Here is a 144179-nt window from a genome sequence, read left to right as displayed (position 1 = left end):
TGCAGGCTATCTGGAAGACTGGCAGCAATTACTTTCTTTGTTAACAGTTGCGTATGAAGTAGCTTTAATTAAATATTATTTTGGAAATTAGACAGAATCATGAGGATTATTGTAATAATCCTCCTCCACCTCCTCCTCCTCCCCCAACTCCTCCTCCTCCACCTCCTCCTCCACCTCCTCCTCCTCCACCTCCTCCTCCTTCACCTCCTCCTCCTCCACCTCCTCTTCCTCCACCTCCTCCTCCTCCTCCACCACCTCCACCTCCTCCTACTCCTCCACATTCCTTTTTAGGTAGAGAAAGGTAGTACTGCTCTTCCTGGTCCTAGAAACCAGGAAAGAACTGAGCGTACTTTGAGATTCCATTGAAAGGCTGCTTCTGGCTCTTTTCATTACAGGATAAATGCTGCACCAGTGGTAAATCTACTTTCAGCTTGATTTATTCAGTTAATTCTCCAGAATTCAACTCTTGAATTCATTGCAGGCTATCTGGAAGACTGGCAGCAATTACTTTCTTTGTTAACAGTTGCGTATGAAGTACCTTTAATTAAATATTATTTTCGAAATTAGACAGAATCTTGAGGATTATGGTAATAATCCTCCTCCACTTCCTCCTCCACATTCTCCTCCTCCACATCCTCCTCCTCCACATCCTCCTCCTCCACATCCTCCTCCTCCTCCACATCCTCCTCGTCCTCCACCACATTTTCCTCCTCCACATCCTCCTCCTCCACATCCTGCTCCTTCTCCACCTCCTCCTCCTCCACTTTCACCACCTCCTCCTCCTCCTCCACCACCTCCTCCTTCTCCATCTCGTCCACCTCCTCCTCCTCCTCCTCCTACTCCTCCACATTGCTTTTTAGTTAGAGAAAGGTAGTACTGCTCTTCCTGGTCCTAGAAACCAGAAAAGAACTGAGCGTACTTTGAGATTCCATCGAAAGACTGCTTCTGGCTCTTTTCATTAGAGGCTAAATGCTGCACCAGTGGTAAATCTATTTCCAGCTTGATTTATCCAGTTAATTCTCCATAATTTAAATCTTGAACTCATTGCAGGCTATCTGGAAGACTGGCAGCAATTACTTTCTTTGTTAACAGTTGCGTATGAAGTAGCTTTAATTAAATATTATTTTGAAAATTAGACAGAATCTTGAGGATTATTGTAATATTCCTTCTCCACCTTCTCCTCCTCCTCCTTCTCCTCCACCTCCTCCTCCTCCAATTCCTCCTCGTCCACCTCCTCCTCCTCCTCCACATCGTCCTCCTCCTCCACCTCCTCCACCTCCTCCTCCACCTCCTCCATCTCCTCCTCCTCCTCCACTTCCTCCACCTCCACCTCCTCCACATCCTCCTCCTCCTCCACATCTTCCTCCACATCCTCCTCCTCCTCCACCTCCTCTTCCCTCCTAGGGGAGGGTACACAGTTCAACTAGTGCCTCACCCGGCTTCAACTATGGATGATGCTAGAAGTAGTAGGAATGAGGCGGGTAGCAGCCACAAGCTCATGTTGTTCATACGGGGAAATGTCATGTCTGGGGCGCCAAGCATTAAAGGAACCAGTCAATTTCCGAAGCCCCCAATCGTGATTGGTATGACTAATCCTCCTCCTCCACCTCCTCCTCCTCCTCCTCCACATCCTCCTCCTCCTCCACATCCTCCTCCTCCTCCACATCCTCCTCCACATCCTCTTCCTCCACATCCTCCTCGTCCTCCTCCACCTTCTCCTCCACCTCTTCTTCCACCTCCTCCTTCTCCTCCTCCACGTCCTCCTCCTCCTCCACGTCCTCCTCCTCCTCCTCCACCTCCTCCTCCACCTCCTCCTACTCCTCCACATTCCTTTTTATGTAGAGAAAGGTAGAACTGCTCTTCCTGGTCCTAGAAACCAGGAAAGAACTGAGCGTACTTTGAGATTCCATCGAAAGACTGCTTCTAGCTCTTTTCATTAGAGGCTAAATGCTGCACCAGTGGTAAATCTACTTCCAGCTTGATTTATCCAGTTAATTCTCCATAATTCAACTCTTGAATTCATTGCAGGGTATCTGGAAGAGTGGCAACAATTACTTTCCTTGTTAACAGTTGCGTATGAAGTAGGTGTAATTAAATATTATTTTCGAAATTAGACAGAATCTTGAGGATTATTGTAATAATCCTCCTCCACCTCCTCCTCCACCTCCTCCTCCTCCACCTCCTCCTCCTCCACCTCCTCCTCCTCCATCTCCTTCTCCTCCTCCTCCTCTTCCGCCTCCTCCACCTTCTCCTCCTCCTCCACTTCCTCCACCTCCACCTCCTCCACATCCTCCTCCTCCTCCTCCACATCCTCCTCCTCCTCCACCTCCTACTCCACATTCTCCTCCTCCACATCCTCCTCCTCCACATCCTCCTTCTCCTCCACCACATTCTCCTCCTCCACATCCTCCTCCTCCACATCCTCCTCCTCCACATCCTCCTCCTTCTCCACCTCCTCCTCCTCCACCTTCACCTCCTCCTCCTCCACCACCTCCTCCTTCTCCTCCTCGTCCACCTCCTCCTCATCCACCTCCTCCTCGTCCACCTCCTCCTACTCCTCCACATTCCTTTTTAGGTAGAGAAAGGTAGTACTGCTCTTCCTGGTCCTAGAAACCAGAAAAGAACTGAGCGTACTTTGAGATTCCATCGAAAGACTGCTTTAGGCTCTTTTCATTAGAGGCTAAATGCTGCACCAGTGGTATATCTACTTCCAGCTTGATGTATCCAGTTAATTCTCCATAATTTAACTCTTGAAACCATTGCAGGCTATCTGGAAGACTGGCAGCAATTACTTTCTTTGTTAACAGTTGCGTATGAAGTAGCTTTAATTAAATATTATTTTGGAAATTAGAATCTTGAGGATTATTGTAATAATCCTCCTCCACCTCCTCTCCTCCTCCTCCACCTCCTCCTCCTCCACCACCTCCTCCTCCTCCACCTCCTTCTCCTTCACCTCCTCCTCCTCCACCTCCTCCTCCACCTCCTCCTAATCCTCCACATTCCTTTTTAGGTAGAGAAATTAGACAGAATCTTGAGGATTATTGTAATAATCCTCCTCCACCTCCTCCTCACCCTCCACCTCCTCCTCCACCTCCTCCTCCTAATCCTCCTCCTTCACCTCCTCCTCCTCCACCTCTTCCTCCTTCACCTCCTCCTCCTCCACCTCCTCCTCCACCTCCTCTTCCTCCTCCAACTCCTCCTCCTCCACATCCTCCTCCTCCACATCCTCCTCCTCCTCCTCCACATCCTCCTCGTCCTCCACCACATTCTCCTCCTCCACATCCTCCGCCTCCACATCCTGCGCCTTGTCCACCTCCTCCTCCTCCAGCTTCACCACCTCCTCCTCTTCCTCCACCAACTCCTCCTTCTCCATCTCCTCCACCTCCTCCTCCTCCTCCTCCTCCACATTCCTTTTTAGTTAGAGAAAGGTAGTACTGCTCTTCCTGGTCCTAGAAACCAGAAAAGAACTGAGCGTACTTTGAGATTCCATCGAAAGACTGCTTCTGGCTCTTTTCATTAGAGGCTAAATGCTGCACCAGTGGTAAATCTACTTCCAGCTTGATTTATTCAGTTAATTCTCCATAATTTAATTCTTGAACTCATTGCAGGCTATCTGGAAGACTGGCATCAATTACTTTCTTTGTTAACAGTTGCGTATGAAGTAGCTTTAATTAAATATTATTTTGGAAATTAGACAGAATCTTGAGGATTATTGTAATAATTCACCTTCACCTCCTCCTCCTTCTCCTCCACCTCCTCCTCCTCCTTCACCTCCTCCTCCTTCTCCACCTCCCCCTCCTCATCCTCCACCTCGTCCTCCTCCTCCACCTCCTCCTCCACCTCCTCCACCTCCTCCTCCTCCACTTCCTCCACCTCCTCCACATCCTCCTCCTCCACATCCTCCTCCACATCCTCCTCCACATCCTCCTCCTCCTCTACCTCCTCCTACCCTCCTAGGGGAGGGTAAACAGTTCAATTAGTGCCTCACCCGGCTTCAACTATGGATGATGCTAGAAGTAGTAGGAATGAGGCGGGTAGCAGCCAGAAGCTCATGTTGTTCATACGGGGAAATGTCATGTCTGGGGCGCCAAGCATTAAAGGAACCAATCAATTTCCGAAGCCCCCAATCGTGATTGGTATGACTAATCCTCCTCCTCCACCTCCTCCTCTTGCACATCCTCGTCCTCCTCCACATCCTCCTCCTTTTCTACCTCCTCCTCCTTCTCTACCTCCTCCTCCTCCACCTTCTCCTCCACCTTCTCCTCCACCTCCTCCTCGTACTCCACATCCTCCTCCTCCTCCACATCCTCCTCCTCCACATCCTCCTCCTCCACATCATCCTCCTCCTTCTCCACCTTCTCCTCCACCTCTTCTTCCACCTCCTCCTTCTCCTCCTCCACCTCCTCCTCCACCTCCTCCTCTTGCACCTCCTCCTCCACCTCCTCCTCCTCCTCCACCTTCTCCTCCACCTCCTCGTCCTACTCCACATCCTCCTCCTCCTCCACATCCTCCTCCTCCTCCTCCTCCACATCCTCCTCCTCCTCCACATCCTCCTCCTCCACATCCTCCTCCTCCTCCACCTTCTCCTCCACCTCTTCTTCCACCTCCTCCTTCTCCTCCTCCACCTCCTCCTCCTCCACCTCCTCCTATTCCTCCACATTCCTTTTTAGGTAGAGAAAGGTAGTACTGCTCTTCCTGGTCCTAGAAACCAGGAAAGAATTGAGCGTACTTTGAGATTCCATCGAAAGACTGCTTCTGGCTCTTTTCATTAGAGGCTAAATGCTGCACCAGTGATAAATCTACTTCCAGCTTGATTTATCCAGTTAATTCTCCATAATTCAACTCCTGAATTCATTGCAGGCTATCTGGAAGACTGGCAGCAATTACTTTCTTTGTTAACAGTTGCGTATGAAGTAGCTGTAATTAAATATTATTTTCGAAATTAGACAGAATCTTGAGGATTATTGTAATAATCCTCCTCCACCTCCTCCTCCTACACCTCCTCCTCCTCCTCTTCCGCCTCCTCCACCTTCTCAGCTTCCTCCACTTCCTCCACCTCCACCTCCTCCACATCCTCCTCCTCCTCCACATCCTCCTCCACATCCTCCTCCTCCTCCACCTCCTCCTACCCTCCTAGGGGAGGGTAAACAGTTCAACTAGTGCCTCACCCGGCTTCAACTATGGATGATGCTAGAAGTACTAGGAATGAGGCGGGTAGCAGCCAGAAGCTCATGTTGTTCATGCGGGGAAATGTCATGTCTGGGGCGCCAAGCATTAAAGGAACCAGTCAATTTCCGAAGCCCCCAATCGTGACTGGTATGACTAATCCTCCTCCTCCACCCCCTCCTCCTCCTCCACCCCCTCCTCTTCCACTTCCTCCTCCTCCTCCTCCACCTCCTCCTCCACATTCTCCTCCTCCACATCCTCCTGCTCCACATCCTCCTCCTCCACATCCTCCTCCTCCTCCACATCCTCCTCCTCCTCAACCACATTCTCCTCCTCCACATCCTCCTGCTCCACATCCTCCTCCTCCACATCCTCCTCCTCCTCCACATCCTCCTCCTCCTCCACATCCTCCTCCTCCTCAACCACATTCTCCTCCCCCATATCCTGCTCCTTCTCCACCTCCTCCTCCTCCACCTTCACCTCCTTCTCCTCCTCCTCCTCCACCTTCACCTCCTCCTCCTCCTCCACCTCCTCCTCCTCCTACACCTCCTCCTCCTCCACCTCCTCTTCCTCCTCCACATTCCTATTTAGGTAGAGAAAGTAGTACTGCTCATCCTGGTCCTAGAAACCAGAAAACAACTGAGCGTACTTTGAGATTCCATCGAAAGGCTGCTTCTGGCTGTTTTCATTAGAGGCTAAATGCTGCACCAGTGGTAAATCTACTTCCAGGTTGATTTATCCAGTTAATTCTCCATAATTTAACTCTTGAACTCATTGCAGGCTATCTGGAAGACTGGCAGCAATTACTTTCTTTGTTAACACTTGCGTATGAAGTAGCTTTAATTAAATATTATTTTGGAAATTAGACAGAATCTTGAGGATTATTGTAATAATCCTTCTCCACCTCCTCCTCCTTCACCTCCTCCTCCTCCTCCACCTCCTCCTCCTCCTCCTCCACCGCCTCCTCCTGCACCTCCATCTACTCCTCCACATTCCTTTTTAGGTAGAGAAAGGTAGTACTGCTCTTCCTGGTCCTAGAAACCTGGAAACAACTGAGCGTCCTTTGAGATTCCATTGAAACGCTGCTTCTGGCTCTTTTCATTAGAGGCTAAATGCTGCACCAGTGGTAAATCTACTTCCAGTTTGATTTATCCACTTAATTATCCAGAATTCAACTCTTCAATTCATTGCAGGCTATCTGGAAGACTGGCAGCAATTACTTTCTTTGTTAACAGTTGCGTATGAAGTAGCTTTAATTAAATATTATTTTCGAAATCAGATAGAATCTTGAGGATTATTGTAATAATCCTCCTCCACCTCCTCCTCCACCTCCTCCTCCTCCTCCTCCACCTCCTCCTCCTCCTCCTCCACCTCCTCCACCTCCTCCTCCTCCATCTCCTCCTCCACCTCCTCCTCCTCCACCTCCAACTCCTCCACCTCCTCCTCCACCTTCTTCTCCTCCTCCTCCACTTCCTCCACCTCCACCTCCTCCAAATCCTCCTCCTCCTCCACATCCTCCTCCACATCCTCCTCCTCCTCCACCTCCTCCTACCCTCCTAGGGGAGGGTAGACAGTTCAACTAGTGCCTCACCCGGCTTCAACTATGGATGATGCTAGAAGTAGTAGGAATGAGGCGGGTAGCAGCCACAAGCTCATGTTGTTCATATGGGGAAATGTCATGTCTGGGGCGCCAAGCATTAAAGGAACCAGTCAATTTCCGAAGCCCCCAGTCGTGATTGGTATGACTAATCCTCCTCCTCCACCTCCTCCTCCACCTCCTCCTCCTCCTCCACCTCCTCCTCTTGCACCTCCACCTCCTCCTCCTCCTCATCCTCCTTCACCTTCCCCTCCACCTCCTCGTCCTACTCCACATCCTCCTCCTCCTCCACATCCTCCTCCTCCTCCTCCACATCCTCCTCCTCCTCCACATCCTCCTCCTCCACATCCTCCACCTCTTCTTCCACCTCCTCCTTCTCCTCCTCCACCACTTCCTCCTCCTCCTCCACCTCCTACTATTCCTCCACATTCCTTTTTAGGTAGAGAAATGTAGTACTGCTCTTCCTGGTCCTAGAAACCAGGAAAGAACTGAGCGTACTTTGAGATTCCATTGAAAGACTGTTTCTGGATCTTTTCATTAGAGGCTAAATGCTGCACCAGTGATAAATCTACTTCCAGCTTGATTTATGCAGTTAATTCTCCATAGTTCAACTATTGAATTCATTGCAGGCTATCTGGAAGACTGGCAGCAATTACTTTCTTTGTTAACAGTTGCGTATGAAGTAGCTGTACTTAAATATTATTTTCGAAATTAGACAGAATCTTGAGTATTATTGTAATAATCCTCCTCCACCTCCTCCTCCTCCTCCTCTTCCGCCTCCTCCACCTTCTCCTCCTCCTCCACTTCCTCCACCTCCACCTCCTCCACATCCTCCTCCTCCTTCACATCCTCCTCCTCCTCCACCTCCTCCTACCCTCCTAGGGGAGGGTAAACAGTTCAACTAGTGCCTCACCCGGCTTCAAATATGGATGATCATAGAAGTACTAGGAATGAGGGGGTAGCAGCCAGAAGCTCATGTTGTTCATACGGGGAAATGTCATGTCTGGGACGCCAAGCACTAAAGGAACCAGTCAATTTCCGAAGCCCCCAATCGTCATTGGTATGACTAATCCTCCTCCTCCTCTTCCTCCTCCTCCTCCACCTCCACATTCTCCTCATCCACATCCTCCTCCTCCACATCCTCCTCCTCCTTCTTCTTCACATCCTCCTCCTCCTCCACCACATTCTCCTCCTCCACATCCTCCTCCTCCACATCCTCCTCTTTCTCCACCTCCTCCTCCTCCACCTCCTCCTCCTCCACCTTCACCTCCTCCTCCTCCACCACCTCCTCCTTCTCTTCCTCCACCTCCTCCACCTTCTCCTCCTCCACCTCCTCCTCCTCCACCTCCTCCTACTCCTCCACATTCCTTTTTAGGTAGAGAAAGGTAGTACTGCTCTTCCTGGTCCTAGAAACCAGAAAAGAACTGAGCGTACTTTGAGATTCCATCGAAAGACTGCTTCTGGCTCTTTTCATTAGAGGCTAAATGCTGCACCAGTGGTAAATCTACTTCCAGCTTGATATATCCAGTTAATTCTCCATAATTTAACTCTTGAACTCATTGCAGGCTATCTGGAAGACTGGCAGCAATTACTTTCTTTGTTAACACTTGCGTATGAAGTAGCTTTAATTAAATATTATTTTGAAAATTAGACAGAATCTTGAGGATTATTGTAATAATCCTCCTCCACCTCCTCCTCCTCCACATCCTCGTCCTCCTCCACATCCTCCTCCTCCTCCACCTCCTCCTACCCTCCTAGGGGAGGGTAAACAGTTCAACTAGTGCCTCACCGGGCTTCAACTATGGATGATGCTAGAAGTAGTAGGAATGAGGCGGGTAGCAGCCAGAAGCTCATGTTGTTCATACGGGGAAATGTCATGTCTGGGGCGCCAAGCATTAAAGGAACCAGTCAATTTCCGAAGCCCCCAATCGTGATTGGTATGACTAATCCTCTTCCTCCACCTCCTCCTCCTCCACCTCCTCCTCCTCTTGCACCTCCACCTCCTCCTCCTCCACATCCTCCTCCTTCTCTACCTCCTCCTCCTCCACCTCCTCCTCCTCCTCCACATCCTCCTCCTCCTCCTCCACCTCCTCCTCCACCTCTTCTTCCACCTCCTCCTCCTCCACCTCCTCCTCCTCCACCTACTCCTCCTCCTCCTCCACCTCCTCCTACTCCTCAACATTCCTTTTTAGGTAGAGAAAGGTAGTACTGCTCTTCCTGGTCCTAGAAACCAGGAAAGAACTGAGCATAGTTTGAGATTCCATCGAAAGACTGCTTCTGGCTCTTTTCATTAGAGGCTAAATGCTGCACCAGTGATAAATCTACTTCCACCTTGATTTATCCAGTCAATTCTCAATAATTCAACTCTTGAATTCCTTGCAGGCTATCTGGAAGACTGGCAGCAATTACTTTCTTTGTGAACAGTTGCGTATGAAGTAGCTGTAATTAAATATTATTTTCGAAATTAGACAGAATCTTGAGGATTATTGTAGTAATCCTCCTCCACCTCCTCCACCTCCTCCTCCTCCTCCACCTCCTCCTCTTCCACCTCCTCCTCCTCCTCCACCTCCTCCCCCACATTCTCCTCCTCCACATCCTCCTCCTCCACATCCTCCTCCTCCTCCTCCTCCTCCAGCACATTCTCCTCCGCCACATCCTCCTCCTCCACATCCTCCTCCTCCACATCCTCCTCCTCCTCCTCCATCTTCACCTCCTCCTCCTCCACCACCTCCACCTTCTCCTCCTCCTCCACCTCCTCCACCTCATCCTCCTCCACCTCCTCCTACTCCTCCACATTCCTTTTTAGGTAGAGTAAGGTAGTACTGCTCTTCCTGGTCCTAGAAACCAGAAAAGAACTGAGCGTACTTTGAGATTCCATCGAAAGACTGCTTCTGGCTCTTTTCATTATAGGCTAAATGCTGCACCAGTGGTAAATCTACTTCCAGCTTGATTTATCCAGTTAATTCTCCATAATTTAACTCTTGAACTCATTGCAGGCTATCTGGAAGACTGGCAGCAAATACTTTCTTTGTTAACAGTTGCGTATGAAGTAGATTTAATTAAATATTATTTTGGAAATTAGACAGAATCTTGAGGATTATTGTAATAATCCTCCTCCACCTCCTCCTCCTCCACCTCCTCCTCCACCTCCTCCTCCTCCTCCACCTCCTCCTCCTCCACCTCCTCCTCCTCCACCTCCTCCTCCTTCACCTCGTCCTCCTCCACCTCCTCCTCCTCCACCTCCTCCTCCTCCAATTCCACCTCCTCCACCTCCTCCACCTCCTCCTCCACCTCCTCCTACTCCTCCACATTCCTTTTAAGGTAGAGAAAGGTAGTACTGCTCTTCCTGGTCCTAGAAACCAGGAAAGAATTGAGCGTACTTTGAGATTCCATTGAAAGGCTGCTTCTGGCTCTTTCATTACAGGCTAAATGCTGCACCAGTGGTAAATCTACTTCCAGCTTGATTTATCCAGTTAATTCTCCAGAATTCAAATCTTGAATTCATTGCAGGCTATCTGGAAGACTGGCAGCAATTACTTTCTTTCTTAACAGTTGCGTATGAAGTAGCTTCAATTAAATATTATTTTCGAAATCAGATAGAATGTTGAGGATTATTGTAATAATCCTCCTCCACCTCCTCCACCTCCTCCTCCACCTCCTCCACCTCCACCTCCTCCACATCCTCCTCCTCCTCCACATCCTCCTCCACATCCTCCTCCTCCTCCACCTCCTCCTCCTTCACCTCCTCCTCCTCCTCCTCCACCTCCTCCTCCACCTCCTCCTACTCCTCCACATTCCTTTTTAGGTAGAGAAATGTAGTACTGCTCTTCCTGGTCCTAGAAACCAGGAAAGAACTGAGCGTACTTTGAGATTCCATTGAAAGGCTGCTTCTGGCTCTTTTCATTAGAGGCTAAATGCTGCACCAGTGGTAAATCTACTTCCAGCTTGATTTATCCAGTTAATTCTCCAGAATTCAACTCTTGAATTCATTGCAGGCTATCTGGAAGACTGGCAGCAATTATTTTCTTTGTTAACAGTTGCGTATGAAGTAGCTTTAATTAAATATTATTTTCGAAATCAGATAGAATCTTGAGGATTATTGTAATAATCCTCCTCCACCTCCTCCTCCTCCACCTCCTCCACCTCCTCCACCTCCTCCTCCTCCCCCTCCTTCTCCTCCCCCTCCACTTCCTCCTCCTCCTCCACATCCTCCTCCTCCTCCACATCCTCCTCCACATCCTCCTCCTCCTCCACCTCCTCCTACCCTCCTAGGGGAGGGTAAACAGTTCAACTAGTGCCTCACCCGGCTTCAACTATGGATGATGCTAGAAGTATTAGGAATGAGGCGGGTAGCAGCCAGAAGCTCATGTTGTTCATACGGGGAAATGTCATGTCTGGGGCGCCAAGCATTAAAGGAATCAGTCAATTTCCGAAGCCCACAATCGTGATTGGTATGACTAATCCTTCTCCTCCACCTCCTCCTCCACCTCCTCCACCTCCTCCTACACCTCCTCCTTTTCCACCTCCTCCTCCTCCACATCCTCCTCCTCCTCCACCACATTCTCCTCCTCCACATCCTCCTCCTCCACATCCTCCTCCGTCTCCACCTCCTCCTCCTCCACCTTGTCCTCCACCTCCTCCTCCTACTCCACCTCCTCCTACTCCTCCACATTCCTTTTTAGGTAGAGAAAGGTAGTACTGCTCTTCCTGGTCCTAGAAACCAGGAAAGAACTGAGCGTACTTTGAGATTCCATTGAAAGGCTGCTTCTGGCTCTTTTCATTAGAGGCTAAATGCTGCACCAGTGGTAAATCTACTTCCAGCTTGATTTATCCAGTTAATTCTCCAGAATTCAACTCTTGAATTCATTGCAGGCTATCTGGAAGACTGGCAGCAATTACTTTCTTTGTTAACAGTTGCGTATGAAGTAGCTTTAATTAAATATTATTTTCGAAATCAGATAGAATCTTGAGGATTATTGTAATAATCCTCCTCCACCTCCTCCACCACCTCCTCCTCCACCTCCTCCTCCTCCTCCACCTCCTCCTCCACTTCCTCCACCTCCACCTCCTCCACATCCTCCTCCTCCTCCACATCCTCCTCCTCCTCCACATCCTCCTCCACATCCTCCACCTTCTCCTCCTCCTCCACCTCCTCCTCCTCCACCTCATCCTCCTCCACCTCCTCCTACTCCTCCACATTCCTTTTTAGGTAGAGAAAGGTAGTACTGCTCTTCCTGGTCCTAGAAACCAGAAAAGAACTGAGCGTACTTTGAGATTCCATCGAAAGACTGCTTCTGGCTCTTTTCATTAGAGGCTAAATGCTGCACCAGTGGTAAATCTACTTCCAGCTTGATTTATCCAGTTAATTCTCCAGAATCCAACTCTTGAATTCATTGCAGGCTATCTGGAAGACTGGCAGCAATTACTTTCTTTCTTAACAGTTGCGTATGAAGTAGCTTTAATTAAATATTATTTTCGAAATCAGATAGAATCTTGAGGATTATTGTAATAATCCTCCTCCACCTCCTCCTCCTCCTCCACCTCCTCCTCCACCTCCTCCACCTCCTCCTTCACCTCCTCCTCCTCCACCTCCTCCACCTCCTCCACCTCCTCCTCCTCCACCTCCTCCACCTCCTCCTCCTCCACCTCCTCCACCTCCTCCACATCCTCCTCCTCCACCTCCTCCTCCTTCACCTCCTCCTCCTCCACCTCCTCCACCTCCTCCTGCAACTCCTCCTCCACCTCCTCCTACTCCTCCACATTCCTTTTTAGGTAGAGAAATGTAGTACTGCTCTTCCTGGTCCTAGAAACCAGGAAAGAACTGAGCGTACTTTGAGATTCCATTGAAAGGCTGCTTCTGGCTCTTTTCATTAGAGGGTAAATGCTGCACCAGTGGTAAATCTACTTGCAGCTTGATTTATCCAGTTAATTCTCCAGAATTCAACTCTTGAATTCATTGCAGGCTATCTGGAAGACTGGCAGCAATTACTTTCTTTGTTAACAGTTGCGTATGAAGTAGCTTTAATTAAATATTATTTTCGAAGTCAGATAGAACCTTGAGGATTATTGTAATAATCCTCCTCCACCTTCTCCTCCTCCACCTCCACCTCCTCCACCTCCTCCTCCACCTCCTCCTCCTCCATCTCCTCCTCCTCCACCTCCTCCTCCTCCTCCTCCACTTCCTCCAACTCCACCTCCTCCACATCCTCCTCCTCCTCCACATCCTCCTCCACATCCTCCTCCTCCTCCACCTCCTCCTACCCTCCTAGGGGAGGGTAAACAGTTCAACTAGTGCCTCACCCGGCTTCAACTATGGATGATGCTAGAAGTAGTAGGAATGAGGCGGGTAGCAGCCAGAAGCTCATGTTGTTCATACGGGGAAATGTCATGTCTGGGGCGCCAAGCATTAAAGGAATCAGTCAATTTCCGAAGCCCACAATCGGGATTGGTATGACTAATCCTCCTCCTCCACCTCCTCCTCCTCCACCTCCTCCTCCATCTCCTCCTCTTCCACCTCCTCCTCCTCCTCCTCATCGTCCTCCTCCTCCACCACATTCTCCTCCTCCACATCCTCCTCCTCCACATCCTCCTCCTTCTCCACCTCCTCCTCCTCCACCTTGTCCTCCACCTCCTCCTCCTACTCCACCTCCTCCTACTCCTCCACATTCCTTTTTAGGTAGAGAAAGGTAGTACTGCTCTTCCTGGTCCTAGAAACCAGGAAAGAACTGAGCGTACTTTGAGATTCCATTGAAAGGCTGCTTCTGGCTCTTTTCATTAGAGGCTAAATGCTGCACCAGTGGTAAATCTACTTCCAGCCTGATTTATCCAGTTAATTCTCCAGAATTCAACTCTTGAATTCATTGCAGGCTATCTAGAAGACTGGCAGCAATTACTTTCTTTGTTAACAGTTGCGTATGATGTAGCTTTAATTAAATATTATTTTCGAAATCAGATAGAATCTTGAGGATTATTGTAATAATCCTCCTCCACCTCCTCCTCCTCCTCCACCACCTCCTCCTCCTCCTCCACCTCCTCCACCTCCTCCTTCTCCTCCACCTCCTCCTCCTCCACTTCCTGAACCTCCACCTCCTCCACATCCTCCTCCTCCTCCACATCCTCCTCCACATCCTCCTCCACATCCTCCTCCTCCTCCACCTCCTCCTACCCTCCTAGGGGAGGGTAAACAGTTCAACTAGTGCCTCACCCGGCTTCAACTATGGATGATGCTAGAAGTAGTAGGAATGAGGCGGGTAGCAGCCAGAAGCTCATGTTGTTTATACGGGGAAATGTCATGTCTGGGGCGCCAAGCATTAAAGGAATCAGTCAATTTCCGAAGCCCACAATCGTGATTGGTATGACTAATCCTCCTCCTCCACCTCCTCCACCTCCTCCTCCACCTCCTCCTCTTCCACCTCCTCGTCCTCCTCCACATCCTCCTCCTCCACATCCTCCTCCTCCTCCACCACATTGTCCTCCTCCACATCCTCCTCCTCCACATCCTCCTCCTTCTCCACCTCCTCCTCCACCACCTCCTCCTTCTCCTCCACCTCCTCCTCCTCCTCCACCTCCTCCTCCACCTCCTCCTAGTCCTCCACATTCCTTTTTAGGTAGAGAAAGGTAGTACTGCTCTTCCTGGTCCTAGAAACCAGGAAAGAACTGAGCGTACTTTGAGATTCCATCGAAAGACTGCTTCTGGCTCTTTTCATTAGAGGCTAAATGCTGCACCAGTGGTAAATCTACTTCCAGCTTGATTTATCCAGTTAATTCTCCATTATTCAACTCTTGAATTCATTGCAAGCTATCTGGAAGACTGGCAGCAATTACTTTTTTTGTTAACAGTTGCGTATGAAGTAGCTTTAATTAAATAATATTTTCCAAATTAGACAGAATCTTGAGGATTATTGTAATAATCCTCCTCCTCCTCCAGCTCCTCCTCCTCCTCCACCTCCTCCTCCTCCACCTCCTCCTCCTCCATCTCGTCCTCCTCCACCTCCTCCTCCTCCTCCGCCTCCTACTCCACATTCTCCTCCTCCACCTCCTCCTCCTCCACCACCTCCTCCACCTCCTCCTCCTCCTCCTCCACCTCCTCCTCCTCCACCTCCTCCACCTCCACCTCCTCCACATCCTCCTCCTCCTCCACATCCTCCTCCCCATCCTCCTCCTCCTCCACCTCCTCCTCCTTCACCTCCTCCTCCACCTCCTCCTACTCCTCCACATTCCTTTTTAGGTAGAGAAATGTAGTACTGCTCTTCCTGGTCCTAGAAACCAGGAAAGAACTGAGAGTACTTTGAGATTCCATTGAAAGGCTGCTTCTGGCTCTTTTCATTAGAGGCTAAATGCTGCACCAGTGGTAAATCTACTTCCAGCTTGATTTATCCAGTTAATTCTCCAGAATTCAACTCTTGAATTCATTGCAGGCTATCTGGAAGACTGGCAGCAATTACTTTCTTTGTTAACAGTTGCGTATGAAGTAGCTTTAATTAAATATTATTTTCGAAATCAGATAGAATCTTGAGGATTATTGTAATAATCCTCCTCCACCTCCTCCTCCTCCACCTCCACCTCCTCCACCTCCTCCTCCTCCATCTCCTCCTCCTCCACCTCCTCCTCCTCCACCTCCTCCTCCTCCTCCTCCACTTCCTCCACCTCCACCTCCTCCACATCCTCCTCCTCCTCCACATCCTCCTCCACATCCTCCTCCTCCTCCACCTCCTCCTACCCTCCTAGGGGAGGGTAAACAGTTCAACTAGTGCCTCACCCGGCTTCAACTATGGATGATACTAGAAGTAGTAGGAATTAGGCGGGTAGCAGCCAGAAGTTCATGTTGTTCATACGGGGAAATGTCATGTCTGTGGCTCCAAGCATTAAAGGAATCAGTCAATTTCCGAAGCCCACAATCGTGATTGGTATGACTAATCCTCCTCCTCCACCTCCTCCTCCACCTCCTCCACCTCCTCCTCCACCTCCTCCTCTTCCGCCTCCTCCTCCTCCTCCTCCACATCCTCCTCCTCCTCCACCACATTCTCCTCCTCCACATCCTCCTCCTCCACATCCTCCTCCTTCTCCACCTCCTCCTCCTCCACCTTCTCCTCCTACTCCACCTCCTCCTACTCCTCCACATTCCTTTTTAGGTAGAGAAAGGTAGTACTGCTCTTCCTGGTCCTAGAAACCAGGAAAGAACTGAGCGTACTTTGAGATTCCATTGAAAGGCTGCTTCTGGCTCTTTTCATTAGAGGCTAAATGCTGCACCAGTGGTAAACCTACTTCCAGCTTGATTTATCCAGTTAATTCTCCAGAATTCAACTCTTGAATTCATTGCAGGCTATCTGGAAGACTGGCAGCAATTACTTTCTTTGTTAACAGTTGCGTATGAAGTAGCTTTAATTAAATATTATTTTCGAAATCAGATAGAATCTTGAGGATTATTGTAATAATCCTCCTCCTCCTCCTCCTCCTCCTCCACCTCCTCCTCCTCCTCCTCCTCCACCTCCTCCTCCTCCTCCACCTCCTCCTCCTCCACTTCCTCCACCTCCACCTCCTCCACATCCTCCTCCTCCTCCACATCCTCCTCCACATCCTCCTCCTCCTCCACCTCCTCCTACCCTCCTAGGGGAGGGTAAACAGTTCAACTAGTGCCTCACCCGGCTTCAACTATGGATGATGCTAGAAGTAGTAGGAATGAGGCGGGTAGCAGCCAGAAGCTCATGTTGTTCATACGGGGAAATGTCATGTCTGGGGCGCCAAGCATTAAAGGAATCAGTCAATTTCCGAAGCCCACAATCGTGATTGGTATGACTAATCCTCCTCCTCCACCTCCTCCTCCACCTCCTCCTCCACCTCCTCCTCTTCCACCTCCTCCTCCTCCTCCACATCCTCCTCCTCCTCCACCACATTCTCCTCCTCCACATCCTCCTCCTCCACATCCTCCTCCTTCTCCACCTCCTCCTCCACCACCTCCTCCTTCTCCTCCACCTCCTCCTCCTCCTCCTCCACCTCCTCCTAGTCCTCCACATTCCTTTTTAGGTAGAGAAAGGTAGTACTGCTCTTCCTGGTCCTAGAAACCAGGAAAGAACTGAGCGTACTTTGAGATTCCATCGAAAGACTGCTTCTGGCTCTTTTCATTAGAGGCTAAATGCTGCACCAGTGGTAAATCTACTTCCAGCTTGATTTATCCAGTTAATTCTCCATTATTCAACTCTTGAATTCATTGCAAGCTATCTGGAAGACTGGCAGCAATTACTTTTTTTGTTAACAGTTGCGTATGAAGTAGCTTTAATTAAATATTATTTTCCAAATTAGACAGAATCTTGAGGATTATTGTAATAATCCTCCTCCTCCTCCTCCTCCTCCACCTCCTCCACCTCCTCCTCCTCCATCTCGTCCTCCTCCACCTCCTCCTCCTCCTCCGCCTCCTCCTCCACATTCTCCTCCTCCACCTCCTCCTCCTCCTCCTCCACCACCTCCTCCTCCTCCACCTCCTCCTCCACCTCCTCCTCCTCCACCTCCTCCTCCTCCTCCACATCATCCTCCTCCTCCTCCTCCACCACCTCCTCCTCCACCACCTCCTCCTCCACCTCCTCCTCCACCTGGTCCACCACCTCCTCCATCTCCTCCACCACCTCCTCCTCCTCCACCTCCTCCTCTTCCACCTCCTCCTCCACCTCCTCCTGCTCCTCCAGTTCCTCCACCTCCACCTCCTCCACATCCTCCTCCTCCTCCTCAACATCCTCCTCCTCCTCCTCTACCACATCCTTCTCCTCCTCCTCCACCACCTCCTCCTCATCCACCACCTCCTTCTCCACCTCCACCTCCTCCACATCCACCTCCTCCTCCTCCACATCCTCCTCCTCCTCCACATCCTCCTCTTCCTCCTCCACCACCTCCTCCTCACCCACCACCTCTTCCTCCACCTCCACCACCTCCTCCTCCTCCACCTCGTCCTCCTCCACCTCCTCCTCCACCTCCTCCTCCTCCACCTTCAACTCCTCCACCTCCTCCACATCCTCCTCCACCTCCTCCTCCACCACCTCCTCCTCCACCTCCACCACCTCCTCCTCCTCCAGCTCGTCCTCCTCCACCTCCTCCTCCAGCTCCTCCTCCTCCACCACCTCCTCCTCCACCTCCTCTTCCTCCTCCACCTACTCCTCCTCCACCTCCTCCTCCTCCACGTCCTCCACCTCCTCCTCCTACTCCTCCACATTCCTTTTTAGGTAGAGAAAGGTAGTACTGCTCTTCCTGATCCTGAAACCAGGAAAGAACTGAGCGTACTTTGAGATTCCATCGAAAGACTGCTTCTGGCTCTTTTCATTAGAGGCTAAATGCTGCACCAGTGGTAAATCCACTTCCAGCTTGATTTATCCAGTTAATCCTCCATAATTCAATTCTTGAACTCATTGCAGGCTATCTGGAAGACTGGCAGCAATTACTTTCTTTGTTAATAGTTGCGTACGAATTAGCTTGAATTAAATATTATTTTGGAAATTAGAAACAATCTTGAGGATTATTGTAATAATCCTCCTCCTCCACCTCCTCCTCCACCTCCTCCTCCACCTCCTCCTCCAACTCGTCCTCCTCCTCCACCTCCTCCTCCTCCAACTCCTCCACCTCCTCCTCCACTACCTCCCGCTCCTCCACATCCTCCTCCTCCACATTCTCCTCCACATCCTCTTCCACATCCTCCTCCTCCTCGTCCACATCCTCCTCCTCCTCCTCCACTACCTCCTCCTCATCCACCACCTCCTACTCCTCCACATTCTTCTCCACATCCTCCTCCTCCTCTCTTCCTCCACATCCTCTTCCTCCTCCACATCCTCCTCCTCCTCCTCGTCCACATTCTCCTCCTCCTCGTCCACATTCTCCCCCTCCTCCTCCACATTCTCCCCCTCCTCGTCCACATTCTCCTCCTCCTCCACATTCTCTCACTCCTCCTCCACATTCTCCTCCTCCTCCACATTCTCCTCCTCCACATTCTCCTCCAACACCTCCTCCTCCACCACCTCCACCTCCACCACCTCCTCCTCCACCACCACCTCCTCCATCACCTCCTTCTCCTCCTCCATGTCTTCCTCCCCCTTGTTCGTTCACAGCGATGCCAGCAGTGCGCTGGGGGCCGCCGCCTCCCGCCTCCCGCCCGCCTCTCACCGCTGTCTCTCGCCTCCCGCCCCGCCCGCCTCCCGCTGCCACTGCCTCCCGCCGCCTCCCGCCTCCCGCCACCGCCCGCCGCCGCCTCCCGCTGCTGACCGCAGCCCCCCGCGCTCCCGCTCCGCGCGGCGGGAAGCGGGCCCTTGATCGTTCACAGCGATGCCAGCAACATGCTGGGTGCCGCCGCCGCCGCCGCCGCCCGCCTCCAGCCACCGTCTCCCGCGTCCCGCCGCCGTCTCCCGCCTCCCACCGCTGCCCGCCGCCGCCCGCCGTCGCCGCCGGCCGCCGCCGCTGTCTCCCGCCACCGCCCGCCTCCTGCCGCCGTCTCCCGCCTCCCGCAGCCCGCCGCGCTCCCGCTCCGGTAGCGGGAACCGGGCCCTTGTTCGTTAACAGGGATGCCAGCAGCGTGCTGTGTGCCGCCGCCGCCGCCGCCGCCAACCATCGCCGCTGCCTCCCGCCACCGCCCGCCTCCCGCCTCCGCCTGCCGCCGCCCGCCGCGCTCCCGCTCCGCGCGGCGGGAACCGGGCCCTTGATCGTTCACAACGATGCCAGCAACATGCTGGGTGCCGCCGCCGCCGCCGCCGCCCGCCTCCAGCCGCCGTCTCCCGCCTCCCGCCGCCGCCCGCCGCCGCCCGCTGCCGCTGCCTCCCGCCACCGCCCGCCTCCTGCCGCCGTCTCCCGCTTCCCGCCGCGGCCCGCCGCCGCCGCCGCCTCCCGCCACCGCCTGCCGCCACCCGCAGCGCTCCCGCTCCGCGCGGCGGGAACCGGGCCCTTGTTCGTTAACAGAGATGCCAGCAGCGTGCTGGGTGCCGCCGCCGCCGCCGCCCGCTGCCGCTGCCTCCCGCCGCCGCCCGCCTCCTGCCGCCGTCTCCCGCCGCCGCCGCCGCCTCCCGCCACCGCCCGCCTCCTGCCGCCGTCTCCCGCCGCCGCCGCTGCCTCCCGCCACCGCCCGCCTCCCGCCGCCGCCTCCCGCCTCCCGCAGCCCACCGCGCTCCCGCTCCGGTAGCGGGAACCGGGCCCTTGTTCGTTAACAGAGATGCCAGCAGTGTGCTGGGTGCCGCCGCCGCCGCCCGCCGCCGCTGCCTCCCGCCACTGCCCGCCACCTGCCGCCGTCTCCCGCCTCCCGCCGCCGCCTGCCGCCGCTCGCGCGGAGCGGGAGCGCGGCGGGAACCGGGCCCTTGTTCGTTCACAGCGATGCCAGCAGCGTGCTGGGTGCCGCCGCCGCCCGCCGCCGCTGTCTCCCGCCTCCCGCCGCCGCCCGCCGCCGCCGCCGCCTCCCGCCACCGCCCGCCGCCGCCGCCGCCTCCCGCCACCTCCCGCCTCCTGCCGCCGTCTCCCGCAGCCCGCCGCGCTCCCGCTCCGGTAGCGGGAACCGGGCCCTTGTTCGTTAACAGAGATGCCAGCAGCGTGCTGGGTGCCGCCGCCGCCGCCCACCGCCGCTGCCTCCCGCCGCCGCCTCCCGCTGCCTCCCGCCACTGCCCGCCACCTGCCGCCGTCTCCCGCCTCCCGCCGCCGCCTGCCGCCGCTCGCGCAGAGCGGGAGCGCGGCGGGAACCGGGCCCTTGTTCGTTCACAGCGATGCCAGCAGCGTGCTGGGTGCCGCCGTCGCCGCCGCCTCCCGCCACCGCTGCCTCCCGCCACTGCCCGCCTCCCGCCGCCGTCTCCCGCCTCCCGCCGCCGCCCGCCGCCGCCGCCGCCGCCTCCCGCCACCGCCCGCCTCCCGCCGCCGCCTCCCGCCGCGCTCCCGCTCCGGTAGCGGGAACCGGGCCCTTGTTCGTTAACAGAGATGCCAGCAGCGTGCTGGGTGCCGCCGCCGCCGCCCACCGCCGCTGCCTCCCGCCGCCGCCTCCCGCTGCCTCCCGCCACTGCCCGCCACCTGCCGCCGTCTCCCGCCTCCCGCCGCCGCCTGCCGCCGCTCGCGCAGAGCGGGAGCGCGGCGGGAACCGGGCCCTTGTTCGTTCACAGCGATGCCAGCAGCGTGCTGGGTGCCGCCGTCGCCGCCGCCTCCCGCCACCGCTGCCTCCCGCCACTGCCCGCCTCCCGCCGCCGTCTCCCGCCTCCCGCCGCCGCCCGCCGCCGCCGCCGCCGCCTCCCGCCACCGCCCGCCTCCCGCCGCCGCCTCCCGCCGCGCTCCCGCTCCGGTAGCGGGAACCGGGCCCTTGTTCGTTAACAGAGATGCCAGCAGCGTGCTGGGTGCCGCCGCCGCCGCCGCCGCCCGCCTCCCGCTGCCTCCCACCGCTGCCGCCCCCCGCCCGCCGCCGCCGCCGCCGCCGCTTCGTGGAGCCGTTCGCGGGGCCTACCTTTTCGAAGAGTACCTATGCCCTCGATGGCTCCAACACCCCTTTTCTCTTGACTCCGCGTCCATGGGGCCCCAGGAGCCACTCCACGTTCGCGGAGAGGCCTGGAGGACACACAGGGCTCACCGCTCCGCTCCCCTTCGGGGTACATCCTCTCTGGAAGCAACTGGAACAAGGCAGGGCCCGCCCCCAGGAAAGGGGCGTGGCCACGGCGCCCGCTCCAAGGACCCCGGGTCAGGCTGCCCTCCGCGCCGCCTGAAGAAACGCAGCCCCACTGTGATTGGATGAGGCAATGCACTATAATAAATGAATGAATAAAAGCTATATAAATATGAGGCACACATTAAAGAAGAGACATGTTTACCACCAAGAATTGTGGAGTATTTCTTTACAAGAACATTTCAAGGCACAAATAAAAATACTTCAGGAAATATATACTAAATCTTTTAATTCAAATAATAGTATAGAATCCTTCTCAGAAAGATTATTGTACATTATATCTATTATTTTACAATAATAGAAAATAAAATTAGTAATACAAACATTTAAAGCCAATCATCAGAATTAAATTAATATTTATTTATATAAACAATGTAAGTAATTAAAAATCATCAATTCCATTTAATATAAAGTATATTTCTGGAATATAATTATTTTTAAATGAGAATTATCAATTTCAATTCAACCAAATATATATATTTGTATATACACACACACACACACACACACAGATATATATATATCTGAATTATTATGCTGCATACCAGAAATGAACACATTATAAACTGACTATACTTCAAGAAAACAATAAAATTTTTTTAGAAAGGAAGCCAAGTTCCTCCAGATACCCCATAGACACTTCAAAAGCCACTTGGTGAGGGCCAGATGCATCATTTAATCAGCCTGAAAATTCGTGGGAGGAGGAAACATTATTCTTATCTTAGAGACCAGGGAAGTTTCAGATTGTTTTGCATAAACTTTTAGGTTGGCAGAATGGGATGAGCAGACCCTGGGATTCCTACTCAGTCCTGAGTGTCCCCTATAATTCCATGGCTTTCCAGAACTCAGGCAGCATAACAGACTGATGGGGCCTGCTGGGTTCAGAAAGTCCACGCTTTTGCAATCTGTCTCTCCCTGCCTTTTTTTTCAGGGAGTACTGATAACAAAGTCCTCTTGATGAGGGCAGAAGTCCCTGAAAACTAGAAGGCAGACACGGTCCAGTATTGCACAAGAATACTAAGCACAGCCCTTGGCTTATGACTCCATCTTTCCTGAGAACCCTAGTGGTTGAAAGAAAGTAAAAGGCACTTATTATCCACTTCTGTTGTAACAGTTTCATTTCGACTTTGACCTTGTTGGGCTGTCAGGCTTCCAGATGAGGGTTTTGTGACACTAAGATTAAGAAAGATCTCAGTTATTCAGCTATTCAGCTATTCAGCTATTTCACATCCTCCCAAGACAGTGGGAAGTTGTCTGCACAGACATTTTTTTCTCAAAGCTTCTCTGTACTCAACCATTATTTAATTAAACACCAGCCATGTGCCAGGATCTGCTGCTTCTCTGTTTGGCATATCTGCAGCCTGGTGGCCTCAGCTGCAATCTAAGGTTGACAGACATTGCAAGGCTCAGAAGATACTAGAAAGATGAGGACTTGGTTGGAAGGATGAGGGGACGAAGGGAGAGAAAAGCCTGCTACTCCAAGGTGGGGGTGGGGGAGGCTTAAAATTGCCCAAGAAGGGCTCAGGGAAAATGTGGCAGTGGAATTTGGAATCTGAACTGTTTGTCAGAATTGATAAGGATGTTCTTTTTCCTTTTCTTTCTTTTTTTTTCCCTTCCTTTTTATTAAAGTATAGTCAATTTGCAATGTTGCATCAATTTCTGGTGTACAGCATAATGTTTCAATCATCTGTATACATACATAGATTCATTTTCATATTCTTTTTCATTATAGGTTACTGCAAGATATTGTGCTATACAGAAGAAACTTGTTGTTTGTCTATTTTATATATAGTATTTAGTATCTGCAAATTTCAAACTCCCAATTTATCCAAGAGGTGAATATAGCTCAGTGGTAGAGTGCATGCTTAGCACACATGAGGTCCTGGGTTCAATCCCCAGTACCTCCATTAAAAAATTAATTAATTAATTAATTAATTAAAGATAAGGACATTCTTACCATGGAAATTTATCAGTGAAAAGTTGCTTGCCGTTAGGGGAGGAAGACATAAATATAGTGATGGATAGAATTTTGGAGAAAAACTTGTATGTAACAGTCATTAGAAACATACTCAGCAGGAAAACCAGAAGGTCCAGACAAGAAGCAAATGATTTCTCAAATGACAATAAGAAAGTCTCCCTAAATTTAACCTGAATCTCCCCTGCTCTGATACTTTACATACATTTCATCTCCTTTACCTCTCTGGGTTTTATTTAAAAAGCACTCTTTATATGGTGACTTGTGTAAACATGTCTCATGAAAGAACCAATCAGATTAGGTCATGGGGTGTAAGCTCGGTGACAACTGTCATAGCACATTGATGAATCACCATCAGTGATGAGGTGTCTGCAAGTCGTCTTTTACTAAAAATAAGGAACCTAAGCTTGTGAATGATTTCCCTATTTTTAAATAGGGGGTGAATTGAAGGTTATCTCAGTCACAGTGCCATTCTGACTTGTGTATGCTCCAGTGTTGTTGCCGGAGCAGCACAGATACTGGTGTGGTGACGGGGAAGCCACTGAGTGTACCTATTAACCACGCACCTCTTTGACAGATACCTGAACCACTCAGTGCAGACCTGGTGCCAGGCCCCGGGGGATACATCCAGCTGCCAGCAGATGTGAGTTCCTGTCCTCAAGAAGCTTGCCAGGTAGCAGGAAAACCAGCCAAGTGCTTTTCATATACTGTCTGTATCTTCACAACAACCCTAAGAACTACTGTCAGTTTCCCCATCGTACATGTTTGGGGCAGCTAAGACTCTAAAGCTCACGGTCTAAACCAGCAGCTTCCAAGCACATCTGGGCATATGTTCCTTTCAGTGTAGAAAACTTTATTGCTCATCTGTGTGTGTATTTAAATAAGTATACATTTTTCTATATATTTAAATAAGTCTAGGTTTGTAGATAGTTATACTTTGTATATACATGTATACATATGCTTACACTTTTTATGTACATCATATGGACCTCCCCGTACACTCACCTTGAAGACACACCACCGTGTGGCTTCCTGATTTTGTCCATGTCCAGTGGGAATAATCTGCTTCCAATCTCCCCTTCCCAACCTAACCCTAGATTTTGCTCTGGATGAGTGGGAATGGGTACCCTGTCTAAGAGCTTGATCTATGGAATTAAAGACAAATAAACAAATAAAGAGCAGTAGTTTTCAAGTTTAGACTAGGTTTTTGTATGGCTAAGGATGTTTTGGCAGAATTCCTTGATGAGTTTCTTGTTTTTTTTTTTTTTTAATATGCAAAGGTGAGTTTTTCTCCTTTTGTAAACCCTACCCCTTTCCTTTGAATTCTCTTTCCTGCCTGAATCTTAAATATCTCCAACAAAAGGGTGAGCGCCTTGTCTGTCTGTTTCAGTCCCCATAGGACCCAGTAAAGGACTGAATGCATTAGGAAATCTTCGTCCTGTTGGAAAAAAGAGGACTTTTTATTTCAATTGTAGAATAGTTATTACTATCTTGTATCCTAACAGACTTCCCCAGACACAGGAGGGGGGCGGCTGGGCTGCTTTGATGTCTCCAGACATGGAAGACGAGGAATATGCAGCAGGTCATCTGCAGATGGATGAAGCAGCCTGGGTGACACCAGGGCTGTCACCTCACAGGCACAATGAAGAGGGGGGCTGGGAAACAGGGGCAATAGAGGCAAGTCCTCCCACCTCTCTACCCATCCTGGCCCCAGGGCCCCCAAAGTCACCCAACTTCCTCTTTCCCTCTTTGCTTCTTCCTCCATGGAGATGCCTGTACAGAACCACCAGGAGAATGGCTGCAGGTCCCTCCCCGACTTGGTACTGCCACGTCCCTCTGTGCCGTGAGACTCTGCTGCTGTCCTGGGTTCCAATTCTAACAGTCACTAATTTCCTGGGAGGCACGAAGCCTCACTTGCTCACCTAAAGGAAGAAAGCATGGAAGTTAATGAACAACCTTCCAAGGTCCTTCCAGCTCTGGCGTTTTTGACCCTGCCTCTCTCCTTTCTTCTCCCCTGGCCTTTTAGAATGAAGCAGGAGGATTTGTCCTGAAAACGTGCCTTGGGTTGTGGCATTGCTGTTGACCAGGGAGCTGCAGAGGAAGCATGAACGGAGGGCTGGGTCCTTTTCTCTCACAGGATGCGTGCACACACCCCATATTCTAACATGTTTTTCCATCTGACATTTCGAGTAACTATCCTCACGTTGTCAAGGTCTGTTTTGCATTCTCTGGAAGGAGCATACACCGTGACAAATGGTCTCCAATTAGGCATATGGCCCTGCATTGATTTCCTCGTTGCCAGGATGTAGTAACAAACTTATTGTCCCCAGATGTAAAAATAATGAACTTACCACCAAGAGTGGAACATTGACAATGTGAAACAGATTAGATCTATTGGAGCCTCAGAGACAATCCTTAATTTTCAGTAGAACATTGCTTTTTATTTTCATCCTAAGTGAATTTCAATTCCCTTTCTCCTAAAACCTTGTTTTAAGATGGTCAGAGTGATTAGGAGTTTAAAAGCTTTTTTTTTTTTAAGTGGATGTATTACTTGGAAATTGCGCTCAGCTATGACCAACAAAGACAGAAGACACAGTGGCTTAAACATGACGGGGACTTTATTATCTCTCCTACGGCTTGAAGTTGGCAGGGAGATAGTTCAGCGTGGTCCAGTGGCTCCAAGATGCCCCCAAGGTCCCAGGTGACCTTTATTTCTGCCCCACTAGCTTTAATGTAATGATTTCTAGCTCTGAAATTGTCTCCTCATTACCAGATGGCCACTGCAGTACCAGACCTCACATCTGAGTTCCAGGCAGGGAGAGGAATTAGAAGGGAAGGGCATACCGGCACGTGGCACTCAAGTCAGTTGAGAGGCCCACTCAACAACACCTACCTGTATTTCATTGGCTGGAACTAAACCAAATGTCTACCTCCGTCTGCCAGGAAGCCTGGAAGATGCAGTTTTTTTTCAGGGTACACTGACACTTTCCCCACCAAATTCAGGGGAAAAGGAGAGAAAGGAAAAGGGAGAGAATGAACTTGGGGTAGGCAACTGCCCTAAGCGGGGTTGTTTTTCCTTCTAAAATTAATACCTGTTTACAGAAATGGAAAAGAATGAGGTAAAGTTAAAGAAAGATTTTAACTTAGTGATCCCTAGTCGCATTTAATGTAATTGTTTTATTTTTTAATGTAATGTAATTGTATTTTTGATGTTTTACTAGTATTTGTGTTTTTCTGATTGTATTTCTCTGACTATAAAAGGGATGTCTATTTATTAGGGAAACTTTGAGCAAAGTACAGAGAAGAAAATAGAAATCACCCATAACCCAGAGATAATCATTAAACTATTTTGTTGCATTTTCTGCCACTTTTATATCTATTTTTCATATTATTAATCATAGTGTATGTATCAGTTGGTACCTTTTTTCACTTTCTAAATAAAATAAGTGAATTTATATACGACCCTACCTAGTGTTTCCCTGCACCCTCATAACAGAGCATTTCAAATCATTGTTGCAAAGCTGTTTGGAAGGTGCTTGAAGTAGGAGAGGATGAATAACATTGGCTGGTTTTCTCCTGCTCTGCTTCTGGGGGACCTTACAGCAAATGGGGCTCACTTCTCTTTCATGCACTAAGACTAGATGACATGCTCTCCTTTCTGTATTTTTCCATCTTAAAAAATGTCAAGCGTCCATGCCAAGAGTTAAAATGATTTCTTCGGGGAACATGAGCCGTCATGCCCATCCTGATGCAGAGCTCACAGAGGTGGATTCTGCCCTGGCTTGTAAATTCATAGGATCTCATAGCTAGATAGGGTCCTCATGACCCCCGTCCCAACCCCTAATGCAGCAGTGAAGAGAAGCAGAAAGGAAAGGTGCCCTGCTCAGGGTTACAGTCAGCATGATCAATAACCAGAACCCAGGTCTCTCGAGTAACTTCTAGTGATTTTCCAAACTACTTGAGATGCTTGGAATGATGCAACTGCTTGGTAAACTTCAAAGGAGTTACAACGCCTACAAAAATGTGCAACTAACTGCAGCCAGTTGTTAAAGGCATTAACTAAAGCTTAGAGATTCATAACTTGCTTAGGATGGCATTTCTCCAACAGGCAGTTCCATTGTATATACCTGGATTTTCAGGGAAAATATTCACTCTACAGAAAACAAGTTTTTCCATTCAGTGTTCATTGTCTATGAGCTCAGACCTTGCGAAGTGACAAAGAATGGTGCTAGAGATTTACAGAATTTGCAGCCCGGTTGGGGAGGTGAGAGAGACCTGAGCCAATATGGCGCATTCGTACAAATAATGGAATGTCATGCAACTGTAAAGGGGAGTGAGGTAAACTTGCATGAACTGTTATGGAAAGATGGCCATGATATAGCAGTGGAAGAAAACTGCTGATTGCAGTGGCGTTTGGTGATATATATAGTATGATCTCTTCTGTCTTTAAAAAACAAAGTGCATTCACACACATATTTTTGTATGCATAGAACACATCTAGACAAGTACACACAAACTTAACAGTGGCTGCTCAATAGAGTGGAATTTTAAGACGGGGAAATAACTTTTAAAAAAAATTTATTGAAGGGTAGTTTTTTTTTCCTTTTTTCACTCACCTACTTCTATTTTTAAAATACAATCATATATAACTGGTTTCCCCATCATACATTTTGAATAATTATAGTACCCACCAGAGAGGAATTGTGGCAATTAAATGAGTTGCTATGAATAAAATGCTTAGAATGCTCTGCCAGGCACATACTCAGAGCTCAATAAACATTAGCTGTTATGATGCTGCTGCTGCTGATGGTGGTGGTGATGATGTTGACGATGTGGATGATGAGTGTTCACATGATGCTGCTGGGCATGTACATTTGTACAAGTTATTTACAAATCAATTTGACCAGATATGGATTTATACATATATACATATATATATATATATATATACACACACATATATGCCAAAAGGCCTTTAAAATTTGAAAACATTTTGACCCAGTAGTTCCAATTTCAGAAATGTCTTCTATGGAAAAAATTGAATGAGTATATAAGAAATACGCACAAAGATGAATAAAGAGCAAAATGTTGGCAACAAGCTAAATGTTCAAAAACAGGAGTAGTTTAATAACTTATGGTACATCTTTACAATGGAATAGTATACATTCATGGTACAAGTGAATTCATTAATGTGGTAGTATGTTAATGATATAATATTAAGTGAAAAAAGGCAAATTTCCAAGTAGCATCTACAATATGATTCCATTATGGTACAAAAAGTATAATGTACATATGTCTGTTTAAAAGAACATGCACTTGAATTTCTTTTTTTTTAGTTTTTCCTTTAATTTTGTTTTTGTTTTTTTGTTTCATTTTTCACTTTTATTAGGTAGAATTGTTACAATTTGACTGCACATATACAATGTATTGCATGTAAATCTATATACACAATATACTGCACATTTAAAAAAATTTACATATATGTACTGTTCATTGTTTCTAGGACCACTTAGAGCTTTAGCTTTTTAAACTTACATAGTTATCAAAGGAATAAAGCCAAGCACAAAATAAAAATTAATTCAAAAAGATACATACACCCCACTTTTAACAGCAACATCCTTTATAATTGCCAAGATATGGAAGCATCCTAAGTGCACATCAGTAGATGAATGGATAAAGAAGATGCAGCACATATATGTAATGCAATAAAATTCACCCATAAGAAAGAAGGATATTTTGCTATTTGTGGCCCTTCATTCACTTTTCTTTTTCACTTCAAAACCCAGAGTTTTATGACTGGCATAAACATTTCTATACATGCACTTGAATATTAACAGTATTGAACCCTGGGCAATTGCAAAAACTTTCTTCTTTTTCACTTAGATACAGTCTTAATTTTTTCTACAACGACTATCTATTACCTTCACAAGTATTTAAAAGAAAGGCAAAAGGCCTTTGGGAGAGCATTTCACCTGCAGCCTCCACGCCAACAGACTGGCGCGGGGCTACCTCTGGCTGGGAGCCCGAGGAGATGCAGTGCTTCCGGGTTCCAAGGACCCAGTGGGCAAGTTTTCTCAGTGTCTACTGCAGACTCAGCAGACAAAGGACTAGTGTCTGGCCTGACTCAGGAGACGGATTTTGAATGTTGACTAAACGCCAAGAAGGAAATGGGTGAGCAAAATCAGGTCAAGCTACTGCAATCAGCAAACTCAGATGCTTATGATAAGCATTCTTCTCAGTTTGCGTGGTGCAGTCCCAGTGGGCCTCTGGTCTCAGCACCATCATGAATAACAAACACCCCTTTCACTCTTATTCTCCCTGCCCACTTGGAGTTCGCTCACTTGTTTCATTGTTCGCTCGTTTCACATTTGTTCTTCCAGCTGCTGCATTTCCTATATGTTGAAGGTGGTTAAAGGCTTGATTCACGTTCAACTTCTTTTTTGGCAAGAATCCTTCATAGATGGTTCTGGGTGCTGTATGTTGCCTCGTGTAGGGAGGTACACAGTGTCTGGGTGCCCTGCTTTCAGTAATACACACATTGACAAGTGGATTCGTGTGGTGTCCACATGACTGAGTCATTGTAAAGTTTCTCATCCATTCATTCAACCATTTCATGGTTTCATCCGTGAATGAATGGTTGCATTAGAAGCTAGAAAATAGGTCTAATTACACTATTCCTTCCAAATTTATTGACTGGAATCCTTTTGTAGAGAAAAATGATCTATCAATTAGGACTTACTCTCTAGGATAGTAAGGGCTGAATAAACACTTGTCTCTTTCCCTTTAATGGTCAATTTTCAGAGTAAGGAGTTGAAACCCTAGTTGTTTCCAGTGAGGTCTACAGTTTCTATTTTGTTTTTTTGTTTTGGTTTTTTGAAGTTTTTTGTTTGCTGTTTTTCGGTGGGAAGATTTCTACTTCCTTTTTGAAAGTCTGGTACCATGCTGAATTCATTGGGTCTTCCTTTAATTTAAATGCATTTATAAAACAAATTATCCTCACAAATTAGGAATTGTCCACAGTAGTCAGGGTTCTCCAGAGAAACAGAACCAGAACCAGTAGGATGTGTGTGGATAGAGAGAGAGAGAGAAAGAGAGAGATTTATTCTAAGAAGTTTGCTCATACCACTGTGGGCCCAGCAAGTTTAAAATCTGCAGGGCAGGCAGGCTGACTGGAGACCCAGAGAACAGCTGACGCTGAAGCTCAAGGCCAAGGCTTCTGGAGTCAAGACCTCCTCTTCTTCGGGGAACCTCTGTCTTCTTTTCTTATGGCCTTCAATTGACTGGGTAAATCCCACGCACGTTAAGAAAGGTAATATACGCTTTACCCAAGGCCAACTGATTTAAATGTTAATCTCATCTAAAAAATACATACCGTGACAGCAATATCTAGACTGATGTTTGACTAAACATCTGGGTACCATGGCCTAGCCAAGTTGACATATCATATTAACCATCACGTTATCTCCGTATTTAAAAACAAAACAAAACAAAACAAAAAACTGGCAATACAAGTTAGGAAACGTAAAATGGGTGATAAGGTCAGGGCTTACTGGAGGTATTCAAAGACGCAAAAGGACGCTGGGACTGAACCAAACAAGAAAGGTCTGAAGTCGTTATTTCTGTGTGTTCTACTGGCTTGAGCACCAGACCGAGAGGGGGCAAAAATGGCCCTCGTTCTGACACTTCTCACATGGAATTTATACTGGGTCACTGAGTTTCAGAATCTTCACCTGAAAATCCAGGCTACTAACTACTGTCCTACCTGCCATCATACTTTGTTATGACAGCCAAGAGCAATTGCATATATTAAAGTATTTTGAAAACTCCAAATTTGTTATGCAAGAATCAGGTGTCATTAGACTGCTTTTGTCAGACAACCAACGAACCACAGAGTGTCAAGCAAATGTGCTTTGAAGATACAGTAAGTGCAAAGCCACATCATGATGTTCAATGACTTTCTCTTCATTTGAGAGAAGCCACCAGTCTTCAGACCCACTTTTTAAGAAGAGGGACTGTTGTTACTCTCCTAAGGGGAAAGGAATCAGAGCACACATTTTCTATATTAATGCCTTTCTCTATAAATTCGTGTTTCCCTTAGAATTCCTATTTCTGTGTGTCAACCAGGGAGCATTGACAAGTGCAAAGGATAGATTTCTGACTGGCTTGATTCATTCATTTACTTATTCAATAGGTTTTTATCAAACACCTATTATACGTGAGACAGCACGACAGGTGCTGTTGAAGACACAGATATGAATCAAGTCTAGATTCTGTCCTTGAGCAATTTACAGATTCTTTAGAGGAAGATGCCATAATTAAAAAAAAAACAAACCCTGTAATGTAATGTAGAGATTGAAATGTACCATGAGAGAGAGCAGTAACATCCCATGGAAATTCAGGGAAGGCGAGATCAGTTTCAGCTGAAGGCTCCAGACAGCTTCCTGGAGGAGGTGGCGCTGCTAGACTGAAGAATAGAGAGAGATTTGGGCCGGTGAGGCGGGACAGGGTGGAGCAGATAGAATCCGGACAGGATGCTGTCAATGCGGTGGAGAATACCAGGTACTTACAGGGAAGAAATAAGAAGGCTGTTTGAACATGTGCTATTGTGTTGCAATTTATAAATTCTCTCCTTTACCTCTAACTTCCTTCTCTATGCTTTTGGAGAAGATCCTAAGATTTATCTAACACTGAGATGGCAAAAAGACTTCCTCTGTCTGGGTGACCAGCTTCAATGCATGAGTAGCAGAAGGTCACATCAGGTCGGTCAGCTCAATGGAGCAGGTCATTGTCTGAGAGCTACTTAATCTGTTATAATTTTATTGTACTTGGGGTGCCTTTCAATTCTAAAACTACGATTCTAATGATTCTCAGAAATCAATGCTCGTCTGAAGGTTCTTTGTCATTTTAGATATAAACCTTTCTTAGCTAGAGGACCCAATGTCCATAGTTCATAAACAGAAAACACAGAACTTAATTTAGCCTCCTTGATGATGCGGGATCACCCTCAAAACAGAAGGGATCAGACTGTGCTGTAGCACAGTATTGCTGGGGTCCACAGAGGCACAAAGGGTAATATGTCCCCAGACTCAGTGGCTCTGGATTGCTCTGTGATAATCATTTTCTTTCTTCTTTTTCTGCTTGCTGTTGAACTGTTGAACATTCAATGCTCAGATTTTGATGCTGTCAGCATATCTACCCATTTTATCTCATTTTTGTTCTGTTTGCTGCTTTTATTCTCCATGAGTCTTGGGAGTCAGATCCCCAAGTTCTGTTAGAATTACATGTAAAGTAAGAGCAAGTCAGCTCTGAATAAGGATCTAAGATTACTGCCATGGCCTGTTTCTTGAGACTTAGTGCAATGTGGTCTGCTGTTTAATTAAAGGTGTGTATGTCAGAGAGAGAGAAACACACACACACACAGAGTGTATGTTTGCATGTGTGTGGATATATAAATGTGCTTTTCCTTTCTGGTGTTTTAACTGTGATTGTGTGAAGTCAAGCTCAGGATAAGTAAAACGTGACAGCCTATAATTTGCCTAAAGAAATTGAGAAGCATAGAAAAATCTAAGATTAGAAGAAATTCTGTAACATTGCATACAAGAGATAATCCTGGTTGCCCCTGAGATTACACAAACACTTTGTGAGGATTATAAAGTAGGATAAGGAGCAATCGTTATCTCTGAGAAACAGCAGTTACATGATTAGTCCAAATTCCCATGGGAAATTGAAAGAAATTGATGATCAGACTTGAGGTCTCAGACTCCCAAACTGGAGTTCCTTCAGTTACTACGAAATGCTGCCCACATGATAATCATTATTCAAAATCAAAAGAAATCCTGTGCCTCTGAACTTCTACACCACATTGGGAGGGCACATAACCAAGCATGCGGGTTTGGAGTAGGTACCATGGGTCCCCCTAATCAACCACCGAGTGTGCTAAACAGAATCACCTGAAGGGCTTGTGAAAAACGTGGATGCTCAGGTCCCATTATTAAGAGTCTATTTTAGCAGATCTGGGATTGGGACCAGAAGTCTGGGAGAGATTTTCACCCTTAACTACTTAAGCATCCAACTCCATTGTAACTATAATACCGTTATCACTCCAGGTTTGGATTTTACGAGAAACGTAAATTGCCTTTGTGTCCCCAGTCATTTAGTGTTCAGGCTGGGGCTTTAGATAGCCAGAAGGTCATTGTTTTACTTTGTTTTGTTTTGTTTTTTCACAGCACATCCTTCTTCCTGCTGTGGCCTTTCCTGTCCGTCTCACTGTGTACTTCTCAGCTGCTTTGCCCACGCCTGTGCCAAGATAACAGAGTACCTAGGCATGCATGAGATCCCACCCAGTTTCTTTCTGTTCTCCCTCGACTTGTGATACTCAGCTGGAAGTGGTGACGAGGTTACTACCGGACGTTCTAACTGGCCGGGCCCTGCCTCACGGGATGGTTGAGGCTTTTTCAGCAATGATCATGTTTTTGAAAGAAGGGTCAAGTGGTTGAAGGTAATGTTAATAGTAAAAATGGTGACAGTGATTCAGCTGGGAACTCAAAGTATCTGACGGGGTTGAAGGCACACCTGCCAGATGCTACCCCAGCAGCAATAGGGGAGCTTAGTGAGAGTAGACACCAGAACAGGTGTTTTTAAACACATTACCTCATTTAAAACTCACGACAGTCCTAAGATGGGAATACGATTGTTCCTTTTTTATATATAATGAAACTAAAGTAGAGAAGCAATTGATCCAAGTTTGTACAGCTAGAAAGATGCAAAGACAGGTTGAAAATCAGTGTGGCAGGTGTAGGGTTTTACTTTTGGCCACTGGCCTACATTGGCACACAACCAGATTTGTGCCAGACTATGATCTGAATACACATTCAGATGTTGCAAGGATCTGAATGCTTGCCTGTGATCCTAAGCAATGCTATGGAGAAGGCTGGTTCCCTCTGTATACCTTGGGGGCATTGTAGGAAAACTGAACCATGTAGGTTCTAGAAGCTTTGTACCAAAAGGCCAAGAAATCTTCTGTACCCTGAAGTCAGTATCAGGGTCTGCGACTGATTCAATGCCTGGGGGAAACATGGCGGTCTCACTGAACACAGGGAGCCCTCTCCATCAGGGAGCCCTGTAGAATTCCGAAGAAATCACAGAGAAGGAGGCTGCCCACAGGTCTGCAGGACCTTGAGAGCTGGCCTGTGGGCTCCCTGCTGCTTTAGAGAGGTTCCAGTCTCCTTCCTCATACTTAAAATCAGATGTCAACATGATGGAGCTGGGTTGGAAATAGCATTGCCACCAATGAACGCTGAACCCGGTGGTCTCTGAACACCTGGGTGGCTGAGTCGCTAAGGACCCTGCAAATGAATAGGGTAAACACATGAGGCCTGGGTCTCCCAGCCAACCCTGTTCCAACCAGAATAGCTCAGCTGAAATATATTTTATATATTGAGCTTCTCTGTAAACTTCTATTTGAAGAAGGTATTCCATGTTAAGAAACATGCTTGAAAATAACTGTTTCTATCCTCCTGAATTCATCTATTATTTTTCCTAAACCCTCCTGGGCAGTTGGGGATCTGAAGTCTAGTCTCTGAGGCTGAACAAAGTCTGAGGAATAACCTCTCCCTGCCGTAAGCTCCCAACTTATCTGGTTGGTCTCTGTCTTAGCCCTTTATTGAGATGGAAAAGGGACCAATGTATCAAGTGCCCTTGATGGCAAAATTGTATCCTTGTCTGAGGAAAGGACAACTCTTCAATTAAACCTGATACTTCAGGTCACAAAGGGATGAAGGGACTACCACTCAGGTCCCTGTATATCACTGTGGAAAGAACATCACTTCTACCACTGTCCACCCTTAGTCAACTCATACCTGAGTGTCTATTGTACAAAATATCCAGAGAAAGCCTGAGTTCCCTTGGGCAGGGAAGAGTGTCTGGCTATCTAGCTCCAGCAGACGCCATTGATTGCCTGCTTGGTGATTATTTCCCACCCATACCCACCTCTTCTCTGCTGTGTTGACCTAAAACAAATAGATGGCGAGATATTTCTCCAGTAAAGATGGGTTTACTCAGGATCAGCAGAGGACTGCAATTTGGGGTCTGGAACCATGTGAGCCATGTGCAGGTCCCCGCAGGGCAAGGGAAAGAGAAGGCTTTTGCAGAGAAGAAAAGGAAGTGGGGAAGGCTACAGTAAACAGTGTCCATGGCTTTTCACTGGCTGAGTCCTGTCCTCACCAGGAAAGAAGAGGGGTCCTCCTTCTTCCTGTTGGGCTCTGATGTTCTGATGTCATCACAGGGCATGAGAATATCCTTTTCTGGTCTCCCAGCCCTAATATTTAATTGAGGTTTCAGGGTATTAATTTTTTTTTTTTTTTTACAGCTGGCAGGGCCCATCTCCCATTGTTGAGACTGACAATATCAGATGTTCACTTTCAGCCTCTCGTATTGTGGACATGGGAACAGAACCCAGCTCTTTAGGGGGCTTCTGGAAAGGATTTTCTCTGTCTCAAAAGCAGTGATATATCAAGGGGGTCGGAAGGGAGGGTGTAAGCTCAGGGGTAGAGCATGTGTTTAGCATGCACACTGTCCTGGGTTCAGTCCCCAGATAACAGCCCAGTTTGGTGACTGGGGACTGTCAGGAGGAGGTGAGGACCATCATGCTTATGAAGACACTTCCTCATCAGGACAGTCCTGTGGCAGGAGTAGTGGGGCAGAAATAGGGAAGAATGAACCGCACCCCCGTGCCCAAATCAGGCTGCTGGGCATGACAGCTCGGAGAGAGGCATTCCTTTAATCTGCGGCCAGAAAGTGACTAAGGTTGAACTCATGGGACTCCCCTTGGTTTCCCTCCCTCCTCCTCTTCCTTCCTTCCAGTTTTCTTCCTATAAAATTCTTTTCAAAAATCCTTTCCGGGCAAGTAGTAGTGTTTGTACTTTGATGACACGGTAGAGGGCCCTGGAGTTGAGAGCACCTTATTAGCACTTGCTGTCGCTGTGCTGAGACCTTGCTCGGCTGGCACCCCCTCAGCTGGCAGGTCATAGGATGCTTGACTGCGGTGCTTGACCAAATTCAGTAGCTTAGACCCATATGTTGTTATTTTAAAAATCAAACTCAAATGTTTCATTTATAGATATTGTCTGAAATAACTATTCCAAACACTGTAATTTAGGGAGTCAATCAGATTATATATGGATTCGAAACGAATGGATGACTTTAGGTCTGTTTTAAACAAGGAGTGGGGAGGTATTCAGGGGAGACTTCTGTGTGTGCTGAGAGATGTGTTCCTTCTAATTTTCTCTCTCTCAATAATAATAATAACAACAACAACAACAACATGGTAGCAAATTCCTCAGGAGAGCCTGGGGCTCCGGCTGCAGCGGCCCCTCCCCCTCCCTCCGGGTCACCCGTCAGGGTCCCGCTGAGACTCAGGTGCTGGGCGCGGGCTGCTGCCCTCGGGTCTCGGCCTGTGTCTGGGGCAGCGCCGTTCGCGGGCGGCCCGAGGGGCAGGCCTGCGCCGCGGTGACGGCGATGCCCCCGGACACACGAGCCACGCGGGGAGCAGGCTGAACCGCTGCTGCTGCGCCCCGAGCGCGCCCCGGCCTGCCCCGTGTGCCGTGTGGTGCGCGTGTCCTGCAGTGGGGAGCGGTGGGCCCCGCCCCGGACCTGCGCCCCGAGTCCGGGCGGGGTCACCCAGGCCGAGAACCGCTGACTCGCAAGGTGCTCTCAGGGCTCACTTTGTTCAGGGTGACGTGTTAGAAAAGATCTCCTTCTTGGGTCTGAACAGCTGTTCGCTGTGGGAGAAGCGTGCTGGGGCGCAGAGAGGAGGTGACGGCGGCGCGCCGCTTCGCGCTGCCCCTCCGCCTGCGGCCGGCGCTGGGCGGGCGGTTTCTTGTTAGGTTTCTGAACTAGGGAAGGAGTGCAAGTGAGGAAAAAGACAAGCAGAACAGCAGCTCACTGTCGCATTTCTTTTTCTTATGAAACACTGGGGAAAAAAGTTTACTGTGGGGAACACGAAGCAGTGCCGTTTCTAGGAAGAAGCAAGTGCCGCGCCGCCGCGCGCCCCTTTGCGCTGGCGTCGGGCGGAGAGGGGCGGTGTGGCGGTGTGAGGGCCTAGGAAGGGACATGTGTTACTATCTTAGTTTTCAAGTGTAGAATTTTCGGTTTGCTACAACAAACCAGAAAATTACCCCACGTAATATTTTTAAAGACATCCGCTTTTTGGCACTTTTGAGTTCTAATAACATGGCTTTTGCAGTTTAAGTTAAAAAAATGTAACTTTAGTCTCAGAGTTAAATAATAATACAGAATGAAAACCTTAGATCACAGACAGTTTGTATTAATTGATTCCCTGGGAAGCGAGTTACAGTGAAGCCACAGCACCGATTTCGGGAAGTGATCAGTTGGCTGACATGTGCTCATTTAGTATTTGCATCGTTGGTCCCTTCATGTGCTGCAACCTTTGGTGTCTAAGATGCTTACATCTTACAGGTCGATGTATGTTAAGGAGGAAGGTAAAACTGAGCCAGCAGATGTCAGCAAGAACCATAATAAAAACATTGGTCCTGATTATATCAACCTTTATTTTGTTACTTTTCAGTGATGATGCTGTAACATTGAGCAACCTTAGAATGGTGTTTCCGTGGACACTTGCCTGTGTTCTTGCAGACGTTTTAGGGAACATGTCTGAAGTATAGCAACAGCTCTAAAAAGGTTTAGTTCAAAGAAAGATCTTTGCCAAGTGCTGTGAACTTTTCCTCACTCCAGTCTCTTGCAAAAATTCCACATAAATTATTTTTTATCAAAAAGTTTATATTTAACAGTTTAAATATTTCTCTGGTCATCTGTATTCTACTTCTTTCGCTTTTCCACCCCTGTTGACTAGTCAGGAACTATATGCATTTTATAGGAATCGGAGTAGGGATTCCTAAACAGCTGTCCTCATGGAGGACTTAACTGTCCAGTGAAAATATGGCACTTGCATTTTTTTCAGCATCTGGTTATCTGTTTTATTTTAGACAATTCTAGTTCATTGAACAGCCAGAGGATGGTAATGTCTGTCTTTCCACAAAATTGAAAGGTTTACTAATTTCTGAACTAGGGGCTTAACAAAAATTCAAATCCTGTAGGCATATATGATATCCATTCCTTTGTGATGACCTTATTAGAGTAAACAGAGTGAGGGCGGAGAACCTGAGACCACAAGGAGCAAGTATGAGAAGTGGGATGGCTTGAGGTGCTTTTCGCTTTCTCATTTCTTATCGTAGCAAACGAAGACCTTCTATTTTAAATGCATCCTTCACTTATTAAAATCTAACATGACCTGAGCAGTCCCATGCCTACATACCCATGCGAGGTGAAACTGAGGTGTGAGCCTGTGTGCAGGTGTTTGTAGTGGCCTTATTTGTAGTAGTCCTAACTGGAAGCAACGCAGATGTCCCTCAGCTGGAGGATGGCGCGTCAGTGAACATGCTGCACGCGGCAACATGGGTGAGTCTCAGGTGCGCCCTGATGCGTGAAGGAGGCCACGCTTAGAAGGCTGCAGTCTGTGCGGCTCCGTTTGTATCATCTCCTGGAGAGGGAACTAACGGGACAAAGGGCAGAGCGGGATTGCCAGGCATTGGGGGAGGACTTGACTATAATGGGACACGGGGCATGGTATGGGCCGATGGAACTGGTGGTAGTTACAAGGCTAAATTTGTCAAAATGTATAGAAATTGCACAGGAATAATGGCAATTTTTCTGTATATAAAATTTACCATAAGAAGTGCTGAATGAATTTTATAAAAGATAACGTAGACTAGAAAAACAAACAGCGTGCTAGTTTGTACTTTTTCTTTTCCCAGACGTTCAATAGGAGCCTTAAACGGCTTTAATTCCATTTACCCTTCTCCTTGTATATTGGTTTTCGTGTGTTCAACTGTAGACTCATTTTTAATTTTACAATCAGTTTTATCTCTTATATATTTGAATGGCCCTGTTGCCTTTTTTTATGATTCCTTCCTGCGTCTTTAGCCTTCTGTCTGAGAGCATTTTTATTCTGTCTGTTCCCTCTGCTGATTTTTGTTCATGTGTCCTTATTTGCTAGAGTGTCTAGTTTTTTATTATGTGCTGGAGATGATATGTGCAGAATTGCATGTAGAAATAATTTGAAGCCGAAGCTGTTCTCTCTCTTCAGAATGTATTTTTACTTGTTTTTGCCAGGAGCTTGGGATGTTAGCTATCAGAGATGACCTCAATCCAGTTTCAAGATTTCAGATGATTTAATGCTGAGATTTGTCAACCAGGGCGGAGGCTTTCAAGGTCTTAACGGAAATTGTGAGGGTGTCACCACAACCCTTTGTGGAGCTGTGGACTGTAGTTTGTGTCTCTCGCCCCAAGCAGGTGACAGTGCTGTATAGCCTCTCAGCATCGTGGCTGTGCCCTCGCAGCCAGTGCCACACTTCGTGGAAAAGGAGGCCTGGACGTTAGAGCCACTTCTCCTAGGCTTCCCTCCTTCCTCAGATACTGGTGCTTTAAGTCTTTGATATTTCCATATCTCTGTGTTGCATTAAAGCAGAGTGAAAAATATTTCTCTTGTGTTATTAATTGTCCTTGGAGGAGAGGATTGGTCTGAATTATTCTGTGCCATTATGGAAGCAGAGGCTGCCCATACTATTTTTAATTCCCATACATGTATACAAATGTGCTTTTCTTAAAAACTGATGTGTTAAGACATTTTTATTCTATTATGCAACTTGCTGTTTTTGATTTAGTATATGATGAATTCATATTACAATCATAGGTGACTATGTGTTTGTTGTATGTTTAACTCTGTGCCAGGCACTGTGGGAGTGCAGTGATGTATAAAACAGATAATTTCCTACCCTTATTTGGCTGATACTTTGGCAAGATAGTTACCTTAAACAAACAACGACACAATTATCTAACCGACAGGGATAAGATAAGAGCAGTGTCCTTTGAGTACATATAACATGGAAGTTTGTCTCTGCATCTTGCCTTTTTCACTTCACATTATACTGGGTACATCTTTAAATATCATTAAAATTTTTAATAAACATTGGGTCAGTCTAGTGTTCCATTTTGTGTACTTACTGTAATTTATTTAGACATTTTTATATTGTTGGACCTTTATGTTGTTTCTAGTTTTCCTTTATGATAAATGGTTTTTAATATACATTCTTGTATGTAATCCAACATTCAGTCACTGATTTATTTCTATAGGATGGAGTTGTGGGATTAAGAGTCGTGAGTAAAAGTGTATGAATAATTATTAATGTTCATTGTCACATTGCTTTCTAGAAAGGTTATTAATACATATCATAAGCGTTGCATATAATTTAAAAGTATGTGTCATTTTGAAAGGCTATCAGTTATGTAATATTTCTTTGTTGCTTAGATTTGTGTTTCTTAATCAGTGATACTCAACATGTTTTGTATTTATTCCTGATGTCCATTTCTTTGTGCCTTTAAGACTGTTTATAAAATTAAGACAGAACCCTCTGCTTTATGAATGAAACTGCAGGACTAGTTTTAAACTAGAATTAGATCTTCTACTACTTCTTTTTCAGTGCTGCAGTTTTATTATTTTATACTTGGATTTCCATTTTTAACTTGTTCCTTTGCTGAGAATACTTTAAAAAAGTTATTGTAATGAGTAGCAGGAAATAGCTTGCTGTTAAAGTAAATTGCTGTTATTTGTAAGTGAATTAGTATGTGTTTCTCAGTTTTAATTTCTAATATGGGAAATATTGATAGCCAGGACCCACTGAACAAAAGGGCTTTGGGGTTCTCAGATAAAGAGATCCTGAGACCCCAAAATGGGAATTTTGGGCTGGACCAACTGAGTAGATGGAGATACATGTAATGAGATAAAAATGATTAGAGGAGAAGTTGTTTTTTTTTTTTAATTTTTTTGGAGGAATGGGAGATGGAGTCTTCTACTGAAGAATTCTGAAGACATCAGGTGGTCATTTGGATATTGGTGTTTGTGGCTCAGAGCTCAGAACAGGTGCCTCTAGTGGAGTGGTAAGTTTGAGAGGAATCATATATGGCTAGTGATCAAAGTCCTGGGACCAAATGGGATAATTTAAGAGAACGAAGGTTTTTAAAAAACAGTGAAGAAACATGTCTTAGAGCACTCCAGCTTACACGTTCAATAGAAAAAGTGGCTGCAGTGTGGGAGAAAGGCCAGGGGAACTTCTAGAAGGGGAGACGGTTGTGCTGAAAGCTGGTTGAGGTCAAGTAGAGGCCCGGGGAGGGTGGGGGAGGATTGTCATCTCTTGTCTGGACTGTTGCAGTAGCTTCTTGACTGGTCTTGCTTGTGGCTGTGAGCACCTCTCCTCTGTCACATGGCAGGAAAGGTTGTATTTGAAAAATAGTGAACTTCTGTCTTAGCTGCTTGAAACCCAACATAAGCTCTTTGATACCAACTGCATAAGTAAATATCATAAAAGTTTTTTCATGAGCTGACACCTGCCTGTGTTGTTAGCCTAACCTTCTCACATTAACTCCCCACGTCCTCTCTCTCACCGCAAGCCAGCTTCAATTTTAAATTACTTATAAGATGTTGAGCTCCGCTTTTGAGTATTTCAGTGTGTTCCTTCCTTTTCCCAGATTCCCTCTCCTCCTTGCCTCTTCTGGACCTTGTGAGTGTGTCTTTCTTATTTAAAAGCCAATTCGGGCAGCTCCATCTTTGGGAAGCCTTTATGGATTGAAGATTGGGTGCTGAATTTATTTAATTTGATCATAATTGTACTCATGATTGACTTTAGGCTTACTAAACTGTAGCAGTAATTATTTGATGCTTTTATGACAGAGATACATGCATTCGTTCATTAAATAAATATTCGCTCAGCACCCATTTTGTGCCAAGCATTGACCTAAGCCCTGGGGGTGCAGCTGTGGATGACACAGGTAGGTCCCTGCAACGTGGAGTTTATGATCTGGAAGACTGAATGCATAGTTAACATATTTATATATTAAAATGTGTTTTAATTTTATTTATGAGGTGATTAGTGGGAAAGTATTACATATAAATATCTTTGACCTTTAGAAATATGATAAATAATGGTTTTAAATCAGTATACAAACATTCTGTAAAAGCATTAAGACTCCGGTGACACAAGGAGTCATGTTAGATATTATGTAAAGACAAATTTCTTTTTGTTCATTGTGTTACTAAGCTTACATGCAGTGTGAGGGAGTCGCACAGACCTGTGTCTTCTGAGCAGGGGGCCTTTGACCTCTGTCTGGGACGCTGTAGAAGGGGCTTTCCTGTCAGGCGGATCGTTAGATTAAATCACTTCTAAGATTTCTTTGATTTTTATGTTTCCTTTTCTTTTTTCTTAAACTTTGGCTTCTTTTCATCATTGTTTTATCTGCTTAGACGTTATCTCGTATCAGCAGGCATGGTGGAGCCCTCCTTGCTGTAACCCAGCACACGGCTTCTCATAGTCGCTTCTTAGGGTAGTCAGGCTGGGGGATATTAAAATCTGTTATACAAAGAAAGCATTTTGTGATTAAATGAGTTAGATGTAAGTAAAGTTTTTTTTTAAAAAACTGCTGGGCTGCTTCAGTGCTTTAGTTTGTTGATGTTGACCATGACTTTCTGAGAGAGACTGATACAGCAAGTAGTACTCCATAGAGGTCTTTGACCAGGAAGCCCTTTTTTTCATGGAGTGTCTTGTGAAAACTGTCTGAGGGACACTAGAGGTGAAGTGTTGATGCTAATGATTTATATTTCACACTGAAAGGTATTCTAATTCATTACTGGGATTCTCTTTCTCCTTGCCTCTCCTCCCTCCCCAAATCCAACACTATATAAATAAAATGGAAATAAAAGCAAAAATTAAAAAATAAGACCTAATCAAATTTATAAGCTTTTGCATAGCAAAGGAAACTATAAACAAAACAAAAAGGCAACGTACGGAATGAGAGAAAAACATTTGCAAACGATGCAACTGAGAAGGACTTCATTTCCAGAATATACAAACAGCTCATACAACTCAGTAACAAAAAGGCAAACACCCCAATGAAAAAATGCAAACATTTCTCCAGTGAAGACATACAAATGGCTAATAGCAGATGAAAATGCGCAATATCACTAATTACCAGAACAATGCAAATCAAAACTACAATGAGGTATCACCTCACACCAGTCAGAATGGCCATCATTAAAAAGTCCATAAACGATAAATGCTGGAGATTGTCGTACTAAGTGGAATAAGCCAGAAAGAGAAAGAAAAATACCATATGATATCACTCATATGTGGAATCTAAAAAAAAAAAAAGACAAATGAATTTATTTACAAAATAGAAATAGACTCACAGACATAGAAAACAAACTTATGGTTACTGGGGGGAAAAGAAGTGGGGAGGGGTAAATTGGGAGGTTGGGATTAGCAGATACACACTACTATATATAAAATAGATAAACAACAAGGTCCTACTGGGAATTATATTCAATACCTTATACTAACCCATAAAGAAAAAAATATGAAAAGGAATACATATATATATATGTACAACAGAATCACTGTGCTGTGCACCAGCAATTAACATTGTAAATCAACTATACTTCAATTAAAACAAAATGAATCCAACAATGTACAAATATGATTATGTATCATGACTAAGTGGGGTTCATCCCAGAAATGAATACTGGCTTAACATTCACCAAAGTGAATGTTCAAAATTCAACATTTTAACAAAGTAAAAAATATATGGTCAGCTCATATACAGAAGCAGCATTTGACAAAAATCTAACATCTTTATAAAATCTTTCAGCCTGATAAATTAGGGCATATGGGGAAAACGTGCATCTTACATTAAATGTAATAGTAAATGACTGAATACTCTTCTCCTGAGGTAAGAACAAAAAGAGGGTGTCTCTACTTCTGTTCATTGTGCTGGAGGTTCTAGCCATTGCAGTAAGGCAAGAATCTGTAAGAAATCTGCTTGACCTAATAAGTGAGTTTAGCACACTTGCAAGATAAAGGGCCAATATATAGAAATTAGTTGTGTTTCTGTACACTATAATAAAATGGAAATAAAAAGCACCCACTATTTATAATAGTATAAAAAATATAATATACTTAGGAAATAACTTGGAAACAAATGTGAAAGATGAGTACTGAAACTGAAAACCATTATTGAAAGAAGTTAAACCTGAAATAAATGAGATATCCTGTGTCCTGGATTTGAAAACCCAGTATTAAAATGTCAGTTCTTCCCATATTGATCTATAGAGTTGATGTAATCCTAATCAGGATCCCAATAGGCTTTTAAAAAAAAGTAGAAACAGGATGGTTCTAAAATTTATATTAATATCAGATATGATTAAATGTATGTCCATAGCAAAGCTGCACTATACACCAGTTAATTTAGTGTATGTCTGTGCAGTTGTTTGATGTATATGACAAGGATGATAGAGCAGTGCTGCAGTGGGGTGTGGGGTAAAGGGTCATCTTTTCATCATGTGATCTGAAGGCTACTGGATAGGCATATATGGAAAAAGAAACTAAATATTGACTTCACCATAGAGACAAACATTTAATTCCAGGTCAATTGCAGATCTAAATATGAAAGGCAAAAACAGTAAAGCTTACATTAGAAGATAACACGAGAATTTAGGGTAAAGGAAATAATTCTTAAAGAGTACCCCAAATCATTAATCATAAAGAGAAAGATTGATTAAGTAGGCCATTTATGAATCTCTGTTCATAAGTTAATTAAAAGACGGCATTGGGAAGATTTTTTAAAGAAAGACAAGTCATAGGATAGAAGAAAATATTTGTAATACACATGACCCATGTCTAGAGTATTTTTACTGCTTTTTAAAGAGTATGATGAAGTGAAGATGTGTTTTAGTTTCTCCATCTGTTGATCCTGTTTAAGTGGACCCTAACTTTTTAACCCACAAGATTTTAGTTATAAAATTACTCTTAGGAAGAGCCTAGAGATACTTGGCATTTGTTTCCTTTGTAGTTCGGTCTGTGAGCTTTGTGCAGTACTTGGCACATGACTGGCTTCAGCCTACTGTGTTTGCTGAATTAATGGATGGTGTTTTATAATTACAAACAAAGTGTGCAAAAAAGAGTAAACACTCATATGAGGACCGACCTTTTCAGTTTAAACCTAAAAAATCACAGGAAGCATTGTAGTTGGACATAAAGAACAGAAGTACTAACACTTTCAGAATATAAAGAAGAGGTGCATTTTAGGAATGTGAAGCACTGGCCGTGATTACATGAAGCTGACCACGGCGATGATCATCTTGTACTGAGGAGGGTGAGGGGAAGCTTTTGTGCTCTGTAAGACATAACGGAGAAGGGAGAATTTCATCTCATGAAGCAGGATTTTCTAAGCGTAAAATGCTACTATTGAGAAGAATTAGTTGAGACAGTGAATATTTGTATTAGCCAAACAGAGCTTGGATTTAGCAGATGGCAGATAAAAGTATGGGATGTCTTACTGGGCACTTTTGAAAGATTAGGTGAAATTAACATTCACAAATATCAGGTGTATGATGAGCAACTCAGATTGTTAATGATTGCATTATTTACATTTCAACTTTACATTTTTTGCAGAGTTCTGAAGTTCCTGTTGCATTAGACAATGGATGAGCAATCACAAGGAATGCAGGGGCCACCTGTACCTCAGTTCCAGCCACAGGTAATTGGTTCTGATGCTGCCGCCATGAGAGAGAGAGAGAGAGTGTGTGTGTGCACGCGTGTGTGTGCGCAGAGAAATAGAGATACAGTGAAGGAGGAAGTAGTGCATTCACAGTTCCTTTAGGAACTGAGGTAGCTGGAAGTGCTAATTATGCACTTACAAGTTTAAATCTGCGTTGTTTATATTTTCAAATACTGTTTTAGAAATATGGACAGACATGGAAAAAAGGGCAGCTGTAGCTGTAACTTGAAGTGGATGACCTGTAGACTGAGAGTTGACATCAGGCTTAGGGAGGAAAACAGAAACGGGGGCAGTGCCTGCGTGTTTCGTGCCCGCCTCCGCTTTCGCCGGGACGCCTTCCGGTACTGCCCCTTTGCTCGCTCCCTCTGACTAGGGGTGTGTTTCTCCTGTTCTGGAGTTGCTTGTTTTCTGCAACATAAAACGCAGTTAAAGGAATGTTTACACGCACTATTGAAATTGATTGTTTGGCCTCCAGTGCGCACCGTGGATGCTTGCCACGGAGTCCAGACACGTGGCGTGTCCGAAATGCCGTCCCCGCCACGTGCGGGGCGGCACCTCGGTCTCGTGGTTCCTCATGCCCGCGGCTGTGCGGCCTCCGCGGTGTCTCAGAGTTGCTCTGCGAGCCTTGGCCCAGATTTGCTTGGTAGTGATTCTGGCAATGAGGAATCCATAGGTGTTCTTTCACATGAGCTCTGGAGCAGAGAAGTGTGGGGCCTCGGGTCGAACAGCTGCCCTGTTGCAGCGGCCCTCAGAGCCTCCGCTGTATTACTGTGCGCTGGGAGGTTCCGGGGGCCCTTGCAGGGTGTGGTGTTTTCCAAACTAATTTGACTACAGCACCCTTTTTTAGAGCACGTCTGTTGGCTTCTCTCGAATCAGTGTCTGTGAAGCGCAGCTCGGGAAATACTGCCTCAGAGTAAACTATCTTTTCTGCCTCTGTACTTTATTCGTTTTTCACCCTTCACCTCCCTCTCCAATGTTTGAAATCCTGCCCATCCTTCAAGGAGCATCTAAAATGCCACCTCCACTCTGAAGGTTTTTCCGATTTTGTGGACGTAGTATTTTTTTCTTGGAAACTTGATGATACATTCTTCGTATGTCTCTTCTGCTGTTTCTGAGGTCTTGGGGTCATTTCATATGGACATTGTCCTTATCTTTCCTGTTGGGTCAAACTCTCCGTAAGGATTCGGGCTGTGCCCTACCGCGGCTGCCCCGTGGTCCCGCAGCTCTGCGCGTGGAGCCGGGGCTCAGCACGGTTGTGCGATTGAAACCAACCAGCGCTTCTTCACGTGAACGTGTTTAAATTATCCCTTTACTTAATTGCACTTTCAGTTGCTTTGTTATGCCTTTCTGAATTCTCTGTACTGTGTTTGGAAGAGACACCTTTTAGCTTAGAGTAAGGCCAGTATTTTAATTTCAAGATGATTTTTTTTTAAAATCTACCATTTATATTTTGTGCTACGATCATAAATTTGTCAAGGTTATAGTAGGCAGCTTCTTTCTGTTAGATACAAACATTATCTTAGTGCTATTTTTACAGACATGCATGGATACTCTTGTTTCATATTCGTTGTCTCCAGTGAAGACAGTGAAAGAAGCAGCTCTCAGATTAGGGAGTTTGTCTTATGATTTTGAAATGTTTGGTTTTGAACAGCCCTAAATTTCAAAGGAAAAAAAGAATGAGCACTGTAATTTCTGCCTCCTACTGACTCACCGATCAGGGAAGGTCAGAGTGGCAGTAGGAGGCGAAAATGAGAGTCCTGGTTCCCTGGGACCCACGGGCTACCACGCGGCATAAATGTCAAAATCACACACGTGGTTCTGCGTCTCTTTCACGTGGTTCCATTCCTCTCTTCCTCCTGCCGCTGCTCCCACGTGGAAATCAGCAAGTGTCACCCCAGGTTCTCACTGCCTGTGGCAAGTGTGGGGGGGAGGGAGGGTCTTCTGCCTCTGCATCCAGACTGATGGTGTGAGGTTACCCGACAAGAGTTTACAGGCGTTACTGCCTATTAAGTCTCTGAAAAATGTTCCTGCTCTCAGTAGCATTATTTTAAAAGGCTGGCAAAGGACAGCCTCTGCTCGGGGTTGGCAGCCTGCTTTTGTTTTGTTCCACACCACTGGCCTGAATAACGGGGTGATGCAGCAACATATGGTTAGCTGAGTGACTGCTTCCGCTTTTGAGATGCTAGTGCGTGTCTGGACAGAAGCAGCAAACGGAGGAAGTCAGCTTTCTAGGTGTCAGAGACCAATTCCCTGTGTTATGACAAGTGATGTGTATTCTTGGCATATCTGTCTTTTCCTTGTTCTGAGATGAATACTCTGACCCCATAATGCATAATATGTGGTTTCATTTTTAGTACAGTGTGAGTTCCTTTTTTTTAAGCCTTAGAATGTGAGATTTATGTATCTATTTTTTTGTATTATTGTCATTCTTTTGAACTTAGTTTTTTTTTTTTTCCTATCAGCTTCCCTTTCCTTCCCTTTTTCTTTCTTTGATTCCTTTCATTGAAGCCTGGAAAGTACTGAAAGGATTTATTTGACTGGATTTGTGTCCTATATATTCACATTGCTTTTGGACTCTAGTTTGTAGAACAGTGGATTTGGCTAAATTTTTTAAAATGCAAACTGTATAAAAGATGGTGACAGAAATAGTAAAATGTCTGCTTTTTAGTATAAGACAAATTTTAAACAATGGATATTTACAGCTAACAATTTGTGAGTTTTTAATTTCTGGTCATTGAGTGAAGAGAGCTATGATACATTCAATTTTTATCATAAAGATAAATATAAAACGATTACAATCAGCGTGCAGCGTAAAGACTTTGTGGGAGCGACTCAAGGGAGAATTAGTTTTAGTTGGAATAGTCGTCAGGACCTAGGGTATAATTATTATCTGTAGTTTGAAGATGCCCAGTGTGACACTGGCTCCCTGCGAAGGAGGGAAAGCAGCCCAGATCTACAGGCAGGAGAGTTGGTGCTCCTCCTTTTAACGGCTTGGAAGGGATAAGAGTCTCATCTGGGAGTCTTCCAACCCGAGCCTCCCCTCAGGCTGGCCGGCGGCCCGGCCTGCCGCCCCGAGCTCGCGCGCCTCTGGGAGCGAGCAGGGCGGACAGGGGGCCGGCTGGGTTGAGTGGGTCACCTCCCCCTCTCTTTAGCCCGTCTTACAGAACTACTTTCTTTGTGAAATAAAGGTCATTGTGTCGTTTGCTTCTTTTGCTAAGTTGAGTTTGCCAAGGTTTTGTCCTATGGCCTTGAGCACAGCCTCCGTTTTCAGAAGCCTCTGCAGAAGTTGAGGTGACGTTCTCCGCCTAACAGCCTCATCCAGCCGCTTTATTGCTGCAGGTCTGGGGGATGGAGTGGCGGCTGCTCCGAGGGAAGAGACCTGCTGTAGTTAGAGCTGATGCCCTTGAACCTCCAGTGAGGCTCAGTGCTGCCAGCAGTCCTGTCGTTGGTCCCCGCGCTGCCCGCTCCCCAGCGGCGTCTCCTGTCCCCCCTCCTCAGAACCCCCACTCCCTGTCCTCTTTCTCAGCTGCTGTGCCCTTGCTTCCTGTTTCACCGACAGACGGAAGCAGTCAGACGAGGACTTCCCCGGGACCTGCAGCGCGCGGTCGGCCTCATCTGCCCTGTCAGCTGCGCCAGCCCTGCCCGGGCCACCAGAGCCGTGTGCAGCCCCACGCCCGCTGGGCTCTGCGTGGCGCTGTGTGCTGCGAGGTCTCCCATCTAAACGGCGAACCAGAACAAACCCCAACCAGAAAACGGCTTTCAAAGTCCTTCTTTTCTCCAGCCGTTCACCTCTCTCTCTGTTGCCTTTTGCTGCTGAGTCCTTAGCTGTGTAGGTCTGTGTCCTGCTCCCCCTTCGCTCTCTTAGGTGTGCTCGGGGGGGGGGCTTTCTCCCCTCCGTGCCGCCGCGGCTGCTCTCGCCCCGGTCCCCGGGGCCTCCTGTGCTCAGTCCCTGCGCCACCCTTAGACCTTGTCTTCCTTGGTCGTCAGCTACACTTGAGAGAGTCGGCCGCATTCTGTTCTTTGAAACCTGTTCATTGCTCTGCTTCCGAGAGCCTTGTTTCCTTCTCGGCTTACTGGTCTGTCCTTTGCTGACTTCCCTCCCCTCCTGGACTCTTCGCAGTGGAGCGCTCTGCGGCCCAGAGCGTCTTGCCCTATGTGCGCTGCTTGGAGATCCCTTCCAGGTTCATGATCCTGAGTATGGTCCACGTGCTGGTGGCCTCTCTACTTTAGACTGGATCTACCTCCTGATCCCAGACGCGAGCAGCCAGTCACCTACTTGCCATCAAATTTGCGTGTCTCAAACTGGGCACATGTGAAACTGAACTGTGAATGTTCCCACAAACTGTCTGTGTGCAGGCCTCTCTGTCACAGTTGGCGGCATGTCCCTCCTTTGATCTGCCCAGGCCAAAGCTCCTGGAGACGTCCCCGACCCCCCATCTCTCGCATGTCCTGTCTCACCGCTGACAGGTCCCGCAGCGCCCCCTTCTGCATACACTTCGGGTGGGAATACTTCTTGCCTCATTTGCTGCTGTCACTCTGCTCAGTTATTTTCATTTTCCCTGTAACTTACTGGGGTCACTCCCCAGTTGGTCTCTGTTTCTGTCCTGTCCTCACTTCAGTCTACTGTCAGCATGTAAGTCAGGGCAAAATTATTTAACATTTAAATATAAAATATACAATTTCAGTCAAATCATATCTCTTTAAAATCTAGTAGTTTCTCATCCTTCCTCATCGTGGCTCCCCCCACTCATCTTCTTCCAGTGTGTGTGCAGACGCCACCTTCCTCGGCCGTCCCATGAAAGCCGACCCTTCACACCCACCCATTAAGCCACTTATCCCTTCTATTTTGCTCACTGTCTTTCCTCTTTCTCCAGAGTATAAACTTCATTCCCAGTCTCCAGAACAGTACCTGGAGCACATGGTAGGCATTCAGTAAACACTTGCTGAAGACAAACGTGGTGTCAAGTCAACCCATTCTCTTTCTTCTCAAGCACCACTTTTTAAATGAATATTAAAATATATCAGTATCTCTAGAATTTTTAGGCACAAGTTCAAGCAGTGGCGCATACCTCGGTGCCCCCATCAGAGGGATGGTAGGAAGCCATTCTTGGCATCGCTTTGTCAGACTAGACGTGAGGAACGAGCCTGCATCGCAGCAAGGAAGAAAGCTGAGAGAGAGAGAGAGAGAGAGAGAGAGAGAGAGAGAGAGAGAGAGAGAACTTCCTCCAGGAAGAGCTTCCACAGCTCTCTGAGCCCAGGACTCACGTACGTTGTCTGAGATGTCTGAGCTCTTAATGTACCGTTTTACTCTTTTTTTTGGTAAAGCCTGTGTACAAATGTAAATATATATATATATATAGTAAATGGTTTATTAGAGAAAACCACGTACAGCCTGCACTTCTTACTGACTTTCTTTCCACCTCCTTGCTGTACCCGGAGCGAGCCTCCTCCCCCCGTGGTCGCTGTCCCCCGTCACCTGGCACGTGGGGCGGCTCGCTCTCTGGTCCCCGCGCCGGGAGGGTCAGCGGCAGAGGCTCACCCTCCGCATCCGCAGAGCCTCTTCCAGACCCCACCCGCTCCTTCTTGGGAGGGGGGCTGGTGAGCCCCGCCGCGTGGAGGCTCCGTCTCGGCCTCCCGGTGGCCCCAGGCTCCCTGCCTCGCCGTCACCTGCGTCTCGCCTTCGTCCCGGGCGCAGTGCCGCTGCTGCTTGGTTCTCACAGCGCGGCCGCCCCGCGCCGAGCGGTTTGCATGTCCGTCACCCCCGACACCAGGCCGCCGCGCACACCTCACACACGGGGAGGCCCGGGCTCGCCCGGCCCAGGTCGCACGCGGCCCTGGGGTGGGGCTGTCGGCCGGCTCGCTCGCTTCCCGGCAGACGCTCCTCACACACTTCCTGGCCAGTCTCACCGCCTCAGTCCTCGTGACCCTTCGTGTTTCCGGGCACCTCCGGCTCCTCGTCTTCGAGGCGTGTTCTGGCCCGGCCTGTCCTCCCTGTGTCGGGTAGCCCTGCCCGCCTGGTTGTCCGGACCGCAGGCAGGCGGGCCTCATGCTTTGCGTTCAGCCAGTTTTCCTGCCCCCTTGATTGGACTCCCTCACTAGCTAGTGAACCTGCTGAGTCTTCACATCCTGACGGTGACCGCTCCCCTTTAGATTACTGCCACCTCTTGTCTAGCTTGTTGCAGAAGCTTCGGATCTGGTCTCTTTACCTCTCGTGTTACCGTTTCTAGTTCATTCTTTACATTGTAGCAAGAGTCATGTTTCCAAAGTGTACCTTTTGATGCGTTACTTTCTTTGACTTTTGGGATGGATTCTGCATTTTCACGTGTGCCGGGAAGGGTCTTGCATCCCCTGGTCTCCTTTCTCCTCTCCAGCTGCACCTCATGTCGCTCCCTGCTTTGGACTCGGGTTCAGCCTTGTCTTGCTTACATTGCACTCTCTTTGGGCTCCAGGATCTCGGGTGCCAGGGTGATGGTGTCAGGAGCTGTTCGGGGAGATTTAGTCTCCAGCAGAAGGTAATAAGCATAAGGGCTCATTATAATGTATGTGAACTACATGAAGAGACCCTGAGGAAAGTTCTCTGAGAGGAAATGTGAAATTAAGAAGACAACAAAAAGATGACTCGTTTTTGGGTCATTTCATACACGGGTGTGCTTCTAGTAAATGAGAATACATTCCACCAGGAGTGCAGTGCTCACGAGGTCTGTAGGTCGTGTTTTGTATCAGTGAATAGTAGGTAACGGGTGCTCCATAAATCCATGCTGAATGAATGGATTGATCTCTAAATGAAAGCAAAACAGTAATCAGTCTAACTGTACTATGTTAATATCGTATAGATTTTAGTTACTTTAGAGTTATTTTAGGAAGTGACTATGGGGCCATATAGTATAAGAGATCTGTCAGATGAGAAGTGGTATCAGAATGTTTAGAGCCTGGCTGAGCTCTGGATTTAGATTGATTGTTCATATTTACATATTTAGGGATAAGTGTTTCTCAAATTTTAGAGGAAGTACCTTGAGGGATTTAGATGATTGAAAAAATGGGGCTACAGAAAGGATTCTCTCATCTTCTCTCTTGGAAATTTCTTTTTGAATAGTCCATTGAGAGTGGAGTGGGCAAAGATGAGGTCGACATGAATCGAATAGTTTCCAAACTCCACCTGGAACTGCATTCAGAGCCTGACATATAGTTTTAAGAAATACAGTGATGAAAGTAGTTCCATTTTTGAGGGTGAATTTGATATTTGGAGATAATTTAAAAATCCTTTGGAGCCAAACACGTACTTGGTGAAAAAAGTATAATCTTGGTATTCATTCTTCCTTTGATCAAAATGAGCTGTCTTCTTAAATGAGGCCAGTGATTTTCATATGGTTCACAAGCTGATGACAGTTCCACAGGAGGGGTTATGAATACATGTTCGGCGTTGGAAGCCTTCCTGGAGTAAGTGCATGTCCTCCCGTGGTGCAGGTTTGAAGAGCAGCGTTCAGTGCATAGATTCTAATGTGTTTGTTAGAATTCGATTGTATCATTTTACATTTGGGATACCTTTGTATTTTGTCTCCCTTTATATCATTATTATGTGACTATTACATGACTTTCGTATGGCCTTGGTTATGTTTGACAGATTTCTCACTAAATATTCATAAAACAAATATTCCCCAAATTTAGAAATTTTGATACATTTCTTTTTCTAAGAGCACTTGCATAAAATAAATTTAATGATGCATTCTTTTTGTTTTTCCCTTGACTGGACCTCATTTGGTGCAGGAGGACAAGAGGGTGGTGGAGGAGGAGGTTTTAGAAGAGTTACCGTGAGGTGGGCATCCAGTGGAGGGTGAGGAGAGCACCAGGAATCAGTGTAACTCAACACTACCTTCCAGAGCCAGCGGTGGGGGAGGTTGGACAGTGGATGACACTGGCCAGAGAGAGCAGAGCGAGAAGGGAAGGCAGAGGATGGTTCTCTGTGGAACACCAGCATCCGCGGGGAGGAGGCTGTGGAGGAGCTGGAGGAGGCGGGAGGGCTGGTTGGTGTGGTGGCTTAGAGCATGAGCTCTGAAGTCAGATTGCCTGGCATGAGTGTCTGGGACCCTCCAGCCCCGACTGTCTAGCTGTGTGAGGGAGGGCAGGTTATTTAACATCTATAAGCCTCACTTGTCTCATCAGTAAGTTAGAGAAACAGTAGTTTTTACCTCCAGCAGATACGGAGCTTTCACTGTGGTGCTGGGCACAGAGACGGCACTCGTTGGATGATGATGGCAGGGCCAGTAGTTAGTGCTGGTTGGATGACGATGCTGCTGATGGTTAACCCTCATTAGAGGGTGGCGATGGTGATGGCGGCAGTGACTGCATTCTACACGATGACCTAGGCACACAGGTTCCTCTGCCCATGGCCTGCTTCTGCATCGTATTACGTCCTTTATTTGGTTTTTATTACCGCTTTCTGCCCACACTGCTTCTTTAGCCTTGTTTATCTCAGTAACTGGTATCACTGTCCATCGAGGTGCACAAGCCCACATCTATGACTTACCCGCTCTGTCCCCACTCCTCAGCGTCTTCTCTGCCTCTGCCTCACGGTCACATCCTGATTCCATCTGCTGCTGCGTCTCACTATAACTGTCAGGTCAGGCCCACTACCTTTCTGTCCAGGCTCCCTGCTCCCACTCCCGCAATCCTCCTCCTCCTCCGCCCCACTTCCTTGTGCACGCAGCGTCCTGAGTGAGTTCTCCCTGTGAGTGTGCGTGAGATCACGGCGCAGTGCTTCCCTGCCGGCAGCTGGGGTCCTTCCTCTTGCTGCGGCGCACGGCGTGGCCGCCCGCGCGTCCCGCCTCCACCCTGCTCCCCGCGCGCCAGCCCGTCTTCCTTGAGCACACGAGCTCATTCCTTCCCGAGGACATTTTCTCCAGGGGTTCTTTCTGCTCTTCCTTTTCCTTCTGGTTTTTCAATCTCAACATAAAGGTCACCCCCTCAGCAGGGTCCTCCCAGAGTTATCCAGTTTAAAATAACCATCCACTCATTTTCCACTGTATCGCTCCATTGTATTTCTCTGCGTAGTACTTAAATATTAGATATTACTGTGTATTTGCTTACTGTCTTTTTATTGTTTTTGTATTTGTTTGCCCCCTCCTCTATTAATAATTGTGGAATAAATGAATAAATTGTGGAAACCTCTTCCCTCTATTTGTCTCCGTCCGTCTCTGTCTCCCTGAGCCTTTTGCCTGCCCTATTTAATTTTACGGGTATAGCTGATGGTGCTCCTGGCGGGTGGGAATGTCTTTGTCATTAATTAACTATCCTGCTCATGGTATGCTGGGAAAGGTAATCAGTATTTTTGGTTACGTAATTTGGATATAGTGATTATTATGCTGTGTGGTGTAACTAATGATGCTTAAATGATACAAACACCAGGGTCTTATAAATGTTTAATCAGGTAATTGGTTATATTTGGTCACTCATTTTTCTTATGCTACAATGAATTGTCTCCTTTGTTTGATATAAAGCCAGTAATAATGATTAATGACGTATTGTTCCAACTGACGTAAATCTCCCACCCTTAGTATCTTTAGGAATAGGTTACTGCTGAAGTAGTTCAAGAAATTTTAGGGAAGTCATTTCTCAGATGGAAAGAAGCATGATTAATTAGACTCTGCTGGCACATGTGGTTTTTTTTTAAAAAAAGTGTTGTTTCATTTTTTTTTATTTTCAGTGAGGTTTGTAGAAAGTAATACATAACAGAGTTGTTAGAATATTGTCAAAAAGATATTCTAGTTTGTGTAGTTTGGAGATGAGTAATCTCTTTTTAATGATCGTACGTAGCATGAGCTTTATGGCCAAATAAAATAGAAAAGCATTTTGAAGTTTTGTTACTTTTTAATTTTGGAGAAATTTAGGAATATTAATATAAAATAAGACTTTTAAAATCACATAGTTGGTAATATGAAAATCACCAGTAAGAGATAAAAGTGCAATAACAATATAAACCTTATTAATGGTGTTAAATACTGTAATTAGCAGTGGCTTGTCTGTTAGATCACTGATAACAGCACCTCTAGGAGTTACCAGGACGTCGCTTTCTCTCTGAGGAGTCTGTGGAGGCCGTGCTGTGATGCTTCTAATCCCCAGAGAGAATTACCATCCTAACGTTGTCCTGAATTGTCTTACTGCTCATTAAATGTCCTTGCCATCACATTTAAAGTAAATTAAGGAAATTAATTTAGTCCTAGGAAATTAATTGTTTAACAAGTTTGCACCTGTGAGGATATGAGCCCGTGGCACAGCAGAATGAATTTTATTGTAGAATGAGGAGTATTTCTGTGAAGGAAGCAGTTAACACAGGCTGGCATGTAGAATCCTGATCAGGTAGCGGGATCTGGTGGTATGTGATTAAAGTGCAGATCGACAAGAGATTCGTTAGTGAGACTGCAGAACATTTCAGGTGTTGTATAAAGCTTCCTTCACTCTAGGGTTTGATTTTTTTTGTTTTTAGTTGTCACATATGATTTTGAATGTTTATTTTGTGTTTCTATATTTCAGGACTCTTCTATAGGATAACTTGTTAGGACACATATTCACATATCTCAAGAGGCTAAACATGGTACTTTACCACAAAAATGTAATACAAATGCTGCCAATATCAGTTTTAATTATGTCCTTTATTTAAGGAGTTGTAAGTGTCTTATAGTTAGTAATTAAGAAATAACAACAAAAAGCCAGTAACAATAATAATAAAAAAAACCTATGTAGGCTTATAATTACGTTATCCATGTTAATTAGTTCCATTTTGAGACTTATTCCATAAATGAATCTGTTTAAAATTTCTTGATGGAGTGTGTAGTCTTTATTTAGTAATTTTGGAAGATCCCTTGTGCTGAGTTAGCCGTGCCCTTTCTCGGTTTCTTCTGTCACGAAGAGCTTGCAGTGTCAAACTCGTAGGGTTCATGGGCTTTCAGACAATTACTCTCTTCCGTTTGCCTGTGACTTTAAACTTCATTTAAGCATGTTCCAACCAGGTAGCTGAACTGCCACCAGACGTGATTTTATAAATGAGGTGGCCCCCCACGGTAATTAGGAGGCCTTTGGGCAAAGTAATTTTAGTTAGATGTAGTTGGTGTGTGTCACCATGGAGCCTGGGACCCAGGGGTTAGGCTCTGCCCTTCCATGAACCAGGAAGGCAATCCACGTGGTAACTGGGGGACACTCGCTAGAAGATGGAGCCCAGGCCCGGGTGGCACCTGCTCCCAGTGAGGAAGCTGCTGGCACAGGGGTCTAGCAGGATAGAGATAGACTCCAGTTGGGGCCTCGAGGAAGACGGACCCAAAAAGGACACTGAAGTAGAGACTAAAGAATGACAGTCCTAAAAACTCGAGCACCCCAGTGCCCTGTGAGGAGAGGGTGGGGGGAAGGATGCCGCCCCACCTGGGAGGGGAGCTGTAGGTGACAGTGAGCTGGTGCCACGCACCTGGCTGTCCGGTTGACACTCCAATGCCGGGCCTGGGTCTGCTTGCCCTACCTGAGAAAAGGAGGAAGCCAGATCTGGGTGGCTGCCTGGCTGAGAAAGGTTCTGAGATACTGAGCACTGAGTCCGGGCGTGGAGCCCAGGCCTTGCACACTCAGTGAGGACCCTGTGCATTTTCTGTGGGGCGTCTTGGGTGCGTCTGGCGCCCGGCGCTCAGTGTCCGCATCGCATTGCCCTGGGTCAGTGGGGGTTACTCAGTGTCCTTAAATGCTGGGGGTTCATGGGGAGTCCGTTCCCTCTGCTGGGAAGCTGTGAGAGGCAGTTGTGGGTCTTCTCACTGGCACTGAGTTCTTCCAGGGACATTCACTTAGTAAATATCTATTGTCTGTTTCATGTCAGGCTGCCTTCCTGGCATCTGGGTACAAGGATAAAACTTGGTTTCTGCCTTTGAGAAACTCTATGAGTGGAGGGAGAAATACATCGTGTAAACAAATGATTAGAATCCAGTTCGGTGCGGAACCCAGCGTGGTGCCTGCACTGAGGATTTGTTGGCAGAGCTGACTGCTGTCGTGTGGGAGCGGAGGCTGGAGCAGAGGCTGGAGCCCGGGTGGGCGGAGGGTGGTCCCCAGACAGGCTGGCAGCTGAGCCTCTGAGTTTTTAGGGTGAGAAGCACAGTTCTTCAGAAGACGTCGGACAAGCCGATGCCTTGCGCTGAGCGGCCAGAGCTCACGTGTGCTAGGGGACAAGTGGTGTGGCTGGTGTGGAGGCCCAGGGTGGATGCGCAGGTAACACAAGAGCCCTCTGTTGGAGGTGGAACAGAGTAGGTTCTTTCTTCCGTAAAAGTTGAAAATCCTTTAAATGACTCACGTCAAATCCAAAAGCCATTTTGTGTGGCTCAGAAAATACCCTGATCATTAAGGGACTGCGGGGCTGAGACCCAGTTTATCCGCCAAAATGAGAACAGGGGAAGGCAATTTAAGGGATTTTATTTGGTTTTTATTTTCTGCTCATTTGAATCTCATTACTTTGCTGAGTTATTTTCTTCCCAGTATAACTCTAATATTAAATTAAAAATATGGGGAATTGGACATTATCCAAAATAAGAGAATATAGCTTTTCCTCAGAATAGTCCTCTACTTGAGTGGGCACTCATTTGATGATAACACCTTTTTATTTTAAGCACCTAATACTGGCGACTTAGGATGGGACATAACTCATCAGAATGAAGTACGGCATCGGATGCAGTATCCCAGACTCATTACCACAGTGTGTGTGTTGCCTGTCCCATGAGCTCCTAAAGGAGACCTCATCCCGCACAGGCTTGTTTTTATATAAACTGCAGTATGGCACAGGGACCGGGATGGCTGGGATGTGCAGCTATGCTCCTTCTCATGTCAACTCTGCACATCTACACTGGCTGACAGGACATGGGAACAGATGAGACAAGCTGTCACTCACCCACACTGCCCTTTGAAGAAAGGCCATGGGGGGAAAAGGTGCCTCAAATGGGCTGTGAAGTTTACATACACTGCCCACTGTTAAACAGATTACGTCTAATGAAGTGTCTAATGCTCAGGCCATATCAGCCTAATCCTCGGTGGCAGTTCATCCCTCAACTGCCAAAAAACACCGCCCTCTGGCCCTCTCTCGCCACTCTGGCCGCCAAGCACAGGGAGGTGCCCAGCCTTAATAAACCAAGACAGTGTGTGATCTGACATGCAAATATAGGTCATTGCATATGTAAATGTGTGATTACAAACCTGCATGCCAAAACACATTAGTGAGGCTCTGCTCTCAGCATGCGGTTGTCACACTGCCTTAGCAGTTCATGCTAATATTTGTCAGTTATTGTGCAGGCAGAAGATGGAATTCCCAGTCAGATCTAAAGGGTGTGGATTGTGTGATAGCAGCCCTAATGATGAAGCTGTATTTCACTGTTGAGAATGACGAGTGTTCATCAGGAGAAAGATGGTCTGTGCATTTTGGGGAGAGGAAGGAAATCTATTTCTTAAATGCTACAGACTACCCCAGTGGGTCAATTCAAAAAAAAAATTTTTTTTTAGGATTTCTTAGAAAAGCATGGACAATTGAAAAATGTCTCTCCTCTTGAAATGAAACTTTCATTTGAAGTTAAGAAAACTAAAAAAGTTGCTAATATCAGTTGATCTGAGAAGCAGACTTGTTGTAAGTTTCCTCTGTTAAATGGGTGCTGTTTGGTCACCGTCACACAGTTATAAATGGATCTCAGCAACTACGAAAAGAAATCATATAAACAAGCAGCAAGGTAAATTGTTTTGTTTCCCTTTATTTTGTAATTTTATTTTTCTTTTATTTTTTTGTTTTCAGCATACGTCTCTATTCCCAGCTTTGTTTTGTTTTTTCATGAAAAGACCTGAAATTGAAAATATCTGCAGAGCATCTTGGTTTCCTGTTGTAGGTGACTGTTCAGTAACTGTGACAGTCAGCAAAGGGCGTACTTGGGATCAGATAGACATAGGTTTGGTTTGATGACATCTACATTATAGGATTGTCATGAAAATTGAAGTGCGTGGCATATAAAGCCTTAATATATAGGCCCTGTTAAGTTGTAGATGCCAAAATGGAACCTTCCATTACTGTGGTAGTTGTTACTTTTATTTTATTATAATGATTATTTATGGTTTTATATCTGTAAAATGAATTTGTGAAATCTGCTGTATTCTGGTTGCTTTGTATGTCTTAAAGGAAGAATGGTATTTTTCTTGACAATATTTTGGGCTTTCAGAAGAAAGAAAAATATGATAACAGAAATTATTACTTTTTTTTCTCTTTTTGAGAAACACTGCATTTGAATGACAGTGAAACTTTAGTAGAATTTTGTAACATTTTTGCTAGCTTGACAGAGGTAGTGAAATCAACAAGATAACATGTACGGGGGTGGGGGGGTAATGTACTGCCCATATGTCAGAATAGCCCATGGCCCTCTGTGTAAGTCATGGAGTTGTCAGCCTTAACCAGAGTTTGTCTGGGGGGCTGCACGTTCACATTGACTTTAGTGTGTTTAGGAACCAGCATGCTCTTCGGCTGCATTAATAGGTATTTAATGTTCATTCTTACTAGAGGGTGCACAGCCAGGGCCCACAAGAGTGTTTTGTTTACACCGAGTTGGCTCAGAGAGCAAAGGAAGTCCAGAAGGATGAGAGCAGCGGGCTAAAAGGCCTACAGGAGTGTACTTGCCAGCAATCCAGGGATCCTGAAAAGGCCCATGCATTTTTAGCCAAAAAAGAGATGCTGTAAGTGCATATGATAGCTAACTAGACTATTCTGTTATATTTTTTACAGGTATGGATATTGAGTGTCAGTGGAAGCTTAAAAGTCACTGTTCCCTGGGTGTAGGTAGTAACCCCAGTAGTAGACAGGGTCTGACTGCAGTGGGTGTTGAGTTAATGTTTATCCTGCGACTGGTTGAATGAATGAATGAGTCCATAAACAATGGGTGAAATGTGTCAGATGTTGAGTTTTGCCTCAAAATGGGAATGGGTGCTGTGCTCCCTCCACACCCTGTAATTATTTCTCTCCCAGCACCGCTGAGAGCCTCTTCTATGTACTTGGGCCATCTCTGTCAGAGCAGACGCATCTCCCATGCACCTCTTTCCCTAGCAGCTGGTACAGCGCCTGGCACTTAGGAAGTACTTTGTCCACAAACAATAGAAAAAATTGTTTAAAAATGTAACTATGTACTAAGTGAAAGAAGCCAGTCTGAAAAGCTCCGTCCTGTAAGAGTCTAGCCATGCAACGTTCTGGAAGAAGTGAAAAGCCCAGTGTGTGTGGGGGGTGATGCAAGGGCGGGGCACAGGATTTTCAGAGCAGACTCCGGTACCGTCGTTGTGGACACACGTCGTGATACGTGTGCCCAGACCCAGAGAGTGCACACACCTAGTGTGAACAATGGACTCGGGGTGGTGGTGGCATGTCGGTGGCACGGGCCCATTCTGGTGGGGGCGCTGATCCTGGGAAAGCAGTGCATCTGTGGGCTCGGGGTGTGTCGGGAGTCTCTGTGCCTTCCTCGTAGTTTTGCTGTGAACCTTAGAAGTGCCTTAAAAAAAAGTAAGTCTTTTTTAAAAAAAGTGATGAGGAGGTGGTAAACTCCCTGCTGCTGGAACTGTTCTTGGCAGAAGTTAAATAATTTTCAGGAAGTTGAGAAGATTTTCATGCATTAGGTGGCCGATTGGACTAAATGAATGTATGTGTGTATTTTTTTATATATGTGAATGGTTCAGTAAATACATGTTGGGTGAATGGATGTCTGCAGGTTTACCATAGGAATCACCTGCTTATGTGAAAACAATCCACGATTGTGTGTACACTATGTGACTGAAAACTTTTCTGACTTTTTTAATTACAGAAGGCCTTATGACCCGATATGGGCTATAATACGTTAGCCAACTTTCGAATAGAAAAAAAAATTGGTCGCGGGCAATTTAGTGAAGTTTACAGAGCAGCCTGTCTCTTGGATGGAGTTCCAGTAGCTTTAAAAAAAGTGCAGGTAAGATGACTTTAATTATCCAAATCAGTGTAAAATTATACTGTGTGAATAGTGAATAGAGAAAAGTATGTCCTGAATGATTGGGTGATGACAGTCTGAAGTTGAGAATGATGGGAAAGAATAAAAATTGTGCTTTAAAAGCTGGAATTGAGTGTAGGACATGGTGGAAATTAATGTTTGGTTTTAATATTACTTTTAAAATTTCACTGGCTTTGTTCACCCGGATTGAATAACGAGTGGAATGACCTTAGAAAAGCTGTCACAGCTCTAGATTTTGGGAGGCGGATCTGAGTTGTCACCATTGCTCCAGCTGGACACGTGAGCGGGAGCGGTGTCCCCCGCCAGGCCCAGTGGCCGTGGGCCCCGCAGGAGGGGAGGGACTTAGAGCCTGCGCTGCGTGAGGGCGGCGCGCGGCCGGCAGGGCTCGGGGTGGGCGGGGAGGGCGGGGATGAAGCTTGCGGAGAGAACCGCACTGTCAATAAAGGAAAACTGGAGTGAACTTTATTTACTGGAAAATTTTTAAAAAATGAAGTTGGTAAAATGAGAGGATTGCGGCCCTGCTGAAAACCGCGTGCTACGTCTGTGCGGTTCTGGGGTCAGCCTTGCGCTGCGGCGCCGACTCCTTCCGCTTGTCCTCGGGTGCGTGTGTCTTTCTCCCGCTCCTCTTGTTACCGACCAGGATTCTCTGGCTCCACAATCTGTAGAAACTGATAAGAGGGCAGAGGAGGGACCCAGGGAGGCTTTACTGGGGCTCGTGCTGCAGCAGAAAGGGGCGAGGACAAGGAGCAGGTGCCCTTGCTTGCTGCCTGGGGGGTCCGGGGGTCCGGGATCTGGAATGAGGGTGGGGGTGGGGCGATGGGGTGGGGGTGGGTGGCGACCACTGCTGCTGCTGTGCCCAGGGGCCACAGTCCCCCCCCCCCACCGCTGCTCCCCACACCTCCGAAGTGGCAGTTGGATCTTTGGTTTTTTTGTATCACTGTTCATCACTTGCCCCCACCACACAGGCACGCAATTCTTTTCAGTCCCTTCCAGTTTCTGTGTGTTCTGTTGCTCAGTCGGGTGCAAGCATTGCAGCCTTGCGTCCCAGGTCCCAGGTCCCAGGTCCCAGCCTGTCCCCGCTGACCAAGTCCTGCCCCCGCCCCTGTGGACTCGTCCCGCTGAGCCACAGTCCCGGGCGGCTCACTGCCCCCGGAGTCTAGCAAGTCTCCGTCCACCTGCCCTCTGGTCTAGAAAGCCCTTGCCTTTCTGCCTCAGAATGTGCTTGACAGTCTTCCTCACCTTTTCCAGGGAAGGTGGTTTTTGTTCACACCTGCCTGTGGGCTTCACATTTTACTCTGCAGCCCTGGGTTCTCTTCTTGGTTGAGACCTGTGGAACCTCAGTGTCCTCTTACAAGTATATATAATATATAAACTTGGTGAAGGACCAGTATGTTTGTGACAGCCATTACAGAGATGAACAGTTTTCACTTACATCTTTAAGGAAACAGTAAATATTTATGAAAGGTTTATGGGCGTATGTGATAGATGTGAAGAACCTCTCATCTGCAGCGCTCAGCTCGCAAAGTAAAACCTCAAAAGTAACTTGATGCAAGCCTGCCTCTCCCGTCCCTGTCCGGAATTGTGTGTTGATCATTCCTTTCTTTTTCTTTGGAGCTTCCCCCCTTCTATCTGTGTACGTTTCTGAGTAAATCTGTTTAATAGATGTAGTCACGTGCTGGTGCGTGTGGCGGTTCTTTATTCTTTGTGCGTATTACACACACAGTGCGTGCATATGCGTGTGTGTCTAGGATTCGTTTACATGTGTCTGGTGCTCAGTTTTTGTTACGTCTGCCTGCTGTTTAGGTTGTGCACAGTTGTTTGCTGTTACAAACAGCCCTTCCATGGTGTTCACACGTGTGTTTCCCGGAGCACATGTGCAAGAACGTCCCTGCTTGTGTGCCTGAGAAGGGAAGTGATGAGCGCAGGGATGCGTGGTTGGCGCTGTGAGTTAGTACCAAGTTACCCTACACTCGCACCCTTTGACCGCCTCACTGGCAGCATGTGAGGGCGGCCATCTTCCCTCTCGCCACATGCCACTTTTAGTGAGAAAATACAGCCTAAAATGCAAGTATTAGTGTTATGACACAGATGGCTTTAAGAATGATTATTTCCTTACAAAAGAACTCTTTGATCCGTTTTTAAAAGGTATCGAATTCTGCAGAGTATCTCTGGGCACCAAAGTGGGGAAGAAGAAACTAGTGATTCTATTTCTACCCTCTCGGAGAGAGAGGTATCTAGAACAAGTAACTGCTGAACCCTGGGCGTGGCTTCCTGATGTAAATACTTGGTGGAATGGGGATGTCAGTTGGAGCTGTTGGAGTTGGTGGAATTGAGCGAAAGCCAGGCTGTCGAGGCGAGACCGGGTTCTGCGGAACGTTGAAACCAGGAACAGGAGTTTGAATAGGAGGAGAGTAAGGACTCACCATGGATTCTCCAGGGGGGCAATAATCTGCCAAATTGGTTATTTTCAAAATAAAGTACCAGCAGAACACACAGCACGGACCAGAAAGAAGACAGCTGCTGGTCTGCGGCAGGGCGGGGTTGGGGGGTGCTGAGAAACTGGCCGGAGGCCCCTGCGGCCTCCCTAGCCCCCTCCTCCACTCTGAGTGTGGACAGAGGCAGAGTGCTGTTCTCATGTGGTTGCATTTTAAATCACAGAGCCTTGTCTTTCGAAGTGACTTAGAAAGAAAAGAAGGGAAGAAGGGGGGGAGGGAGGAAGAACAGAAGCTCTTCCAGGCCTCTTATAACTCCGTCTGTATCGCTTCATGTTGCCCGTACGTTTCTTCCCTTTGACTGGACGTTGGAATGGACCTGAGTTAATCTGCCCAGTCGTGGTTCCCGTCTGTGTCGGGTAGATGTGTGCCCCTCCAGCTGCCCCCATTTCCCGCCGTGATGACCCTCGGACACGTGTTGCCCGCTGTGCCAAGTTCAGTTTGCCCTCTTGGGTTTTGCTGTTCCCCTGTGCTTTTTAGTGTAGATGTTGGGACATCTGCTAATTTATGCAAGAGAGAAGTGGTGTTGCAAAGATATTCTTAGCTTATTTAATTAGGAGACAGTCTCTTAAACCTTTAAGAGGAGAAATCTGTTTGCATTTCAGAGCTGTTACTGATTTTTGTGATGTATGGCACTTGTGCTGAGCAGTAAAGACCATGGTTCTTCCTTTTAAAAAGCCATCTCTGCAGCTTAGTGGGAAAGTGTTTACTAAAACATTGTTGACCAGACACTTCTTTTCTGAAGACTCCTAGCACCTCTTCAGAAACTCCATGAAGACTCAGATACTGGATTTCCTCGTGAGACTTGTTATTTTAGGGCTGTGTTACCTGTCTAAAGGGCTGTGTCACTGTTCCCAGCGCTTCCAGAATCTGCCCTCGATAGGCTGGTTGAGTTCATGTGTTGAAAGTCTGCATTTATAACTCACTTCTCTGCTCACAAATCTTTCATGAGACTCTTGAGAAGCAGCGCCCAGACTCCTCAGCTCACTTCTCAAGGCACTGCTCCGCCTTGTCCCCCAAGTCCAGGGTCACGGCTCCGTGGCCTGTAAGCACTGGTGATGCCCTGGGTGTTTGCTGCTAGCCGTGTCGGGGGCAGAGAGCGTGGGCCGGACGCATGGCCCCTCCGGGACGGAGAGCCCATGGTGCCCGGCTGCGCCCCCCAGTCTTTAGGAAAATTTGCTCGCATCCCACTATGATTCCTTTGCCACAATTAAGATGTGACTACTGTGACAGTTTCGAAATTCCACGTGCAGATACGCTTCCCTGTCTCCCTGCTTCCCTCCCTCAGCTCGTGCCTGCAGTGTCACTGGTCACCTGGGCTCCGCGGTCAGTGCGGGAGGCTTAGGGAGGAAGAGAAACAGAGTGAGGGACTCGTGGGACTCAGCTCTCCTCTCTCTCCCGTACTTCCACCCCGTCCTGGTCTTCCACAGCCGCTCTCCCGCCCTCTCTGAACTCTGATTGAAGGTCTGGCTTCCACGGTTGACTTTCTTGGGACTTTGTCAGCTCTCCGAGCAGCGCTGGCATTTCCCCTTCAGACGCCACCCCCTACCCCGTCTTGCTTGTCCCCAGTCATTGTTCCTCTTCTCAGAGTTTTGGTAAAATTGGAAGACGATCAAAGAAGACATTTTAAAGGATTCAGAGAATATCAAGAATTTATCAGCCAGTACTTGCCAAAACACTACTGCTAACTTTGTTCTTAGCAAGTATAAAATCAGTTTAAAAATTCAAAGAAACTTTGGTAGAATTGGAAAAAGATGCTTTCTGAAGACTAGCTTGTAAGTAGTTAATGAAAAATATTTTTATAAAATCCAGATTTTTTTCTGTATATATTGCCTTATCTTGCTCATGGAGTCAGATAGCTTTGAATCTATGTCTGGGAATGATTTAATCTAAAGATTCAGCTTTTATTTTTGTCTTGACATGATGGCTAAGAGAAAAAGCAAGATACTTGTGAATTTCCAATGAAATGTTTTTGGTTCAGAATTTAGTTTTGCCTTAAATGGCCACCAGTGCTTCTTTCCTTAGTGTTTGAGAGGTGACTTCATATTGAGATTCAGTTAAAAATAAAAGTTAATTTGTAATTGTAAATTAATTTAAAATAAAAGTTAATTTGTAATTGTAAATTAATTTAACTCTAAGTTGAATTAAAGATTCGTGATTTCTGTGTGGCACACTTCTGTCTTGGTATTTTGTGTCCAGGGAGGAGTTCCTAAAACTGTCATAGCACATCTTATTCTCGTCTTGCTCACTGTCTTCTGTGCTTTAACGTTTTTCCCATCATAGAGACGTTGATTACTGGGAGGTTAGTTCTACATGTGTCTCCAAGTTGGCGATTTTTTCATTTTAATCGCTCATACCAGAATTGTCCTTTGTCACCTTAAATTTTCCAGGAATTCCTTCAAGGTCCAAGACCCCAAATTTCTTTGAGTTATCCCAAGTGCCCTGTGAGCGGTAGTTCCCAAGAGTGATGTCCTCCTTCACGAGTCGGCGAGTCAGTTACTTCTCTCGCTTCGTTGGTTTTTAAGCATAAGTGGCGTGTGTGTATGTGTGTGTGTGTGTGTGTTGTGTGTGTGTGTATTTCATGCAGGTAACTAACATCAAGTTCAAAACTTTCTGTTGATGTAAATATTGGCCATTGTTGTTTAACTTGCAGTACAGCAACACCATTCTTCTGGCATCTTTTGGCAGTTTGGGGAATGAGGGGCTATTCTGTGTGAAATTGTTGAAGTTTACTGCTTTCAGTAGTGAACTTTTCATTTTTACCTACTTCTGTGAGGAGCCTTGTGAGGGGCATTACACTGTCCTGCAGGTGTAAGTCAAGTGTGGGGCCCCTGCCAGCCCCCCTCCCTCCCGGCAGCCCCCCCCCAACCCCGAGGCCCTCACATCAGTCTGCGCAGCAACGCCTGCGGCCAGCCGGCTCGGGTCTGGTTCTCGGGCCCTGTCTGCAGCCCGCCTCGGATGGTGTGCGTCCTGAGGGCGGCAGGCTGCTTCCTTGCTTGTGTGTATAATGAAACCTAATAATCGGTTGACATTCAGCACAGTTTTGTGAGTGATGGAAGAGCAGGGGCAGGAACATGTTATCCTCATTTATGCTTGGAGTATTGACTTATTAAGGTATTTTCTGCAGTATTTAGCATATTGCTTTTTTATTTACTTTTCCACACACTTGAACAATTGAGACACTTCTTTGTTTTCAGAGACATACTAAAGAGCCCTTTGACTATATTATTTATTTTCATGTTTTTTACAGTCGATCAGCGTTCCTCAACCTTGCCTTTATTATCACCTTTAAGGAGCCTTTTGGGACATTTTTTCCTAATCAGCCCACTCGTGCAATTTGAACTCCATAGATATGATATACCTGTTCATGTGTTATATGTAAATCTGTGCTTAAAAAGAGCAAGGCTTTGTCAGCCCTCTCTCCGAAGAACCAATTTTCACCTCCTTGGAGTGGTAGCAGCCCTGTCAAGGATGCGTGCGTTAGACCTTTCAGACCCAGTCTGAGCGTATACATTGATGGTCAGTGGTTGAGGGCTTGGACATGTCTGGTTCCAGAGGGACAACCTGGAGGATGACCTCTGGCCGCTCCATCAGTTAGCTGTGTGAACTTTAGCTCCCTAAGCCTGCTTCTCTTCATCTGTAAAGTGAGGATGCTGCTAATACTGTCCTCATAAGGATTAAATGAGAATTCAGTGAGTAAGTTCATGCAGTGTACTTAGCACGTTGTTCAGTATTTTAACTATTGATTATATTAACATATCACAATCTCACAACTTCCATTCTGCTCTGTTTGAACTTAAGATTTTGTATATCCAGCTGTTCTCTTTTTCCATTTTTAATATTTTGGATGGAAAAATGTAAGCACTAGTGGTGACGTGAGATTAAACACCTAAGGCCTCCACAGCTTCTCAAAGCTGATTGGGAAGAGCACTTCCTAGTGTGTGTGATGATGTGTGACATGTTACAGTGGACTTACATGCTAGCTTGAACCATAGGTTGCTATTTTATTAAGTAATTCTGGATTCTGTTTTTAGATATTTGATTTAATGGATGCCAAAGCACGTGCTGATTGTATCAAAGAAATAGATCTCCTTAAGGTAAATAACAAATGTACTGTTGACTGTTTTGTACAGAACTGAATATGTAAATAAAAGTGATTTATTAAAATATCCACTTATAAGCAAAAAGATTTTTGAGACATAACATAGGCCACACTGATTTCAGATAACATTATATATAAATTTGAAGTCAGAATATTGAAGAATGCAGTTACCTTTTGAATTCATTATAAAATAATTTAAATGGAACATTTGGTAGGATTAGCTTTTTTTCCCATTTCAAACTAGGAAATTAATAAAAAAGACATAAAACATTGAAGAAAGTTTTTCTTGACCATCCCAGTTAGACATGTTCTAAATGTTAAGTAATATAAACGCATATATCACAAGATGTGATATATTGAGAATGTGGACTGAATCAAATGGCTCCCATTTTAAAAATAATATTTCTGTATCTTTTTTCCAGATTTAGAAAGGATGATGTAAAGAGAATGTCGGAATTATCTTTTCAGTTTCTCATCCACTCAGAGAATATGACTGAAATTTTAGTCATCTTCATACTGCATTTATTGTAGTGAAATTTCTTTTGAGAAATATATTTTTAATTTTTAGATAAGACTTGGTTTTTTTATGCCAATTTTGTTGTGCCTGAAATGAATCAGATTTATTCAAAAAGATAAGAGTAAGATCAAAATGAACCATGCTTTCCACTTTTCTGTAAGTTGTAGTTATTTCTTGCTACATGAAGTCATTGCTTTAATAAACCTTTGTTAGAGAAATAATATATCATCATAGAAAATGTGGGGGGAAAACCTGTAAGTATAAAGAAGAGAAGATAATCATGCACATACTCGCTAGGGTAATTCTTGAGTAAGTTTCTTTGAGAAACTATTTGTCTTATATGTTAACTCGCTTAAAGATTAAACAAAAAGATTGTAAATGTGTATAGCTTGATGCATATATTTCTGAAATTTTTCTTAGGATTTTATGAATCAACCGCATAGATAAATTCAGACTGTTTGTATTATTTGATGTAAAAGCTGTATTTAGATACAATATAGTAGATGCTAGATTTTTACCGCTGGTTGGAGTTATCCTTGGCTCAGCCTTAACGTCAAAGTAAGAGTGAAAAGGGATACTTCATTTGCTATTGAGTGCCCTTAAATGACAGTTACCATTTTGAAGGATATACTTTTTGACGGTTGGTGATTTAATTCTGTCATTTATACGCATATGTGTATATTTATTGGGCATAGCAATACTTTTTAAAATTTTAAGTGTGTAATTTATTATTTCTAGTAAAGAATATTAAAGTTCATTGTTATCTAGTTTTACTTTCAATAACTATAATACTTGTTTAAAAATTCACTAGGTTAAAGAAAAATACAGTCATATTAAGATTTCTGTAACTTGAAAGGCATTTTAACTAAGTTTATTCTTAAGTTATGAAACTGTAAGTGACTCTTGGGAATGTACAGTAAGAAAATTTTTGGTGCCTGTTTTTTTTTCTCAGCAACTCAACCACCCAAATGTAATTAAATATTATGCATCATTCATTGAGGATAATGAACTAAACATAGTTTTGGAACTAGCAGATGCTGGTGACCTATCCAGAATGATAAAGGTAAGTTGTTTTTTTTTTTAAACTTAAGATTTGTTTTTTCTAATAGAGTTGTATGTTCAACGTTTAGGCTTGTGAGATTCTTTAAAGACCTCAGAATGCTGCTTAACATGGGGTAGGCGTGTAGTAAATGGTAGGCAGAGTGATGGTCTGATTATGAGGCTGGTTTGCCTGGGGAGGTTGATGCTGGTCCACTTAGACGTATGAACACTCCAGCACCAGCCTGGAAGTAGACCGAGGACTTGTCTTCTGTAAGCTAAAGCTGACTTCACCCAGCAGATCACCCTGGATCCTGCATCTCTGGACAGCAGGCAGGGGGCGGAGGGAGGTGCTGGAGCAGTCTGACCTGGGCTGCCCCTGCTTTGGGAGGGAGTCATGGAAGGAGAAAGTGGGCCTTGAATTCAGACTTGCGCATCCAACCCCGATTCGACGACTTAAAAGTTGATTAACGTTCTTTTCTAAGGGCACATTCATTGGGTTTAAGTTGAGCCACAAATTATAGGAACCCCCCAAAACTAGCCTAAAAACTGCTTATCCTTGGGCTTAACTTCGTAACCTGCTTCACTTCTTCTGTGTGCCACATCTCCTCCAAAACAAAGTAAGAAGAGAACCTGTTTCCTAGGGTTATTTTAAATGATTGATTGATTGATACTTGCTAAGAGCTTAGAAGAGTGCCTCCCACTTAGTAAGGCTATGTAAATGGAAGCTGTCGCCATATTATTAATGTTATTATGTGTATTTTTCTGCTACATAAAATTCTGGGGCTAATATGACAGTTCTGATCTCAGATTCTCAGAGACCAGGCCTGTTTACAGCTGGTTTGGGTGTATTTGCTGCTGTATCCAAGGCACATCCCCGGACGCTGGCCACACAGCGTTCCAACCTGCTAGCCAGAATTTAGTCCTGATCATGTCCACCTGCAAGGGAGGCTGGCGTCTCTAGTCTTCATCTGTCTGTCAAGTGCCAGCTAGACTCCATTACTCTGGAAGACGAATTCAGCAGTCTGGAAGTCAGTGAAGGCCAACAAGATGAAAAGCAAGGGTTGTGAATTGTGAGCTTGCCGGAGCAAGGGAATCGACCACTGCCGTGTGCGTGTTGGCAGAGATCTCAGGCGGATGGAAGAGCAGGAAATATTTATAGTGGGTAGGAGGGGAGGCTTCAGGTTGGAGGCCGCAGGCATGAAGGAGCCGTGGGCAAGCTCACTAATCCTCCCCCGTGAGCTGGCTTTCTCTGGTTGGTCCTAAGTTGGAAGCGGGGACAAAAATTGGGGAAGCTGTCAGTTACCAATCAAGTCCTGGCCATTCTGGCTGATTGTTACAGAAGTTGCTGGATCACCACTAGTGAGAGCAGCCCGGCCTCCTGCAAGTCTGACAGAGCGGAGCAGGCAGGCTTCCTAGGCAGTTTGTGAAAGATAAAAGGCTGGCTTCCTGGTCGGCTTGCTGAGGACGGTGGCTCAAAGCTCTGTTTTTATACATGGTCTGGCCGTTGTCTGTCTGTGTATTCAGTCTCTCAGGAGATACTGGGGCACAGCCAGTCATCTCCTGCCTGCAGTTACTGTAAGGGGTTTTTTAAAACAGTGCTAGGTGCGTTATAGGCATTATCTTGTTTACTCTTCACAAGGATCCTGGGAGGTGATTTTGACACTTAGAGAAGATCATTACTAGTAAATAGAAAAACTGGTATTTGAAATTAGGCTTGTCTGATGCAAAAATCCATGCATTTTACTTCAGTGGCCCCTAAAGATTTTTGTATCACAAAACTTCTTTGAAAAATCAAATAAAACCCTTGACCTTCTTGCAGGAAAATGCTGGTGCATACACAATTTGCATTCCACTACAAGCCTTTGCAGGCTCTCTGATTAAGGCATTTGTGGGTTGGCTAGCGTCGGTTAAGAAGGTTAAGAACCCTGCTCTCTAGTGTGAGTTCAGCGTCAGCCGCTTCAACTCTTACGCACATAACTTCTCTTAGGCTCAGTTTCCTCATCTGTAAGATGGAGACAGTTTAGGAATTGCTTTTTAAATGATAAAAACACTGCATAAAAGGAAGGAGTATCCTTTCACAGAATGCTATCAAGCTGACTCTGTTTATGTTTTAAGTCCCATGTAAGATGACTCACTTCTAATCAGTTACCTAACTTTCTGTTGTAGGGACTTCCCACCAGTGGCACAAACAGCTAACCACCAACAAAATGTGTCTTTGCAAATTAATTAACAATTTTTAAAAATACAGTATTAATTTTAAAAAGAAATGTAAATGAGGGGAGGTTATAGCTAGAGTGGTAGAGCACATGCTTAGCATACAGGAGGTCCTGGGTTCAATCTCCTAATTACCTTCCCCCCAAAAAATAAAAACTAAAAATTAAAAAAATGCAAATACACAAATGCAGAATTTTACAAAACAGCTATCTGTCAAGATGAGACATATAAAAGCAAGTGTAAATTATCCTTGCCAGAGGGACAATGAGTGTAAAATTCTTGGCTGAGACCTTTCTTTAGGTATAAGAGCTGTTTAATTCTTATAGTGGAAGGAGAAGAGGGCAGACCCCTATGGGGAAGTACCTCAAATCCCTGCTGAACGCAGGTAAAGGAAACCGCTTCAGTTATAAAGTCTTGCTGTCGATTGAGAAGTTGATGGTTTAGGATTTTGATTTTAGGGTTTCTCGCTCTCTCTCCATCGGGTTTTCTTTCTTTGCTGCTCCTACGTCACACTTAGGGCGCTGTGCCTGGGCAGACACCGGGGCACCTGGAGGAGTGCACCGCTGACCCTTCCCCGCCTGGGAAAACTGGCGCAAGGCCAGGGTGCCTTCTAGAAGCCCTGTTACCTCCATCCCCAGCAGATTCAGATTTCCCCGGCCAGTGACGGAGGAAAAATTTGTCAGTGTGATCTTATATTTACTGTGGTGATGAACTCAGCTTCCTGTTTAAACAGACTTGCCGTCCATTGACATCATCAAGGAAATTTTTTATCAGCTGCCCCAGTGGCCCCAGTAAGATTCAGAACAACAGAATTCTGTTTGGTAACAAGTAGTAACTTGCCATTATAGAATTGATGGCTGTACCCTTAAAACACCCTGGGGGCTTCTGACTAAATTTAAAGGTATCTGTCATGTAAAAGACTATTTAAGGCACTTTTTTTTTTTTTAATAAAAGGTGTCAGCTGATTCCTAGTGAGTTGGAAGCTTCTAGAGCAGCTTACTGTGCTTTGGTAGGGCACTGGGGCGGCTCCTCTGTGAAGGGTTAGTGACATCAGTCCTCCCTCTCCAGGAGGCTTTATCGTGTATGCCTTTAACGACCTCGTCCTTTACCGTCAGTCTGCCGAGTCAAGACATAAGACATTCCGGGTCTGGCTTTCCAGATCCTCTTGGAGCCTGCACTTACAGACCTTACAGTAGTCTCAGCATATCGGCCGTCACAGCAAGTTCTCCCAGTACCCAGAGTAGAGAGTTTGACCAAGCAGTTTCACTTGGGTGGAATAGCCTCATTTCCTGGCTGCATTCACGTATGTCTCCTGCAGTGTGGTATTTTAGACCTGACCAAAGATCCCTTCTGGCCCTTCATCTAATAGGATTAATATGATCACAGATGGATGCATTTTAACAGAACACAGAGTTAATGGCTTTTCTCTCTGTTGACTTAGTAAGCTTAATGTTTGTAATTTTTTTAATATAAGTGATGAAGATCCTTCACTGTCCGCCTGCATTCCCATCCCCCAGAGGCGACCACTGACTTGCACGTGCAGAACCCTTCCTGACTTCATTTTGTATCTTTACACTCAGACACACACAAATGAAAGAACATGTACTGGTGTGTGTATTCTTTCTCAGACACAGCGCAGTGTACTAAGTGGTTGCTTCATTGAGAGACACTTGCGCTGTTTCCGTTGTTTTTAATCCTTACAGAGAAAGCTCCAGGACCAGGCCTTGTATGTTTCAATACAACAGCATCACACACACTCTATTCAAGGGAGAGTTACATCCATTTCTATAAATAATGCTGCTGGGTAATAGGGTATGTGCACCTTAAATCATGACAGATACTGCCAAATTATTCTTTCAAATAAATATACCAATTTGTGGCCTTTCAAAACAGCACTCTTTAATTTATTTATTGGATATTTACCTCGTGCTGTATTCATGGTTCATGCCTTCTTGAAACTCATTGTCTAGTGGGAGCGAGAGGCATTTAACTAAAACTCATAGGAAACTGTATAACTGGAGTTGTAGTAAGTTTTATAAAGGAGTAAGATAGGGTCTAATGTAGTTTGTAATAGGACGGCCAAATCCTTACTGGGAACTCTGAGGGCAATAGAAGGTGATGCTACATGACTTTGAGTTAGCTACTTCATCTTAATGATTGAGATTCTGTTTCCTTATCTATGAAATTGGGTTAATACCTGCCTTGGAGTGTCATTATGAGGGCTGAATGATAAATATGTATGTATATATGTATTCTATTTTTATAGGGATATATACAAATATATGCGCACACACATGTAATTATATGTGCCTCTCTGAATATGTTCCATCTGTCCGACAGCTGCTAGAATGTTTTTATTTCACTTCCTTTATCTCCCCTGTTCCAGGGGCCCGTTGGTAAACAATGGTAGTGGTATAACATGATCTTTTCCTGATACAGGAAGGGTTTTTTTTTTTTTGCCCTAAGATTCTAAAATTGTTTTCTAAACACTCTAATTTGTGCTAAAAGCTGTTCTTTATAGAAGAGACTACATTATGAAAAAATCATAGGAACTTCTTTTAGGAAGGAATGTGGCAGTGACTTAATGCTTATAAAGGACAGCAGTAGATACTTGGATTCTGAGGAACATGCTTCATTTCTTTATAGTGAGTAATGTTACAGATCATTGTTCATCTCAGTAATATATTTCACTGTCTCAACTCTTCAGCTTAATTGGGGTAGAAGAGGAAATATAGCTCCTGGTCTGTATTCCAGAAAAGAACCTCTGGATAGCGTTGCATCGAAGATTTTTACAAGTAAATAATTAATTGGTTTAGAGCAGACTGACAAATATAATTAAGTAATTTATAGTTGAAATATTCAGTATTTCTCTAATTAGTGACAGAGGAATACCTGAGGCTGTGGTCAGATGAAATTCTTCCCAGCTGAGTTTTAGGATAAAAGGAAATCCAGAATTTTTCATCATATATTTCTTTATCAACAGTAGTCAGAAATTTAAAGAAAAAGACTCTTAGAAAAGTTAGGTTGCAGTTTATCAATTTGTTATATATATATGCTATATATTTTCTTTATTGTACCCTAAATTGGACCAGTACATATTCCATTTTGTAGGATGCCTTATTAATCCGGTTTATTTCACTCTTCTGTTTCCAAGAAACATATCTGGTGATGGAGACTTAGTGTAGAGGAGATGAGAGATTAGTCTCAGAAATATATTAACAAGAGCTTTGTTTATTTTAATTTGTCAATAGAAATATTGCTAAAATACTTTAAAATCTTCATAGCCCATTTTGCTAAAATACGGTTTATTCACTGAACTATTTATAAATTCCTATATTTATAATGGCCCATTAGAAAGTCAATTTGAGAGAGGTAGAAGAAAATACAAGTGCATGTATTTAGCACTATATTTTTTAAAAGCTATATTTTACTGAAATACCAGTAAAACAAAATATAACCCAATGCAATAAATCTCTTAAGGGGAAACTTAGAGGTTTGTTATCTGCCAAAAAATTGTCATACCACACCACACTGGCTAAGAGGGAAGTGAATATTATTCTTACAAATCTTTCATAGTGAAATATGCAATATAAATAATTTAAATGGGTATCTATTTTGTGCCAAGAGTTTGGCACAATTTCAAATAATTAGTTAAGTGCCCCCCCCCATTTTATCGAGATGTAATTGGGATACATCACTGTATAAGTTTAAGGGGTGCAGCATAATGATTTGCCTTACATGTAATATATTGTGAAATGAATATTGAAGCAAGTTTAGTTCGCATCCATCATCTCATATAAAATATACAAAAATAAACCTACAATAAAAAGAAAATGCAAAAAAAGAAAAAAAGTCTTTTTTTCCCTTGTGGTGAGGACTTTGAGGATTTAGTCCCTTAACAGCTCTCCACTGTATCGTACGGCAGTGTTGACTGTAGCCTTCATGCTGTACGTTGCATCTCTAGTACTTACTTACCTTTTTTGTTTATTTGTTTTTTGGGGGGAGGAAACTAGGTTTATTTATGTATTTTTCATTTTATTTTATTAATTTTTTTTAAAGTGGAAGTACTGAGGTTTGAACCCAGGACCTTAGCCAGAGCATGCTAAGCACAAACTCTACCACTGAGCTATACCCTCCCCCACTATTTATCTTACTGCTGAAAGTTTGTACCTTTTGACCACTGTCCTCCAGTTCCTCCTGCCTCCTTCCCTCTTCCTCTGATAGCTACAAATTGAATCTCTTTTTGTGTATTTGTGTATTTTAGATTCCACATGTAAGGGACACCATACAATATTTCTCTCTCTCTGACTTATTTCACTTTGCATAATGCCCTCAAGTCCATCCATATTTTTGCAAATGGCAGAATTTTCTCATTTTTATGGCTGAATAATATTCCACTGTATATATGCCACAACTTCTTTATCCATTCATTCATCAGTGGACACTTAGTTTGCTTCCATATCTTGGCTGTTGTAAATAATGCTGCAGTGAAGGTTGGGGGCAGATATGTTTTTGAGTTAGTGTTTTTGTTTCCTTTGAATAGATACCCAGAAGTGGAATTGCTAGATCATATGGTAGTCCTATTTTTAATTTTTGAGGGTCCTCTGTACTCTTTTCCATGGTGGCTGCACCAGTATACAGTCTCACCAGTGGTGCAGAAGTGTTCCTTTTCTCCATATCCTTGCCACCATTTATCTCTTGACTTTTTTTTTTAATGACCATTCTAACAGGCATGAAGTGATATCTCAGTGTATGCTTGATTTGCATTTCCCTAATGGCTAATGATGTTGAGCATCTTTTCACGTACCTGTAGGCTATTCATATATCTTCTTTGGAAAAATGTCTCTCAGGTCTTTTGCCTACTGGTTAATTGGATTATTTGTGGGTTTTTGCTGTTGAGTTATATGAGTTCTTTGTATATTTTGGATATTAACCCCTCATCAGCTATTTTGTTTGCAAATATTTTTTTCCATTCTGTAAGTTGTCTTTTCACTTTGTTGATGTTTCTTTTGCTGTGCAGAAGCTCTTTATTTGATGTAGTCCTACTTGTGTATTTTTTTTATTTCGTTGCTTATGCTTTAGGTGTCATATCCAAAAAAGTCATTGCCAAGACCCATGTCAGGTTGCTTTGTTCCTGTGTTTTCTCTAGGATTTTCATGGTTGCTGGCCTCACACTTAAATCTTTAATTCATTTCAACTTAACTTTTGTGAGTGATGTAAAATAAGGGTCTAATTTTATTCTTTTACATGTGGATGTCCAATTTTCCCAGCACCAATTATTGAAGAGACTGAATTTTTGAATTCTCCCTTGAGTATTCTTGGCTCCCTTGTCAAATATTAGTTGACTGTAAGTGCTGGGGTTTAATTCTGAGCTCTTGATTCTGTTCCATTGATCTGTGTGTCTGTTTTTATGCCAGTACTGTTCTGTTTTGATTACTGTAGCTTTGTAGTATAGTTTGAAATCAGGCCATATCATGCCTCCTGCTTTGTCCTTCTTTCTCAGGATTGCTTTGGCTATTTGGGGTCTTTTGTGGCTCTATATAAATTTTAAAATTTCTGTAAAATTCTTTAAAAAATGCCATTGTGATCATAATAGGGATTGTGTTGAATCTATAGATACCTTTTGGTAGTACTGGTATTTTAATAATATTAATTTTTCCGATCATGAACATGGGATTCTTTTCCATTTATTTGTGTCTTCTTTTATTAGTTTCATTAATATCTAGTAGTTTTCTGAGTAGAGATTTTTCATCTCCTTGGTTAAGTTTACTCCTAAGTACTTTATTGTTTTTGATGTTACTGTAAATGAAATTGTTTTTATTTTATTATTATTCTTTATTTCTTTTGCAGATAATTCATTATTACTCAGTAGTATAGAAATGCTGCTGATTTTTGTATGTTAATTTTATATTCTGCAGCTCTGCTGAATTTCTTGATTAGAACTAACAGTTTTTAGGGGGGTGTTGAGGATTTTGTATGTATAAAATCATGTCAGCTTCACACAGAGACAATTTTGCTTCTTCCTACCCAGTTCTGATGCCTTTTATTTGTTTATTTTCTTGCCTGATTGCTGGGGAAGGTTCTCCCCATGCTGTGGTATCAGGGGTGGGGAGCATGGGCATCCTTGTCTTGTTCCTGAGCTAGGCTGTCTCCTCCTGCTGTCTCTTCCTACTAATATTTTGAGATGTAGGACTGTTTTCTTGGATTGTCAGCTTTGCATTTTCTACATCGTTACCACCTGTGAGTCTTTCCTTTTAAACTTGGTAGGCGCCTTAAGAGTCTTTTGTAGAGACATAGTGTTAATTTTTTACATTGACTTTTACTGTGTTTAGACATGCACTTTGTGTTAGTTTTTGCCAATTACCACAAACTTAGCAGCTTAAAACAACAAAAATTTAGTATTTCACAATTTTGGAGGGTGAGTGACTTCACATAGTGGTTAGTGAGTTCTCGGCTCAGGGTCTCAGAATTGATCTTATCCGAGGTTTGGGGTTTTCTTTCCTGTTCACTGACTGTTGGGAGAATTCAGCTCCTTGTGGTTGTGTGACTGAAGTCCCTGCTCTCCTGCTTGCCAAGGGGTGCCGACCCCTGGTCCTCGAGCCTGCCTGCTCTTCCTGCCACGTGGCCTCTCCACGGCCTGGCAGTTTGCTCCCTCGGGGCCCCAGGAGAGTCTCCGGCTTTGAATCTCTCTGACTTCGACGGGTTTACCCGACTAGGTCACGTCTACCCAAGACAATTTCCTGCTTTCCAAAAGCAGCCTGTTTAGAACCTCAACTGCATCTGTAAATCCTTCCTGCCACACAGAAAACATAACGTGGGGCTGCTAGTTCATCATAAGCGCACCCAGCTCACACTCAAGGTTGGGGGCGGTTCCCAGAACCAGAGAATTTCGAGGGGTGAGATGTGTCGTAGAATTCTGCTTACCACAGACTTTGATAAGCTAGCTAAAGTATCAACAGTGTTTTGGAGATAATTATTATCTTCAAATATCGTAACTTGTAGATCTTGTTCACCTTCGTGGTGTGGTTGTTTTTCACATTTGCAGACATGTTTTTATTTGTACTTACCCAAATTTAGAGGCTGTACTGGAAATAAAATCGCTTTGAAATGTCTTTTACAGTCTTGACCTTTGGATCCTTAAAGCAGTAAAATCTTCCCAGCAGTGCCATCTGTCTCTGCTCACCCTGATTTACAGTTATTGGGAGATGTGCACGTTCCGTCTCAGCACAAAGTGTGCAGCCCAAGCCGGGCAGCGGTGAGACCTGCCCGTAATGCCAGATGCGGTCTGTTTCCTGCCGAACTGAGCCTCTTGTATAAGATTGTTGTCTGCCGTGTACTGTATATGACTTTAGAGTCATTCAGAAGTCTTAAGGTTACAAGTGAGTGTCTGTATCTGAAAAACCACACAGAATTGCACCTGTGGACGTAGGCTGCTGCACAAGCGTGCACACCTCTGTGCATGCACGTAGGTTTCTGTCTCTGTGACATGTGTGTGCAGGTGTGTCATACAGCAGCGTTTTTATAGAAGCAGTGTTACTGATAAAATACCACTTGGGTTTTCTTTCACACCTAAGAAGTCTGGTAGCAGTATTTCACTTTATTAAAGTCCCTAAGTAGTGTCAAACTTAGAGTGTCAAAAATGATGTCCCATCGTGACCAGTATGGAGCTCCGTGAGCATAATGAAACAGTGATGGGTAAGCTTGGAACTGTGTTTACCTGGGAAAAGTTAAAACATAACTTTCAAGGAACTTTCTGCTCCTTTTATTTGAAGTTTAATATGGACTGAAAGCTGCCTTTTGAAACCCATTTACCACCCCAACCTGCAGGTCTGTGGACAGTCGAGTAGGGAGAAGAGGTCCAGCCCCCGCCCCATTATTTTTCATTCAGATTTCTACCGGGAGACTTTGTTTTCCTTGTTCATTAAGGATATTGAAATATCTTTCCAGCTGTCTCACTGCTGTCTGGTTTAACATAACCAGAAAGAGTTCATTGAAGAGGCAGTGCTTCCGTTTATCTTCGTGACCGTCTGTGTCTTCCGGAAGGCTGGCGCTCTGCTTTGCTGTCTCACCCCCCCACCCCCCCGTCTCTAGTGCGCTGATGCAGCAGAGAAGACATCGCCAGTATTTGCAAGGATTTTCCCTTCAGTTTTAGGAACATGGAGGCTCCCCTTAAGAATTATCCGCATGGCAGCAACACAGGCACCATTCCCTGTAGTAGTTATGGTGCATTCTTATGTTTTTCACTGATTTTCAGAAAAATCCTAAGTCTCCTTGATATTGATGTACCAACTCTCAGAGGACAGCTTTTGGGGTGGGGGAGAACATTGTGACGTTGTAGGAGCTTATTATTCTTGTTTGTTGAATAACTTTCTCTTTTTTCCCCCGGGGTTTAATTGCTCAGAAAAATAATCTTTATCTGTTTCATATTTTATACCATAAAATAAAGTAAAATTTCCACTCCCATTATTAGCCATGTGATTTTGCTTTGTGGAATGAATAAATTATGTTGATATTCTATTAAATTATTATCTAGAAACAGCTGAGTACTCTCAGCAGATTTTTCAAGCATTATAGGGAAGGAAGACTAGTAGCTCTTGCATGGGAAATATTTTATCAAAGGGGATAAAATGAGACTCAGGTGATAAGTATTTTTAGTGAGCTCCTGGCCGCCAGGCCCATTCTACTCACATCTCCTAAAGCACTTTAAGGTGCCTAAATGCAAATTAGCATTACAGGACCAAGTCCTACTTGAGGCGTAACTATTTTATGCGTTTATGTAATTCCCCAAATTGTCTGCAGCAAGTGCTTGTACGGTTTAGTCTGTTGAGACCTGCTTATACCTTCACAGGGAAAGTGTTTCCAGAGAAAGATCTATGTATAATAAAAATCACACTTAGAACTGTCAAGTTACACTTTTAGAAGCATTCTATCTTTTCCATCACCCAATCTCTGTAAATTTAATTCTTTGAAATAACCATTGCAAAATATAGTCTTATGAAGGTACATTGTGATCACAGAAATGTTTGGCAACACAACATCCTTTCTGATGACGAACGTCACGAAGCACTCTGACAACCTGTCATCTCCTGTGGCGACTGGATATAGTATTAACTGGACCTGTGGGGATCTTTGAGATACTGTTAGTTTTTTCCCTTGTTTCTGTTAACTGGAGATTTAAAGACAGGACATGCCAGTAAAATTTATTATTTTTAAGTGTGAAAAATAGTGCCCATCAGACATAATTACAAATAACTGAGATGGTGGCACCATAGTGGTGGGGACCACACAGATCACCCCCAAACTCTGCTCAGTATAGTGAGGACACCGAGGCCCAGCAAGATTAAGTGATTTGTTCAAGGTCACACAGCCATGCCTGTCAAGCCTCACCAGCAGGTCTGCTATTAAAAGGTGACTGTGGATTATGTGTGTGGCACATTAAGCACTTGCCAGCACTCCCGAGCAGGAAGTGTTTCCTCGTGTTGAACATGAACGACTCCCTCTGGTCAGACGTCTGGAAGGGATGGAGCAGCTGGTGCCTGCAGCTCCGGTTCTCCTTGCCTTCGTCATTTCTCATTATTTAATTACCATTTCTCCTAATCTTCTTCAGAGATGACTTGTCTGCCAGGATTGTATTTGTTGTTGTTTTTCTGGTTCTGTTTTTAACTACAGCAGCACACTTCCAAAGGATGCTTGGTATATGGTTCCCAGGACCAGCTACATAATTGTGGGTCCCCTTGTGAACAAATGGTGAAGGATTTCTAAATGGCAGAACAGAGCATCACACCAAGTCACTCCTGCGTGACTGTCCAGGCTGCACGCCCATGAAGCCGGCCCGGTGGTTCTGGATGTTTTGTCTGAAACTTTCTTCTTTAAAGATTAACATATCAAACTGTGGGCTTAAATGTTTTGATACACTATGGAGATTAATTTTTTAATCAAACAAGAAGATAATTTTCTTTTTTGTGTGCTCATATATGTGTATATATTTATTGAGGTATAGTCAATTTACAATGTTGTGTCAATTTCTGATGTACAGCGTAATGCTTCAGTCATAGAAAAATAACAGATGACACCACTTACATGTGAAATCTAAAAAAAAAGGACAAACTTATTTACAAAACAGAATTTCCTGTTCTCTTTGTGGCTGAGTTTATGCTAGTTAGTATCACTGACACTTTTCCCGAGATTTCTGGAGGAGGAATGCCAGAATCGCAAAACATAGAAACGAGAAATGTGTGTTCTGCGTGGAGTAGAGGTGTCTAGATTCAGGCACCAGGCGACCCAGCTGAGTCCAAAAACTGGTACTTGATAATCAGTATCCACCATGTAATTCGGTTTGGGCGTTTAATTTGTAGGAGGATGTTTGACAATTAAAAAAAAAGTGATGTGACTATTTTCCAAAAATCTTTGAATGGAAGCAGCTTGCATCAGCTAGCCTCTTCTATATTAATACACACGACTTCAGTGACCCTGCACGTGTGCTTTACCAGATATGCTGAATTTCACAAGTGAGGATAAGCTATAATCTGATGTTTGTATATACATTTTATATGTACATCGACTAGCTTTTTGTTATGTCTATTTTGTGATGTGAATAATGTTCAGTTTTTTTTTGAATAATGTTGATGGAGGTAGAAAATATGTTTCTAAAATAAACAACACTTGAAGCTTTGCATGGAAAAAAGATGAACCTACTTTAAAAGAAGACTAAATAAAAATTCTGTCCAAGTGGTCAGGTATTCCTCAGTGCTGATTTCTGCATTTTCATGACTTTTTAGATATTTTATTTTCAGATGTAAAAAGTTTAATTTCTATTTTATAATATATAGTAAAAATGCCATATCCCATGTTTTTTCACATAAGTCTTTTATACCAACCTTTAAAAAATTATTGCTTTATTAGAAACTTATCACATGACAAGTAAATGTATATTTTTTATTTCTATATGTTCGCATTAGATTTTTTTTTTCTGACTCTAGACCTGAATATGTGGGGCTGTCTTTTTTTTTCAGAGAAAAATAGGATTTTTGCAGTGTCACTTGACTAGATAATTAACTTTTAAAAGATGTGTATATATTAGAATAAGTTAAGAGAAAGTTGTTCTTTTTTTTTAATACTGTGGCATTATGAAATTTCCTCCTTTGTAGTGCTAACATACATTTTATCAGTAGTAAAAAGAATTCAAATTTTCACTGCCTTTTTCCTGTTCATTCTCTTTTTAAGAGATGGTCAACAGTGCCACCATCAGAACAGACAGACTTGTCTCATCATAAGCATTGGTTTTCTCAAAAAAGCCTCCACTCAAGGATGGTTGGAAAACAGCGTATGTTTAAACAGACACATAAAAAATATTGGGAGCTATCAATGACATAATGAAACTGCTTTTGATCAAATCAAATTCATAAAATCATTCTTCAAAAACGTGTTACTAATTTGGATACTTACATTTTGCCAAGTGTTCTGTCTAGGTAGCCTTGTATTGATACAGTTTATTGTTACCATCTTTAATTTGTTGATAGAAACAATCTGAGAGAAGAATATGAAGACATGAAAACAATCAGGCCATCTTGGCCTGTTCACGACTTCCATTTTGAGGCAGTTTTTTCATTCTGCCCTTTCCTTTATATATGATTTATTTTTTAATGATGGGACTTTAAACTGTGAAGTTAATTATAATTATGATGATTTCAGAATCTATATTAAAGCATAAAATTTTTCTTTCATGGTCTGATACTTACATGATATGGTGTATTTATTTTTAACTGGAAAGCAACCTGGTCCCCATCTTGTGTTGACATCAAACAGTCTTCTGATATGCTAATCCAGCGTCAGGGAGAGACAGGCTTGATTTGGACTCATTCCAAGTCTGAGAGAAAATTATGTGTAAGAGCTGATTTTGCAGCTCTGCCCCCACAGAAAGAAAACTGATGCCGACACAGCCTGCAATTAACAAGACTTAATATTGAAACATGATATGGGAGGTTTCCACCATTTCAGTAATAGCCCTGATTTGCTTTTTAATTACCTGGTCACCTTATTGTTACTTGGTTTTTGCTACTAATATAATAGCCATTGAAATTGCCAGTAAATTCATTTCTATAGTGTGTGTTACAGTAAAGATTAACCAAAAGTTACTCATCTTTCCTTAAAGCTTTGTCCTTTGATGTGTTGAGCGCATGTGAGACAGCAGATCTGATCCTTTGCTGGGGATGAAGGAGGGGCGGCAGCAGGCTGCCCCTTTCTGTTTCCCTTTCAGCTGCCTTCACCTGCTCACGAGGGTGGAAACTGAGCCTGTTGTTTTGCTGAAATGGCTGAAGTACCGTATTCAGTAATCCAGAAATCAAATTAGTAAAACTTCCAAAAATGCAGATAAAACACATTAAAGCACATCTTTAAATGTTGATATATGTCTGTCTGTCTGTCTATCTATCTATCAATAATAAAGTTAAAATTATCTGATACAGTACTTCATTTTGGTTATTTAGAAATTTTGCCAAGTAGGAAACCAGTTACATTTTTATTTTTGAAAAATGATTTTTACGTAAAGAATCATTATAGATCTCATGAAGCCAAGAGCGTTGCTCTTGAATGAGCGTATTACTGGTGTCCCCTTCCAGCCAGTGCCCTGTAGGAGAGCAGGCCTGAATACAGCCCTTTGGTTTTGCAGTTTATTTTAGGTCTCGCCCTTTTGTACGAGGTATCTCCCCTTTGTACAAGGTGCCACCCCTCTCCAGTGCAGCCTTTCTGTGCTCTGCTTTTTGCACCGGTCTTCCTGTGACGTTTTTCTTCCATGAAGTTTAGTTTCATTCATTCAAGGCAAAGTTTGACTTGTAATATGCAGTGAATATTCATGAAAATTTTTCACATAAATCCCTTTTATTTGTTTAATTTTTAATAAATTAAGTGATATTTCATATCACCAGGGTTCAGCATTTAAAAGGAATTCACAGTGAAGCCTTTTGTCAAGAGAAGAACTGTCTTGCAATGAAAATAATTATCTTCAGATCTAGACTTTTTCATTCTGGCTTTTCTTACAATAAAATTTGACCTCCTACTTTTAGGATAAGAAATTATTTTACATGGATGTTAATTGTTTTGAAATAGGTGGACATCACAGAGATGTAGTGATATGACCTGTGCTAACTTGAGATATGCTGGGAGAAATTTAAGCATTATGTCAGGTAAAAATCTTAGAATCATTTCAATGTGGAAATTCATGTTTTTAAGATGAGGGCAGGTAGATAAAAGTAGGTGTTTTTCTGATTTAAGGCTTTTGCACATCAGAATCTAGTGTGAAGGTATTTTAGGTTTTTTAAATCTTATTTTTAATTTATCGAACAGCATTTTAAGAAACAAAAGAGGCTAATTCCTGAAAGAACCGTTTGGAAGTACTTTGTCCAGCTCTGCAGTGCGCCGGAGCACATGCATTCTCGGCGGGTCATGCACCGAGGTGAGTCAGTAAGCCACGGGCCACTTAGCGCGGTTCTAAACAACACACGTTACCAGGCCGTCTGAGAGTAAATGCCTTCCAGTCACTGCATATTACTGTGCTTTCCTAAGTAATGTATTTCCAAATTGTAATTTTACTAGAATGATAAGCTTTTAAGTGAAGCCCTGCTTGGTTTTAAATAAGAATGAGAATTAGTTATTTTTCTGTTTGACTTTTTTTTTTTTACTGACTATGTTAGTAAAGGAAAAAAAATAGATGCAGGAAGCAGTTGAATATACATAAGGAAGAGGTTTTCTTTTTTTATGAACAGCATACATTATAGCTACTTAGATTTTTAATTATCAGCATTCACTCTTAATATATTCTTGAGTATTAGTCAAATGGTAGGGCAAAATGTATGAAGGTTACATCATGAAGGAGTTGATCCGTTGATTTTTAGGGTGTGAAAAACTTCAGCTTAAATTTATTTAAGCAATTAAAATTTCTAAGGTCATCTAAGTAAATAATAACATAATTTTGGTAAGTAAATAATAATGAAGTTAAGATTTTCTATTTTATGTAAACATATCAATAAATCACTAATTAGTAAGATAGCTTATTTAAAATTGATATAAGAAAGGCACAGATTTATTTTATACTTTGAATTTCACAGAAGTGTATTTGAAAGTGGAAAGCAAGGTGCATTTTAAATCCTGCATTGATGGATGGTTTTCTGTCAGAGGACTGAGAACTCAGAAGTATTAGGATATATGAAAATTTCTCAAAATAATTGGTTCAAAATTCAAACTGACTTCCATTTTTAAGATATGTTTTAAATTCTGTGATGAAAAGTGGTTTTTAAACCCTTGAATATTTCACCTAAACTGACATCATCTTTCACCTGATCCCATTTATTCACAGATATAAAACCAGCTAATGTGTTCATTACAGCCACTGGGGTGGTCAAACTTGGAGATCTTGGGCTTGGCCGGTTTTTTAGCTCCAAAACCACAGCTGCACATTCTTTAGGTAAGAGACACAATATAATTTCATTCAGTTACCTACCCCCCTCCCCTCCCCCGTGGTTAAAAATATAGGGGATGTACCAATTATATACCTGCTCTTATATTCTAATAAAACTGTTATCATCAGGTCCTGAGCTGAAACCTATCCGGTGTAATGCGTCCCTTCACCTGACAGTTGGATCTTCTGTTCATTTGACCTCAGGCAGGCACTTAGCAAGAGAAAATGCTAATGAGCAGATTGAGGTTTTAGCTATTGCCATGGATCTGTCCTTTTTTTTTTCCTTTTTTACATTTAGTAATATTAAGATTATATGAAGAATAAACCGTATCTTGAATTAAAACTGACCATTTAAACATACTGTAGCAGTTTGTGAATGTAAATGTAACATACGTAGCTGTGGTGACTGCGGAGGAGGAACCTGCAGGTGATCGGTGGCTAATGAGGAGTGTATTTTCCCAAATTACAAAGTAGAAGATACTTGTGCTTGATTCATTCTAGAGCTGGTGCTGTCCCGGCATCCTTTATGCCAAAAACAGAACTGAATGCAGCTGTTCCAACATTATATTAATGGAAAGAAAGTTGTCCAGTTTAGAAACAACAGAAATTACTAGGAAGAAATAATTTTTTAAATTTAATCACTTATAGCCAGTGATAGAGCTTCCTTAAAACTCTTCAAACCATATTTTCTCCTTGTAAATATAAGACAGACAAAATGGTAACAGCCAAAATAAAATAAGAGTTAAGCTAAAAGTAAGTTGGCTTTAATTTAATGGTGCCCTATTTTTGGTGTTATAATTTAACTGAAAACAGTTCATTTGAGGGGTAAAATTATTGTTTTTAAATGCAAAATAAAAAAAAATTTGAATGGCCTGATAAGGAATAAGTAAGTTGCACTAAATAACAAAATAGTAGAACAAGCATCTGAATGAATTGACTAGATATTTTTAAAGATTTTATAGCTTTATTACTAAGGTTCTGTGTGGCCTTAAACCTGTCATTTAATTCTAAATATGTCTAGAACAGTAAGTAGGCACCTAATCAAGAAATCAGTGTTTACTGAATGACAAAATAGTGGATCCTAGGTTAAGGAGTGGTGGAAAGATAGTACTTCACCTTTTACACTGAGTTTTAAATTTTGTCAAGTACGTTTAAGAAAATATAATTTCAAATGATAACCAAGTAATACTGTTTTTATTTCTTCTTTCACTTTACATTTATTCTTACAGAGCGTTACAGTTTTTTCTGGATAAAATTTGGTATGAAATGCCTTAAGAAATGCATAAATTTGCAGAGCACTTTAGTAAAGTTTTAATGTTTGGAAGGTCCACCTCTTACAGTGCAAATAGGAGAGGGTTTCTGTGGGGAAAACCGTAGACTGTTCCAAGCCAGTGCCATTCATCATTAGGAGAGATAACACGTTTCACTTTGTTACTCACCCGAACGGAATGTCCTCACAGCACCTGTCATGAGTCTGCTTAGAAATGCTAGGTTACACATACACGCGTGCGCACAGGCACAGCTGCATGAAGCAGGCTCCTGCACACGCATATGTGTGGGTCACAGGTGCTGTGCAGACTGTCGCTCTGAGTGTACCGGGTCCCCTGACCCTAAGGATCCAGCATATTGTGTGGAACCCAGACTTGAACAGTTTTGGAAATTGACTTCTTCAGCTCGCCTGCCACTGCCTCTTATGAAAGTTCTCAACGGGGTTTACAAATGTATACCCACCCCCAGATTGAGGTGCTGTGGTAGCCCAAATTATGTGCTGTAGATTTAATAATTCATTAAGAATTTATAATGTCAGTGTTAATCTGAATCAATTCACTGAGGGTCTTGTAGTTATATACACATAACACACACACACACACACACACACACACACACACACACACACACACGAGTAAATGGGGATGCTGTGATGGCAGGACATCCTGAGACAAACCTGTGGTACAGCCAGCGAGGATGTGGCAGCAAGACTGTTTCTCTGATGAGTGAATCAATAGGAAAATAATTTCTTTCACAAGCGTTTTTGTTTTCCATATTATTTTGAGAAAAATGTGCTTACATAAGAAAACTTCTCTTAATCGTGCCTGTCTTCTCTGCAAAGTAAAGATTTTGATGATTTGAGACTGACGTTCACTAAACAAAGTACATTGAACATCAGGAATTAAAGTCTGAAGTGTAGCCAACCAAGGCTGTCTGAACCCAGTAAAAATGCTATGTAGAAGGATCAGGAAAAGATCTTTGCTAACAAAGAATATGTGTAAAATAAACAGATGGAAATCCTGACATAGACTTACACTTGTTGACAACTTGACCCTAATTTTTACTTTTAGAGAATTGTTACTCTCTTGTGTTACTGATGTATATTTTTTAGTTTTAAGAGCAAATTTAGAATATTGGCTTAAGCAATAAGGATATACGCTACAACACAGGGAAAGTTAGCCATTATTGTGTAATAATATTAAATGAAATATAATCAATACAAATATTGAATCACTTTGCTATACACCTGAAACTAATATAAATCAACTATACTTCAATTTAAAAAAATAAAAGATTGTTTTCAAGAGTTGGTTCCAAAAGTGCTTGAAAATGTGGCCACCTGTACACATTTATTTTGCTCACAGAAAATATGATAAACCATATGTTTTATTGCATGTTGATGTTTTTGTGATTTCGCTGTAGATAAAATCCATAGAGCATGATTATTCACAGTGTAGCCCTAAATATTAGTGAAACTACAAATAAGTGAGGCCACTAATAGTTCATAAAGGAGAATTCGAGTAAGTTGACTTTAAATGAAGTCTGTCCTGGAGCCAAATTTCATTTACTTTTGTAAAGGAAATTTTTTCAGGAATTTAATTCAAAAAGGCAAAAATACCTCGGATTGTTAAAATATCTTGTATTTATGCATTTATACTTTGTTTATTCCAAAATACATTTTTTGTTCAAAAATCGGAGATTTTTCCACTTACTTCCACTTACTTTGATTCACTTGATCATCAGTAAGAAGCACATGCTTCCAGAATTTTTCATATTTAACATTCCTCAAGAGATTGGCAAGTCTTTGAATTTTTCAGTTGTCTGTTCAGTTTGTATCTCTTACTCGTATCATTTGATTCCATGATAACATGTCAGCATGGAATAAAATCTCCAGCTCTGTCGCATTTTCTGTAGCTAATAAAGTTGTATAGGTGGTTGTATTTCCAATCAGTTTTCAGAACCAGTGTTACACTTAAAAGTATGTTAACACAGGATGATAGTAAGTCTTTGAATTCAGGGTTAAAGTTACATGTGCTAAACCTGATGTTGCGGGATGTTCCAGCCATGTTCACTTCTGATGCTGCGGGATGAGCTCGGTGCAGAGGCCTTTGGTGTCTCTTCCGTCCCTGCCGCACACTTGGCCTCCCAGCCTCTCTGGCAGCTCTTCTGTCCTCCTTGGTAATCCATAACTGCTTCATGTTTCCACTAGGAAACTACCCTCCCTGGTTTCTAATATCCTCTTTTTTAATCAGTTCTGTTTATTCCCAGCAGACTTTCCTTCCTAAAAGCATTATCTGATTTTATTACTTGCTCCAAATCTTTGATGGTTCCCTGTTGCCTAAAGGCTGTCATGCAAAGCCCTGGCTCAGCATCCAGGGTCCTCTTGGCACCAGTGTCCTCTGACCCACTCTGGTCCTTGACGACACACTCCCACCTCGTTGTGTGCCTCCATGGTTTGCCTTTTCCTTTCTGGAACGTGAGACAGAAGACTGTCTGGAGAGAAGGGGGGTGCTTGGATTTTATGCCCATTCTTCTGGAGGACCTTGATCAAGCCATTTACTGACTTTTCTAAGGTTCAGTTTCCACGTTTCTAAAAATAGAAATGTGAGTAATCGCCATCCTAAGTTGTCCGTTAACCTCTAACCGGTCCCGAACCGGATAATAAAACGCTGTGAAGGTGCTTTCTGAACACTGCAGCGTGCTGTGTAAATGTTAGATTGCTTGTGTTTACATGACAGTGGAGGGGGTTGGGGGAGATACAGAGAAAGAAAAGGGAAGAGGAGAGGGAGTTCGTGTGCGATTTTATTTATTCTGTTAAAATACCTGAGTTGATTCATTCAAAACAATAGTTTTAGTGCCTTTGTAGCGCAGGTGCTGCTCCGAGGACCAGGAGTGTGGCTGAGTGGGACAGGCCTCGTCCTCGTGGGTCTCGCCGTCTGCGGGGAGGGAGTGGGTAGTGAAAAACAAACACAGAAGTAGGGTGACTTGCGGGAAGTATGCTCGAAAGGGTGTGTGGACGACGCCCCTGTGACGAGGTGGTGTCTGAACGAAGATTGGCAGGATGCGAAAGGACGGGGGAACACTCCCGGCACCAGCAGCAGTTTGTACCGCGGGCGGCTGCGGGATGAGCTCGTGCAGGAGGTGTGAAGGGGCGGGGGAGGGCGCGCCCCGCCCAGGGTGGGAGGAGCTCACCCTGGCTCCGGGTGCTGGGGCCGGCTGTGCGGGGTTGTCATGACGACGGGTCTGCGCGCTGAAGGCAGAGCCAGCCTCTGTCGCCCTGGGGGGTCTTCACGCCCAGCGTTGTCTGCTCTCCTCCGGTGCTGCTCAGTCCTGGGACTTTCCTCTTCTGCTCTTAAACGGCCTTTAGGGCGTGCTGCGTGGAACTGAGCCCAGTTGCTCATCAGCCACAGAGTTTATCCCTGTCTGAGATCTGGGATCTAGGCGGTTCCTTGGTGTTTGTCCCTCCCCTCTTGTTTTCTACAAGCACTTGTGTTAATCAGGTCCTCCTTCAGTGCGTTTGTGCTGATTTGGTCGCAGGCGCGGCTGGGAGGCTGACTGTAGGATAATGCGGATCCCTGTGATTTGCGCTATTCCCTTGCATATTGTTTGTCAACCTTATAAATGTAGCAGATATTAGAAAATGTGTTATATGTAGATATCTATGTCTTTAAAATTTATGATGAAGGTGAATCTCCCTTGAATCAAGCTTTTTGACAGTCAAGATAAGTGGCTCTCAGGTTTCTTGACTGGACCCACAGGAGTGTCGCCGTGTGAGACCGAAGCAGAAGCCCCGTGTGACGGTGTCCCTGTTACAGCTGCAGTGCTTTCTCATACTGCCTGTTCTGTCCTGTTTCCCGTTACTAAAAATAATGTTATTCTCAATCCACTAAATTGATTTCACAACTCATTAATGGGTTATAACCTGCAGTTTGGAAGATGTTAGTCTGTGTTTACAGTCCTTTCATGCCGTTCCACTTACCTGAAGACAGATTTCCCTGTTTTCAGACACCCTCCTAACTTGCTCTCTGGCCAGTACCGCTGGTCAGACGCAAGCCTGGCACGTGGGATTCCAACCCTAGAATTCCTGATCCGTGTCCTAGTTTTAATGCTTCATCTTTCGCCTTACAACTCACTGTCTTGGATGTGCTATGTAGCTTGCTTGTTACGCTTAGCACTGGGTCTGTCTCCCTCAGCCGTGTGTCAGCTGCGTGAGGACAGGGATCTTCATGTTTTCGGTTCCCCGAAGTGTCCCAGATGCCTAGGGGAGGGTGTTGCACGTCGTAGATGCTCAATGCCTACTGATTAAATGAACGGCCTTAGAGACAGGCTCCCCCCACCCCCGAGAATGGAGCCAGCCAGCTACGTCAGCGAGTATGGGTTAGGTCATGCGGCGGGAAGAGGCAGCGGCAGCACCCCCTTGCTCAGCGCTGACGCACGGTGTCTCCCTGCTGACCCGGAGCCAGCTGTGGTCCTCACGTGGGTCCAGGGTGGCTGCCCCCGTCCAGGTGGTCGCTGGCACTTCAGCAGCGTCAGCCTGTGCGATCTGTACGTCTGCATGCATTCTTGTGAGCTCCCGCGGGGGAGAGATCGTGGAGAATCACTTTCGGGCTCTTGGTGAAACCTTTCCGGCCAGTGTAACACAGATGACTCCCTTCACGTTTTCTTGGCCAAAACAAGTCTTGTGGCCAGGCCCATCTTACGGGGTGGAGAGAGTAACCCTCCCACAGGTCTAGGAAGGGGAGAACCAGAAAGGGTGAGTGTGAGCCTTGTCCATGGCCGTGCGATAAAGGGAAAGTGCCCATTAGTTCTTCTTTCTCTGCTTGTTTATCTTTGTGACATATTTGTAGCTGTTGCACCTGAAGGGTAATTGTGCCCCTTGATGGCACCTTGTGGGACCTCGTGGTGGTGAAGGAAGAGAGGGCCGTATATAGCTCAGGGAATGTCTGTCATTCTAAGTCAGGAAAAGCTGAGCAGAGATTATTTTGAAATCCAGAAAGACTCATGAGGTGCTGCAGAGCACCGGTCCCTGGTGGTCTCCTCTCGATCGGTGGTCTGTCACTCTCCCTCCTGGGTGTGCTCACGATGGGGACCTTGTTGTAAACAGTTTAAAACTTTTATAGTAAAAATTACTGCTTACAAACGTAGAGCACCGGCGATGGGCTTAGTGCCATGTAGCACCTGAACTGTGTTCTGTTCTGTGTCTGAGTCTTGCAGGTGGTTACAGTTTCCCAGTTCAGAGTCCTTATCAGAGAACAACGAGAGCTCGTTTAAACTACAAAAGACCATCACCAATTTATTCTACTTACGGTAAAAGTACCAGTCCCCCCCCACAAAAAAAACCCTCAAAGAGTGCACCACATCCCTTGCCAGAACTGCCAGTGAGCTCTCAGCGTGGAGCCTGCTGCGAGCCATCCCCCAGCGCCTGGCTCCGCCCGTGGGCTCCCACGTTCTGCTCTCCGTGTGATGCGTGAATCATCAGCACATTTGTACCGGTTTCCTATTGCTGCCCTAGCAAGTTCCCACAAATGTGGTGGCTTAGAAGAACAGAATCTATTATTTCAGTCGTGCTGTGGGTCACAATCCCACCATGGCTCTCACCAGGCTAAAATCAAGTCATCTGCAGAACTGGGCTTTTTCTGGAGCTTCAAGGGGAGACATAAGGTTGCTGCAGAATCCAGGTCCTTGGTGTGGTCAGGCTGAGGCCCCTGCTCCCTTCCTGTGGTGGCTGAGGGCACTTCTCAGCTCCTAGAAGCTGCCCTCTTGGCTTGGCTTTTGCCTCCTTCCTGAGTCCTCAAGGCCAGCACTGTCACTCGGCGCCTCCCCCGTTCCTGCCACCGCATCTCTCACTGCTAATCCAGGTAACCCCCCATTGCGAGGTCTGTTACCCTCCATCCACAAAGCCCCTTTGCCGTGGGACGTAACACAGCATAACACACAGCAGGGGCAGAGGTCGTGAGGGCCCAGGCCCGCCAGCCGCGCCGGGGTACACTCGGCAGAGGGCCTGCCATTCCCTCTCTGCAGCCTGGGAAGGTGAAATGGTTTAAAAGTCAGAGGCTTTAGTGGACACTTACATTACAGAAATTGAGCACTTTCTTTTTCAGACAGATGTTTTGACGTTAAAATGTCACAGTATTGTCACGGACCTTCACAGGTGGTGCACATATACTTTTCAAAGGAGAAAATGCCACACTCAGCATAGTACAAGCAAGTCGGTTTCAGTCATTACTGTTAGTTTATTAACAGTTCTGTATTTTTTGAAATTATTTGCAAAAGTGTGTTTAATCTTCAAGGGAAGTGTCTCCTTAGTACTAATCCTGCTTCTGTGTGGCTCACTCCTCGTGGACTGGAATGTACGAGGAGATAAAAGATAATCCTAAAAAAACTTAATCAGAAGAATTAAAGTGCCGTTAAACACAGCCGCATGATACACGACTGCGGTGTCTGTGCGTGCTTCGGGGCAGTTACCTGCTATTCAGGCAAGTCTGTGTGCACCAAAGTTGCATTTATTATGTACAGTAAAATGTTTCCTGTCTGACTGCACTCTCTAGTAAAAAGAAAAGAAAACCAGCTTAATCACATTCGACTGTGGCATTTTACTGGCTTTCATAATGTCTCCCTGAAGAGCAGAGATGGAGCTTTCCTTTTGCGTGTGAGTGTAGTCATTGCTGCGGCGGATGGAGTAGGTTTTATTACACGGAGCTGGCCGGCGCGTTCTCATGCCGACCTCGTGCTGGGCAGGGTCTGAAGCCCCTTTAGGGGGAAACGGTGCTGCTGTTCTTGTTTCCGTTGTAGGGTTGTTTGCCTCCTCTCTCTCCCTCGCGGTGAGACAGTGGCCCTTGGGTTTCCTGGGACGGCCAGCGGAGCGCCCCCACGGCCGCCGTGCGGACCAGCATCAGAGCTTTTACACTTGGCTTTCCCGAGGGCACGATCCGTGTTCCCCACACCACTTCCAAGTGTGCTGTATCCTTGGATTGCAACTTGGAAAATTAGTGTCCTTGAACCAGGCCTTAAAACAGTCTGATGTTTGGAGCCCAGTGCCACCTGCGGTCACACACTGGTTTTCCCACTCCTTCCCCAGCACCTCTCTGTGGGGCTTCCTCGGGCTGGTGCCCCTGCAGGGCTCAGCCTGGTTTGGAGCCAGGAAGGCAGCGTATGTCTGGTCAGTATTAACGGCCGCTTTTGCTGATTTATTTTTAACTTTCAGTCCTTTCTTGACTTAAATAATCGTTCTGGGAAGAAGCTGTTATCTAATTGTAAACTCTGCACATTCAACCTCTCGACTACCACAACAAGTATGTATTTAAAGCTGAGTGGCTGCAGCGTGGCATGAGTTTTACATGTAGTCCGTGGGACCCTGACCCCACTCCCGGCCTTTCATCTGTACATCGGGACTTTTGGAAGAGTTCTCTGCCTCTTAATTTGGAAAGACACAGGTTTCTTTTTTCCCGTCCTATTTCACAGTGGCCACAATTAATGAAATAAATGTCTCCTTAAATACAAGGGCCAGAACTCCCCGCTCTGAACTCTAGGTCCACACCTTACTAGTTTTGTGATCTTTGGCAAGTTTCCTGACTTCCTTATGCCTCCTCTCCAAAGAGGCTAAGAGCTATCTCACAACAGTGCCTGTTTCACTAGCCCCAGGGGGACGGGGCTCACCCTGTCTACGCCTGCCCCCCAGCACCCTGGCGGTCTGCCCCGGGACGGGCCTGCTCAGCGCGGGCGCAGGGTCAGCAGGACGGCGCGAGTAGCACACCGAGCCCAGGCCCGGGTCAGAGTAGCAGGGTCGGCGACGTTTCCTGGGGTTTACATGTTAGCAGTTACACCTAAACAAAGGAAAATGTACTTAATAAATGTCTTTCATGGAAGACATATTGATCTACCACTCAGCCATTCCATATCGACCTTGGATAACACTCCTTTCAATTAAGTAAACTTGGCCTCTCTCCGTTAGTCTCCGACATAATTTCTGGGCTGACTTAAGAGTATGAGGAAAGAATGAAAATGAATTCCTGTTCCCTGAAGTTGTGTGTGTGTGTGTGTGTGTGTCTGTGTGTGTGTGTTTCTTTTTTTTTTTTAATCAAACTGAGTTTTAAAATAAATGAAGTCCTTTCAGCTTTCTCAGTAAGGAGCGTTCAAAGCTTTCTTTTCTGTAGTTTGTTCTAAGGGAAAGAAGCAACATTGCTAAACTAAATTTGCTTGTTTGTACCCTCTGACTTAAAACATTTTATTCATCTGTCCTAGGTTTAAAACAGGAACTGTATTACTTTTTTCTATTTTACTTTCCATGTGGGCATCTGTAGGGCTTTCAAATTTTAAAGCAGAGAGATCTTAGAAATGATCGCGCCACCGCGTCTTACAGATGAGGAAAGGGAATAGAAGTTAAATGGTCCTCGTAGCTGGTGGGAAGGTAAGATGTGAAAGGGGCTTCCTGATCTTTGACCAATTTTTGCCCTTCCTTCCTTCCTTAAGAAACAAAACAAAATAAAAATAGCAAGCCATATCTAACCATAGAAAAAGATGCTTCAGTGATTCTATTTTTGTTCTCATTCAAGTCTTTGCAGAAATTGCAGTCCTAAATGTTTACCTAAACTATAGGGAGAAGTCTGTATGTAAGTTGTTCTGGTTACCAGAATTTTTTGGCTCTCTTACACACATTGTAGAACTTGCAAAAACCAGTCTTCCTTTTGTTCAGGATAAATTTTGGAATGCAATCGTTGTTAATAGAGTACATCTCGTGTAAAACATTTCTCGTAGAGCTAGAGTGAGTCTGTTAATGTGATGAAATTTTTTTGGTATTTGAATGACTGTCTTATATTTTAAAGAAAAATCAGGTAGCATTTTCAGTTGTTAACAGTTTTCCCCTAGTATCAGCCTCTCTCTGGTTTTTATAATGTTACCACCCATTTCTTACTCACTTTTATTCATGTCAGGAGGTTAAAATGACAGAAGTATCTACTGTAGTAAAATATATTCCTATTTTACCTGCAGCCCCAAATCTTGAAACATTAGCAGAATCACGCGCCCCACGGTCCTGAGCTCCTCAGCGCCTAGCGACTGGCGTGATCAGTTTTGTGTCTGATCGGGTCACTCCACAGCTCTCCCTTTTCTGGTGCAGCTGTTAAAAGTAGTCACAGCGTCCTTGAGGCAGCAGCGATAACAGACACAGATGTCATGAATTAGAAAAAAAAGATTTTTAGGAAATAATTATATATTCATCAAGTTTGAAATGTGGAACACGTATCACTGCTTTTAAATGTGTCTCACATTTTCCTGAGCATTTAAACTTTGCGGGCTCTGCTGGTAGAGAGGGGACAGGATGGGCCCGGCCAGGAGGGGCCCAGCCTGTGCTCGGTGTCAGTCAGGGCCCAGCCGTGTCCTGATGGAGGCGCACTTCGGGGGGCGGGGGGTGTGGCAGCGGGACCCCCCATGCCTGATCAGTAATCGCAGTGCAGGACGCACACTTTCTCCTCTCCCACATGGTGACTCTTGGACACGTGTCGGTCAATGAGGTGAGTAGCGTACTCAGATTTACATTTTAATATATATGCGAGGTATACATAATTTAAGTACTGAAACACACATATTCAGCATAAAGACGTTTGTTGTTTATAATATGAAGCAGAACCAGCACGTGAGTTGAAAGCGGCAGTTAACTCAGTAACTTTCTGTCCTGACCTCCAGCAGCTTCTACAAGAGGCCCTTTTGTACACTGAATTTTTCACGTTTAAGTTTAGTTTGGTGGATTCCTCATCATCCTGTTTCTCTGGCTCCTTTGCTTGCGGGCGGCGGCAGCCAGTCGGGTTCCTATGGCAGTTAAGGTGCGATGCTAGGGCTAATCTCTGTAAAATGCTAGCATTTGTTCTTCTTTTTCCCTATCATCAATCTTTCACACTCACATCAAACCCCTAATGTATCAGCAGGTTTCCCAGAGCTACTGGTTAAAATTACCTTTGCTTTTGGTAAACTCTGAACCTTCAAGCCTCAGTGTTTTCAGCTGCCCCCTGTGGATTCCGCGAAGCCGCTCTCTGCACATCCCTCAATGCCAGTCGCTGGCTTTATGTCCTGAAACCAGGAGCCGGGGCAGAGCCCTGCTCTCCGGCTGAGAGCGCCTTCAGTACTTCCAGTAATCCGTGCCGCCGGGAGACCCGCACGTGAGAGGGCTCGCGCCTCCCAGGGTCGGGGGGCTGTGCTTGTTTGACCCGGTAATCATGCAGATTCTTTAAACCCAGCTGTTTCTAAAAGTTTCTTGGCCTTTCTCACCCTGAGAGAAGTTGGCAAATTGACTCCTTTGTCTTCAGAGGGGCTGCTGCAGTTACGTTATTTATTTCTTCAAGTTTGTCTCATTAATGTCCTACCCACGCTTTACTTAAATCCCCTTTATCCGCCTCTTCACATACTTTTCCACTTCTTCACTTTCACACATACCTCCCTTCATCCGCTCTGACTAGGACCATCGTTATTAGCAAGAATGGGTTCCAGGATAGGCAGGATTTCTTGTGAGTAGATGGTTCATGATGGGTCAGCTTTTGGCCCCGTGCACATTCCACGTGCAGCCATTGGGTTGTAAGTTCTTTCTTTTGGAAGGGAGACCCCTGCCTCGGAGGATGCCGCTGTGCTGGTTGGCATGCCTCTTCCTGTTGCCGCTGAGCAGACAGCCCGGTGCAGCATCCTGAGTTGCAGTCTCATTAAGATTTACTGTAAACACCCAGGGGGTTCTTGGAAAATAATAGAAAAAGAAAAGTGTGCTTTTCCCTGTGACTAGCAGCCTAGTTTTGGTAGCTGTTGCCTCAAGCAAGTAAAATTTCTGAATATTGTTCTCAAACTTGAATTTCTGTTTAGCAAAAACCCTTAGGCTAATAACAGTGAAATAACAGCCATCCAAGTTTGAAATTAAAGATACTCACTTTGAAAGTCAACTAAATGTTGACTTCAACATATAATGTATATGTCTTATTTATTTTAACATACTTAATACATACTAATGTATTGTATCAGCACTTACCACATTATGTTAGCATTTTCTAAAATGGTCATTAAAAAAGAGAAAAAAGTATTCACACTTCAACTCAAACAAGACCAAAAATTATCCAGGGTGTCTCTCTATGCAGGTCTCAGTGGTAAGAGCCTCATTTTTCTAGAGATGGCCGTGACCTTTCATACATGTTATTATATAAACCTCTGATGAGCAAAAGTCTGTCTTATCCTCTCTAAAGTGGGAGTAAGTGAAGTACTGAAGGCTAATGATTTTATCGTTTCTAATCATAAGTCACAGCCATGTTCTAAGGGATGTTTCTGTAAAAGTTAATAATTTATTTATATACACGCCACCCAATTGTTATGTATTAATATTTATTTTTAAATAAGTTACTATATTATCATGCTTAATTATTTGGGATATGCAAGCCATGTTTTAAAACATTAAGAAATGAAACCAATGTGAATCATTCAGTAGGTTTTCTTGTTAGAATTCCTTTTATTTTTTTTTTTCTTTAGTTGTGTTCCCTCAATTCTCCCCGAATTGATCAAAAGCAAATAAAGTTTAACCCTCTGCACCCTTTTTTAATGTGGGGATAGATGTAATATGCTGGTTTAGGGTCATGGAGTGAAGAGGAAATTTTGAAGTTTTGAGTATTCCCCCAAAACAGTCTTCTTATCCTAATGCATTGTTTTGATGACATTTGTTAATCGAGGATTTTGTATGCAATTTCTTATCACAGCTGCAGCTTCATTTTTTCACTCCTCCCGTTTCCTTTGGTTTGTATTTTGCAGTGGGGACACCTTATTACATGTCTCCAGAGAGGATACATGAGAATGGGTACAACTTCAAGTCCGACATCTGGTCGCTGGGCTGTCTGCTGTACGAGGTGGGTAGTGCTAGCGGGGCCCGTTCAGGGCGGTGACCGTACGTGCTGGGCTACGTTCCCCTGTCCTTTTAGCACACACTTGGTTTTTTCTGGATGATGTTTAAGCTTTATAATTATGATGAATTAGCTTTTTACTTGTGAAGAGTTCATTAACTGACTTCGTAACTGTTTCTCTGAGGCAATATAGTAACTACGCATTTCTGCATTTGCTTCCTGTAATGTATTCTCGACTGTTTCCTTTTGATGAGTTTTATTGTTTAAATGTTATGTTAATGTTTTCTGCATAATCTTATTTATAAAAATATACATGTATTTAAAAAAATGCCATGTGTAGCAGGAAAGGTATAATGGAATTTAAAATATGAAAGCATAGTAAATACCTTTATCAGTTTTTTTTTTCACTTTTACATAGAGTAGTTCAGCTTTAAGGATAGTTTGTAAACAGATAATTCTTCTCGGTTTTCACTTAGTTTCCGTGAGTAACAATTTGTGTGGGTAACGCTCAGTGAAATGCTCTCTCTCCCCTGTTCTGCTGGTGATAATGCATCAGAGGAAGACAGAATTGTGCAGGGAGATCCTCTAGCAGATACCACAGCGCTGTGGTTTGGGTGAGGAGAGGACTGTGCTGAGCACCTTTTATGTTCATGTTACAGAGCAGTGGTGTCAGACAACATGCAAGCTAGTGACTTCTGTGATTTTATTCTTTAATCGAATGGTAATTTTCCTAGGAATGTAGGCTTTTGGTCAAAGCTGTTAACTAAAAATTAGCCTACCTCTCAGTAACTCTTTTAATAAAATAAAGTGAAGGAAAATAATACATGGAGTCATTTTCACAGTTTAATGTATACAAAGGAAGTCTGAAGTGGACAGGAGGGGACCATTGTACTCCTTGCTCTGTGCTTTGTGTTCCTTGTCTTCTTGATTTAAATGAAATGCACGATGAGATCATCTATTTTCATTTTTCCACAAGTACAGAGGGTTTTTTAAAATGTATATCATAATCTTTAATTATTATTTTACTGATTGCAGGTTCAAATTTCCTTAATTTAAGGAATCGGAGATTGTTTATTTTGTTCTTCCTACTGAAGTAACTAATGGCCACTTAAAAAGAAAGGATTTTTTTAAGTGTTCTTAAACAACATCCCTAGTATAATTTTTATTAAGAAAAGTTATGAATTAGTGATATAACAAAATACACGTTTGTATGTATGCACATGAGATTAAAAGAGATTTATGCTCACTGTATTATATTCTGTCGATAATTTGGTACAGTGTTGAACTGATTTGATTAAGTTACTATAATGTTTAAAAGTCACTTTGTACATTTAAAATATTTTGTATCTGTTTAGGTAACCTTAGACCCCTTCAGGCCATAGTCTAATATTGTCAAAGCAACATCTTCCCTTTAAACACCTACAAGTGAGCAGCACATTGGTTTCCACTAGCGAGATCAAATTTGTCAATTAAAAAAAGTTCAGTTGAAGAAATAGTGTTTTGGTGGAAGTTTGCATAATTCTTTTAGGACCAAGAGACTCCCATGTCAGAACTGAAATAACTCTTCACATTCTGAATTGCTTTTGAGAAGCAGTGTCCCATTTCTGTGTATAGTTAAAATGATCACCAAAATAAAAATTATTTCTTTGGACATGCCTACATTCATGCATTTTATGTGTTGTGGATGACTTTGAGTTAAAAATATTTAATATGTTAATATTAGTTTTCATCTCAATGCATTTTTTCAGTTCCTCCATGCAAGTCATTTGGAAGAACTAGAATTTTTCTCAGGATTTAATTTACCTCGATGTTATGTCTCCTTCCAGTTATGTTTTAGTATAATGTTAATCAAAATACTCAGTAATTTAGCTTTAAACAATTGGCTGTCTAAAGCTTTAATTTGCCTCGATGTTGTATCTCCTTCTGGTTATGTCTTAGTATAATATTAATAAAAATGCCCAGTAATTTAGCTTTAAAAAACTGGCCACAGAGTCACATAGGTATGTTATATTGTATCCCACTAAGAATTTACTGCTAACAACGGAAGAGTGGGAAGCCCTTTTTGAAAACGTATTTTTAACTCAGAAAATTAGACTTTCAAATATTCCTGAAACCTCAAAAAAAAAAAAAAAACCTAGCAGTACAGTTTTAATTGATATGCAACAAAGTAGACTTTACTAATTAAAATCAAGATGCTGTGCTTTGGCTACACGGACCTTTACATGGAAAAGTAGGTTTTACACATTTCCTTTATTGTTCAGTGCAGCAATTGCATCCTTCCAGGGTTGTAGGTTGGTGGCTTACAGTTCAAAAAAAAAGAGCTGCCACCAGCCCCGAAGACAGACAGTGGGCTTTCGTCCCTCCGACACCCCCAGAATACTAATCAGGAGAGTCGGACCCTGGAGGTCAGGGAGCAAGTCAATCATTCTAGCGATCGTCTCAGTGTGGAGGATCAAATTAGCCTGAAAAATTCAGCTGCTGGGAGGAGAGGGCGAGCAGCTGTCAGGGGCAGCATCGAGATGCACTAATGAACCAGATGAATAGTGCAAAAGCTTGAAAATAAAAACAGGACAGTTGACATTTTTCATCTGTCAAAAGCAGGAGATGCATGAAAATATACTATTCCTGTTTAACTCCTTAGGGGACGTTCGGATTTTTTTTTTAACGCTCTGCAGTATTGAGACAAAAGTGCTGTAATGAACTCCTGGCACACGATAATGAATATATGCACGTTTACTTAGGGTTTCTGCAAACATGGAGACTGTCATTTACATACACAGCCTATATTTCAGGGTGGCATTTTAAAGACCCTATTTCATCCTAAAGTGTCCTCCCATTTTAACCAAAAAAAAAAAAAAAAAGCAAAAAGCCATGGTCATCATCATTGGAGCTTCTCTTCTAGAAATTTCCTTGCAGATGGAGTGCTTTGTATGTTTAGGGACATGGACACTGTTTTTTGCCCTTTTCTCTTCGTGGGGAGCACCTGGTCCTGAGGCGGTTGGTGCGAGGTGCGTCCCCTGCAGGGCCGGCTCCCGTCCAGGCCGGGAAGGAGTTAAGCCCAGGCGGGAGCCGCCAGACAGATGAGAGCGTTTTCAGCTGGTCCCATCCCCGCCGCCGGCACCCGCTGCGGAGCACAGCACGGCCGGCGTGTTTCACACGCGCGCGGCCTGTCTGGGGATGTACACATTGTCCTTCCAAAATCAGACTTATTAGCACATGTAGAAAAGGGTGACTGACTTGGGGCAGCCCTGCGCTCTGTGCGGTATCCTGGCTGCCGCAGTTCAGAGGTTCAGAAGGTTCGAACAGGAGGCGAACATTTTAAATTGAATTTTTAGTTTGTAACCCGGCTTCCTACAGTCCTTGCTCGCACTTTAAATGTCAGGTTAGAACCTGGTCTTAAAGTTAAATTCAATAATGTCCTTTTTAAATTGGTTCACCCTTTGAGTCGTCTTTTTCTGCGTAAAAATCTCATTTGGATGCGCCTCCAAGTAGCGGCCATGACTTGTAAAACCTTGGCGCACAGTTCGTGCTTCTGCGACCCCGTCAGAGGAGAGGAGTCCTCATGCTTTTATGAACTGCTTGAGGATCAGTTACAACATTCAGATTGAGGAGACTTTTTTTTCCACTCAAAATAACCTTTCCCTGCAGATGGAAACTATCGTGCAACCTAAAATGCTGTGCATTCTGGTCCTAAAGCATTGCTAGATGGTAATTCAGTTTTACCTTAAGTTTCATTTTTGTTGTATTTTGACCACTATCTGCTTGATGTAGACCGTTGATGCCTGCTGAGTCATGAAATAAATTAGCTGTCTTTATGGCATTATATTTACAAAGAGTTTTAAGTTATTTTATGTTCTTTTTCTTAATGCTGTTTTATGTGGCATATATATATATATATATATATGAATAATTACATGCTAATCATTTCTCCCTTTTAGGGAAGTTTAAATGTTGAAAATAATAACCAAAAATTGAAGTAAGATTTCTAGGACTTGCTAAATAATTCTCTGCAAAGGATTTTGGCAAAAGTCAAAGTGCCTGGGTGGCTTCATTTACAGCCTCTGCTTACTCCACCCCCGTGCAAGAGTCTTGTGAGGTCGCCTGCAAAGCTAACCTGTAACTGTGTCAGTCTCACTGGGAGCATTTTACAGATGGCTGCGCTCCAGAGTCCGTTCTACGGTGACAAAATGAACCTGTACTCGCTGTGTAAGAAGATAGAGCAGTGCGACTACCCGCCTCTTCCCTCAGGTCACTACTCGGAGGAAGTAAGTCACCTTTCAGTCCGGGTGTTCGTTCGCCATTCGTTGTGCTGACGTCTGCGTTCTGCCAAGAAACTTTCCTTTTCCAGTAATACGGGTGCTGAGTGCAGGGCACTTGCGCTCTGCTTCATTCTCGTGGAGGGAGGCTTGGCGCTCAGAGAGCGGACTCGTGCTTCATCATGGGGGGTGGGCCACAGCCCAGCGCGCGCGCGGAGGGAGGCTGGCCACGTCCTGGGTGTGACGGGCACGGTGGCTGCCCTCAGAGCGCAGGAACACGGCCGAGGGCGGGACTCAGGCCCAGGCCCCAGTCATCAGCACATCCGGCATCCGCCCCTGCCCTCACAGCCTCAGACCGACACACAGTAGGACTTTCTTCCTGGCAGAGCTTCCCTCCTGCCCCTGTTTTCCCCAAATTGAAACAAACTCTCTGAACTCCTTGTCCCTCAGCCTTGTTCTTTCAGCTTTGTCCTCCGTCCTCTTACAAGACCTGCCCCGTCAGCCCTCACTGCCGCCGTCAGCTTCTGTGGGAAGTGTCTGAGGCTGTCATGGTAGACGTGTAAAAAGTGTGTCGGATGGGATTGACAGTTTTAGAAGACTTCACCTTATTCAGATCTGAGCCTGGACCCTGGCTCGCTTTGGCAGCCCACTGAAATGAGTGGCTGGGCTCCACCCAACATCCGGTTTTGCGTTGGACGAAGCGTCTCCCGTTCTTGCCTAATGCATCATGATTTTACCGATATTTCAGAAGGAGATACACAGAATAGCAGTGTCCCAGGTTAACTAGATGTGTTCACGTAACTCTGAAAAGCTCACTGGGGACCCGCCCAGAGGAAACACCGTTTTGAGTTTGGGCACCTCACCTTCTCACGAGCAACAGGGTTTTTGCCCAAGGAAAATGGAAAAGAGTAGGATAAAATATGAAAACAAGTACGATGTTCACCTTTTAGGCAGTCTTGTTGCTGTTTCTATTCTGAAATAAATACGGTTGGCTGTAGTTCTGTGTGAGGAAGCCTGAGTCGTGCAACGTGAGTGGTAAGTGAAGAGTCTTTACGTCTGTGAAGCACTTGTGGCCTGAGGACGTTAAAAGTACCTTTTTTCTAGTAGTTTTGATACTGATAATCAACGATGCTTGGTTTTTTGTTTCATAGCATTTGTCTTCAGGTAATTAGAATAAACTCTTACAAGGCAGGGATGGTAATTTGGAAGTCTCATCATTATTTGATGTTAATGCTATTGTGTTACCCATTTTTAATTACTGTTTGGGGTGTAGAATATAAACATGGTGTTTCACAAAACCACCTTCAGAACCCTGGGCCTGGAGACCAGAGGGGTGAGCAGCGGTGCCGCAGGATGGCGGGGCTGCCCGGCCGCTCTTTGTTGTGTCATTCATGCTGTCTGCTCTTTTCCACGAAGCGCATGAATATTTCACGTATCTGCATCCTCATCCCCTATTCTTCTTGACTAATTTTCAGACTGTCTGGATTTGCATTTCACATGGTAGCTGATGAGGGGATGCCGGGTGCAGCAGTGAAGCCTCAGCAGGTAGTTACCATGGTGACCTTCAGCAGGATTTTAATGATGATACCACTCTAGTGGCTCGTTGAAGTCGGCCTGCCTGCAGGGCTACTTCGCTGCAGCTAAGTGTGAAGTTGGATTTGCGGATTCTCAGCCAAGGGGCAAATATCAAAGTCTGGCCCAGATAGAAGAAGGTCTTACAGCCAGGAAAGGAAAATAGATTCCACTTTTTACTTCACTCTGTATAGTTACCAGTTTAGGAAAGAGATATAAAGCAAAACACGTTATATGATGTACTTTCCAAAAAAGATAGTACGGTCCCTCACGTGGGTGAAAATCTGCTGTTATGCCGAGATAAATAGAGAGCTGCACTATGTAGGTAAACAAGGAAACTAATTCTTACTGAAGAAATGAGATTCAAAAAATACAGACTAATGATCTTACTTTAATCTGTTCAGTTATGTAGAAAAGTTCTCAGAACAGGAGCTTTGAAATGCAGATGTGCTAATAAATATTTTCTCTCCTTAAGTAGGAACTCAGTTTGTTTGGAAAATAATTACCCAGAATACATGGCAGCAAAAAACCTGAACAGATTTCATGCTGCCATGCTTTAACGGCACCCTAAATATTCCTTTATATAGTAAGCTTTTTAGATCTTCTTAAAGTCCAAATCACTATTTGGTTTTTCAGTATGGCAAAATTTAGGAAACAATGAAGAGTGAAGTATAAAATTTTTAAACAGTAAACTTTTAATTAAAAGACCAATTCATTAGGTGTCAATTTTATAACTCAAATGATAACGGACTCTGAATCTGCTTGAAAACTAAAAATTTTAAGCAGATTAATTTCCCACCAAATGTGTATTTAAAAGTTCACCAAATTGATTTAGCTGCTGCTCAGTATTTAAGGCTACTGACCAGAGAGGATGCGCAGAATGAAAACTGTGCTTGCCAGTCAGCCTCGGCCTCAGGATTCCTGAGAACCTGCAGGATCCGTTCTAGAGACAGTCATTGCCTTTGGAACTCAGAGTTTAAAAGTTGGGGATTTTAAAATTTATTATAATCTAAGACATTGATACACTTAAGCATCAAAAACCGAAAACTGAGGAATAGTGTCCTTGGGAAAAATAAACTTGTATGTCAGAGCTTTCCTTTGACTCACGCTTCTTGTCATGATGTTCAGCTGATGAGGATTCTAGACAAGACACCTCAGCCGCACATGAGTGGTATTAGGGGTGTGTGTTTTATAGCTTGCTAAAATACTTTTATTTAAGACTTCTAGTATTCAATATTCTTTCCTTTTCTAGTAATGATCTCATCCATGTCTCAGTAGGGAATTATTAGACTTAATAAAAGCATGGGATTGAAAAGACGCACATCGCCCCTGCAGCGGCTCTCGGGTTTAACCAAACTCGGTATTGTTGTGATAAAGCAATTGGCATCAGTGAAGCAGGCATTTACTGAGCACTTACCGTGTACAAGGAGTGTGGATCCCCGAGGCCCCTCGTGCCCGGGCGCGGGCTGACCCCTCCAGACGTGCAGGTCCCAGCGCACTCTCCTCTCCCCCAGTGCCACCCACGCGGGCTCTACCGGCAGGCCCGTGAATTACCGTCTTTTTATGGATGCCATCTCCTCATTTTGAAACGCCCCCTCTCCTTGTTCTCTATCAGGCAGACTTACTCGCTTTAAAACAAAGCATGGACTTCACCTCATGCATGAAGTTACCCTCCTCCCTTGGCGATCACACTGTAGTGTAATTGTTCCTTTTTTTAATTGAGGTGTAGTGGATTTACAGCATTAGATGCGTCTCAGGTGTACAACATAGTGATTCACAATTTTTAAAGGTCATACTCAATTTATAAATATCATAAAATATTGGCTACACTCCCTGTGCTGTACAGTGTATCCTTACAACTTGTCTGTTCTGTACATAGAAGTTTATACCTCTGAATCCCCTGTCCCTCCCCTGCCCCTCCCCACTGCCCTCTCCCCACTGGAGACCACTAGCTTGTTCTCTGTATCTGCAGTCTGCTTCTGTTTTATTATATTCACATATGCTTCAGAGTCCACAAAGAAGGGGACTTTTGTCTTTCCCTGTCTGACTCACCTCGCTAAGCATAATCCACGTCCACCCGTGCTGCTGCACGTGGCCCGTCCCTTTCTTTGTCCAGCTGCCTAGTTCTCCACTGCCCACACACCGCGCCTTCTCCCATGCGGGGCCCCTCTGGACCGTCCCCTCCTGTCCCGAGGAGCTGTAGCTGCCTTTCGTCTGTGTGTCTCTGGGGCCTGGCGCGTTAAAGGAGGTTTAGGGAATAATTGATTGATTGATTGATCAACCAGTTGAGGGAATGAGGGAGTGAGATTAAAGGAATAAATGGAAAAAAGAATGAAACAATAAATGTCAACTGAATGAGAGAATGTTCTCAAAGAACTCTACCTAGTGAGGCAGGAAAGTACTCGAAAGGCAGGTCAGCGATGATGATTTCTCTTAACAAGGTTACCTGCTGTGTGATCTTGCTCGTGCTCACGAGCAGGCAGCATCGTATCGGGTGTCCAGCATCCATCCACTAGGAAGGAAGACAAGTGGATGTTTTCCCTCCGGCTTCAGTGTTTAATTTCTTTGGGAGATGCTGGAGTAGTCACCAGAATTAGGCATGTTCACTGTTGAAAAGGTTATCGAGGCTATCTCAGGAGAATCTAAGAAAATATACAGTTGTCTTTTAAAATACCAACCTAAATGGTCACACCCAAAGAACTAATGGAGAATGGATGAAATCTTAGAAACTTTCACTTCCAAAATGACCATCTTTTTTTTTTACTTTATTAAATGATAGTATCTTTTTTTCACTTTATTGCCTCCATTGCTTTTTATCCCTTTCTTAGACAATATCATAATGCCGCCTCTTTTTTTAATCTTTTTTTAAGTTAGAGAAATGGAAGGCAGGAGAGGAGGGTTTTCCATCCCTTTCAGCCTTTCCAGGAATGGCCGCTTCACTCAAATGTGTAAGAATTCCAGCAGCATTTCCATTTTTTTTCCCAATCAAAGTATAGTTGATTTATAACGTTGTGTTTCAGTTGTACAGCAAAGTGATTCAGGTATATATTTTCAGATTGTTTTTCATTATAGGTTATTACAAGATACTGAATATAGCTCCCTGTGCTACACAGTGAATCTTTGTTGGTTATCTAATTTATGCATAGTAGTTTTTATCTGTTAATCCCATATTCCTAATTTATCCCTCCCTCCCTTTCCCCTTTGGTAACCATAAGTTTGTTTCTCTCTGTGAGTCTGTTTGTGTTCTGTATATAGATTCATTGGTATTGTTTTTTAAATTCCACGTGTAAGTGATATCATATAATATTTGTCTTTCTTTGTCTGACTTACTTCATTAAGTATAATATCCTCTAGGTCCATCCATGTTGCTGCAGATGGCATTATTTTATTCTTTTCATGGCTGAGTAGTGTTCCATTTGCATGTATATATATTTTATATATATATATGTGACATCTTTATCCATTCATCTGCCACCGGACACTTAGGTTGCTTCCATGTCTTGGCTATTATAAATGGTGCTGCTGTGAACATTGGGGTGCATGTATCTTTTCAAATTTGAGTTCCCTCTGGATATCTGCCCAAGAGTGGTGTTGCTGGATCATAAGTCTATTTTTAGTTTTTTGAGCAATCTCCATACTGTTCTCCATAGTGGCTGCACCAAACTGCATTCCCACCAGCAGTATAGGAGGGCTCCTTTTTCTCCACAGCCTCTTTACCACTTATTATTGTAGACTGCTTGGTGATAGGCTGACACCTCACATGGCATTTTCACTATTCTTGAGACTAGATAAGTATTGATTCTTCCAGCATATTTAAAATACAAGGATTAAAAAGTTTGATCCTTTCTAAGCTTGAATATATATGAATAACAAAATAGTAATAAATTTTAGTTGAATTAAACTGATTTCAGATATTTATTGGTTATTATGGAGTCTAAATATATTTACATGGCTTTAAATAAAATTGGAATACTGAATTTTTTTCAGTTTCTGAAATCACCATTTTCTTTCATTCATATCCACACTTTCCTGTTAAAGAGAAAAGGTCTGTGGCATTACTCCCATTTTACATATGAGCAGACAGAGACCCAGAAGCATCAGAGCAAATGCTAGACTCCTGGGCGCGGCCCCTCAGGACACCCCTCCGCTTGTGCTCCTGGAGCAGAGGGGCCGCGCCCGGGGGCAGTGTGAGGGGCTCCGTGCCTTCTCCCCGGACCCCTGGGCTCTTCCTGCCTCCTGCCCCGCCTGCCGTCTGGGCTCTCCCTCCGTGGGGCGCCATGTGCACGGGCAGGGCCGGTCAGAGCTGCTCGGAACCCCTTCTGCCCGGTTGTGACTTAGGGACCACGTACCCCTGAAGGGAAAGGATGGGGAGACTTTGCAGAAGGATGGGAATGAAGTTTACATACCAGGGTATGCACAGACTACTACGTATAATTCAAGTAAGACACCAGGTGCGTTGATTCATAACATGCTAACCGAAAATGTTAGTTTGTTGTAATTTTACTAATACTTTTATTTTTCCCAATGGTTACCCTTAGGGAAAGGAAAATACTAAATGAAAGATGTAAAAATGATAACTGGCTTTTTAACCTAACATTTACAAGTAATTTCTGTTTATATTTAAATTCAGAATATGTTTAAAGAAGCTTTTTAAGAAAGTTGAATCGGTAACAAAAAACATGACCTTTGTTTTAGCTCATAAAAGAGCTACTTTATGTAAATAAGAAGAAAAAATAAGATGAAAGTGTCAGCTACAGATTTTTTTGCATATTTTGTAGTTAAACTTAGTTTATAAAACTTTTTATTCACTTGAGCATCTAAATAGTTCCATATTACTGTTGCTGGATTCACAGATTTTAATAGAACCACATAAATTTCTTGGAGTTGTCACTGGAAATTAACCATTGTTACTTAAATTGATGTTGGAAGATTATTCCTAATACCCTGGCCCAAGAATATTTAAATGAGGGACTCTATGGCCTATGGCACAAGTAATGTTTAGAGGTAAACCTTTCCACAGATGTTTTTCTAGTCCTTATAATTATGTAACCCAGTGCTAAATGAGATGAGAATATTTTACTGTAAAATGTAGGAAGAGATATCTAATAATATTAAATATATAACTGTGCCATTATTTATTAAAGTTAACACTGTCATCTCAAACTCTGTTAATAACATTGGATTTTCCTTCCTAAAGTCGCCATGTAAGATTAGATCTTCAGGCTTTAAATGTTTCATTTTTGTTTAAAAATATGTGTAAGTAGGCGCTCTGTTCACTTACGCTGCTGAAGTGACTTGCTCCTTGAAGACGTGAGTCCGGGACGGTGCCCTGTAGCACACGCGTCCGGTGGGCTCCTGTAAGCCACGTGACTTTCTGTCAGACTCCCACAGTTCTCACTGGATGAGCTTCAGCTGCGAAGGCAGACCTGGCGTCCCCTCCTGCCTATGCAGGGGGCTTCCTCCTCACTTTCCCTCTACCCCAAGTCAGCCACTGGTGGCACTTTGGTGTGCAGGTTGGATGTGCCTCATCATTTTGTGTAAACATCTGAAGCATCAACCTGTAGTGTGCTTTAATGCGTCAGACCCACTGTGGGTGCTGAAGTGCGTCCTTGGGTGGGTGGAAAGTGGGTGTACCTGGGAGCTGATGTGACCTAACTGGTCTCAGAGGGATTGAGGTGGGGGTGGAGCAGAACCAGTGCCGACAGCCCGGCCTTCACTGTCCTGCGCAGGGCTGTGTTAGTGACCTGATGCCGGGATGCCCGAGGAGCCGATGGCATCACCTGCACGTGACTGCACTCGACCCAAAACTGGGTGATTGCACTGACAGCTGTGACTGTCAGCACCCTCTTCTTTCTCATATTTTTGGTACAAACCTATATGCTTTGGTGTTTCTTTAGAAATACATACATCAGAGTATATTAGCATTTTTTCCGCTTTACTGAAAATAGTCAATTTCTGTATGACTTATGATGTCATAATCCTTTAGAAATGTTACAGAGGACTCATTTTATTTTTACTTTATATGCTTTTTTTCTCATTTAAATGTTTCTGTGTTGCTTTTTAAATTTCTCTTAAACATCTGAATTCAACAGTTTTTTCTTTGGTTTTGTAAAGGCTCTTACATATTCAGACCTTTATTTTTGCCTTATTTTCAGCTTGTTCTAAAAAACAACTTTAAAACAAACCGAAGTACGTGTTTTTACAAACATGAGTAAAGTAATTCAGACTAAACAGGTTTCTCGAGATAATGACAAACATGAAATGTCTCTCTACTTGTTCCTGTTTGTTTTTATGACTGTAATAACATCTATTGATTTTGGAACTGTTTCTGTAATTTAAAGTAATAAGTAGAAAGCTAATTCCATTTAAACACAAACTTTTTTGAGCGAGTGATTGCCCGCCAGTACTACTAGGAGTTAGAGCCTGACTTACGGGAACATACGTAGAATTGTTAGTTACCATATGGACACACGTTCTTCTTGAACGTGGTTAATAGTGTAGCATTTAGAATCGTCTCCAAGTTTTGGATAATTGTTAAGGATGTTTTCAGTAATTTCTTTCCCAGAGATTTGCGGGAACTTTTAACGTAAGACTAGCATTGAGGGAGAGCACTGCAATAATTATTTCTTTCTGATTACATAATGTCTGATGGATCAAAAACTTAAGAGGCCTTTTTTTTGATTCATCACATCACTGCAAATTCATGATACAGTGTAAAGACATTGCTCCGTGTTAAAATTCAAGTGCATTTTCTTTGGAGGGAGTCACGGTTACTTGGATGAATGAGTCAGGTTAGAAAAGACACTGAAATGGTCACTCTAGTCAGAATGCCAGTGTGAACGTTTCTGTGTCTTCATTTCTCGGGGAGAGTAGGCCTCTCTCTCGTGGTTTTGTAGAGCCCTAGAGAAGACTTTTTGGCTTGTTTTTTGATCAGAGTTGGTCTGTGAAATGTGAGGGCAGATCCATTAATTGTAGAAACCAACGAGCCAGTGTTAGAGCTGGCTTCTTTTGAGAATCAAATGCCCTAACGCCTCTCTCTGGCTCCGTGGAGGGTCAGGCATTGGTGCGGGGTGGCCGCGGGAACCCGCAGACCAGGCTGGAGTTCCCTCGGGCAGTGCCACGCGGTGACTGAAGGCCGGTGTCGGAAGCCGGAGCGCTTGGGTTCAGACCCAGGCGGGGCCCGTGCTGCCCTGTGACCTGAGGGACGTCCCGCTTCTGCTAAGTGTGGCCTCCGCAGACCGCCTCACCCAGGGTCCTGAAGCTGAGGAAGACGCGAGGGTGCCTGGTGGTGCCTGGCTCACAGCGAGAGCTGGAACAGGCCCCGGCCCGTAGGACGTGGCTTCCTCTCTGCCCTGGCCGCGGAAATGGCATTGAAGCTGGAGGTACCTCACGGGGCACGAGGAGACGCCTCCTCACGTGTGGTGCCCAGGAGACCGTATTCCGTGGTCCGCTGGAACCTTGGGGAAAAGTATCTGCTGCTGCCAGGAGCATCTCAGTCCCAGCCATGTGGCCCTTAGATTTGTCCCCCGGCTGCCAAAAGTGCGCCACGGTGGCCACACGAGCCAGCCCGTCACCTTTGGCTGTTTAACGGCTAAGAAGCTGGGGGCGTCTCTAGCGAAGCTGAGTTTCCTCCCTCCCTCTCGTTCGTGACCTCAGCCCCCTCTGCCGTCCCTTACGGTTATGCCTGAACCTCCCGTGTCTTAGCCTCCTGTTCATCACGTCGGGAGCACAGGTCGCTCTGCCGCCCAAAAGAGCTACTGAGCTTCCGTGTACGTTGACAGAGGGGTGGGTGTGACCTTATTGGTGGAACCTATATTGGTATCTGGTGTGACGGGGGACTCTTCTCAGGGCCACATGAATTTGCGTTTTTTAATCAAATTATTTGTTAAAGGCATAAACCTTGGTCCGTGGCTGTGTGTAGTAGATGAGTAGCAAGTGTGATTTTCCCCCCTCATTTTGCCGAGACTGCTGCCGCTGCCGCTCCCCTACTAGGTTGTGAGGTCTATTTAAATGCTTCTTTGAAATGGCTCATAGTCATACTTACCAAGGAACCTACATCAAGTTAAGAGTTCAGGCCTGTGTAAATCTCCCATAATGTGTTTGCATTCCACCTTTCAAAAAGGGTTTGAGATAACTTACAGTAAAAGATGTGACTTGCAGGTTATTAACTAGAAGCAGGTCGAATTCAGGACCAAGGAGAGAAGGGGATGTAGATTCCCCTTCCTCTCGGTGTGTCTGTCATGGCCTCGTGGCTCCATGGCTCCAAGCGAGACAGTGAACAAACCCTTCTGCCTTTAAGGAGGAAGTGTGCCTGCTCCTCAGAGATGGCAAATTTTCCTTCTGCTAAACTGGGATTGAGACAGCTCCCATTCAGGCCTGCGAGTAACACCAGGCGCTGTCTGCACAGCAGCCGTACAGCAGATGCCTGAGTGATTTTGGTAAAAGCCAAAAGCGGGCATTCAGGCATGGTGTTAGAAAGGTGATTGGGCTGCGGGACAGACCAGTGTGCTCCAGGGTGCGGCCTTCTGGGGGCCCGATTTGATTAAAACGGGGGACACAGATCATCCAAGCTGTGTGAGCTGCATTCCTCTGACTTGCCTCCCCTGAATGTCCGTTTTCTTAGCCCAAGTTTGAGGGGAGCCGTGTGACCCACCTATGGGTTTTCTTTGAATTCCAGTTTCTGAAAATTCAAATCTTTGAGTACTCCACGCACCGCTGATTGTTCCTGGACAGGGAGCTGCAGTGGTAGATTCTGTTCTGCTGATTTGCTTAAGGGAATACAAACAGCGAGCGGGTTGACACCTTTGATCAAAGCAGAGGCGTCTCACCACTGTGCCCACCGGTTGGAAGTCAGACCAGCCTCCAAGTGCCTGAGACGTTAGTCCCTCCACTCTGTGATGACCCCCATCAGCACCCAGTAGCCATCACGCTCTGTCAGATCCCGGTAACTCCTCTCTCTCGATGGGAACACAGTAACACCTTAACCCAGGTGACATCCCCTTGTAGCGGTGCTGATCTGAAATTAAACCAGGGAGCGTCACCGAATGATCGTGGTGCGTGCAGAGCTGTATGAGGCATCGTGAGGAGCTCAAACTGAAAGGCCACGTCCGTGAAAGGAAGTGAGCCCTCAGCAGGGGGGACAGGCTGAAGCCCTCCCCGCAGCAGGGCGGCTAGGGAGGCTGCAGGGAGGGTGCGCGGTGCAGCGGGTGGGTGATGCCCCGACAGCAGGCGGGTCGCGGTGTGAGGGTGCAGGACAGAGCAGAGCAGAGCAGCAGCATAAATAAGGCTGAGGGGCCTGACGCCGGAGGCGAGCACAGAGCTCTGGGCGCGGCAGTGCCTTGCAGCGCCAGGTGGGCAGGACGGAGGAGGGGCCGTGCGGCTGGGAAGGGGCTGGGAATGTAGGCGGGGGCCGGGTTTGGGAAGCCCTGGTACAGCACCGGAGAGGCAGGGCAGCGGGGCCATTGAAATGCTTGATGTTGGCGGGTGGTCAGCTTGGGGTTCAGCAGCACAAGGGGGATGGAACTGGAGGCAGGACTATCGCGGTGGAGCCCGAGCAGAAGGACAGTGCACCTCGTTGCCGTCGGGAAGCAATGGGACTCGGCTGGTGATGGTTGGGCACTTGGGCAGGAAGTGTCTGAATGCATGTCAGACGTCGGGCCCAGATACGAGAGGTGCTGCCCACGAGGGGAAGGCCGGGTCTGGGGAAAGAAGGAGCAAGACCTGGTTCTGAACACGTGGAACTTGTGCTGCTGCTGCCAGTGCAGGCAGATGCGGTGGCAGGTGAGGGGTGGAGCCGGGGGAGGTCTGACATTACTGTCGTTGCTGACTTTCCAGACGGGAAGGTGAATCATTCAGTTTCATTCTGGTAGCATCATGTAATCTGAGGGATGAGAGCTAGGACAGACCTTACAGGTCACCTGCTCCTGCCCCCTCCTTGAATGGATAAAGAAATCAACCTCCCCTGGCAGTGACTGACCTCCGGGCCCAGGGCTGCGGGTGCCTCGACCTTGGACAGGCCTGGTTTCCACAGCCCTGTCCGGCTCCTCACCCGTCCTCCCCTCCTCCTCTCCCACTTGACTTTCTTGCTGGCGGTAGCCTCTCCCTTGTGCTATTACTAGAAGCAGCTCACAGATTCTATCACCAGCTTCTTTATCCTCTAGATGAAAAATTTTTATGGGAGAGGTCGAGGACTGAAGAAATTACAGTAATTAGAGAATTAAACCAAGTGCTAATCTAGTGGCCAGAGTTAATGCAAGTTTTCAGAGTATCTGAGTCATTTCTAAAGACAGACTTAACGGCTGAAAAATCGGTTCTTCCCCGTGATTTGCCCATCATCTGTGGAAGACCAGGTCATGAACATGCGTGGCTTCGCGGGCGTGTGGCAGTTAGCATTAAAGATGAAATTCCCCACTCATCCACTCAGTGGCTCCAGGACTAGATGGGAAGATATTTTCTTAGTTTATTAAAATGTACTTTTTGCTGTGACGTCAGTGAGTAAACCTCAGCCCTCTCGTCTATAAAATGAGGACATAAATATTTCTTACAGTTGAGGATCACAATCCTGCTTGTCGCTGAGCCTGTTTGTCGTGTGTCATTCTTAGTTTGGAGGAGGCTTCTACTTTAATACAAAACTAATAAAAACTGTGTAGATAAATTGGTTTTATATGTTGGTTTATATAATGGTTTATGATATACATATATAAATTGGTTTATGATAAATGTGTGTGATAGCTGTTTACCCTAATTTTCTCCTGCAGATTTAGATATATAGTAAGCTAAGTGTGAAAATTTCACCTTACAGTCAAGGCTGTCATAGTAAATTCTAGGTCAAATAAATGTAGGTATATAGGTGGCAGTTCATTTGGAGTCTTTGGTTTAAAACTTACCGTCTTTACTGACTGCTGTCTTCTGATTAAACTTCTCTGAACAATCGTAAGATCCCTTTAAAGCCTCTGGTTGTGACTGTGGAGAAAACTGCTTGTTTGACATGAACGCTCACCAGTGAACTTGCCCCTCAGAGCGGCCGACTCCTGTGAAGTCGCTGACCGGGTCGCGCGCGTTCCCAGACGCGCAGACAGACGCGCAGCAGCGCGCGCGCTGTCCCGGGAGCGCGCAGCCGCCCGCGGCGCCCCCGCGACCGGCTCGCCCCGGCGGCGGGGCTCAGTCGCTGTGTCGTGTGTCTCTGCAGCTGTGGCAGCTGGTGAACACGTGCATCAACCCGGACCCGGAGAAGCGGCCGGACATCACCTACGTGTACGACATGGCGAAGAGGATGCACACCTGCACCGCCAGCAGCTGAGCGCCGGCCGCGCACGCGCGGCAGTGTTTCTGTGCAGATCATACCTCCCCGATGTGGGTGTTAAGATTAGTATTTCAGAGCTAATGTGCTTTGAATCCTTAACCAGTTTTCATGTAAGCTTCATTTTGTACCAGTTTAAGTCACCTGCTCGCAACCCCCAAATGACTTCGGATAAGCAAATTGCATGTTAGCAGAGCAAACGGAACATGATGGTTTTTAATGGCTCAAGATTTTTAGAAGTATTTAGAGTTCTGTGCCGATAAGTTGTGTTCAGGTAGATTCAGCGCCAAACGTCGGAAGTGCAGCTTGGCCTCAGCCAGACACCCTCAACCTGCTGGGACGTGTCTGAGCAGGTGACTTGTGTGCTTTGCACTTATTTGTGGACATTTGAGATGAACACAATTGTGAATTTTTGTGATTATTTTATTTTTAAAAGTTTGAAGTATGTGTTTCTAGTTCTTAGCATTGCAGCTTTCAAATAGACTTAAGATAAATGTAAACTATTTGAGAAGCATTTAAAATTCTTAGCTTTTACATTCAAAATGCGACTATTAAATGTGAAAAAATTTGGGGACAAAATGTGAGTCTGACACGGAAGAATTTTTTTTTTGCTTTGTTTTGTTTTAATATCTTTGATATTCTCCTTGCAGTAACATGGTATAAATGAATCCATTTAAAAAGTGGTTAAGGATTTGTTTGGCTGGTTTGATAGTAATTTTGAAAGTTGCACATTGCCCAAGGCTTTTGTGTGTGTGTTTTTACTATTGTTTGTACATTTGAAAAATATTCTTTGAATAATCTTGTAGTGCTATGTCTCAGTGCCTCTGTGAGTTTCAGTGCTCTGCACCTGACTGCACACTGTAGTGTAAGCATAGGTTTTTATTCATAGATTTTATTGAAGTTCTGGTTGGTCCCCTTTAGAAATTTTTTTATATTCTTCAAGTTCCTTTCCTATTTATATTGTATATGCATTTTATCCATTATTGTTTCAGATTTTCTGACAACCTAATAGCCTTAAAAAATGCCTGGTGTACCAACACTTTTCCTGGATTGAATACTTTCTTGTTTAACTTTCTAAAACCTGGGCCACCCCGTGTGCATGGACTTAGTCTTGTCAGGGAGGAAGAAGGGAGGTGAGTTGTATGGTACCTGTGAATGTTGACACTGTTTCAATTCATTGAAGGTTGTAATTTCAGAATATGTTTATAAAGACGTGAAAACTGGCCAGGGCCACAGCCAGCATTTTTATGAGATTAACATTTCTATTGAGAAGCTTTTTGGCAAAGTGCTGTATGCACACGTGACGGTGACAGAGCTGGTAACACTTGGGTTGGCTTAAGGGAATGCAGGGTTCAGTCAGTGCTGTTGTGGAGATGTTTGCTCTGAAGGCCCTCGTGTTCGTGGTGACCAGCGCCTCACAGACTTGTGAAGCCAGAAGCCTGGGTGGCGGTCACTGTGTGAGGACTCCGTGCCGCCCTGTAACCTTGGGATCCACAGTCCTGCCAGAGGGAACACCTCATGCTTGGAGAACACCTACCTTTAGCTGCTTTAGAACTGCTGGTTTTGTTTTTTCATAAAGTACTTTTCTTACAGTCATTTGAGTACTTTCAAGTCATTTGTAAACTTTAAAGATGTACAAAGGGCAGAAGTGTCAACTTTTCCCCCCTAAATTTAATCAGCTTTAGTATCTTAATCAGTTCTGAATTTAGGATAATTTTATCTTGGGATCAGCCAAGGAGAGCTGGTTGTTGTAGGTGTGAGATGCTGCGCTGTTCCTTCCGGATCCTGGAGACCTCCCTGTGCCCTCGGTGCCCGCACGTGTCTCCAGGGTGATGAGTGGATTGTTTGTGTTGACCACTCGTCTCGTGTCCATTTTAATGTAATATAATTGAGTGAGATGCACTGTTCTCCATCTGGAACGGATATGCTCCTTTTTCTTGCAATTTTAAAACCTACATGGTTCAAATTCATTAGCTTGACTCATCACAGGCATTTGAGCAAAGATTTAAATGTTTCTTTTCGGGGAATCTGTCTGCTAGGAAGAAACAGCTGGGAAGAATTTGATGATCAGGGAAATCCATGGTTATTTTCTACATGTGGAAACTTTGGGATAATCTTTTTTTAATCTGAGTGTTTATATTTTTCTTGAAGAAACTGCTGTGCAAAAGACAAATTTTAATTTTGAACAGAATCATTTCAGTGAATTATGAAGATGATTAGGAGTTTTAACTTGTATAATCGCCTATAAAATGTTCCCTTTATATTTCTGTTTATAAGTAAATTTTGTATTGATTAAGTGAGACATTTGAGTTGATCTGAAGAACAGTAAAATGTAAGGGACATGTGGTTCTAAACGTTATTCATACTTTGGTCCAGCTCCCCCGGGCGCAGCGGGGAGGGGTGACTGTCCTGTACGCTGAGGTTTGGGGATAGTGGCGAAGGGTGTCCCTGTGTACATAAGTGCTCAGCGACGTGCAGCGATGGCGAATTCGGTGAGACGTGACAGCTGCTTCCTGGACGCTGACCGTCTACGCGGTGTCTGTCACGAAACAGCGCTCTTGTGTCACAGCCCTGCAGGTGTTGCTGTTAACATTCACATGCTTATTTTAACCAAAATGTTATTCATATTAATGTCTTTCTTTAAAATGAACGTGTTACGTTTATAACCCACAAATGCATAATTATCCTGTGCCTCATATTTCAGCAGTACTGTAATATGGACTTCTTTTGTGAAATACTTTTATTTTGTTATGCTTCAAATACACATACTAAAAAGAATCTGTTGTTAGCTTTGAAAATTGTATAATATCCCAGTATAAATAAAAATATAAAATTAAAAAAATGAGTACAACAAAAAATGCTGTGCGTCTGTGATTTGTCCCCTCAGGTCCACCGTGGGTTCTTTCACTTAGCCTGCAGAAGCAGCTCTTACTTCCGTAAGCTTGCCGTCCTGCAGAAGCCTAGGATTGGAGACCACCGAGATGGTAATGGAGGGCTGACAGACCCTAGGAGTGGGCGCTGAAGTGTGCTGCTTCGCATGTCCCTGTTCTATTCAGGCCATCACTTGCTGTCTTCGAATAAGAAAAGTTCCTGAAAAGTGAAATATTCAGGCCACAGGTTCAGTTCCTGTCACTGTAATATGCTAGTGGTGACAGGGCAGGTGGCCTGAATGTTCTTTTCACGTGGTAACTGAAGATGGCTGCTCTGCCTGGAAGCTCGGAGGCTGCAGGATCTTGACGGGGTGGAGGCTGCCAGGCTGGCGCTGGAGGGTCGGGTACACCGTACGCAGCAGAGTCACATTCCGGGAGGCTGTGGTGGAGCACCGCTCCTTTACAGCCTGCAGCGGACACTGAAGCAGCCGCAGCCTGATCGTGTGCATGCTTGCGTGACTGTCAGTAGCAGGAGATCTCAGGTACGAGATAGTGCTGGACTAGTTAGCGCTTCATTTCAGAAGTACGTTAATCAGAACGGTCATGACCAGACACACGTGATTAAATGTATTGGTGCAGCTGTAGTTACCGCCAAACGGACAGAATAACCTATTAAAATCAAAACAATGACATTAATTGGGAGGTTTATCTGAGGGAGTCCCTTTCTGGTCTTCTTACACATCCATTTCATTGTTCACTTGGATCTCGTTAATCTAATTTGAATCCTTAACAGGTGAAAACAAAGTAAAAGAAAACTTTTAAGTTGTAAGATTTGTAACCAGGGGTTTTTAAGTAAATTATTTGCACTGTATTACAATGCATAGAAAATAGTTTTTTTCACTCCTTTCTAGAAGCATAATCCTGCTCATAAATTGTGTCTCTAATCCTCATTTTCTCAAGTGTAAAGTCATGATGTAAATCCCTAACTCTACAAGAGAATTGAATGCCGATACATTTTATGAAGGGTTGGGTGCAATGCCAGGGACCAAGTGAGGGTGTGCTACATGGAGCTGTGGTTACACCATGTGTCTCTCTTCTGGCTCCAGCCTCATCTACTTCTGCCTAATTCTCCCCTTTGTAGCCTGATGGGAATGGTTTTTCAGGGGCCCCAAGCTCTTTCTCACCTTAGGGCCAGTTCATCTTAAACAGCTCTTCCCTTTAGGTCAGAAATAGTCCTACAACCTTTCCATGGCTGACGTTAAACACACTTCTTCAGGAGCCATTCAGATGGCCCCCTTCACTTTTCCTTTGGTGCTCACTGCACTGCACCCTAATGATTACTTGTGTGGTCCTTTGTTTACTCACAGTCTAATCAGACTAGACCCCAGGCTCTAGTAGGACAAGTACATCCTGTGTTCAGTGTGCTGGTCTGCACCTAACACAGTGCCCCCCACAGGGGAGTCACGCAGTTTACTTTTCTCAAATTAGTAAGTAACATGGTGCTTGTGGTACCATGAGTGGAGCTGAGTGCTCCCGGAGACCGTGCATGGATGCAGAGACAGTAGTCAGGGAAGGAAGGACAAGTAAGGAGGGAAAAGAATCAAAAACTGAAAGAAGCTAAACCAGAAGAAAAATGTGAAGTTACCAGTCACCATAAGTTACAAAGAAATTGAAGTTAACAAGGATTAAGGTTGGAACCTTGGACCTAGTAGACGTCACGGCAATGTTCAAGGTGGCCGTTTCAGGAGGAGACGAGTAGAAAACAAGCTGGGGGACAAGCAGGGGTGATGCACGTGGAGGAAGACAGTCCCCAAGTGCAGGAGGCACAGAAAGACCATGCAGAGTTAGCCCTGAGAGGAGCACGCCGAGACATACTGCGATCAAAGTGACAAAAACTAGATATCAGGAGAAAATATGAAAAGCAACAAGAGAAGAGCAACAGATAACATACAATGGAGCTCCGTGGACTGTTTGCTGATTTTTCAGCAGAAACGACAGGCCAGCAGGGAGTGGGGCATGATACATTTAGGGTAATGAAAGGGAAAAGGCTACAGCAAAGAAAACTGTATCCAGCAAGGCTCTTGCTCAGACTTGATGGAGCAGTCAAAGCTTTACAGACAAGCAAGAGCTTAAAGGATTTAGCACCACCAAACCAGCTCTACAAAAAATACTAGAGGAACTTCTACAGGCAGAAAAGGAAAGGCCACAACTAGGAACGAGGAAACTACGAAACAGAGAAGCTCACCGGTAAAGGCAAGCAGAGTAAAGGCAGGACACCATCCACACGCACGCGAGGAGGAAAGGTTAAGGGCGAAGTAGTAAAATCACCGGTATCCGCAATGAGCAGGTAAGGGACACACAAAACAAGTAAATTTAAAATCCAATACCAAAAATAGTCATCACGAGGGGAGAATACAGATGCAGACAGTCTAAAATGCATGTGAAGTTAAGAGATCAGCAGCCTAAAGCAGTCATGTGTTTATGCAGACTGCTAGGCCAAAACCTCGTGGTGACTGCAAACCAGAAATCTGTAACAGATACACACACACAAAAGGAAACGAAGTCCAAACGTAACGCTATAGATCGTCACGAAATCAAGAGAGACCAAAAGGAGGAAAAAAGAACCTACAAAGACAAGCCCAAGACCATTAACACAATGGCAGTAAGAACATACATGTCAATAAACACCTTAAACATAAACGAATAAATGCTCCGACCGGAAGATACACTTGAGGAGAACGCGCGTTCTGCTGCTTTTGGATGGGATGCTGTGGAATTGTCAGTTAGGCCCACCTGGTCTAATGTGGCATTTAAGGCCTGTGTTTCCTTGGTGATTTTCTGTCCTGATGGTCTGTCCATTGAAATCCCACTATTTTTGTGTCATTGTCAATTTCTCCCTTGATGTCTCTTAACATTTGCCTTATGTATTGAGATGCTCCTGTGCTGGGTGCATACATACTTACAGTTGTTGTATTTTCTTACTAGATTGATCCTTTAACCATTATTTAGTGTCCTTCTTTATCCCTTGTAACAGTCTTTAATTTAATGTCTGTTTTGTCTGATACAAGAATTGCTATTCCAGCTTTCTTTTGATTTCCACTTGTGTGGAATACCTTTTCCATTCCCTCACTTTCCATGTGTATGTGTCTCAAGATCTGAAGTGAGTCTCTTACAGGCAACAAATATATTAGTCTTATTTTTGTGTCCATTCAGCCAGTCTGTATCAAATAAGAAATGAAAGAGGAGAAATAGTAACCAATACCACAGAAGGAAAAAAAAAAAGAATACTATGAGCAGTTATATGCCAACAAACTGGACAGCCTGGAGGAATGGACAAGCTTCTAGAAACATAGAGTCCACCAAAACTGAATCAAGAAGAAATAGACAATTTGCACAGACCAGCCACTAAAAGGAAATAGAATCCATAATTAAAAAATAAAAAACTCTCTGCAAACAAGTCTAAGACTGGATGGCTTCGCTGGGGAAATCTACCAATCATACAAAGGAAAACTTACACTGATCCTTCTCAAACTTTTCCAAAAGTTTGAAGAGGAGGGAACACTCCCAAAGTCATTCTATGAAGACGCCATCACCCTGATACCAAAACCAAAGACACCACCAAAAATGAAAATTATAGGCCAGTATCTTTGAAGAATATAGATACAAAAATTCTAAACAAAATATTAGCAAACCAAAGCCAATGACACATAAAAAAGATCATACACCATCATCAAGTTGGATTCCTCCCAGGGTCACAAGGAGGCTCCACTCACAGAGATCAGCCAGTGGGATGCACCACAGCAACAAAAGGAAAGACAAAGTCCACATGGTCATCTCAGTAAGTGCAGAAAAAGTACTTGATAAAATTCAGCATCTATTCATGATAAAAAGTCTTACCAAAACAGGTATAGAGGGAACATATTTCAATGTAATAAAAGCTATTAATGACAAACCCATCGTCAACATAATACTCAAGGCTGAGAAGTTGAATGGAATACTACTCAGTCATAAAAATGAACAAGATGGTGTACGCTATCACTTACATGTGGAATCTGAGAAAGAAACTGACACGAACATTTTAAAAACACAGACTCATAGACATAGAAAACAAACTACAGTTACCCACAGAGAAAGGGGAGATGAATCAGGAGTTTGGGATTTATAGGTGCAAACTGCGACATATAAAGTTGGTAAACAACAAGGCCTTACTGTACAGCACAGGGAACTCTATTCAGCACGTTGTAATGGCCTATAATGAAAAAGAGTATGAACGTGTACGTACATGTGTGTATAACTGATCACGATGCTGTGCCCCTGACACTAACACAACCTTGTAAATGAACCAGGCTTCAACTTAAAAAATCATGTTTCTCAACAGACTTTTGCTGGTTTTAGCATTAAGTGATCCTTCTTGCCTGTTTTAATTATTACTATTATGGTTCCCAAATGGTGACTTTCCAGTTGTTACTTCTTCTGTGTTTATTAGTCGGCATGGTATTGTAAGGAATAACTTTCTCTTTTTCTTCTGTTTGTCTCTTGTTCCTTCATGATTTAGGTCAGGATGGACATACATTCCTATATTACTCAGTGGGTCGTAATCTGTTAGCATCATTTATTTTGAAGCACAAGTTGTCCTGTATTTGCTTAGGAGGAGCCCCTGCAAACTGACTCCTGTGTCTTTTCGGTAAATCCTCATCATTTTTTAGTACTTCCTTCCTTTGTGGCACAAAAAGGTATTCAATGTTCAGCTTGTGTTTTCCCTTCTCTGGTTCTAGAAACAGTCCCTTCTTCCGGGGGCACTGGGATTTTTTAAATTGGATAATGGTATTCAGAAATCAGGATGTGGGCGCTAAGTGTACTCATTTCTTTGGGATGGCCTTGCTTCTGAGCCCTTCCAGTAGACAGAGCTGGCGATGTACGTCTGAGCTCACACACACACACACACACGCGCGCCAGAGACGTTGTAGGTTCACTTGCAGACGACTGTAATAAAGCGAGTAGTGCAACGAAGCAATCCACATGAATGCTTTGTTTTCCCAGTGCGCACAAAAATGGTTGACAGTCTACTTCAGTCTACTAAGCGCAATAGCATGTTGTCTTAAAGGACAATATACACATCTTAATTATAAAACACTTTGCCACTAAAAAATGCTAACCATTACCTGAGCCTTCAGTGATTCATAATCTTTTTGCTGGTGGAGGATTTTAAATATTATGAGAGTTACCAAAATGTGACACGGAGACAAGAAATGAGGAAATGGCGCTGGGAAAGTGGCGCTGGAAGACTTGCTTGGCACGGAGGTGGCGCAATCTTTCAGTAAAAGGCGTGGTGTCTGCGCAGCGCCGTGAAGCAAAGCAGGATAAAACAAGGTCGGCCCGTGCGCACGCACATCTGTTTCTGTATCTATCTGCCAGTATTTTAAAGATTAGGAGGTCCCACCAGTGCTCCCAGTTCTAATCCAACACCACTTGTTGTTTTTTTTTCCCCAAATTTTAACTCTTATCTGGCAGTGGGAAACCTGTCTCTCACTATCAATATTTTGCTCATTCCCACAGTTTGTAACCAGTCTCCTGATCCCACCGACCCCTCCCTGGCTCAGTCTGCCTCCATGTCCCACCCTGCGGGCCCCTCCGGCCCCGTCTGTCTCAGTGGAAGGAAAATGAAACAATATATAGTTTTTTAGAAGACAGAAAAGGAAAAGGAAAAAGATATATTAAATGTTTGTAAAATAAACATTTAGACTCAAACATATAACAGAGGTGAAATGATCAACCAACAACCCACATGTGTGCACAGCTCAGCTGAAATCAGCAAGGAGAACTAGTCACTTAAATTGGAAGCTTTTCCCAGCATCGATTAAACAGGTAGCTTCTCTTTCAGTAATATCCCTAATATGTGACCAGAAGTTGCTGCTCTCAAATATTTCCCCTTAACATCAGTAAGTAGCTAGTTTTTTAGTCATCTGCCAACATGCAACAAATACTCCAAGAGAGTTGTTCCCACCTCTTGTATCAGTGATTCTTGATTCTTGTTCTGTTATCTTCTGTAAAGTTAAAATGTCACCTCTGTGCTCTTTTTTCATCTAACATTGCCTACTGGCTAGTTCATAAAACTCCTGTCACTGTCTTCTCAAGAAAACATCCTTCTTTCTGTCTCCCGCAGATCGGTGGGCATCCCCGCCCTGCTGCTGCGAGCAGGGCACCTTAATAAGACTAGACTATTTCATGAGCAACACATCCTGAACTAAGAACCTGCCATCTTTCCAAAAAGGGATACCTATGGAGCAGGCAACCCCAGCGCAGGGAAAGGACCCTGGGCTCTCCCTAGCCAGAGACTGATGTGCCATCACATCCAACCAGCAGGACATCACATTAAGCTTGATTTTTTAAATTCGAATATTGCCTGGTTCATCAATTGTCAATAACCCTAATCTCCCAACTGCTTTACCTGCCCCCAGAGTTTTCTTTGCAACAGTCGGCACGAACTGTTTATCATACCAATCACATCATGTCACTTTCTCTGCTCAAAATCCTTCGGTACTTCCTGTTGCCCTTAGAATAAAATCCAAACTCTATCATGGCCTGAAAATGCATCTGGTTCTCTCCCATTCACTTTGCTGCAGCTGCACTGAGGCTCTTTTCTGTTTCCAGGATGCACCTGTCCATTGAAGAACTAAAACATCAGTAAGTTAAGACGTTGTTTTACTGTCTCTCTCCCGTTGTGCTTTGCTGATGGGTAAACTCAGCAAAAACAAACTGATGAATGAATGATGGGGGGGGCCCTCAGTGCTGAGCCAGCAGCATGGGATGGATGGGGCTGGGGATGGATGACAGGGAGGCCCACGAAGACCCTTCTTCAGCATCCTGGAAGATCTCTGTTCACGGTGGTCGAGATAGATGGAGTGTACTTAGATTTAATTTGTGTTCAGTGGGGCACAAAGTTCTAGCCGTGATGCCGAGACAGATCCCCACCTTTGTTTTTTAGGGTTTTTTTTTTTTTGTAAATTGCCATAATTATTTCATGAAGCAGCTGTTTATATTATGTCCATTTTGAACAAGATTAGACAAATTAACCTGCAGTGTTGACTGCCTCAGAGTCACACAGCCTGGAAGTGGTGGGAGGAAATATCTCCATGCCGAGATACACCCTAAATATTCGTGTGGAAAATCAGTGGATGAGAAAAATGTTAGGAAGACAAGGGCCAAAAAGAAATTTGAGAAAGAATACTGGGAAGTTGGCCGAAATTCAAGGGAAGTGGTTCATTTAAAGGAAGAATGGCTCTAAGTGCCAGCTGGGCCTCAGCGTTGCGGCTGGACAGCTCGGGTGGCCGTCGACTGGCATTCGCGTTCCGTTCTGCTGAGAATGTGGAAGCAGATAGAATTCTCCGGCACTGTTCTGCTTATTGCAAATGTTGTCTCACAGCTCTTCGCGTCTGTTTTGTGAGTTGCCAGGTACCTAGTGAAGGACTAATTTATTTTAGTGCTTGTAAACAAGCATCATGCATTTTTAAATCAGACACAAGGTGGACTATGATGCAGAAATCTGAGAATACACTTGAATGCTACAGATACAACCCGAATGCCTTAATTTTAGGCTGCACTGTGTTCATGTTTCAGAGAAAGTGAGCTTTACTTTTAACCTTAGCAACGTTCAGAAACACCTTTAAAAGGACGCCCGCCTCATAATCTTACTCACCAGCACCGACAGTTCAAGGAAATTGAAGAAAACGTACGTGTGACATGAATATTCTGAGTTCTGTGTGTCACTTTCGTTTTCCTCTTAACTCTCAAGGGTGTGCCAGACACAGCATTTGGGAGAGCTGCCCTGCCGCCCCGTAATAATGAGGCAATAATGAGATAAATTAGGTGTGAATCACATCAGTGGGGTTTTTCCCTGCTCCTATTGATTTGTCAAAACACTTTATCATGGAAAAGCACAAATGAAAATAACTGTTTTCTCTCTCTGACTGAGACAGCCCCCTTTGGGCTGGGTGTTCGCCTCCAGAGCCTAGAGAGCCCTGAGCTGCTTTCCTGGAGTCCCGGGAACCAGGCTGCCTCACCCAGTCGCGGTCTGTCCGTGTTTCGCTCTGCGCTCTGTGCGAGGCTCTCTTCCAGTGGAGGATTGAAAGCTCGCTCTTATGCACACAAAAATCAGGTTTCTGTCTTTGTACCAGGAAATGAAGCAATTATTTTGTCTTCCAATAGATTTCACTTCCCCAGCACTGGTGCTGTTGTCAGCAAGGCGGTGACACCGCTGGAGGGTTCATTAAACAGAGCCCTGCTGATGCTGACCGTTGATCCTGCAGCCCGCGCAGGTGCATGTGGCCGCCGTATCCCCCTCTCTGCGCTTCACTTCTCTCCAGGGAGAGCCAGTCAGAAGAAACGGCCCTCATGACTGGCGCTTTGAGAAGCAGAGAGCAGTTTGCTTTCAACTGCCAACCTGTCCCCTAGGTTAGCAAATCAAATTTCAGTCTCCTAAGGGCAAAAAGAACGTGTAGCCTGATTGTGTGTGTGTCTGTGTGTGTGGTGTGCGCACTGTGTGCTAAGATCCAACCTTCCCATAGGTTAAACCACAGGAATTCAACTGGTAACTTAAAAACGAGGAATTCAAAATGTACTCACCCTTTAGAAGTGAGATTAGCATTCTTTACACATCCTATTATACCCTGAAATCCGGGATCACACATCTAACGTCAGGGGCATAAGATGAACAAGCTTCAATTTGAGCCATGTCATTACAGAAGACTGTGTTCCCCTTTTTGTGTATTTGGAGAAGTGTGGAGAAGGATGATTAAAAAATTTTTTTTAAATTATTTTTTGGGGGGAGGAGGTAATTAGGTTGGTTGGTTGGCTGAATGATTGAGTGATTTAATGGCGCACTGGAACCCAGGACCTCAAGTGTGCTAAGCACACACTCTGCCACTGAGCGGTACCCTCCTCTCTAGGGATGACTTTTTAAAAACCTGTACTTCTGCCAAGTTGTCAACCTAGGATGCTCATTTCTTTCAATAAAATTTTCGATAAATGACATTTTCCCCAACTTTATGCTGTGAGACTCCAAAAATGATTAGAAATCTAGAAACTAATCTTATTTGCGATGCATCCAGGACACCTTGCTACAACAGTGGGACTGCCATGCCAGCTCACCTTGGGCGTTCTACACTCGAGCCTTTTCTCTCCAATATGTCCTCTGCCAAAAAGTCCAGAGACAGCATAAAGGGGCTGGAGTGTGGTACAGGCCACAGCTGAGTGTGTGACGGAGCCCATGTGTGCAACCAAAGCCCCACTATTAACATGTGAGAAGGGAGGGGCGGGAAGCCACCATGGCAGCCTCTTCCTCGGTGAGCTTACGGCCGCTTCACGCTCTGGGAGTGTGCAAGGCCTGGTGGGTCGCCCCCAAGCAGAGGTGGGGCTTAAATCAGAGCCCACTCCCCAGGGCCCAGCGACTTCAGAAGCAAGGCTGAAACCTGAGCTATGTCCCAGGCAGCTTTGGAGGTTTTTAATGCCACTGGTGTCTTTGTGAGCCGAGCACCTGTGGGATATCTGAGCAGATTACTGGTGCCTGTTGGGGCGGGTCTGATCCTAGCAGCCGCGGGCTTTGTGGGCTCACACGCCCGGAGGTGGAGTTGGAGTACAGGCTGTCCCCCAGGTACATGACTGTGAACAACTGTGGTGGGGCCTGGGGCCTGGGGCCTGACTTCAGCAAGCGCTTCTGAGAGCACAGTGTGAGGGACAGCAGGGCAGCCTGCCTGCTCCCCACCACTGGGGCGGGGCTGAGGGCGTATGGTGGAAATTGCTGCCACAGACCAGAAAAGAAAAGAAAAAAGAATGAAAAGAAATGAGGACAGTTTAAGAGACCCCTGGGAAACATCAAGCACACTAACATTCACACTGTAGGGGTCCCCAGCGGAGAAGAGAGACAAAAAGGGCCTGAGAAAATATGTGAAGAGATAATACCTGAAAACGTCCCTAACTTGGAAGTAGTCACCGAGCCCAGGAAGCCCAGAGAGTCCGACACAGGGTTAACCCTAAGAGGAACACCCCTAGACATATTGCAATTAAAATGAAAAAATTAAAGATAAGAAGAGAATATTAAAAGCAAAAAGGGAAAAGCAACAGGCAGCATACAAGGGAACTCCCATGAGACCATTAGCTGATTTTTTCCAGCAGAAACTCTACAGGCCAGAAGGGAGCAGCGTGATATATTTAAAATGATGAAAAGGGAATACCTGCGACCAAGAGTGCTCTACCCAGCAAGTCTCTCATTAGATCTGATGGAGAAATGGAAAGCTTTACAGACAAGCAAAAGCTAAAAGGATTCAGCACCACCAAACCAGCTTTACAGCAAGTGCTAAAGGACCTTCTCTAGGCAGAAATGGAAAGGTCACAACTTGAGACAAGAAAGTTATGAGATGGGAAAGCTCACTGGCAAAGGCAGACACGCAGTAAAGGCAGGGTATCAACAGCACACGAACGAGGAAGACGGGTAAAGACCAGAGCGATGAAACCACCTGTGCCCGCAGCAGGCAGCCGAGGCGCACACACCACAACTGAGCGCGAGCTACAGCCTCAGAACCAGCGATCATCGTACTAAGTGAAGCCAGAAAGAGAAAGAAAAATACCGTGTGATACCACTTACAGGTAGAATATTAAAAAGTGACACGAGTGAATGTATTTATAAAACAGAAGCAGACTAACAGACATAGAAAACAAACTTATGGTTACTGGGGGGAAAGGGGAGGGTGGAAGGATAAATTAGGAATTAGGGGTTTTCAGATACTAACTACTGTATATAAAATAGACAAACGACAAGGTCCTACTGTACAGCACAGGGAACTGTATCCAGTATCTTGTAATTGCCTCGAATAAAAAAGAATAGGAAGAGGTGTATATGTATAACTGAATCACTGTGCTGTACACCAGAAATTAACACATTGTAAAACAACTATACTTTGGTTTTAAAAAGTATAAGGCTAGCTGACACTTAGGAAAGTCTATCAATGTAACTCACCACAATAACTGATTAATGCAAGAAAATAAAAGATTACATCAAAGACGCAGAAAAAGCATTTGATAAAAGTTCCATACCCTTTCACATAAAAAGAAATTTAGCAAACAAGAATTTTTTCAGTATTCAATTTTCTAGTTAAAGAAATTAAAAAGATGAAATTAATATAATGGATTTTACTTAATTGAAATGTAAAATAATATTATTTCAATGTCAAAAATTTTTTAAAAAGCACTAATGAGATATTTTGCATTCTTTTATTTATACTGTTTTACTTCTGGTATACTTGACAGCACACCTCTGTTTCCAGTAGCCAAATTTCAGGTGATCGTTAACAACGCCTGCCTATTGGACATCACTGGGCTTTGAAGCCTTCTAATAACAGGTTACTGTTATCACACTGAAGGGTGAAGTAAAAGAGGTGAAACATAATGCCAAAAAACCCCAAACCTGGTAATCACGAGGGGAGGAGAGTACAAATGCAGAGTATTTAAAATGTGTTTCAAATTAAGACATCAGCAACTTAAGGGAATCACATATATACATAGACTGCTATACCCAAACTTCCTGGTAACTGCAAACCCCAAATCCGTAATACATAACACGCAGAATAGAAAAAGGATTCCGAACATAATACTAAAGATAGCCACCAAAACATAAGAGAACAGAACAAAAGAAGAGAGTGGGGAAAAGGACTGCAGAAACAAATCCAAAACAGTTAACAAAGTTGCAGTAAGAACATACGTATCAATAATTACCTTACATGTAAGTGGAATTAAATGCTCCAACCAAAAGATACGGACTGGCTGCATGGATACAAAAACAAGACCTGTATACTTGCTGCTTACAAGAGACTCACTTCAGATCTGGAGACACACACAGACTGAAAGTGAGGAAACAGAAAAAGGTATTGCACACAAACGGAAGTCAAAAGAAAGCTGGAGTGGTGGTACTTACCTCAGATCAAAGGGACTTTAAAATAAAGACTGTTACAGGAGACAAAGAAGGACGCTACGTGACGGTAAAAGGATCCAACCAAGAAGAAGATACAATAATCGTAAATATATGTGCACCCAACATGGGAGCACCTCAGTATTTAAGGCAGATATTAACAGACATAAAGGGGAAATCGACAGCACACAAAACAGTAAGGGGCCCTAACACCCCACTTACACCGCCCGGCAGACCATCCAGAAAGAAAATCAGTAAGGAAACGTGGGCTTTAAATGACACATTAGACCAGATGAATTGATATTTATAGAGCATTCCATCCAAAAGCAGCAGAATACACATTCTTCTCAAGTGCAAGGGAACATTCTCCAGGGTAGATGGCATGCTGAGCCACAAAGCATGCCTTGGTAAATTTAAGAAAATTAAAATCTTACCAAGCATCTTATCTGACCACAACACTATGAGATTTGAAATCAACTACAAGAAAAAAAAACTGCAAAAACCACAAACCCGTGGAGGCTTAGCAGTATGCTACTAAGCATCTGGTGGATTACTGAAGACATCAAAGAGGAAATGAAAGAACACTAAGAGACAAAGGAAAATAAAAATGCGACGTTCCAAACCTATGGGACACAGCAAAAGCAGTTGTAAGAAGGAAGTTTATAGTGATACAAGCTTACTTCAGGAAATAAGAAAAATCTCACATAAACAAAATAAGAAAGAGAAGAAATAATAACCAATACTACAGCTGTACAAAAAATGATGAATACTGGAATACCATGAACAATTATGTAACAACAAATTGGACAACCTAGGAGACATGGATACATTTCTAAAAACATACAACCCACCAAAACTGAATCAAGAAGAAACAGACAATTTGAACAGATCCATCCATCAGTAAAAGTGAAACAGAATCTGCAACAACAATAACAAAATTCCCTGCAAGCAGAAGTCCAAGACCAGATGGCTTCTCTGAGGATTTCTACCAACACACCATGAAGAACTTATACCCAGTCCTTCTCAAACTCTTCCAAAAAGATTGAAGAGGAGGAAACACTCCCAAAGTCATTCTATGAAGCCAACATCCCCCTGATACCAAAACTAGACAAGGACACCACCAGAAAAGAAAATTATAGGCCAATATCTTTGATGAATACAGATGCAAAAATTATCAACAAAATATTAACGAATCGAATCCAACAACACATAGAAAAGAATATACACTATGATCAGGTTGGATTCAACTCATGGACACAAGGATGGTTCAACATACCCAAATCAGGCACTGTGAGACACCACAGCAGCGGAAGGAAGGACAGAAACCACTTGATCATCTCAACAGATGCAGGAAAAGCATTTCATAAAATTCAACATCCATCCATGATAAGAACTCTTACCAAAGTAGGTATAGAGGGAACATATCTTAACATAACAAAAGGCACTTATGCCAAAGCCACAGCCAATATAATACTTAGTGGTGAAGAGTTGAAAGCCTTCCCCATAAAATCTGGAACAAGACATGGATGAGAACAGAACTCTCACCAGTTCTATTAAACCTAGTATTGGAAGTCCTCCCCATAGCAACCAGGCAAGGAAAAAACATAAAAATGATCCGAATTAGAGGGGAAGAGGTAGGATCGTCACTATTTGCTGATGACATGATATCCTATATAGAGAAAACTAAAGACTCCATACAAAAACTACTAGAGCTGACAAATGAATTCAGCAAGGTAGAGGGATACAATATTAACATAGAGAAATCTGTTGCGTTTCTTCATACTAACAATGAAAGATCAAAAAAGGAAAGTAAAAAAATACCCCTTTTAACATTGTGTTAAAAAAATACTTAGAATAAACCTGACCAAGGAGCTGAAAGACATATGCAGAAAACTATAGAACACTGATAAAGGAAAACAAAGATTATTTAAAGAAATAGAAAGATATCCTGTGCTCTTGGATTGGAAGAATTAATATTGTTAAAATGGCCATACCACCCAAAACAGTCTACAGATTTAATGCAGTCCCTATCAAATTACCCAGGGCATTTTTCACAGAACTAGAACAAATAATCTTAAAATTTACATGGAATCACAAAATACCCAGAATTGCCAAAGCAATACTGAGCAAAAAGAACAAAGCTGGAAGCATAACCCTCCCAGGCTGCAGACAACACTGCAAAGCTAGACTCATCAGAACAGCATGGTGCTGGCACAAAAATAGACACATGGATCAATGGAACAGAATAGAGAGTCCAGAAATAAACCCACACACCAACAGTCAATTAATCTTTGACAAAGGAGGCAAGACTATACAGTGGAGAAATGACAGTCTCTTTGGCAAATGGTGTTGAGCAGCTGCATGTAAATCAGTGAAGTTAGAACTTTCCTCATACCATACACAAAAATAAACTCAAAATGGCTTTAAAGACTCAAAGATAAGACAGGACACCATAAATCTCCAAAAAGAGAATATGGGCAAAGTCTTCTCTGACATAAATCTTAGCAATGTTTTCATAGGTCAGTCTCCCAAGGCAATAAAAATTAAAGCAAAAATAAAGAAATGGGACATAATCAAACCTACAAGCTTTTGCACAGCAAAGGAAACCATAAACAAAATGAAAAGAGAACTTTCAGAATGAGAGAAAATATTTGCAATTGATGCAACTGACGAAGGCTCAACTTGCAGAGTATACAAACAGCTCACACAACTCAATAGCAACAACAAAAAAAAGAAGCAGCCCAACCAAAAATTGGCAGAAGGTATCAACAGGCTATTCTCCCATAAAGACATGCAGATGGCCAATAGGTACATGAAAAGATGCTCAATATTGCTAATTACCAGAGAAATGCAAATCAAAACTACAATGATGTATCACCTCACATCAGTCAGAAGGGCCATCATCAAAAAGTCTACAAGTAATAAATGCTGGAGAGGGTGTGGAGAAAAGGGAACCCTCCTGCACTGGTGGTAGGAATGTAAACTGGTGCAGCCACTATGGAGAACAGTAAGGAGATTCCTCAAAAAACTAAAAATAGACTTACCAAATGATCCAGCAATCCCTGGGTATCTCTGTAAGGAACTCTAATTTAAAAAGATACATGCACCCCAATGTTCATAGCAGCACTGTTTACAACAGCCAAGACTTGGAAGCAACCTAAGTGTCCATCAACAGATGGCTGGATAAAGAAGATGTGATATATATAGTCAATGGAATACTACTCAGTCATAAAAAATGATAAGAGAATGCTATTTGCAGCAACATAGATGGACCTAGAGATTTCATACAAAGTGAAATAAGACAGAGAAAGAGAAATATCATATATCACTTTTATGTGGAATCTAAAGAAATGCACGAATGAACTTATTTAAAAAACAGAAACAGACTCGGACAGAGAAAACAAACATGGTTGCTTGTGGGGAAAAGGGATGAGGGAATAAATTGGGAACTTGGGATCAGCAGATAGAAACTACTATATATAAAATAGATAAACAGTAAGGTCCTATTATATAACACAGGAAACTATATTCAATATCTTGTAACAACCTATAATGAAAAAGAATATGAAAATATATAGAGATATATATAACTGAATCACTATGCTGTATACCAGAAACTAGCAATATTGTGAATCAACTACATGTCAACAAAAATAAATCAGTAAATAATAAAAGGATGTGCTTTATTTCTTAGGATGTTTGTGACCTCAGATCAAATACTCAACATATGATAAGTATATATGTAGCTATTGTCTGTGTGGTACTTCATGAATAACCAGCTTTACTAACCTTGACAAAAATTGGTGGACTTCGGTATTTAATTCCACAGTCATATGTTTTTATCTTCTCTGTCAACTGCTGGCTATTCATGTCCTCTGGTAGTTTTTGCTAAACAATACTGTAGAATTGTTTCCCCCTTTTTAAAATTAGTTTGTGAGTGCCACTTTATCTCAGTAGTAAGAAGTTACTTATGTAAGGACATTGTTTTTGTTTGTCAAGAGCACATTTCATCCATAGAAAGGCTGATTCAGAAACTTCGCATGATTCAGGGCACGGTTTGCAGACTTAACACAGTAGGAGTAAGTGCCCTGACGAGACGACCTCTCTCTTAAACTCCCTGGTTCTGCATATATCAGCCGGTTTAGGACTCTGTAAGAACTGGACTGTAAGCCTCACTAGGGTAGGAATTAGGTCTGATTTACATATTGCTGTAGCTTTAATGTTTAGCTCAGCACTGGCCCAAGAAGGAGCTGTATAAACATTTATATTCCTTTGTTATTGCTGCTACAGTGAACTGTCTCACATTTGGCCACTTAAATAGAAATCTATTACCTGACAGTCCTGTAGGTCGGAAGTCCATCCCCCGGGAGTGTGACGGGTCTGAAATCAAGTCTCAACAGGGCTTGTGTTCCTCCTGGAGGCCCCAGAGGAGAACCTGCTCCCTGGACTTCCCTGTTTCTGGTGGCTGTCACACTCCCCCAACTGTGGCCCCTTCCTCCAGCTTCAAAGCCAGCGAGGAGGCAGCGAGGTGATCCTCACACCACCGTCTTTCTGCAGCCAGGAAAGGCTCTCTGTTTCTAAGGACGCCTGTGGTCAGATTGGGTCCACCTGGGTAATCCGAGCACCTCTTCCCACCTCCAGGTCCTTAACCTTAATCACACCTGCAAAGTCTCTTTTGCCAAGACAGTAACATAGTCACAGGTTCCAAGGATTGGGGTGTGGGCATCTTTGGGAACCTACGAAATCTTTTTTAAATAAAAGAAGACCCCTGGGACCATCATTAATTTTCAGCTCCAACTCCGGTCAGCTACTTCTAGCCCGCCAGCTCCGCAGCTGGGCACGGCCGCATCCACGGGCATGCCGCGCTCTGGTGGGTCTGGCCCCTTCTTCCCCGGGACTCTTTGGCCTCTGTTCCTCATCACTGCACCTGGCCCCAGGTCTATGACGCAGGTCCTCGTCCTCAGTGAATGAGGGTTTACGGCTCCTGGGCACGTAGCTGGAGGAAGCACTGATTCAAAAAGGTACACACACCCCAGTGTTCATAGCAGCACTGTTTACAGCAGCCAAGACATGGGAACAGCCTAAATGTCCATCAGCAGATGCCTGGAAGAAGAAGGTGTATGTACCGTGGGTGAGGGAGGCTCTTCCCAGGTGACCTGCCGAGGTGGCGAGTGCTGCGGCTTCCCCACTCCCGTGGTCCCCCGTGCGGGGCACACCAAAGCCATGCTGCCCGCGTCCCCTGCACAGGGTTTCGAGTCAACAATGTTGTGCACATTTACGTATGGCCTGTGGGGCCCTGACATGAGCCCATAGGACTGGCTCGGGGTCAGAATCCAGCTACAAACACGAAGTGGCTGCCAAGCTTAATAATCAGATCAGCTCATGTTTGATCCGTCCTTCCCGACAAGGGGATGTTTCTCCCTCCATTTCCTGGACACACAGTTTTGGTGGTGTGTGGGCATGCCTGTGCCCCAGCCCAGGTTTACACGTGGCCTGCCCACATCGGGGCATTTGGTTTTCCTGCCCTGAGCGGATCACAGGCAACACATCTTGTTGTTTGATGCTGGAAGTATGATGGCAAAAGCAAAGAAGGACAGTTTCTCATCCTTTCAAAAATATTTACTGGGTGCATAGTAAGTTCTAAGTTCTGTTCGAGGTACTGAGGATATGACAGTGACAAGAAACGAAAAGACATTTTGACCAACAGCCTGACATGATAAAGAAAAGCCGATAGCAGCGTTCCAAGAGCAGAGCCACCAGGCAGGACCAGCAAGCCACAGCTGGAGGCGCCCGGCCCCCGGCCCGCGCGGGGCTGCCCTGGGCGCTGTTCACCAGCAGCTCAGGAGCACGTGTCATGGAGCGATGGCGTCTCCGCCAGGAACCGCTCTAGGCGCGCTCACTCCTCAGGACAACACTGCAAGGCAGCTGTCACTGTGATTATTATTCCCATTTTGCAGGAGGGGAAATCGAGGAGGGTGAGCAGAAAGGGTGTCTTGCCTCCCAGTCACAGACGGGAGTGGCAGAGGCAGGGCTGGAACCCAGTCATTCTGGGACTAGAGTCCACGCTCTAAACACCAGGCCACACTGTAAGGAAATGTGCACTATGTCTCGGAAAGTGTCTCATGAAACGGTTAGAATAAAAAGAAACGTCCTTACATCCTGATGAGTCGTGAAGTCTGTACCCAGGATGAGGGTACTTCTCTGTAAGTGGCATGCTTCAGTTTTAAACAGATGACTCCCTTGGTGTCTAAAAGGCTGCATCTAAATTAGCTGCAAATTTTATGGAAAAACGCTTTTTCCTGATGGTGCTCTTGGACTGTATTTACTCATAGGCGGGTGAATGGGGCAGGCGTAAGGGACAGGACGAGAGGGCTGGATGGTGCGGGCGAGGAAGCGGTGGTGGCTTCCAGTGGGCAAGAAGGCCCTGGAGGGGTCATGCTTCTTCATGCCCTGTCTTTCTGATGCTCTGACATCAGGGCCTTCCTGACCCTGGAGAGACCGCCCTCCCGGCGTCAGCGAGCTCCTAGAGGCAGCAAACGGCTCACGGGATGGGGGGCCTTCCATACCACAAACTCGCCAATCTGGAGTGGAGCCCACCCCCTTCTTTGTCAGTGCCTCCCACTCCCAGGGGTCTCTGCATCCCTGATCTAATCATCCCAGGGTCGGGCATCACTAGGTGCGACCCCTACACCGCAGAGCCCACTGAAATCACTCTAATTTAATCCTGCGTGCCTGCTTGCCACGCCCTCTGTTCTTTCCCGAAAGAGCCACAGTAAAACTCCTCGCCCGCAAGCCCCCCTGCCTCCCTCTAGGCCGTCCCCGGGCAGCCCCTGCGTGAGCGCCCCTGCCCTTCCCACAGCAGCCACGCCCTGATCTGCTGGTCTCACCCCGTCCAAACAATGATGAAGCCTACATTTCACACGTTCTGCTCAGTGTTTCTACCACGTATTTTTTCTCGTTTGTGACACACTTGGGTAAGTAAGCTTCTTATAGAACGACACTCAGCGTTTTCTGACTCCTCGCCCTGGGCGAGATGTTTCTCGGTGCTCTGACATTTCAAACATGGAGAAGGCATGGCTTTGTTTGGCAAGGGCTTTTCCCACCACAGGAGATAATCCCGTACATTGAGAACGTACGCTTAGAGGAAGAATGTGTGTGCCGTCAAAGGGGGTCAAACGAGAGGCTTTGGAAGTTTAGAAGGAAGGACGTAGCCATTGAACCTTGTTAAGGTCAGGGAAGACTTCATGAAAGAGAGGTCATCTGACTTGAGCCTCAAGGGTGATGGGGCATTTGGAGAAATGAACGCGATTTCAGGCAGAAGAAACATGATTAATTTTAACTGAACTACATAGAGGACCAGAGACAGAAGGTTAGAAATCCTGACCAGTCCCACTGGGTAGAAGTGTGGGATCGAAGCTGGGAGGAAGAGAGAACCCCAGAGACGGAGAGTGAGGCTTTAGAAGACCCCGGCTCAGGAACTGAGGATGAGTGCAGGAAGAGGCTTAGGTGCTGGTTGAAGCGCAAACAGGTTACGTAATTACTAATTACGTATGACTAGACTGAAATATTGGTAAGTGGAAAAACCACTTCTGTCTTCCTTCTGCAGCCAGAGGTTGGAAGACATGGTAAGTCGGCCATAGACCCTGCAACTGCACGGAACCTTAGGTTCTGGCTCCTGCCCTCAGCGCCACCACTCAGAGTTGGCTGGAGCTTCTGGAAGAGAAGGCTGTCACCAGGAAGAGCCGAGCAGCCCTGCAGCTCCCAGACCCCGTCTCACCAGCCACGGCCTCACGTGGGGCTGCTTCGTCGGGGCTGCGAAATCTGTGCTGTGCGCTGTGGTCTGTGGGTGGATGCTACATTATCCCATATTTGCAGAATTCAGAACAGATCCTGCGTTTTGTAACTCAGAGAAAAATCTTGGGGATTTTCCAGTGAGAGCCCAGTGTTAGGCTTTGTCTGATATGCAGGGTTAACGCCCTCCAGAAAGCTCGGGCTGGTTTCGCATTTCAGTGTGTGTAATGACCAAGGGACCAAACCTGCATCAAGCTCTTCAGAAACAGGAATTCTGATGGGGCTGGTAGAGTTGGTGAAGAACTTTGGGGGCCTGGATCGAGCACAGGGTTGTAGGTGATCAGGGGGCCAGCCACATGCTGACAAAACCGATTCAAAGGAAATGTCATTAGCGTTGGAGGAAGAACTGTGCAGAGTTGTTTTTTGGCTTGGCTGCTGAGTTGCTCTCTGGCCTGGGTCAGGGCGGAAGAGGGTTGTCCAAAGGTGGTTCCAGAAGCCTTCTGTGTTGCCTGGACTGTGAACTGACAGTGGGCATCCCCACCTTGTCCCGGTAAGAAGGGCTGCCCCCAAGATCAACTCTCCATTGTCTTCTTCCTCCCAGGAGAGGGGCAACATCCCACGAGCCCCGCGTTCTTGAGTTGCTTGGCAGCTGGCATTCCCAGATACTCCTGCAAGCAGCCGACACCCCACAGGGAGACGGTCTGGCATCTCTGACTAGGCACTTCCTCAGGCTTGCTTTATAAAAGGCAGCAAAACGGTAGACGACCTTCCCCTGGAAGGCAGCCCTGCACTCAGGGGACACGGACGGATGGGAGACTGGTGCCTCCTCTTCTCTTGCTGCCTCTGATTTTTCCAAGTTTTCTGTTGCATCTATAAATATTTTTTCTGAGTATCCTATTTATTTTATTTTCTAATTATGATTTATTTCATTTTTTTAAATTGAAGTGTAATCAGTTTACAATGCTGTGTCGCTTTCTGGTGTCCAGCAGAACATTTCAGCCATACACATACAGACATATACTCCGTGTCATGTTCTTTTTCACTGTAAGTTACTACAGGATATTGAATACAGTTCCCTGTGCTCTACAGTAGGAACTTGTTGTTTCTGTGTTTTATGTACAGTAGTAGTATCTGCAAACCTCAAACTCCCTGTTTATCACTCCCCGCCCCCTTTCCTCCTTGGTAGCCGTAAGTTTGTATTTTATTTCTGTGGGTCTGTTTCTGTTTTGTAAATAGGTTTGTGTTGTATTTTAGGTTCCACATATAAGTGATATCATGAGACATCTCTTTCTCTTTCTGACTTACTTCACTTAGTATGATCATCTCCAGGTCCATCCATGTTGCTGCAAATGGCATTATTTTATTTTTGTTTATGGCTGAGTAGTATTCCATTGTATAAATATCCCACAGCTTCTTTATCCAGTCATTTGTCGATGGACATTTAAGTTGCTTTAATGGGCAAGACTAATTTAAATTTTTTTTTCATATTTTCTCAGAAATGGCAGAGAAAATTCAGTTATTATGCTCTGCAAACAAACCCCTTAAATTATTGGGGAATAATTGCTCTCTTTTCCCTTCCCTTCCCTTCCTTTCCTTTTCTTCACATTTAGCTGCCATCCCTGAATATAGGAGCAGGGTTTTTGTTTGTTTGTTTGTTTTTGCGGAAAGTGTCATGTCCTTGCATCCAGGAAGCACCTCTGCCTCTTCCTACAGATTTACTGCAGAACAATGGTCCCTCCTCTGGTCCCTGTTTTTTAGTGAAAAATTAACTTGAGGTTAAACACAAGTATATGTAGTTATTTTCAAAGAAAGAATCCTTCAGAGGAGCAGATTTGCCTTTTTTTTTTTAAGTTCAAATGGGAAAGGGGACTCTGACTTAAAGCAGAATCCTATGGGGAAAAAAGCTTAGTTTTACAAAGAGCAGCCGTCTGCTTGGCTTTATTGAGACGCCCCTGACGGTCCCCGGCCAGCAGAGCACCCAGCCACGGTCACAAATGGTTCTTTATGTGGCTGAAGAGCCTGATTACACAGACAAATGAAAAATTACTGCTGCAAATGCTACCTTCCCGAGTCCAAAAGAAGCAAAGATTTGCTGGCGCACAGTGCCGGTGTTGAGGGCTCGCCTGCCCCCTCTCCCATGCGACCAGCGGCCACCAGGACCCCGGCCTCGCTCTGCTCCCAGGCAGGGGGTGTCAGGAGCCGTCAGGACCCCCCCTCACCGTGCGGTGTTGGCTGAGTCACCCCGTCCTCAGCCTCGAGGAATAGGGGCCGAGATCATGACGCTGGGGAGAAAGGAATGCCCGCCACCCGCCCGTGCCCTCTGCCCGGAGCCTGTGCCCTGAACTGCAGCGAACACACAGAAGAGGCTTTATTGGTTTCCTTATTCTTTGAAGAGCTAAGAAGCAGTAGAGGAAATGGTGAACAGCAGCATTCCAGAGCTCAACACACCAGCCCCTAGAGCAGAGCCACGCAGACACGGGAAATGACAGACCACCGCTGCCCAGAGACGGCAGGGCTTTGTGGCCTGATCTGATGCAGAGACGCTGAGCGGGCAGGCCTGCATCATGTGCTTTGCTAGGTGGCGGCTGGAACGGCCCGCTTTCTTCTCTGACGCGCCCACCTGTTTGTATCTGCGGGGCTAGGCGGGGGACTGGCACACTGAGCCAGAGCCAACCCCCCCTTACTACTGACCACACTTTTTTGCATCAGTGTCTCTAGAGAAAATGTCCTTTCACGTAGGTGAGGTCAAGTGGTTTGCCTAATTCTCTGCTACAGATTATACACTTTTTCTAAAGCACAGAGGATTTTGCGATGAGGTGAATTTCACTGGTGTAAATCCTTCAAATTCACAAATGTGGTCTGGTTGCTTGGGGTGTCACCATCAGGTGGCCAGATCTGAAACAGAGTCCACTCCAGGAAGCCAAATCACACATTTTATTGAATGGCAACTAAAAATGACTGGCCTCTGGGATTTCGGTAGTGCAAATTGCACTTTTCAGGACTCTCAGTTATTGTCTTCAAATCTACTTCAAAAAGCCTATGGAGCTGAAATGTAATATTTCATTCTGACACTTAATCTATGAGGATGACCTTGGAGATCTATCGAGCCTTTAAAATAATTTACGTACATCCTCCAATGACTGTACTGTGCTGTGGGTGCCATCAAAATGCTTTGGGTTCTGTAAATAGGTTCAGTGGGAAAGTTAGAGCAAAACTTTTATGGTTGGGAGTGACTTCAGAACTAGAGTGAATCAGTAAAAGTAAGCAGTTGACTCAAGTGGTTAGTAGTACTCTCCAAGTGTCACTGACACGGGAACTCTGCCCTTTTCATCATCAGCCGAACACTTCGAATAGGATGTAATAGGAGGAGCGAGGGTTTTGGCCTCAGGCGAGCCTGACCTTCACTTCTCTCTCTGCCGCCCAGAGCCGTCTGGGTTGGGTCATCACTCTGAGCCCCAGTTTCTTCATCTTTAAAGCAGAGATTAAAAAATCGCTACCTCACAGAGAGGTTGCGAGGGCAAAATCAGACCCCTGGTACAGGAGCTGCTGCATCATTGGTAAAGCTAGCAACTTGTTTGCTCTCCAGGTAGGTCATGTGGACCAGAGTCAACCCACCGTGCACGCCCCAATTCTTTGTTAGGTACTATTCTGGGGACCACATCCAGGCGAACTGCCTACATTGGTCTCCAGACTACCTTGGGTTCAGTCGGTGGGTGGTTATTGCGTTCACCGAGGATGACTGGTGTTTTGGAGTATTCAGGGAGCAGACAGAGCATAGACATTGACCAGGTGTTTAGCTTCTGCTGGAATGACTGCATCATTCACTTTAGGAGGTGACAACTGCCGTCACCTCAGAGCATAAAACTAATGACTCAGAGGAGAAGTCAAAACGCGCAGGTAGAATCTCCGCGCTCCTGAGCGCAGCCCAGCCGGTGCTTCTGGGCGTGCGGTCCCCTTTTGGCCATTCGTCGCGTAGGTTTTGGGCATGAGTCACTGAGGGTGTGTTTAGTAAAGAAAGATTAATGAGCGGGAGTGATCGTAGGACCAAGGACTGGAAAAAGCTGCAGAGGCCACCAGAAGACAATGAGATAAGATGAAAGAACTTGTCAGCATATCCAGATGTACACTCATCGGTCATAAGCCCACACCTGCATTCTGCCTTTTACGTCTGTAGCATTTAATGATGTCAACGCCCCTCATAGTCTTCTTATCTAAAAATGCCATCATCCCTAACTTCCCTCTCTTCTTAAGCACCACATCATTTCCTTTCATGGACTTTACCTCTTCCTTCAGAAGTATCTCTGAAACCTTCCCAGTCTCACTGAGCCATTGCTGTGGGCCAGGACCCAAGCAAGGATCGTTCACAAAGGCTAACTGTTGGTTTCTTTGCTCTCCAGGCT

The 144179-nt window shown here is 44.6% G+C and overlaps 1 protein-coding gene and 1 long non-coding RNA gene across 3 annotated transcripts in view; one reads left to right on the top strand and one right to left on the bottom strand.

The window, feature by feature from the left end:
* The window catches only part of LOC140694521 (uncharacterized), a 96427-nt gene extending 75136 nt beyond the window's left edge, over positions 1-21291 (bottom strand). Inside the window, exon 1 of the long non-coding RNA XR_012070140.1 lies at positions 21204-21291. This is a non-coding gene — a long non-coding RNA (uncharacterized lncRNA). The remainder of the gene's footprint in view (positions 1-21203) is intronic.
* Positions 21292-45962: 24671 nt separating this feature from the next.
* Positions 45963-117487, top strand: LOC140694438 (serine/threonine-protein kinase Nek7-like). Of its 2 annotated transcripts, XM_072957688.1 has the most exons (9): positions 46033-46053; positions 61908-62048; positions 68614-68676; positions 70151-70261; positions 85795-85903; positions 86804-86911; positions 99944-100038; positions 104184-104297; positions 117049-117487. In XM_072957688.1, the coding sequence occupies exons 2-9, from the start codon at positions 61926-61928 to the stop codon at positions 117157-117159; spliced, it is 834 nt and encodes a 277-aa protein (XP_072813789.1). In that variant the 5' UTR covers positions 46033-46053; positions 61908-61925; the 3' UTR covers positions 117160-117487. The 2 variants fall into 2 exon arrangements, with proteins under 2 accessions (XP_072813790.1, XP_072813789.1); XM_072957689.1 differs by lacking the exon at positions 61908-62048 and having other exon boundaries at positions 45963-46053.
* The last annotated feature ends 26692 nt before the right edge of the window (positions 117488-144179 follow it).

The sequence above is a fragment of the Vicugna pacos genome, unplaced genomic scaffold, assembly GCF_048564905.1.
Source record: "Vicugna pacos unplaced genomic scaffold, VicPac4 scaffold_21, whole genome shotgun sequence".
Classification (NCBI taxonomy): Eukaryota; Metazoa; Chordata; class Mammalia; order Artiodactyla; family Camelidae; genus Vicugna; species Vicugna pacos.
This window is presented reverse-complemented; position numbering and strand designations above follow the sequence as displayed.

Excerpts from the sequence above, each read along its gene's own strand:
- LOC140694438 (XM_072957688.1), top strand. The coding sequence starts at position 61,926 with ATGGGCTATAATACGTTAGCCAACTTTCGAATAGAAAAAAAAATTGGT. Across the intron at positions 68,677-70,150 it reads AAGAAATAGATCTCCTTAAG|CAACTCAACCACCCAAATGT; the intron begins GTAAATAACAAA and ends TTTTTTTCTCAG. Across the intron at positions 86,912-99,943 it reads CACAGCTGCACATTCTTTAG|TGGGGACACCTTATTACATG; the intron begins GTAAGAGACACA and ends TGTATTTTGCAG.